This window comes from Alligator mississippiensis, chromosome 1 (genome assembly GCF_030867095.1).
Source record: "Alligator mississippiensis isolate rAllMis1 chromosome 1, rAllMis1, whole genome shotgun sequence".
Lineage (NCBI taxonomy): Eukaryota > Metazoa > Chordata > Crocodylia > Alligatoridae > Alligator > Alligator mississippiensis.
Window position 1 is genome coordinate 435,169,610 of NC_081824.1, and position 144,179 is coordinate 435,313,788.

General features: G+C 43.7%; 2 protein-coding genes across 4 annotated transcripts; both read left to right on the plus strand.

The window, feature by feature from the left end:
- Positions 1–12,436: 12,436 nt before the first annotated feature.
- On the plus strand, positions 12,437–103,996 carry ARHGAP20 (Rho GTPase activating protein 20). Of its 3 annotated transcripts, none has more exons than XM_006272348.4 (15): positions 12,437–12,645; positions 23,811–23,896; positions 51,596–51,766; positions 62,434–62,583; positions 64,338–64,379; positions 66,525–66,609; positions 71,623–71,700; positions 78,985–79,051; positions 81,096–81,284; positions 87,777–87,955; positions 91,639–91,800; positions 95,005–95,114; positions 96,870–97,059; positions 99,177–99,291; positions 101,124–103,996. In XM_006272348.4, the coding sequence occupies exons 1-15, from the start codon at positions 12,544–12,546 to the stop codon at positions 102,869–102,871; spliced, it is 3,474 nt and encodes a 1,157-aa protein (XP_006272410.1). In that variant the 5' UTR covers positions 12,437–12,543; the 3' UTR covers positions 102,872–103,996. The 3 variants fall into 3 exon arrangements, with proteins under 3 accessions (XP_006272410.1, XP_014456150.1, XP_059576730.1); XM_014600664.3 differs by having other exon boundaries at positions 23,814–23,896; XM_059720747.1 differs by lacking the exon at positions 51,596–51,766.
- Positions 103,997–112,310: 8,314 nt separating this feature from the next.
- LOC132247730 (uncharacterized) lies at positions 112,311–119,656 on the plus strand. The gene is made up of 2 exons (XM_059720750.1): positions 112,311–112,631; positions 117,686–119,656. Exon 2 carries the CDS (start codon positions 118,001–118,003, stop codon positions 118,859–118,861), a length of 861 nt encoding a protein of 286 aa, XP_059576733.1. The 5' UTR covers positions 112,311–112,631; positions 117,686–118,000; the 3' UTR covers positions 118,862–119,656.
- The last annotated feature ends 24,523 nt before the right edge of the window (positions 119,657–144,179 follow it).

Genomic DNA, 144,179 nt, shown 5'->3' on the forward strand with positions numbered 1-144,179 from the left:
TGTCCACAGGTACAAATTGGCTGGACCCCAGAAGCTCCTGAGAGATAGTAGCCCTGAGCTACTTGCCAGGGTGGCTTTTTATACTGCTGGGGCCAGGACAGGGCAGCTTTTTATACTGCTTGGGACAGTACAGGTGCTGGACCTGGGTTCTAGCTCCCCCTGGCGGAAGATCTGGGAGGAGCCAGGCAGGGTTATTTTGCCCCAAGTGGCACAATTTGCTCACTCCACAACTAAGTGCATGTCCAAGCACATGCACTGAGGCAAAAAGCCCCAGCTCAAATTTGATAGCGGGATCATGCTTAGGGGCAACCAACATGGGTTCATTCGAGGCAGGTTCTGTTAGACCAACCTGGTGGCCTTCTGTGACCAGGTCACAAAATCCTCGGACGCAGGTGTCACAGTGGATGTAGTCTTTCTGGACTTTAGGAAGGCCTTTGACACTGTCTCTCACCCCATTCTCATTAAGAAATTAGGTGAGTGTGGCGACGATGTCTACACAGTCAGATGGGTTGCAAATTGGCTGGAGGGTCGCACCCAGAGAGTGGTGGTGGATGGGTCATTTTCAACCTGGAGGGATGTGGAGGGTGGGGTCCCCCAGGGCTTGGTCCTCGGGCCCACACTGTTCAACATCTTCATCAGCGACTTGGACGAGGGGGTGAAAAGCACCTTGTTCAAATTTGCGGATGACACTTAAATGTGGGGAGAAGTGGGCACACTGGAGGAGAGGGACAGGCTGCACCTAGATCTAGACAGGTTGCAGGGGTGGGTGGATGAGAACAGGATGGGATTCAATACTGACAAATGCAAGGTACTGCACCTGGAAAGGAAGAACCAGCAGCATACCTACACGCTGGGGAACTCGCTTCTCGTCAGCACAGAGAGAGAAAAGGATCTTGGAGTCATTATTGATTTCAAAATGAACATGGGCTGCCAATGTGGGGATGCAGTCAGGAAGGCTAACCGCACCTTGTCATGCATCCACAGATGTATCACGAGCAGGTCCAAGGAGGTGATCCTCCCCCTCTATGCGACATTGGTCAGGCCACAGTTGGAGTACTGCATCCAGTTCTGGGCACTACACTTCAGGAGGGATGTGGACAGCATCAAGAGGGTCCAGAGGAGGGCCACTCGCATGATCAAGGAGTAGCAAGGCAGGTCCTATGAGTGAAGGCTACGGGACCTGAACCTGTTCAGCCTACACAAGAGACGGCTGAGAGGAGATCTGGTGACCATCTACAAACTGGCCAAGGAGGACCAACAGGCTATGGGAGAGTCCCTGTTCCCCCCGAGCACTACCGGGAGTAACAAGGAATAACGGCCATAAGTTGACTGAGAGTAGATTCAGGCTAGATATCAGGAGGCACTACTTCACAGTCAGGGTGGCTAGGATCTGGAACCAACTTCCAAGGGAAGTGGTGCTCACTCCTACCCTGGGGTTCTTCAGAAGGAGGCTAGATAATCACCTAGCTGGGGTCGTTTGACCAGAGAATTCTTTCCAGTGGGTTGGACTTGATGATCTGCTCAGGTCCCTTCCGACCCTACCAACTATGAAACTATGAAAGGTGAGAAAGCTGTAATGACTATGGGGTGGAGCAGGAAGCAGAGTGTGATCTAATGGCACAATCACAAATGTCCTCAAGCCTAATTTCCAACTGCGCGCAGGATAAAATATTACAATCCCTTGTGGGGCAGATGATAGGCAAGGTGTGAGAGCACTAGGGATTCTTGAGTTAGGGAGTATGAAGTGTTATCTTGCCCCTAATCAACCCCTGATTCACACTCACTGCAGCTCCAGTGCAGTGGAACTTGAACAATTTCATGGCTGGTGCTTTGTTAGTGGCAGAATGATTTTGATCTTTGTGCAAACTCTTAGGGTAGCAGAAAGTAGTGATTCTTCCTGGTAGCCTCTGAACAGTAGTTAGGATAGGTGGGGAGGTAGAGAAAAGACATTCTGTACCACTTGAAGACAGAAGAGTATTTTCAGTCAGTATGGCTAGGGACGGACATTTCACAAACCGGGTAGTGATCAGAAACTGATTTAAACCTGTAACAGAACAGATGTTCAGTGCACATAAACCATTTTGAAAATGGCTGAAACTGGTTTGAGATAAACCTGGTTGAATGTAATATCAGACTTAACTGATTTGGCTCAAACCAGTTTATGCAATGCCTGTCCCAGACCCCTTGCTGGTTTAAGATAAATCAGTCTCCCCCAGCATCCTGGCATGCTCTCTGAGCTGGGTGTGGCTCTCTGCTCGACAGAGAGGGCAGCAGGGCTGGCCTCTCCCCTCTGTTCCCTGGCTGCAGCTCCAGCTAGACTGTGGGCTGCTCCCCACCTTCCCCTCACCACTCCGTGCTAAGCAGGAATTCCCCACCCCCCCACCTTGCTGAGGAGGTGTCTGTGTATTAGCTAGTAGACCACATCCTGGTTACAGTCTGTACTGAATCAACAGGCAGAATCAACAGGTAGCTGGTACTGTCCCACTTTTGTTTTCTTAATGGGGTGATAAACAGTTATCAATTCCCTGCTGGGCTAATCAGAGCATCCTGTTGGGGCCTTCCCCTCCCCCTCCCCCCATCTCAGTTCTGTGCAAGGGAAGGGAGGGCTGCTCTAGCACCCCCCAGCTTCTAGACTGAGTCACTACAGGCATGTGCCTGCATTTTTGGGATGTCTATCTGGTTACAAATCTGATTCACCCTAGCCAGGTTAAACTAATCTGCAAAGATTGAATCAATCCAGGGTCAGGCTTTTTGAATGTCTGTCCCTAGCCCATAAGTCAAGCCATGCATCAGCTCTATGCCTCTGACAAAAGATAAACTGGCTCAGGGAGGAGGGAGTGGGGTTTTTCATAAATGCTCAAATTCACTGTGAACCAACTAGCAAATCAGCAGGTGCCAAACCCTTGAACCATGTAGGGTTCATGGATCCCCATTAGAAATTATTTACATAGCAAACCCTTTATAACTGCAAACAACTGCAGAAGCTCTAGATTAAGAACTGGGCCTGGTGTCCAATTTCCCACCTGAATCCAGGCTTTTAGCTGTACTACAGCAATTTTTACCTTGCCATCTGACACATGATAATAGTAAATCCTGTGGATCTGACTAGTGGCAGATTCCCTCTGCATAGAAAAAATCCTCTGATGGTGAACAGCTGTTGTTCACATGCAAGAGATTGTCTAAAGAGAAAGGAACGTGATTTAGCTATCCCTTTACCCTCAAGATCCCCATCTACCAGAAATACCCATTGAGAAATAACCCCTGAGGCTGCTCTAATTTATGTCAGGGATCAAGCTAACAGGCAGACTGCTCCAGGATTGAGGGAAATAAAGATATGTTAAAGTCACTTCTGGCCTCCTCCCTTCTCCCAAACCCCACTTCTTCAGGGCCAAATGTAGTTCAGGCTTTATGCAATGAAAGTTGTTGTCCCAGGTCTCATTGTAAATATATTACTTCTAGGTATTAAGGTTTGACCTAGAGTATGATTTTAAAAGCTTAAGCCATTTGGGATCATCACAAAGTTATTATGCAGGCAAACATACATTTTTGGTGTGGATTCCCTACAGTTGTGTTCACTGAATTTGTATCTGTAAATGAATACAACTCATTAATTTCCAGTTTAATTTATTTTGCTGAATGCATTCCTTTCCTTGGAAGTGAACCTCTGCTAGTACTAAAATGTTTGGAGAGCTTGTAAAAACTGGCAGTAACTTCAGTTTGTGCATCCAAAAATATATTAAGAGTCCACCATGGGTTTCACTACCGTGGCAGGTTTATAGGACTCATATTTCCATAGGATGGGTTTGCTTCCAAGCTAATTTTCTTGTGTTTTATGCACAAACTTGACTTTTCCTATGATACTCATATTTCTTCATTCCCTGAAGGATGTTTGTCTTCAACCGACATATTCATTGTGATCAAGGCAACTAATATTCTCTTCTTGGTTAATATATGTTCTCCTGTAACTTCCGATACATTCCATGCTGGAGGCTGCTGACCAACCTGACGGTGGGTGGTTGGACCCAGAAAGGTGCTGCGCGAACAGGCCGGGGACAGAAGGGTTACGGGACCTTGTTTCTCCTTCTCTTATCTCTCTTTCCATTGACAGAAAAACAATTAAGGAGGCGGTGTAACAAATAAATGCTTTACTCACACTTTCGTATAGGTGGTTTCCTTTACAGTAGTTTCACCATTAAACTCGCTGGTGACTCGAGAGCTCTAAACACGTTCGATTGATATACTTGGTCGTGATGGGGGTGTCCGGGGGGAAGGGATTTCGTGGACGCAGGACCTCTGGTGAGGGTGATCAGGCCTCTCCGATATGGCGCGAGTCCTCTATTCTGTTTTTTGGCGTGCGCGCTTTTTCTTTTTAAATGGGCTGCCTCCGATCACGCCCCCTGCCAATCAGCGCGGGCCGGGACTGCTGATCTCGCGGCTATTAGGCCGTGCCCGCTACTTCCCCCACGCCACAAGCACAACCTGCTCTCATGTTTGGCGTTTGGTCACCTTTTTTTTTTCTTCTTTCTTTTCTTTATCACATGCCCCCTTGACCAAATGCCAGGCTCAAACATAGCGAGTAAGTGGGTATATACAAAATTGAAACGTACAAAATACAACATCTAATACAAATACATAATAAGAATCAAAAGTGTAAAATTTCACTCAAGACTTGCAAATAAGTCAGATAGTTAGTCAGTATTGAATCCAACCGCGTCTGTCTAGATGCAGCACGGCGGTTTTTGTTGGGGTCGTCGCCAATGGGTTCACTCACGGCGACAGTTGTCCCAAATACGAGTTTCACACCATGTCATGCATCGGCGACTTCATACTGTTTTAGGCTGGAAAACAAAACTTGGGGTTCATTAGTAATGTACACTAAACTGTGCTATGTCGACTTAGCCAATTATGGTGGGCCATGACGGTGCGTGTGGGTGAGACTGCTTCAAGAGAGACAAAATAGGTATTCGGATACTCGCTGGGTTTAAGTACAACACCGGGAGCTGGAGTTGGGCGTTTGCTGGTAGCTGTGGGAATGGCTAGCCACACTGTTTCTTGGGATGAGTAACATGGCTTCCAAGGCGGGCGTGGCACCAGGGTGCGTTCATCCCACAAAGCTTTAGTGGTGTTCATGGCAATTAGTACATCATTGTTGTACTTAGTCCAGTTCTTGAACGATCCATTTTCCTTTAACCTTAACTGTTCCTTGTATAGTCCTATCTGGCGCTCCACGACGCCATTGGACTGCGGGTGATAGGGTAGATGGTGATGCCACTGAACAAAGCTGTCGATCGTCCCATTCATCGCTGTGGCTGCTAGTGCTGGTGCGTTGCGGTAACCTTGTGGACAGACCTTCCAAGAAAACATTTGTCCGCCTATGCACATATTAAGGATCCCATGCGGGTCATGTATAGGGATCGAATAAAACATGTCCTTTAAGTCTAGTGTGGTGGCAAACCACTCTCCGCCCCTCTGCATCTCGGTTATGCCATCGAGGATATCTGTGATGGTTTGTGCGGCGGGCATTTGGAGCGGGTTACAGCGACGATTCGCTTGTCGGTAGTCCACCACTAGACGAGCTTCCATTGGTTTTCCTGGTTTGGGGATGCCCCATCCGGCTGAAAGGTAGGTGGAGGATTTTTCGGGCTGAATGCACCCTCGCTTGCACAGGTCAGCCAAGAGGTTTCGGATCTGGGGCTGCAGGTCAGTGTGCGTTGGGATTGGCTGATACCGCCAGGGTGTAGGGTTTGCTAGCATTGGCTGGTGTTTTCCTCCTAGTGCCACAGTCAACGGGAGTGCTAGGTATGTGGCATTCTTTAAGGCCAACGCCTTTATTGCGGGGATGCCCAAGATGTTTATGCCCCCTAAGACTCCATACAAGGCCCTTTTGTTGATCCAAAACTTGACCACGGGCGCAGATGTCGTGGCATTTAGCCCTTGTACAAAGATGACTTTGGATGTCTTGACATAGGGCGTTTCAGGCCTCAACACGTTTACTTGGGCTCCCGTGTCTAGCAAAAAGCTTATAGGGGTAGGGGTAGAATTTTCAGTTGCGCTCACACTATAGGTTGCGTGCGGGTGTTCGTCATTGGGGGGTCGGCCGTCGCTGCCCGCATCGATGGCTGCTACTCATTTTTTTCTTTGTCTGGCGCCTGCCCCCTAGGCTTAAAGCCTAGGTTCAGTGCCAGTGCTCTTTGCCCCTCATCTCCTAACCCAGGAAGCTGATTCTTTGTCAGGCTGCTTTTGCTTAGCAGAAAGCCAAACATGGTGTGTTCCTCAAGTGTGCAGTCTGGTGGTCGTCCGCGCGGCGAGCGATCAGTTTGGGGTTTACTAGGCGGTGCTTTTCACGCTCCCACCATCTGTACTGCCGCTGGCAGGGTGAGCTTGGGTTCCGTTTTACGCGCCGTGGTAAGCTTTCCCAGGCTACTTAGGACATTCCCTATCGGCCCCCCTACCAGTGGGTATAATAACAAGCGGAACATGGGTGTATACATACCTCCGTAAATTTCAACGCAGGCCTCTATTGCTGATGCAGACACAGGGATCTTGCCAGGATCGTGACACCAGAGATGCGGCCAAATACTGTTTGCGTGGTGTGGAGTCAGGGTTAGTGGATACCGTCCGGCGTCCCAGGTTAAGTAGCTGGCTCCCGCTATTGCATACAGGAGCTGTGCGGGCGATGAATCACTGGGTGGATCCGCATGCCAAGCGTGAGTTCGGTTTAGCAGTGCTGGGACTGTGGCAGCACACAGAGGGATTGGCCAACCCTGGTTGCGTAGTATTTGAGTCGTGTCGCTACACGCTCCTCCACTCCATGCGGGTTGGCGCATTAGGGTAGTACACTCCTCAGGGTCTACTAGATCTGACCCGTGTTCTAATATTAATCGTCCCAACCACATCACCAGTGTTTCACCCGGATTTAGTCGGGTATCTCTTGCCAACTCTTGGAGTTCCCCTCTGGTGCGCGTGCGAAAGCTAGTGAGGGTGCGGGTTCCCGCGCCATCGATGACAGTTTTCACTAAGGCTACAGGGTTTGCACGCAGAACGGGTGCGCCTGTGTCAGCGGGGAGGGCGGAATATAGCCACGGTGGGGTGTTATATGGGGGCAGTTCCTCGGGTGGGGCCGACGGGGTTTCGCTAGGGCCGGAGTTTCCCGCCCGGAACTTTTCGGCCACTCCCTCTTCGCAGTAAGGTGGTCACTGAGCGAATTGCCCTGTCCACCCTGTGGCGTCCTGCCCATCGGTCTCAAGACTCTCACGGAGTGCTGTTAGGATTTCATTTTCAGCGCCCCCGGGATCGAGGTTGGGGCATCTGAATTTATCGGGGGGGTTTTGCAGCTGCTCCCCTCCTTTAGATACTCTTTCGTGGGAGTGCGGTCATCTGTGCCTGTAGGCTTGACACGGCTAAGTAACGCCTCTGGTTTTGTGTCGGGTGGGTGGCTAAAGAACTGCGGGGCTGGAAAGGAGGCATCTAGGGCTGCGGGGCTGAGGCCGGACACGACCCATTCTTTAAGCGGCTCCCCACTGCCTTCAGTCGGGCGGATGGAAACATAGCCGCCTATCTTCCCATCTTGCCCAGCTTGATGGTACACCACGTGGGCCCATAAAGTATCAGCGTCCGTGGTCGGGGGCCAGTGATGGTTCCCCCACAGGCAATACCTGACTAGCTCGTCAACGTCTCCTTCATTCCCCCTTTGCCCCGAGGATCCTGTTTGTGACGCCATGACCAACCTGACGGTGGGTGGTTGGACCCAGAAAGGTGCTGCGCAAACGGGCCGGGGACGGAAGGGCTACAGGACCTTGTTTCTCCTTCTCTTATCTCTCTTTCCATTGACAGAAAAGCAATTAAGGAGGCGGTGTAACAAATAAATGCTTTACTCACACTTTCGTATAGGTGGTTTCCTTTACAGTAGTTTCACCATTAAACTCGCTGGTGACTCGGGAGCTCTAAACACGTTCGATTGATATACTCGGTCGTGATGGGGGCGTCCGGGGGGAAGGGATTTCGTGGACGCAGGACCTCTGGTGAGGGTGATCAGGCCTCTCTGATATGGCGTGGGTCCTCTATTCTGTTTTTTGGCGCACGCGCTTTTTCTTTTTAAATAGGCTGCCTCCGATCACGCCCCCTGCCAATCAGCGCGCGCCGGGACCGCTGATCTCGCAGCTATCAGGCTGTGCCCACTACTTCCCCCACTCCACGAGCACAACCGGCTCTCATGTTTGGCGTCTGGTCACCTTTTTTTTTTTTTTTTCTTTTCTTTATCACAGCTGCAAGTGATAGTGGGGAAAAAATCCTGGTTGTAACCAGGGGTTTAGGTTGTAGCCGTGTTGGTCTAAGGACATAGGCAGACAAGGTTCCTTGGGTGAATTTGATATCTTTTATTAGACCAACCCAAATGGTTGGAGAATAGTTATTAAGCAAGCTTTCGGGTTCAGTCTTCCTTTCAGCATCCACTCTCTGCCACTGTGGCTGCTGACAGATACGAAAATTAAAAAATCCCCCGCGCTGTAGTGGAAGAGGCAGCACATTAGTTCAACTTGGCTCCCCAGTGCCCGCATAGATCACACACTTCAGCAGGGCTTTCTGGCAATTTAATGAGCTGTTAGATAAAAACATCAAAAAAGCCCCACTAAAGCACCCAGTCTATACAGGCATTGGGTGAACTGGGTCAAACTAACACAATGCCTTTTCTGGGCTTGTGCTGGACTTGGTGCAGGGGCATGCTGAGTTGAAACTGATGTTTTGTTTTTTTATGTCTGTAAGCAGCCTGTGTGACACAGGATGCTGGGCAAGATGGACCTACAGTTATATTATGTTCTTAAGTCCTATAAGCCTGTTATATTTTTCTAGGATTGTAAGGATATGCATGTAATAGGATCTTAATGTATATTGATGATATTTTGCATGGCTGAAACATTGGGGAAGGGGTTGGAACAATTATATATTTAAAATGAGAATCCTTGAGCTGATATTTGGAATCTACATTCACAAACATCACTTGTCAAACGTAGCCAAGATGCCAGTTGGGTGGTTTTGATGTTGAATACCTTAGGACCAATGTGAGCTGTCCAAGTTCCTTGAAAAGCAAAACTAAAAAAAAAAAATATCAAGAACCTTTGTAAACAAATTAACAATAAAGCCCTGAAACCTCCTTGGGGGAAAGAGATTTTTCCTGTTTTCCATTTTTAGTAGCTCTTGACTGGTTTGCTTATTTACTATTACCCTTTGAGATTACAAGCTGCAAGGTGCGGAACCATCTAGTTGCCAGTTCTAATCCAGAAGGTCTTTTTATAGGTATGGCACTTCGGGATGGCTGTATGATTCTGTTGTGTACTGTATGTCCATTCTGTCATTTAGCTACAGCACTATTTGTTCTACAGCTTAAGGGAAGCATGATTATAAACTGTTGTTTCCTCTGAGTCACTTCTTATTGCCATATATTTTCAGCACAAAACATTCTGTTTGCTTTTTTGGCAGAATGGGAAAATCATCCAAGGTTAGCAAAAGGTGTTTGAAAGTTAACATATGAGAAAGACTACAATTGAAATAGCTAAAAAAATAAAATTCATGACAACCACAGAAAAAAGGCTTCTCCTTTGATATTCCGGAATACCATGTTGCATGTTTTTAATCTATTTATTTTAGTTAGCATGTGTAAAGGTCAGCATTTAATAAATATTGCAGGAAATGTGGCTACAGTACTAGATAAAGGAACATAGCTAAGCATGTGTGAGCATTTAGGAAAGCTTATGTAACATTTCCTTTGAAAAATAAATACATACTGGAAGCCTAATTTCCAAAACATCACCAAGAATCTCATTCTTTGCAAATGTTTCTTGAGAGTAGCTTGCCAGAATTACTAAATATATTCTTGGTTTGAACAGACATTTTGTACTGCTTCTCTTCTAATGTCTTTTTCCCTTCTTTTATTATTTATATTACAGTAACACTCAGAACCCACATAAGGGATTAGGATTCCATTGTGGTCAGTGGTACAATCCTTACTCCAAGAGCCTACAAAGACTTACATATGTGCTTATCTTTGCCCACATGCTTAAAGATAAGCACATCTGTGAGTCTTTACAGGAGTGGGATCTTGACTGTGACAAAATTGAACAGAGGGATGAAACAAACAGATGTGAGCCAAGGGAGAATGCGGGTGGATGGAAAAACAATGAATTAGCACATTTTGCATAGTAAGCAAAAGTCAGAGCTTGCCACCTCTTTTGATATGTAGTTGGCTCATATGGTTACTACTCAGTTAATTTTGCTGATTTTTAGGGGCAGGGGATCAAGCTTTAGACATTCAGATGGTTTTCTGTAGGGGTTTGTTTTTATGATGTGTGGCCATCTGTTTGCAAATGAATACTAATACCAAGAATGTATCATTTCAGATTCTGCACATTTAAAACGAAAGATGGCAAGGATTCAATGAATAGAAAACATCTCAACTCAGGAATTTTGGATTTACGTGACACTCAGAGAAGTGGACATGTACTTTCTGCATTCTAAAGGCTGGAGGAAGCAGGAATTTGGAAAGGAGGCACCATGCCACTCAAAGCTACCCTTCCAGGCAACTAACTATTATTGCTGGGTAAAACCAAGCTTAGATCCTTCCATTTGTCTGTGATCAGAAGGATGTAACAATGACTCAGGACTTGGAAGAAAGATGAACAGAGGGAAATGTGTAAATAGTGTCTCTCCATGAGAATGAGACCCAAAGTTTGTATCATAACCTACCCTTGAATAATCTGCATTTGCAAAAATGAGGGCAAAATAGGCTAGATTGGGATAGCCCTATTGAAGACAATATATATACTGTGCTCTCCCACAAAATAGTGCAGATAGTGGCTTTTTCAAAGGTGTGGAGGCATTGTAGCCATTTTCTATTTCAAATCAGTGGTAAATAGGAAACATGACTTTTTGATGAGCAGTGAGGTGCCCATGTGGGGTCCGACCCAGAATCACTGTCACCTTCCCAGAGCTGTCACCTAATGCCCTGTGAGTAGTCCATGTGCTCACTCGCTAGGCTTGAGATGATCTTTGACTTGCAGCTGGGACAGATCCAGGAGATATGGTGGTGCAGTTGTACCTCCTTTAATTCCTGCTCTACCCAAACTTGAAAAGGAATTGCTGGGAGGAGCAGGTACACTGCTGTGCAGGCAGTACAGAGTTCTTTGACTTCATGGCTCACTGTCACCTCTGATTCAGGCTAATTTCTCCAGTCCCAGGTGCTAACTGTCCTGTATCCTTTTTAATGCACATTCCAGTATTCAAACTATCCTTTCTTCTGCAATTTTCCCCTCTGCTAGTCATTCCTGGTAATCTCTGTCTCCTGTTTCACAGGCTGTTTTAACCTCTAGCTAAAAGCCTTAACTCAGTAAAGTAAGGTAACCGAGGTGTTAGAAATGACTGGCAGTGAAGCAGTAGTGGCACTGCTAAGATGTTTCAAGAAGCTAGATTTTGTTTTATGAATCTGAATAAGAGAGCCCCATTTCACCGTAAGGACTACAGGATGAGTGACGCTGTCTCTTTTAGGGTTGTTGGTTGTAGCCTGTCTGACACAGGCAGACAAGGCTCTTTGAGTAGATGCAATATCCTTTATTCGAGCAACTAAATAGCTGGAAAAGTTCTTTGCAAGCTTGCCGGTATGACCACCCTTAACTATCTATTGCCTCCTGTGTTGTGTGTTTTTCCCCCCCCCAAACGGCTCACAATGTAGCAAACGAGTGCATGTCCCAATGATTTTGTGCGTCTTTGCTTTGATCTTCAGCTGAATGCTACCGCCCTAAGCCCCCGGGGCCTATTACCAAAACTTCTCGTTTCTCTTAAACTGGAGAAAAACGCGGCGTGGTGGCGCCACAGCCTCTGCACCCCCTTTTCCAAGCCCCAGGTCTCCTGTGGGACTGGCGCTCAGGGGCTCAACGGGCCCACGTGACAGCCAGACAGAAACCGGCTCCCAACTGGTACACGTTCAAGCACGGGCCCTGCAGCCGACTCTCTGGGAAGCCACCAAGTCACTTCGCTGGCGGGGAGCGGCTTCACGCAGTAATTCCTCCCCCGATCGCGGCTTCTCCGACGCCGGCCCCAAGCGCCCTGTATACCAGACGCAAGGCTCCCACCACCCCCCCTCGGCCACGCACGGATCGGGTGGCTCCGCCGGCGCCCCCTCCATCTTCATCCGCAAAACACCCGGCCACGGCTCTGACTCCGCCTCACGGGACGGCAGAAAAGCTGGTGCGAGTGCAGCACCCCCCCCTGCCACTGCGCATGTGCACCGGTGTGCGGGGCGCTGGGCGGGGCCAGCACCTGTGGGCTGCGCACTGCGAGTCTCACCCGCGGGGGGCGGGGCCACGGCTGGGCGGGCTGGCTGTTGGCGGGGGCGGGGCCTCCCGCCGGCTGGGCGGGCTGGCGGTTGGCGGGGGCGGGGCCAGGGGCCGGCGGCGGCTGCAGCCCTGAGCGCGGCGCTCACTGTCCGTGGTGCGGGCAGTTGCGGAGCAGCGCGATGCGCTCGTGAGCCCCGGGTGGGGGCGGGGAAGGGACTGGATGGCAGCGATGTCCCCGCAGCAGGAGCACGTCGGGCAGGGCCGCTCGTCCTCCCTCACTGGGGAGCCCCGCGCGCCCGCCGCCGCCCCCGACAGCAAGAAGGTGAGACCCTTCCCCCCCCCCAGCCCTGCGCCCGCGGTGAGTGGGGGACGGAGGCCGTGGGTCGCAGCAGGGAGCGAGCACCCAGCCTGGGCACTTCGCAGGGCAGAGACCCGAGCCTCCCGCTGCAATCCCGCTTCCCCTGCAAGGTAGACAAGGGGCCGCCCCCGCCCCGCTGCCCCGGGGCCTTTCGGGCTGGGCCAGGACTCGCTTCCCCTTTGTCGGGGTTCGCCTCAACTCCTCTAAAGCCCCCGAGCCGATTCTCCCAGGACCTAGTGCTGCAGGAGGCCCCCGGGTCTCACTGCCGCCCTCCCTGCTGCTGCCCGCTGCCTCCGTCTGCCGAGGACGGGCGAGGGGGTCACCTCAGCAAAGGATGTGCCGGTCTGGGGCTGCAGGGCAGACTTGCTCTGCCCCCCCCGGGTGCTGTGCCCCCTGAAGAGGCTGCACAGCCGGGGAAAAGCCCGCGACACCTTGCAGGGGGGCAGTGCGGGTGTGTGCGACAACACTGTCACCCCACTGCCCCGCTCCGAAGGCAGCCGGAGAAGCGGTGAGACTGTGCAGATAGATAAATCATGTGGTAGCCAAGACAGTCCAGAAATGTGACGGGTAAGGATTTCTCAGGATGGTATGGTTTATTGCACCAAATATGTAGTCTGGTTAGACTTAGATGAGCTTTTGAATATAAGACAGTCTTCCTCACCAAGCGGTTCCCCAGAATATTCTTCAACTGTGATCAAATGTAGTCGGAGTGAAATATCTGAGATATTCCTTAGCTGGTGCACCCCCAAGACTTGGAGAGAGACTTTGCCTTGGATGGCAGGGCGAACTGATCTTTTTAGGTATTTTGTCACTCTAAATATCCTGAGGTCATCTGTGACAGCTAAATGAGGTTGCTTTTCCTATTGTTGCTCCTTTGACATGTTCTGATGATGGTCATCTTTGTGCCTGCCAAACCTTGCAACCTGTCAACGCCCAGATGTCACACGCAAGCCAGAAATGAGATGGCAACAAGGAACACAGTGTGTCAGGGAGCCTTAGATGCTGTGAGATCCACTGTTTTACTACAGCCTACACTTTGTGATTCACTATTTTGGATGCAGATGTTAATAGGCGCATTGGAACGTCTGGGAAGTGCTTGTGAGATCCTGTTCCAAAGAGCTCATGGTCTTTGCAATGTTATAGTGAGGGGGAGGCAGGAGGATGCTGGCTGGTATGTCTACTTCCCCCAGATCCTAAGACTGTATCCAGGTTCTGTGGAGGTGCACGCAGAGGGACACGTATTGATGTTCTTGTGAAAATGAGCAGCTTGTGCCCTTGGAGAGGACATGCAACATATGGCACTTTGTATGCAAAATGGGGGCAGGGCTGGCCACATCCAGCAGACACCCCCATTAAGTTCATATGCATTCACAGGTAAAAACCCACATTGCACTGCTCCTTTGAGTGCTACATTGGAAATCTTTTGTATTGGGATGAGAAGAGGCTTCCTACACCCTTTTCCATACAAGTTCAGTGGTCCTAACTGTGCATGGAATTGAACCTTAAGTAGAAGATCTCATTTAGTGTTCAGATTCTACACTGAGCAGCACCCTGTGAACACCAATGCTGTTTATTTTACAAAGCAAGATTGAGGCTACTTAATAATGGAAGATATCGTCTTTTTCCTACAAGGTAGTTAAGGGCTCATGGGGTGCCCCCAACACCTGAATTTACTTTACCTTATGGTCTGGTTTGGTCTGGAGTTGTGTGGGAGAGGAAGTCAGCAAGAGATCTGTGTAGAGTAGAAGCTGGTGACAGTTTCAAAGAGCAAAATGATGTTAAGACAGGTTGAGAGGTTAATGCAAATACAATACTGAAAGCCTTTATAACACTATTAATGTTGACCCCCTGACCTAAATCCCCTCAAGACACTGTCAGCAGCCACTAAATCTTTCTTTTCCCCTGTTGTCATGATTATATCTTACCCAGAGTAAGTTAAGTGCACTTAACTTGGAATGGCTGTATTTGTCAGACCTCTGGTTTTATCTTGACGTACTAGTTTGTGTTTAGTTGTCAAAACAAATGGATATGGTGTATGCTCTGAAGCAGGAAATTGCAAGGTAGAAGCTGCTAATTATGCTTTAGTTCCCAAATTTGCTGTTATGGATAAGCAAATCACCAGACCTCTTGATCTTTCTCTTAGTTCTGTATGTAAAATGGCTATGATTACGTTGCAGGGATGTTTTGAGAGTGTGTTTGTTAGACACTTGTCATCCTCCTGTAAAGGTGATACAGAAATGGTGATGGTAAGCTTGGGAAGAATCCTGGACTAGATTCTCCATTAATATAAATTGACACAATACACATCAGTAAAAAGTTGCTTATGCTGATGTAGCTTATTTTGGTAAATGTAGGCATAAGCTAGTCAATATAAAACAACATAACTATGTCAGCAATACTAGGTTGCATTAATTAAACTAGGTTAAGCTAGTCTGATGTTTTATCTTTCTACAGGAGGTAGTGAAGCTTGACTAACAAAGGCTGGATGTTTTCCTTAAATCGGTAGCTAACAGTCATCATTCCTGTGTTTGTGTTTTGCTACACCCTTGAATTTCTAGAATTACTTAAAATAATTGTTCAGCAAAGCACAGAATTTTTCTATGTTCATCCTTGCACTAAAATCAACTATTCTTCCACCAGAGCGTGGTGTTATTCTGTAGCAAGTGACACAACGTGCAGATCAAAATAGTGTTAATGATATGGGTCATCAGATGTGCCTGTTTGGTTTTGACTCTGCAGACATGTGGCAGGTGCACTGGCGGCCTTCTGAAAACATGCAACGAGGCACATTTCAAAATCAGATCCTCAAACACAGTGATTGCTGAGTGACTTAAATGAAAGAAGAGTCCTGGTAGCATGAAGGGTTGTACTCAGTGGACAAGGTTAACGTGGTGTTAGGAAAGCTGGGATAGTTGTAAAATTCTCTATTTTCTCTCTCTCTCTCTGGCCTCTGGAAAAATTAGAAAATAAATGGACATGTGTTTTCCTTATGTGCTACTACCCTGATCTCTTTGCTCTTGTACATGATACTCTTTACATACCCTTAATTTGTGTAGGGTAGGGTTTGTTTGTTTTTTTGACTTCCTATGAGCCTGTATCATCAACTGCAATCTTTGGGCTACAGTCAAAATGTTTACTATTGATAACTAGGATTTTGGTTGTCTAGGGATACTTCTAGAACCACACTTATGCAGGTAATGGAAAACTGCTGAATATGTTTGCAAAATGATATGGGCTATTTCAACTCTGAAGAGGTCTGAGAAAAGCATGTGGGTACCTAAACCACTGATGCAGTTGTTGCATTATTTCTATTAGTTTAAGGTTATTGTAGCATTTATCATTTGTTTCCTATGCACGTGGCTAGTAGATACCCCTGTGAAAAGAAGTATTTCCCCAGTCATCTTATCTGTGCTCTGACAGTGTTCAACTCCTTTCTTTTCATCTTTTACCTGGAGCTGAGATCACTGCATATATGCTTCCAGTAGCATGAAGCATATTGCCAAAACTAGAGAGTAGAGTTGTCAACCTAGTTGTGACCTACTCAATCTATGTCATTATGTCAAGGATGTGTTTGCTTGCTGTCCTATGTGCATTCCTTTTAGGGAACTGGAAAAAAGGTGGTCTGAGGTGAAGGCATCCCCTCAGCCTATGGATCTCCCAAGACCTTTTAAAAAACCCTGCCAGAGACTTAAAATGAACATTGCATGTGAGAGAGAGGAAGGTTTTCCAATAGCCTTTCAAATGAAAGACAGGCAGTAGGCTTTAAGAGGCATGTAGGAATCTGGAGATCACAGCTTTGAGACCCTTCTGCATGAGCAGCTGATGCATGTGTTCCCCTGCACGCTAGTGCTGCCCTCGAGCTTTGTCCATTTTAAACTGCCTGTAAGAAACCATGCATTACAGAAGCCTGGACCTACTTGTGTTGAGTGTTAATCCTCCTACTTTTTCTTGCAATCCCATCCTCCAATTTTTGGAGCACTTCTTTCTTTCACGAAAATAGGCAAGATATTCTAACCAAGGTTTAAACAAAAGCCGTAAGACTGTTACGGCTTTCACAATTGCTCTGTGAGCAACATAACTTTGTAGGGCATTTCTGTTAGTTTAGAGTTCCTCTTATTGCTTCTGTTTTCAGTCTCTGCCTCTACTGTGCACTTTGCCACCCTTTGTTCTGTGAGTGTGTTTTTTGACTCTACCATGGTCATAGCTTTTTCCTCTCAGGCCCCTGTAATTGTTCTCCTTAGTTATTCCTCTGAAATTGGTTTTATTTTTAGGAAAGTCTTTGTAACTTAAAGGATTCTGCCAAGGTAAACAGTCACTGAGTACTTACCTGGTAAATATTCACGTGCTCTGCCTTGTTGAGTCCTGAGAAGGGCATGTATGTTCTGTAAATTCATGATGCACATGAACATATCCTGGTTCTCGAACTGACAGTTAAGTTGCCATCACTATCTTGTCCAGATTAACAGGGGGTCAAGAATGGGATAGAAGAATAAACAACCTTATTGTTCTACTGAAGAAAGAGCAAAATTCTTTAAGGTTTAGTTGACTTTTAGTCAGTGTATGCTATAGGACTGACAAATAATGGAGTGGTGCATAGAGACAAAAATATGAGCACCAGAATGGGCTTATTACCTATTACTGTAGTTGTAAATGGCCTAGTGATTTGTGGGAAACATAGCTGTGAAATATGCTTAAAATACTGATGCACAAATAGATCCTGAGAGAGAGGCTGTTAGACAGTGAAGAATATCTTGGGGCTTTTTTGTAGTCTTGGTAAAGCAATTATTTGTAAAGGTTGTTCTAAAAATCTATTTCATTGTTTGGTTCATGCTATAACCAAAGATGAAGTATGCATCTGGTATTTATTGTTGGTCAAACAACAAAAGAACAGTTTTATTTTTTTTAATCACTTGCTATTCTTATTAATCTTCATATTTAAAATACCTCCCTTTTATAAATCTGGTTGCCTCTTACTAAATAAATAAAAATGGTGAGGAACCCAGGCTGACCACCCCAGAGAGTAAAATTCTCCGTTCACAGAACAGCTGTTGTCCAAGCAGTAGTAGTGTGACCTTCACCTCCACTAGCCAGGCAGTGCCTCAATCCCGACCCACTCACAGGGCTGAGCTTCCAAACACATGAAGTTATTTGCCTTGGGTGGGGGTGCCAACAATAGTGCCTACCCATTGAAGAGGTTGTGGTTGTGCTGTGATTACCTGTCAGTTAGGAATTGAACTGATCTCACCCTCTCTTCTCTGGATCGCTGACTAGTCATATCTAGATTTTGCTTGGGTGTTCAAGTCATTGGCAAAAGCTTCTACATTTTGTTACTAAGCTTAGAAGCTGTTCTGGTTATCCTCATCACCTCAGCAAGGCGCCTGACCATGGCACTGGTTAAAGAAATCTGATTTTCTTGTTGCTGGGAAGCATTGGAGGACAATGCATGGAGTCAGTGAGTCTCTCTGTGCTCTGAATTTTGCCGTTGATTTCAAGGAGCGTAGAACCAGATCCTTGATGATCAAGGTGAACTTGGATCTTGTGGTAGATAATGACTTGAACAGACCAAGATTCAAATGTATATTAGCAGATATGTTTGCAACACTGTAAATAAAATTTAGTTGCTGGCTGGGCACGGGGATTTGTTCCACGTACACCACCACTAAAATCAGTAGTGCTCCATGTGAGTGCTAGTGTTCTGTGTAGAGCAAGCTGATATTTGGGATCTTGATTAGCTCAACAATGCCAACATTATGGCAAAATGGGAGGCTGGAGGGAATATTAAAATCAGGGTGGTTCAGCTAGATGGTAGTTGCAGAGGGCATCTGTTCATTGCAGTATCTTGGAAAAGAATGACTGGGCATGTATTTTGCTTCTCTAGGCAGTCGTAAAAAATTATAAACGCTGTACCATTTACATCTGGTATCTTAATTATTTTCCCTATGAAAGAAATCATACGTGCCACGAATTCTTTCATGTTTTCTCTATTTAATTTATTCTCGTCTATTCTCTTTCCAGGCCTAATATAGCGGAATATTATGCACAAATCATAAGAACGTGCTATATTTTCATTTAGCTTTGTCCTTTTTTTTAAGGCTCCACTTAAGCACTGCTGTACATTAGGTTTTGCACAGAATGGAGATTAATATCATAATTGAACAACACAGCTGTTTAGACAGATTCCATATAAAGTAACTATCTACTTCAATTACTAGCCAAAATGAGTTTAAAGCCAGCCTTTGGAAATAGATTTTCCCAAAGAGCAGATGACTTAGTTGATACTCAGAGTAAAGAGTGACAGCTTAGCTGCTAATCCTTCCATCTATAAATTTATAAGATTGAATTGCAATGATTGTGGAACAGAACCTCACTTGCTATAACTCAACTCTCTTGAATATGGAGCTGTGCTAATTTACACCATGTGAGAATGGGGCCTTATATATTCAGTTTATTATAGTCTTTCTTTTACCCCTGCCTCCACAAAAACTGTTTCTAGTGAAACTGAGATTGCAGCTTCATGTTTGTGGTTTGAGTTTAAAAAAAATTTAGACAGGCAGATAGTATAAAATTAAAGATGAACTTAGAAGAAAGCCAAGCCTTTAAAAATATGGAAATGCATTTTTAACTACAGTATCTCAGCTCTGCTCCTCGCAAATGCCAGACTGCCTTCTCCCATCTTTGCATACATGGTATTAAACATGTGGATCAGATGATATTCATTGTATGATATGTTTTGTAGGTGCATACCTCTGCCAATAAGCGTGAGAGGTTATTGCCATACTGACTTTCTTTTTTATGCAAGTATTGGAGCTTTGCAGCATTCAGATATTCCCCTGGATAAGTGGTTACCATATCTCCAACAGGCCTCTGTTTTCTCTAGTGCCTACAGACTTTGATGTAACAGTATGCATGGGCAAGAGCAGGGAGAGCAGGGTCCTCGGGCAGCTCTACTGAAGAGAATAGGCAAATTCAATTAACTTAATTATATTTGTCTCCCATTCTCTGTTTTTCAGGGAACAAAAACAAAACTTTTGATGAAAAAAAAAATGTTTCTAGCCCTGGTGAACACCACCTCATAGATGTTCTCCATTTGCAAACAATTGATCTGATTACTTTCAGTTGTGTCAGGAAACTTTTCTTTTGATAAGCAGACTTTATTATCAAATCTAACAAAGCAGAATCTTTATTTAGTGCTAAATTTAGTTCTACAGCAGCCAGTTGATCCCATCCTGAAATTGATTCCTTTCCCACTTATGTGCTTGGATTATTTTAGCAGGGGTGTGCGAAACAGGTTGTATTCGATTCAGATTCGACCCAAATCGGGTACAGTGATTCGATTAATTGATTCGGCCAAATCCAAATCTGAAGATTTGAAGCCGATTCAGAGAATCAGTGATTCGACCATAGACACAGCTTTAAATGTTTATTCTACATACCTCGAGGAAGCAGGTGGCTGATGATCGCTGCAATGCTGGGGCAGATGGGTCATCCCACAGGAGCATGGGGGGGCCCCCCATGTGCTTGGCAGTGAACCTGGAAGTGGACTGGAAACACTTCCAGTCCACTTCTGGGTCCACCAGGGAGCGTGCTGGGGGATTTCCCCCCCCCCACTCCCCGTGCCCTCCCAGCTCAGTGATTGGCCATAGGCGGACCCCAGGTGCTCCCCCAGACCCAGGAGGCACCAGTCACCGAGCCGGGGGGGGGGGTGCAGGGAGGCCCCCCACCGTACTCTCTGGCAGACCCGGAAGTGGACTGGAAGTGCTTCTGGCCCACTTCCTGGGTCTGCTGCTGAGCATGCTGGGGAGTCCCCTGCACTCCTATGGGATGCTCCAGCTGCGACAGCATCCCAGCATTCATGAGCTGCCTGCTACCTTGAGGTATATAGAAAAAACATTTAAAACTGTATCTATGTCTGAATCTCTGAATCTTTCCGAATCCCTCTGAATCGATTCAGAGGGTTCTGATTTGATTCAGAGATATTAGAGTCTCCTGATTTGATTCTAATTTGGAGATTCGGACGCCGAATAGGGCCAAATCTCTGGCAAATCGAATCAGGGACTGAAGCTTTGCACAGCCCTATATTTTAGCTCTCAGAGGTCAAGATAAGGGCCTCATTTTGTTGGGCACAACATGGCCACCATTAAAAAGCCCTCGAATTGGTGTCCTCCCAAATTATATGAATTAATTTAAAATAATTTTTTATTTAGCCTTCTTGAGTATTTAAGGAGTCAACATTTTCAAACCTGAGGGACCATGAGGACCAAAACTCTTGAAAATCTTTGCTGAGCTGCTAGTGCAGTTTCATGTCTTCAAGTAAGAAAAATACTAAACAAAACTCTCAACAAAATAGTCATATACCAATAAGATGCGGTCTTGTCTCCTTACAAGTGTTCAGGTAAAATCTGTGGCCTGTGTTCCTTAGGAGGTTGCATTGAATTGTCACAGTGGTTCCTTCCAAACTTCTTGCATATGTTATTTAAAATGTTAACACCTATTCAGATTTGATAATCAGACAAATGGTGATTCTCTGTAGTACAGCTCAGCTGGAGGAGTTCAGCAAAGTAGGTATTTTCACTCCTTTTTTGTTATAAAAAATTTTAATCTCTCTCCCTTGTGCTGAAGTCTTAAATACAGAAGTTTCATTCTAAACTATCATATTGTATTGCATGATAAAATATCAGTGTTCTTTTCTGTATGAATAGAAACCCAAACATTAAAAAAACAACTGATAGCAAATGCTTTGTATTGATTAGGCAAACAGATATGCCCCAAAGAAAGTGTAGTGTGGGGTACTGCAGATTTTCTGCTTTCATTGAGGAATAGAATATAAATTTGCCTTAAGAGCTAGGCAACATTAAGAATACAAATTGGCAGAAGAATCTGCTGTCCTCTCAAATGTGCACTGGTGGCATTCAGTGGTTATTTTTAGCATAAGGGAAGAAAATCTGGTTCATGATTAGCTAAAAAAAAGCTGTGCAATGACTTTTGTTTGTAGAGTATATCAGCACTGTATCCCTGGTGTACTTGGGGAGGTACACTCATGAGGGTGCCTTACCCATCTCTTCCCTCCTGCATGTACCAAATCTGGAAAAGCAGCAGTGAAGCTGTCGTGGGGCATCTTATGTAGCTGCTGTCAGGCAATCTGTAGAGCAGCAATGTGAGATCCCTCTGCAGCAGCTTCGCTGCTACATTTCTGGCACTGGCTTGTGTGAGCAGAAGTGGGCAGAATGTGCTTGAAGAGATCTGTCCCTTGATGTGCCAGGGACATGCTACAGACTAGCCGTAGTGGTTACCAGTTTACCATCTGAAGCAATGTTAAAGGAGAACTAGTGCTGTATATTTATAAGGATTGGTGCATGTGTTGTAGAACCTGGATATTCAGGGCATTCTTCTCAACCTTTAGTAAGTAACAAATGACCAGATTGTGGAACATCCGGGTTTTGCTGCCCATGGAGCAATATTGACAAGTTAAGGTGATTTTTATCTATAAATCTTGCATTTAAGATTTCATCTTCAACCTGTGGGCTGAATAAATAAACCAGTACTCTCACTTGTATCTCATGTGCCGTCAAGATCTTCTCTCCCCAACTTTCCTGAATCAGTCCTCAGGAAAATTTAAATTCCAGTCCCTTTGATCACCGATGTAGATCTCTGTTACAGATGAGCTTTAAAAAATAACTATTATCCTCTGTGTGGACCTAGTCATTGGAGGGGGAGGGGGAGGTGGCATAGTTTGTCAGTGGGTTATGCAAGTCATTCCTAGACAGTGGTAGACCATTCAAGATCTGGTATTGTGGGTTCTACTTTTGGCTGGAAGCAGGGAGTGACATTGGTCATAACAGTGCTCAGCTTCAAAGACACTGGGACTTTTGCTTCTTAATAGCTTGGGTGTCTTTAACAATATCACTAGGCAGGGGCGGGCAATTATTTTGGGCGGAGGGTGGCTTACTGAGTTTTGGCAAGCCATCAAGTGCCACATGACAGGCAGCCAGGGGCAGATCAATATTAATTTTCTAACATTTTTAGGGGCCCCGCAGGCCAGATGGATTGGCCTGGCGGGCCGCATCTAGCCTGCGGGTTTCATTTTGCCCACCCCTGCACTAGAGGGAAGAATAATGTTATTTGCTTAGTACTATGTTGTAGTACTCGTATTCACTTAATGGGGAAACTATACTCTTCTCTAGAATTAGTGTCTTTTTTGTCTCTTCATCCTTTGTGTTTTTCCTCTACATATTCCCTGTCTTTAGTGATTTTTCTGTTTTCTTTCTTCTCTGCATCAGTTTCAAGTTCAATTCTACCCACTTCCTCATTCTGTTTGATAATGATTAGCAGTGAAATACTTAATGCTGGTGTTTAGACTGGGTTGAGCCTTAGATTTAACACTGCTGTTTGATTTAATGGGGAAGGCAGCTGTTCCTACTTCTAAAATTGTCTTAATATGTAGGTAGAAAATACTGTTTCAGTTTAAAATCTGGACTAGAAAGTTAGTTTTTATAGCAAAAGTGTAGTCTGAAGAATATGAATGTCAGGCCAGAAGTATATCCAGTACCACTAGCTTGGCATTTGATACATTTGATGTACTATGGATCAGCAGTTCCCAATCTGTGGTACGTGTACCACCAGTGGTATGCAGACAACCTGTCAGTGGTACATGTTAACAGATTTATTATAATGACTTTATATGACAGTAATTTGCTGGTGGTGCTTAAGATTGAACTGAAATTTTTGCTGGTGGTACTTAAGGTTGTATCATTTTAAATTGGCAGTGTGCAATCTGTCAGAGTTTGGGAACCTCTGCTATAGATCATTAAAATTAAAAAAGCTATTGATAATGTATCTGCATTTGTAGGGTTGTGGGTAACTTGGGCAGTGCAGTGTTGAGGCTAACCATCCCATAAAAAGGGGAAATTGATTCTTTTAAATTGTATCTCTTACATTTGTCCTACTCACCCTAACCTAAGCAATTACACAGTTGCTTCTTCCCCTGCCAAGTGCCTCTTTTGGAGATGTCCCCCTCTTCATATCAGTGTGAAGTTGGATTCTGGCTGTTGAAAGTGTTGAATAAATTTCTCTGTATACCTGGTTATTGTTTGAAGACGCCTATGATTCACTTTGTTTCTTTTTCCAATCAGAAGATGAAGAGCTTGGCCCAAAGACGTCAGTCTGCACCATCACTGGTCCTAAGCAAAGCACTTAACAAGTCCAGAACTATCACCAGGTGAGTCGATGCATTTTCCTGGCTGTCCCTTTTGCAGTTGCTCAGCCCAAATCTTGATTTTCTTTTTTTATGAATGGTTATACATATTGAGTTAAATTATGCCTTCAGGCAGTCGCACTGAGTAGGAAGAGAAGGTGCCCTTGGCTGTTACATAGGCATAATGCCTAATGCATCCAGTCGTGACTCTGGCTGCACCATTCCAGTACAACCATTCTCATGCTGTCTGATGATATGTGGAGGACCAAGCAGAGCTACTCCCCTGATGCATCCAGGCATCATTAATCAATCTCATTCCTTTTTGTACCAGAAACCAAATTATGGCTCCCTGCTGTAGAGATGGAGTGAGCAGAGGAGTGTAAATGGCTTCCCTCTTCCCTCCCTCCAGTTATGCAGTGTCAGGCATCATTCAGCTCCAGTTGTAGAATAATTTATATGAGAAGTATGGACTAAGTTTCTACAGATAAATTTTTGTATGTGCCTTGAACTATATTAGTATGTTGTTCACAACAGTTATTAGACTTTAAACTACTAACTTTAAGTTTGTAGAAAACTAAACTGTCTTGTAGAATGGTGCGTGCTGCTTCCGATGAAGCCAAGTCTTTTATGAATGTGATGAGGAAAATCAAAATGTGGCTGTGGAAAGCATAGTCTTTCCCCACAGTTTTGGGAGAATGTGAAGTAATTGGTATGCGGGCATTGGAAGGTTTGCTGCATTTTATCTAACTAATATCTCAATCCTTATTTAGTGCCCTGTGGAATTAAACTGCACCTGAGAAATCGGTGAAATAATTCTGAGAGAACTTCAGAGATGTAAAAAGAAGCAAAGGGAAAATAAATTATAACTTTTGGTAGCCACTGCAGGTCTTTTTCAATCAAAAGAAGTCTAGTGGCCAGAGTATATGGTTAGGTACCAGAGACACACATTCTTATTCCAGCTCTGATGCTTCCTCTGTGTTGTTGAGTGAGAATTAACTTGTCTACTTTATTTCCAGGTCTCTCAAATAAGTTTAATGGTTAATTAATAGCTTCTTAATGAATATTCCAAGCTGTGAGCTGATGGTGGTTTATTCTTGCTCCTTTTTTTCCATGCTGTTTGCAGCTATCTTTAAAATTTGTGATTTAACCTCTGGAAATCACCTTCACCTTTTCCTGTAGAACCGAATTTCTGAAAGCTGAGAGAAGCACATCTTCACATACATGGGGAGCAGTATTGACTTGGCATATAGGGACAGATTCCAGTAAAACAGTCTTGCAATTTTCTGCAGCTTATAGATGTCCAGCTTAGTAATGTCACTCTCTCTATATGCGTATCCCTTCAGTGTATTAGAGCCTGGAAGTAGTTGTATCTGCAATAGCCCAGTCTGATGCTGTCATCAAACAATACCTATGAAAGGTGTAAGAAGACAATGAGCTGACTTAATATCTGTATAGTTCTTTCAGTATATAAACTGCTACATAATAGTTAAATGGTCTGCCACTCTATCCTTGAATAAATTAGTCTTTTCTAGTACCGCATGCATCTTATAGACAAAATAACCATTGAGAGTCATCTCTCAATGAAATTTCAATCAATTTCAGGATGTGGTTCTTTTGGATTCAGTGACAAAAGTTGCATTAGTGTTCTTCTATAAAGGAACACGGCTAGTGATTAAATATGAACATTTGTGCAGTGAGCAATGGAATTTTCACTGGAGAAAATTCATAGGAATTTGAAGACTTACAGGTACAGCAGCAACGATGGAAACAACCATCAATTATTTTGACTAACTAGATGTCATCTTGAGATTCCTGCCTCATGAGAGGAGACATGACTGCACAGCACGTACACTGGCAGTCCTGGGAATGAAAAGGACTTGTGGTCTTGAGAGAGCTGACTGCTGTCAAAGCATTCTGGATATAGGGGTCTGATCAAAAAGAAAATCCCACTTCTGGGACAAGGAAATAGAGGACTAAGAACTTGTCAGTGGCAGAAATAAAAGAACTTGAAAGTATCTTTGCAGCTGGAAGCATCTTACAGCTATTAAGGTACTTGATAAAGCATCCAAAAGAGACAGCCTGAAAGAACCAAGCATGGAGAAACATTTTGCAGCTGAATCCAAGCCCAAACTCAGACAAGCCCCAAAAAAGTATCTACAGGCGGCCAAAGAGGACAGAATACTTTTGTTTTGGACTCCATGACAGAATTTGATGTTGACAGCAGTAAGGAAGACAATTTGCTGCCATGGAGGAGTAATGACAAAAGATGTGTAGGATTCTGAGGTCCATAGAAAAGAGTCTGTAGGTAGTGTACCAAGTTGTTGCTACACCAGGCCTGGTTCCACAGATTCTGGAAGGTTTTAGAGGTCTGCAGAGGGAGCTGAGAAATATTCAGATAATCTTCCTGGAAATTCTTCCTGTGTCTTAAGATGAGAGAATACAGAAGATATTGGAGGTGAATATTTGGTTAAGTGGTATAAAGGACATGGCTGTGGTTTTGTGAAGCATTGGTGTACCTTTAGAATACAACTATACATTGTATAGTTCTGATGACACTCATCTTAGTAGTTCTGATGACGCTCATTTTAGTAGTAGGGATATCAACCCAATGGCAAATTAGTTAGGGTATTTGGGAGGTCTGTGAATGAGGAGGTTGATATAGGGGTTATTTTCGTACAAACATAAATAAGCAATACAGCTGCAGTGAGTTGTACATATGATGAATCTAAGCAACACCGGGCACATAAGGAACACCATTTTTAACTGTGTACAAGAAAAAATATGATCTAGTTGATGGGATGGGTCTTATGACTGGTACACTAAAGTTGATATTACATTAAATATTTTGTCTAGTTCTGCTGATCAGGCATGAAGAAGGTGGTAGAGATATTGTAGAGAGGTAAAAGGAAGGATATAAAAATATTCCAGGGGCTGGAGATGACAAAACTAGAGACGTGATATTCAAGGAATTCAACTTATCTTAACAAGAGCTGGTTAAGAAGTGACTTGATCAATGCTTAGATAGATGGAAAAGGTGTTCAATAATGATAGTCACAACTTTGCTGACAAAAACATATCTGGATGCAATAGCTAAACACTGAAGTTGCATAAATATCAGTTGAATGCAGGCTCCTAGCTGTGAGGGTTAATTTAACATTGGAACATCTTTCCAAGATAAGTTGTGGAATCACTGTCACTTCGGGCTGTTAGGATGAAATCAAATATATTTTAAACAGAGATTCTTTCGGTCAAGTTCTTAGAGAAATATTAGGGCCTGTGTGTGCAAGGCAGTCAGACTGGGTGGTTTGGTAGTCCTTTCTGCTAACGAGATACGTTAATCTTTTGTCTTCTTTTGTTCATTTCCTTCCTTTTCTAACTGTAGGAAGGCATAGGATTGGCCTCATTGTCCTCAGCTTCCCTCTAACATCTGCAGTTCTGCATGAAGAAAATAACTATAATAAATAAAATCTTGTGCTTTAGGGTTTTATCCTATCCAGATCCTTTTTATCTGTTGCAAAATTGACCAGATGTATTCTTTCTTTCTTTCTTTCTTTTTTTATTGCTGCAAATCACTAGAGATTAGCCACAGCTAGAGATGGGACGCCAGTGTAGTGGAGTAGTACTTCAGCATGGTACAGAGTCCTTTTTTAGATGGCTGGCTTGTGTGTCTTGCTCATATCATAAGGGTCATGCTGGTCACCAGATTTAGAGTCATAAAGGATTTGTACATATGATGTGTACCTACCCTTCACCCCAAAATCAGGAAGGCCAAGACCCTTGATGGGTATTTTTGCCTTCCACAGAATGGAGTGGGGCTGCCTGCTGGGATCAAGTGGTCACATCTTCATCAGTTCCCTGCTATTTCAATGGCCATTTACATTGGTGACACTTCATTTGCTTTTGTTTTTTTCCTATGGCATGTAGCATTTTAGTCTCCTATGTCTTGGTTGTCTGAGACTAAAGTTTTGGGGCTTATTACAGAAGCGCCCAGTGAAGTTTTGTTTATGGGATATAGGAATTTATAGATTAGAGTATTTAACAGCTTCTTCTGGCTTTAGATTAAGGTGGCACTTTGAATCATGTAGTTCATATTCTTTTTCAAAACAGTTATAATTTCTATCATATCTACATAACTTTCCCTCATTCAAAACACATTGCACTTCGTCAGTAAAGTTACACACACTTTGAACTTTTGCTCTGCTTGCTGTGTAAATGTTTAATTCCTCTAGTGTGCTCACTTAAGCAGGACCAAAAAGCAACAAGATGGCCTCGTCTTTTCTGCCATCTCCAAATGTTTTACCTCAAAACTGTATTAGCATTGTGTTCCTTTTGGTGTAGACAAAACCAGTCTAAAAAATCCATTATTCTCCTTTTCTAATTGGCCCCTAATGCTGATACTCCAGTACCCTGACTCGTTAATGGATGACTAATGACGTGGTGATAACAAAGTTTCTATCCAAAGCCTGCAGACATCTTTGAAGGATCTGTATGAATCCTCTCACCTCAACAGCTGGTTCACCTCATTATTTGTTGAAATAAATAAGCAGGGATCCTGGTTTTCTCCGATTAAAAAAATCCCCAATTTTTTGGATTAAAGAATTAACCCCAAATCCACATGTATTATATTAATCACAGAAAAATGTGGATTTGGAGTTACTTTTTTAATCCAAAAATTGGGGATTTTTTTTAATCGGAGAAAACCAGGATCCCTGTTAAAGAGCAAGTGCAAAGTTTTAAAGGCGCAGGAAATACTTATACAAACAGAAGCTGACTTGTGTTTCTATAGGTGTCCTCAGATTGAATACAAGGTAACTCATACAATGCAATGACTGCCATTAGGACAAACTAGGGGATTTGGGGGCAAATCAGAGGTTATTAGCACTCTTCAGATATCTGGAGAGAGCTGTTTTAGCATTCAGTGGACTATTTCTTGTGGCAAGGAAGTGCCAGAAATTTGACATATGAAAGAACCTGAATGCTTTTTTAGGTGGTAGCTTATTGTGCTGTTGGTGTTTCCTCCCACTAATGTTCAAGTGTGCGGGGGGAAAAATAGATCTTAGTTAACTCCATGAATAGTAGTAGACCAAATTCAGGTTAGCTGTATTTGGCTCTGAATCCAGATTATACTTGTCATCACCTTGTATTACTGAGATCCTTATGATTCAGCAAAGATTGCATGATTTTCTGAATAACAGGCTCCAGCTGAAGCAGCAGTTATCAGTTTAAAACGGAAATTGCTGGGTAAAATCCTATAGTTTGTATGTATCAGCTCTGACTAAGATGATAGTTATGATTTCTTCTGGCCTTGAAATCTTGAAAAAAAAGGATGTAATACTGGAGACTCTCTAGTCAACTTGTGCTGACATCTTTTAGCCATCAGGCAATTTACCTCTCTCTCACTATGTATTTGTGGCTCTTCAAGGATCTCTGTGCAGGTAGACTCCTGACCTACTTCAAACACATAGGACCAGAATCCAGTTCTGTTTTGATGTCATCATCAATTTCCTTGATCTATGTACATTTCATCAGTTCATTACAAGTGGGATTTTAGAAAGAGGTCTTTTCTACCCTGTGATAAAACTCCTAATAATAGTGATGGAGGAAGTGGCTTGAAAAAAACCCTCTCACTTTAATTGTTATATAAATGAAGTTGACTATTTCTCATGATAGGAGAAGTCATAGCTCTTGTACTCTGCAGCACCAGACTCAATTCAGGTTTTGGAAACTGTTTTACTGTTGAATCTACAAGACAAATTATAAAAACACTTCTCTACAAATTAAAGTTATTAGAGTGTTAGAAATAAAAGCTGTTTTTATGGTGCTGTGGCATTAAGCGTACCTTGATAGCCTAGCGTAAGGACATATAGATAGCTTAGCATTTGTAACAATCTTTAAAACAACAGGTTCCGAGGGCTCGTAAGAACACTTTATGAACCTCCAAATGAAATGTGCTTTAAAAATCCTTTGTTATTATTTAGATTTTAGATTTATATTTGCAGATGTTGAGGAAAAAGGTGGATTTACGGACTGTCTTATGATTTTTTCCTACCCTAAAATAGAGTAATTTCCTAAATAGAATAGATAGATTAGTGGGGGCCAGCCTTTTTGGTAGCACCCTCCCCAAGTGCCACTCTAATCCCCTTCTTCTACCTAATCTGCTGCTTTGCTTCCTGCCCAATCTGCCTCTGTGATGTTTGTCTCCTCCTTGATCTACCACCTGCCACACTCACAGGCTGCCCGTATCACTAATGGCACATTTGCCACAGGTTGGCCACCCCTGGAATCAATTAATATCTTTTCCTAAATTGCAAGAAGTGATTCCAACATGCTAGTCCTCTGCGAAATGCTCACTACTGGTAGATAAGAAAGATCATGTGTTATCAAGTAACACTTTCCACTTGGCTCCCAAGAAACATAACGTGTTTCCCTAAATTTTGGACATTGTGTTCCTAAGGTTTTAATCGGAATATATATGATCCAAGCTTTGAAACTAGATGAAGACAAAAATGGAGATTTAATAAATGTAAATGGTTAGAAGGCCTTCCTTTTTCACTGGGAAATTGAGTATTTGATATCTTACCAGGTTCTGGGGAGAAGGGGAGTGAGGTTCTTTGTGAAGACCTAGCTTATTAAGCATCTATTTTGATATGTAACCATATGCCATATTTTAATTTATTTATCAGAATCTTTGCCAGTTTCCATGGTAGCAAATAATTCTGTTTAATTAAATAGTATGTACAGCCTGTTTATCCCTGACATTTTACATCCCACGCTACGCTACATTATACAGGGCTTAATTCTGTTCCCTTTGACTGCACTGATGGAGGTTTAGGCCCATTGTGCCTTTTATTCCCCAGAGCATCATCCCACAGTATTTTTTCAATTATTTTTAAATTAATAAATATATTCAATAATTTCATGCTAGTGTTACATTACTAGCTATTGAAACTTAGGCATCTTTGGGGTGGAATATGGCAGTTAGTAGGATAGCAGTATTGCTATTATTCAGGATAGGAAAAAGACTGTAAGCTTTTAAGGGCATCTTCTGTTAAGGGTTTAGGTGTTGCCTAGTAAATAGGGTCCAGCTCCTGAATATTGAGATAATGTGAATAGGAACAAAGATTATATCCCATTGTAATAACAATTCCAATTGCAGTGAGAGTTTAGGTAGTGAGTGTTTGTGTTGGAGTATATTTTAGAAATAATGAGATGTTAATTGTGCTTCTAACACAGCCCCAGCCAAGTGCTGGGGGTTGGTGGGAGGACCTTGAGAATGATAAAATAGTATCAGAGGTTGAGAAGTGACATCAAGGGTAATCTAGTCTAACCCCCTACACAGATGCAGGATTTGCTTTTCCTAAATCATCTCAATCAGATGCCTGGCTAGCCTCTTCAAAGCCTCCAGTGAAGGAGATTCCACAAGTCCCCTGGGCTGTACCATGGTTCTCCTATTCTTAACAGTTGGGAGGTTTTTTCTTGAGATTTGATCCAAATCTGCTGTTCTGTAATTTAAATCCATTTGCCCTCTACTGCAAAAGTATTGCCAACTATCCTGCTTTTTAGATCAACAACTCAAACGTAATGTTGAAGGAGTAAGGGACAAAAATGGAGGTGGGAGTAATCTTGGGGAATACTTTTATGTGTGGGGAGGGTTGGGGGAGGAAGGAAGATTTCAAGGCCTTTTTTAAGCAAGGGAAAATAGGGATGGATATTGAGCAGAGTGTAGAAAGGTAGTCTTTTCTTTTTCCTGATTCAGGCTGACAGACATTTCTCTTGTGCTTGGAACCTATATCAGTAAGGGGTTTGGAAACAGTTGTGGCAGGTTAAAATCAGTCTCCTACCTGACTTGCAGTGTGTGTGAAAAACTGGTGGTGTAAGATAAAATGTACTCTCCTATTCCAAGCTGGGAGAGGCCTGGAGAGATCCCATCTGATCGAATTGCAGTGATCTAACCTGCTATGGCAACTGTTGCGGTTGTAAATTTGTTACAACATAAATGAGCACCTGACAACTACACCACTGTAGCAACACTTCTGAACCACCCCCATGTGCTTCTGGCTGCTGAAACAGCCTGGTCAAAAGTTATGATGAGAATCTTAATCTTCTGAATTTACCTTCTCAATAAGCCAACGGAGGAGGAGTGAACCCACTCAAATGAACGTTTTTTCTGCAGCTGCAAGGGACTGCAAAAATTGAATACGTGGAATTCAAGAGACAAGAGGGCCATATTTCCTTGATGTGGCATTTTTACTGTTGTGTCTAATGACATGCTGTGTGTTGAACACAATGGGAAGGGAGAGAGGTTTTACAAAACAGTGAGAATGGGAAGGTAAAAACTGGAAAACAAACTTTCTTGAGAAACAAACTGCTGCCAGCACTTACCGTTTTATAACAACTCTGATATTTGGAGCTTTTATCCTTCACCTAGTGAAATGAGAGTATTTCAGCTTTCATTTAAAATAAAGTTTCTGTCCTTGCTTTGTGGGGAAAAAGCTTGAATCCTAAACAAGGCAAACAACCCCCATTCCTTACTATTTAAAACTTGATTTTAAAATATTTTTCTCCCCTCATAATTTTTGAATGCTTGGATAAAGGGATTTGATCCTTGGATTCAACTCCTGTTGAAACCAAGGGAGCCCTTCCATTGCCTCAAAAGAAGAGGACATACACCCGTTCTGTCATTATAGCTGGTCCTCCATAGGCACTGGGTTAGTAAAATACTCGTGCATGTGTATAACCCTTGGTACGTGAGTAGTTCTGTAGAATTTAAGAGGACAGTTTGAATGCTTACTGTTAAGCAGTTGCTTTACTGAATAGGTACCTTATCTGCCACAAATTGAGGCACTGTATTGTTTAAACCTCTGAATGACAATGTATAGGTGGCTATAAAATATGGTTCCACCTCTAAACAAGCATAAAATTATCACTTTACCCTCTACATGAGAATCATGCAAGCATGGTATTATATATAGTGCTTTAAAATAATATTGATAGTAGGGCAGGTTGAAAATTATAAAAAGGAATGTTATTGCTAGAAATGTAGTTTTATCAAATATCTCACTTCAGTGGAAGTTTCACTTGAGGAAATGTTTCAGATCAGTTCAACATTAATTTCTGTGTTTGCATGAGCTTCAGTGGAGTCCAGTAGGAATGGTGTTCAGTTCTTTATGTCCTACTCCTGTTCTGCATCTCCCATGATGTATCTGTCATCTGTCCCTGTGACTGGCTCCAACAATGCACCATGATATCTTGGTTCCATTACATAGGTTCTTCTTTTTCTATACATAATGAAGAAAAATATATATAGAAATAAGACCATAGTGTATGAATATGTTCTACCCCTGAATACAATGGTATGCGATTTAAAATAACGTATGGTACTATTGCACAAATTGTGTTTTTTGGAGCACTTTTAACTTGTGCATCAGTGAGGTTAATAGCAGGAATGGAGTGTTTTCCTTAAGCTGTGCACTTGAACCTTGAATAACTGGACATTATTTTTTTATGTAGTAACAGTTTGGGATAACATTTTATTAACTGTTAACAAGCAGCAAAGTCAACTCTCTTGGGCCTCAGATGGCCTTTTACCTCATAGGCTGGAGTTTCTGTCTTCCTGCTGTGGGTTTTTGTTTATTTTTTGCAAAACACATCAGTTCTTCATTTGCTGCATACAAACTGGCTTACACTTGTGTTTGTACATCTGGAGACTGAAATAAGCTGATTCTTCTGGTCTTAGTGATAGGCTGCTTTTTATTAAAAGAAAAGGAGGAGAAGCAAAAATAAGGGAGACTTAGAGGCAAATTTCTTAAGGATTCAGATACAGGGATTACCTTCAAAATAAATGAGTAATAGTTAAACATTGGCCCTATAATCCCATTCTTTTTTTCCTTGGAATTGTCCCAAGCTTGTCACAAGGGGTGAATGGTTACATCTTCCAAAAGGTAGGTTCACAATTTATGATTGTACTGTATACTTCATCTGTTTTTAGCTTGACGTTCTCTGGGGATAGGACCTGTCATTTTGGCAAAATCCCATTTCTGTAGAGCTCTCATTCTTGCCAGTGGCATCTTGGGTAAAGGACTGTTATACACAGAACAAGTTGGATAGGGGTGTACCTGAGGAAATTGTGGGATTTACATAGTCACAATTCCTTTTGACCTATTTTGGGTAAACAAGAGGAAAGCTACAATGATGTACAGGCATTGGCATCCTCAGCTCTGACTAGGGCCAAGATTAAACATGTGAATTCTTGATTGATCTGGCATTGCCTTACCTTCCTGGATCACATCCTGAGGGTATGTGTAGTACTGCTGTTTCTAAAGAGTTCCAGCTATCTAACAATAATGACAATCTACCTTTATCTTGGACTGATTTTATGTCTGCCTCTTACAAGTGTGAGTACTTCCCAGGTAGAGGCTAACTCCAATATGAGGTATATGCCAAGAAATTAGGACATTAGGTCCAAAATAGTGATTTTTGAAAACCCCTGCTCATCCTCTACTTAATCCTGGAGGTATCTTGGGAACTTTCTGTTTAATTTTGAAGTTCTCTTGGCACTTTGAGTTGGACCTTTCTACATGCTCAGAACCACTTCAGTCTTGTAAAGGCTGAGCAGCATACTATTGAGCTCCTATTTAAATCCATTCCTGATCCAGAAACTCGCTTTCTTAATGGCTGTACAGGTCTCCCTCACTTTATGCTGTACACGTGTTCCTGGAAAACAGCGCATAACTCAAATTTGCATAAAGGGAACCCACTTTAATAGGGATACATTTCAAGACCTTGACTCTACTGACTCCTAAATCCATTTCTACCCCTTTAAAAGACAATTTTGGTACTTGCCAACAGCAGACACTACACACAAATACAGGGTGGTGGTAAATGTTTAGTGGGTGTGAAGAGAGGGTTGTGATGGACCAGGGAGAGGGGTAGGAGATAAGCCAGCGCGATGCTCAGAAGCCATAATGGGGATGGCAACTACAGAAACACGTGTTGCAAACAACGAATGAGGAGCACAGCTCCACAAAGGAGACTATATTTTGGTGCACGTCACTCCCGCAATGCACCACACAAAGCAGTTGACTGCGGGCTTCTACCACCGATCGCATAAGAGTGAATTTACCTTGCTTATAACAAATTTTTGGTATAAAAAGGGTCATCGCAAAAGAGTGAATTTGCACATACAGAACCTGCATAGAGTGAGGGAAACCCGTAATTTAACTCTGTCATTGTGTATTTCTTCTTTCAAGGTCTCACTCAGTTCCTTCCAAATTTCAACAGCATCAGCAATAAAACAATGCCTTCCCTGCACTTTGTTCAAGGCTATGAAAGTAGGTTTCAGGTTAGTCAGCACATGTTCTACATTTCTCTTTAGCCCAATGTTGAGAACTTTGGCTATGGCAGTTCCATCTATTTTGTCACAATTTTGTTCACAAATTGTCATCAGATTAGGCAGGTTCTCAGTATATTGCTCAGAACAGTCCACTACTGAATTCCATTGCAAGTCTTGTGCTTTCTTCAGAGCAGCTGTTGCAAAGTGGTTGTTATGGAAGTATTTTGCAGTTTCAACATTAACCATTATTTCTGGAGCAAGGAAATCTTTGGTTAAGAGGTGCATCAAATGAGCGCTGCAGCCATATGTTATTAGCTCGGGAATTTCTTCTAGATTTCTTTTCATCTTTGATACATTTGCAGCATTGTCTATGACAAAGCTGCGTACTAGACATTTTAATTTTTTTTCACAGTTTGTTATACCTTTTACTGCTATTTCTTGTAAGTATTCTGCTGTGTGTGCATTTTCTGATGTGTCGGTTGTTTCTGTAAGGTGGACAGTCCCTTCTCCTGTTGTCAGACAAGCACATATTACTGGATTATTGTGAACATTGCTCCACCCATCAAGCCTCAGGTTAACAATTTTCCCCTTTAGACTTTTTGCACATTCTTCAATTTCTTTCTTATACACTTTATCCAGCAATATTGTCTCAAACAGTATATAATTAGTATAATCCCTATTCCATGATGAAATCTTTGAGCTTTAACATATCTTAGGTTTATTTTTATTTTTACAAAGCATCTTAAAAAATAAAAAATACGATTAAATAAAAAAATCCAAATGAAATAAAAATCTGATTTTTTTTTTTAAATAAAAAAAATTGTTGATTTTTATCCACCCTGGGTTGGAACTCTTCCACCATTCCTGTTGAGGCTGAGCGACTGAACAGCCAGTATTGTGGGGAGCCAATCTTTGTGAGGAGGGTAAGAGGACATACACAAGAGTGAGCATGATTATAAGCTAGTACTTAGGGCACTCAGCAGAAATGTTCCCTCCCAGGGGTCTTGTCTCTGCTCACAGGACTGTTTTTTCATTTTACCCAGTGGAATACAGCATACAGTTCAGCATGCCCTTTTACCTAGCTCTAGGTAACTGTATACTGACTTAGGCACCTCCCTGCTCAATTTGCTGGCAGTTTTTGAACTCCATGTCGTGTATGGAGAGCCATCTTTTCTAACACAGGATCTGGGATTTGACTCCAGAGGCAAGGAACCTAAAAAGTTAAAGCTTTTATTGTACTTTTTGTCTTGGGTTTTCATATAGGTTTCAAAAATGTCTTCTTTTCTTCTCTCATTAATAGAGGAGACTGTGCATTGACTATTCATCCCTGGGTGTGTTTAATCTTTTCCTTTCCCTTCGTCTGCTTTCCTGTTAATTAGGCCCTGGTAGGAAGGCTTTGTCAAAGAGCTGTCTGATCTCACTGCAAAATCTTTCACGTTTGTCTAACCTTCTCTGGAAACTTGCTTTACTGCTGAGTCCTTTTGACAGAGAACAGTTTCTTTGGCTCTCACATGTTTCCTCCTCGGTTTTGTGATCTGTGCTGTCCAAGAGAAGAACAGCTTTCTTGGTGGGTGGCAATAAAGCATCTTCACCAAGGAGTATGACATAGGCATAGGAGTTGAATCAGCCTCTCTGACAAACCAAAAGGTCCAAGAAAATGTAAAATAATCATAAATAAAAAGTACCTATGCTCCCTAGCAGCTCCTCCATGTCTTGCATCTTGTTGACACCCACTTTTTCTTGGGCATCAATTGTTTTCCAATGGTTTGGAGAATCAAGTCCCATGTACAGTTATCTCTCTTTTTTTCAACCCACTAGAGCTGCATCAGGTATAACTCATCAAATCTTTAGGCCTAGGAGCTCAACATGAGGACACTTGGAATACATAGGCAGTTATAAGAGAGTAAACAGGTGGATGCAGCTGAAACTAATTTGGCTGCTGGCAGTTCAAAAAGAATCTGGGTTATTACGCATGAAATAACTAGCAAAGGCTGGAATATCAGTTAATCTCGTCAATGCAGTAGGATAATTCCTAGGTTTCGGGGACTATTATCAAAATATGTTTTAAAGTTGGAGTAAACCAGAGCCAGATTTATTCCTATTAATGTTGGGGGAATGTGTAACAAGGAGCCAGCCAAATCTTCAGGAGGACACAGCCTTTTCAGAGACCCAACCACACTTCCAGCATGGTGAAATGCACATTTGCTGTTTGTGCTCACTCAAGAGACATGACCACATGCTCTGCTTGAATCTTTAGTGGAACTACACTGAATTTTGCCAGTTTCCCACTATTTCCAGATGTATCCAAATCTGTGGTACTTGTTAAATAGAGCAAACTTCAGTGATAGCAGTAGGTCATGGGAAGAAAAGAGGCTTGATGACTTGATGCAGGAATTTGTCTTTTAACAATAACACTAAAAGCTATTTTTTGTATATTTTATTACTTTGGTTCCTTATAAATCGGTACATTTTAATTAAGCTTTTTGAAGGAAGGAAATTGCCAGAAGGCCACCTGAAAGGTAATAGTTGTTTAAATTGTACTGTAGTAGGCTCAGATATCTTCTATTATTTTGGACCAGGTGATTGATTTTTTTTTTCTTTAAAAATACGAGTGTATAACTGAAGATGAGCTCAAAGTTCCACTTGAGCCCACTGGACTTGCATGGTTAAGGCACTCTGCAGCCAACAGCATACAGGGAAGCAATGTGATGAGTATCAGATCTGATCACCTTGGCTACGTACAGACAGTCAAAAAGCTCAAGGCTTTATTGATTCTTTGCAGGTTGGTCTTTGCAGGTTAGTCTAAGAAGCAGAGATTAAGCAGAGAAACAACTGGATGGTCATTTACTTTTGATTCAGGAAATTCAGCCACATACCTGCAATGGCTCAGGCCAGAAGCTGGGGGGTGCTAGAGCAGGGCTGTCTGGCTCACAGCCAGAATGGGCTGTGTGTTTGCTTCCTCTTCCTGCTGCCCCCAAGGTCTCTGGGATTTGCAGAATCACAGCAGCAGGACTCTACAGGATTGCTTATCACTTCTTCCTGCTTCCAGGTGCCTCTGGGATTTGTAATCCACAGTTGCAGCCAGCAGTAAGTTTTTAGCAGGGCAGTGCAGCTCTGTACTTGGGGGAAGGGAAGTTTAATCCCCCTCCCTGGCCCAAGACCCCATACGGGGTTTGCCTGGGGGAGTGCAGTCCCTGCCTCTGTTTCTCTCTCCCCCCTACCAACCCTTCTCTGCTGGAGCAGACAGCACAGCCTAGGCTAGGGTTGGAAAGCATGCTGGGATGCTGGGGGACTGTGAGTTAACTTGAACCAGGAAGGGGTCTGGGACAGAAGTTTCATAAACTGGTTTGACCCAAATCAATTAAGTCTGATACTGCATTCAACCAGGTTTATCTTAAACCTGTTTCAGCCATTTTGAAACTGGTTTATGTGCACTGAACTTCTGTTCTGTTACAGGTTTAAACCAGTTTCTGATCACTTAAACCAATTTCTGTGTAACTTTTGTCCCTAGCCCTTTTGGTTTTCCAGGCCTGAATGACCAGGTGGCTGTTTTACAGGTGGGTTGGCTGGGGGCAGACATTGGCATGAGTTCAGAGCAGGGTATGACCGCTAAAGCTCCATAGCTGCAGTGAGACGTCCTCTGACTATTCAGCAGCCAAAGGGGAATGACCTCTGTGGTATAGGACTTCTGTTCAGTCTGAGTATCTTGCATGTTGGATCTAGCCTCTGGTTACCTCCCCGAGACTTCGATACCCATTTGGTTACCTGATACCTGTGAGATGATTACTGCTAAATGACTTGCCACATAGTAATCTATAAGCACATTTATATTTCCCCTATCACTTGATTAAAAGAATCCTGTTACATAATTGTTCAACTCCTGCCACCTTTCTGTGCCCTGACTGTTTCTCTAGACCAGTGGTTCTCAATCTTTTTGGACTCGAGGCACCCCTTACTGGACTTGAGACATCCCTCCATAACTTTTTCAAATTGAGTAGCACCCAATTTCAAAAGATAATTTATATATTACAGTGCTTACCACCTTATACAGGGGCTAGGCAGTAGGGGTAGGGGATCATCCAGGCAGGGGCAAGCCTGAGCCAGGCTTATCTGCTTAGCTTATTTGCTTATCTCCTTAAATCTCTGGTCATACTTCAAAGGATTTGGTGGCACCCAAGGTACTCTGGCACCCTGGTTGGGAATCCTTGTCCCAGATCATGTGGTGTGCTGACCTTTCCACATTTGTGCACTAACAATCCTGTGGCACCCTCAAACTGTCTGTGGGAGCTTCAGTCTGCGGTATAAAAAGGTTATTTTGATGAGTTAATTTTTTTGGCAAGTAGGAATATATATATGTATAAGCTTGCAATATTTATTGATTTATTGTTGCTTCCCAACTTATATATTATCACAGTCCAGTAGTACATATGATATCTTTTAAGAAGGATCACTTTCATTCCTGATGCAATGCAAATAAAATTAGTGGAGTTAATTTTGGGCACTTAACAGAAATTGGTTTGTAATAATCTAAAACAAACATCAATCCTGTCCGTTAGGGCTGCTATGAATTGTTGTAACAGTGCTGGCTCCCAGGGGGCCCTTTCTGTAGCTTTGATCACCAAAATGCTGCTGCCCCTTGACCCCAGTGTGGCAAAAATGGACAAAAATGGGTGATGCGGCTCTCTGCTGCCCTGCATTGTCCTGCACCAGGCGAGTTCCTAGATAGCCCCTAAATCAGCAGTGCAAATCCCTGGGAGGAGGAAAGAATGTGGTCCTGTTTTTCTTTTTTGCTTGTTTGTTTTTAATCCTTATTTTTACTTTTTCCAAAAGCCAATTTTCTTGCAACAGAGGGAGGAGAAGGAACAAAGAGTGCTTTGTCTATGTAAATAATGCTTGGAATGGCATCTCCTGGTGGAACTGTTATGGGAATGCCACTCAAGGTGGTGCTGCTACGTCACTGCATAAAAATTTACGTGAATAGCAGTTGCGAACAGAGGATCAGTTCTTCCCAAGGCCAAAAGGCTTTATTGACTCTACATGCAAGCATGTCCCTCCTTAAACTTTTCCTTCCTTATAAACCCTTGGACGTTTTTGTTAATCAGTGCTGGAGCTGGGTTGCGAATCTGTAGGGCACCCACAAAGAAAGGACTTTAATGCTTTTATATTCATTAGGGTTTTAAATAACACAGGCCAAATTCTTTTCTGGTGTAAACTGGCTGGCACAGCTCCATTGAACTTTACACTACTAATTTACGCCAGTGAGAATTTAGCTTCTTACATTTTCAGAGTAAACACCTCACAGCTGTTTGTTAAAACTTTGAACTGAAAGTAAACCAAGACACGTGTGTTCTCCTTACTTCAGGAATCTGTATAATCTGTGTTGCCCTACCATAATTATTTTAGTCATTTGTTTTTGAATAATAATTTGATATATACAATGCCAAGGCTTTAAATACGTATGCAGCTAACGTTCTGAATAAAGTGGTTGAATTAAAATCAACAAATCAATGCAGGTGATACTTAAGGCCAAGAGTGGAACCCGGCACAGGGCAGAGCTCTCTGTCTCTAATTGCACCGGACCTTCAGTTTGTGACCCTAGAAGCAAGAAAAGCCACAGTACACAAAATAAACTAACTGCTTTTTGAAATTCGTTACTGGTTTCAGAATGAGTTACTTGAGTTATAGGACATTTACCATAGTTAAATGAAAATATGTGCATACTCCTCCATTCTTGGAAAGAAGCTCCCTTAACACTGCAAGGATCAGGTTGACAGCAAGCCTTCAAAAATGGGTTGGCTGCCCTTGTGATTAGAGAACTTCTAGGCTTGTGTATCCAAGTCCTCTCTATTTATAGTCAGTGTAAAATTACCCATCTCTTGGTCCTATGTACCTCCTTTTAAGTTGATATTTTTTATGTTTGTTCTCACCCTCTGTGTAAAATTATTATATTACATAAGACCTAAGACAACAAAAGTAAAAGCTCACCTCCTGGGGAAAAGAGTAATGTGGTTTGTTTTTTTTTATGTCTACATCAAGGACAAGGTGTATGTAGGAAATTGCATTTAACAGGACCAAACAAGCCCAGCAATAAAATGGATTAGTGAAAGAAGTGCTCAGCATCTTTGAAAATCTGGGTGTTCTGATTTTTTTTATTGAGGTATCTATAACGAGGGAATTAGACTTCAGTCTAACAAGTTATTCCACATAGGCAACCTGTCCAACAAGTTATTGCACATAGGCAAATCCCTAACTATGTAGAACCCCATCTGAAGGCAGTAGGAACTGTGTGCATTCAGTCCCTGCATCAGTGGGGCTCTTTATGGGTATAGGAAAATTCCATACAGAACAGCATGCAGGTGCATGGCCTATCCTTAGGCCTCTGTATTTGAAAATCATGTCTGGTACATACAAGGCTGATGGCTTGTGCCACTGTGTGGAGTGGGGACACATCTTGCTAACTAGTGTTTGTATTCAAAGCTATGTAATATTGTTCCACCTTTTTGTCTCCTTTATTTTCTTCTCTGTTTCTTTGGCTGAGATGAGCAAACAATGAGCTACTTAAACTAGGCTTTGACTGCTATACAACCCTTCTTTAAAGACAGGTTTCCCTTCTGGGAAGTCTTGGAGATGCATCTGTGGTGTGTAAAACAGTCCCCCTGCCATGGTTTGTGATTCTTTTCGACAATATGAGGGAGTGTTCATAGGCTGTGGCCTTTTCAATAACATATCAACAACCTAGGAGCTAAATTTCACATGTGTAAAAAGGCACAGTTCCATTATCTTGCACCCATTCATACTACTGGTGAATTTGATCCCAGTACAGAAAAAAAGTTTTTGTTACTTTTGTGCGCGCTGGGAGCAGTCCGAGGCCCTCAGGGGTTTTTTCACGCGGCGGGCTGTGGCCAGCAACCCGGACACGCCAGGTCGGGGAAGACAGGCGGCACGCTAGAATTAGGCACGGACGCTTAGTGGTTGTTTAAGATTGTTTACTTACACCGTAGATGGTCGCGGTGTAGGCTGGAAAGATTTCCAGGAAAAGCTTCGCTTAAGTCCCAGTTTCAAGGACTCGGACCCAGGTAGAGCTCTGGATTCACTCACACGAAGTTTGCTAGGCTCCGTGGAACTTGCGCGCAGGGAAAAGGGGTTCGTCGAAGGATTGCGCTCGGCGACGGGGAGAGGCCAGAGGTTGATCAGACCTCTATAGCCAGCTCTAAGGCACACGCGTTGGGTCTGATAGGCTCCGCAGCGCACCTAGAGTTCTCCTCAAGATGTTTACGGAGTCCCCCCTTGCAGGGTTCTCCTCTGGAGATCTCCAACTTGGGCGGAAACCACTCAAGCCTCTTATAAGGTTAGCAAGCCAATCGCTAGCCACCACGTAGGAATAATTTAGAACTGACCAATGGTGGGGCACGAATCTGAATACAAATGGCGGGAACTCCTTGCAACGTGCATTTCTATGTTGCAACGAAGAAATGCACCCTGCAAAGAAAGCTACAAGTGGCAGGAAATAATTTAGCAGTGCCGAAGCGCGCACAAACAAAAATCACACCCTTGGGTTGTGACAACTTTCTTTTTCTTTTCTTTTCTTTTTTTTTTCTTTTTTTACCACACGTGTTATAAATGATCTGCTACCATGATATTGTTAAGATGGCTACAATATATGTGCAAGACATTAGCCAAACTGTAATTTATGATGGAACTGGATAAGTGTTGAGGTCTTGAAATGTTATCATTAGTTTTGAGTATGTTATAAATAGCCAAGATGTAAGGACGGGTGTTTTCTTCTGTTACAGATTTCTTCCTCCTTGCCACCCCTCCCTGCTTCCCAAGTCTCAGCGTTCTGATCCAAATTAGGGCTCTGCTCTTTTGGTTTGTTTGAGTCCTGTTGTTAATCAGACATTCTAAGATAGTAACCCCGAGTCCAGTAATCCAGTCAGGAGATATGGCTTGAATTGTTTTGAATTAATGTAGTTTTGAGAAGAAATAAACTTGATTCCCAAGCTTCAGTTAGCAGTGCATTCCCGCTTTGTAATTCTGCTAAAAATCTTCTATTTAAGATTATATTAAAGGCTTCTTAAAGGATGTCTTGTCAGTGTAAGGTTCTGGAAATGAGAGTATCACGTACAACTATGAGTAAATGAGCGAGTGAGATTTTTATCTGATCTCCAAAATAATCAATTTTAAAAAAAATACTTAGATATCATTTCAATTCTTCTGGATTCTGGGGTGCTGTGAGATCCTTTTAAGGGTGCAAACACCTATACATGACTTACAAGATAACATCAAAGATTTCACATAGGAATCCATAGTGTCAAAAGGATTCAGGCCTGTTTTGTTTCTTTTTGACTCCTTTGCAACAGAAGAACTACTTCATTACCATATTTTCTCACATACAGTATGTCCCAGAATATGATAACCTGTTTTTGAAAGATGGAAGAGAAAAAATATTTCCTTGTAGTAACTGAGTAGCAGCGGAGATGGAGCCAAGGCTGGTCATTGTTTTGCTTTCTGTGAATTATGGGCACACTTTACTTTTGCTTTTGTGTTGTAATTGGCAGAAACCTCTCTTGCCTTACCTCTCACATATTATATTCACTGCAGTTGCCAGCGGCTAGTTTTTGGGAAAAATGCATGTGAGAAAATATAGACATTGGATTTTTGACACATTATAATCTGCCTGACAACTGACTCCCCAGCCCAGCCCCTGGCTTCTTTACTTTTCATTCCATCCAGGAAGAGCGCGCACCAACTGCTGAAACTTCTTTAGCCTGATGAAGGGTTTTTGAACCCAAAAGCTTGCTTAATAACTATTCTCCAACTATTTGGATTGGTCTAATAAAAGATATCAGATTCACCCAAGGAACCTTGTCTGCCTGTGAGAAAATATGGTGTTTTTCTATAGTCAAAAGATGAATGAAAGCTAAGAACTGGCATTTTCCAAGAAGTGTGAAGAGTGCCTTGAGTCTAAAAAGAGTCACTGGTCTACTGTGAGCCTAGTTAACACTTGGAAGACTTTGCAAGTAGAGTTACAATTGTCTTTAGTCGAGTCATTTAATCTTGTGCCTTAGCGATATCCACAAATAAATAACTGCTCATTGGGGTTGTTGGTTAGAAGAGCTTTAAGTAAGTGTTAAAATTCAGTAGAAAACATGCACAGTATTCTAATGACTGGGCTGAGTAGATCCAAGACTTAAGTTTATGCAGATAGCTGTTCTAAGGAAAAAAGGGAGAGATTGTTTTTCAAGTGATGGAAAAATGTTGAATGTTTTTAGTCATGTAACACAAGCCACTGGGTCCCAGAGCCCACAGGTGGCTAAAGATTTCCTTCTCCCTTTGTTAGGTATATATACAGAAACACAGACAAACTGTGTGGGCATGGTGGAATAAGGAAGTGGACCTGAATTAATTACATGGGAGAAAAAGGCCTTCTAGAATTGCCAGCACTGGCTCAGACCTCATGTTGCTACTTCCTGACAAAGACACTTCTTGAAGGAGCAGTACCTCACTTAGCTGAGCTGGAACATGAGAAAAGTTTCATGGTTACTATGATAGCAGCACTATCACAGAAAAAATGAATCGAGAATTACATACTGCTGTAGACTAGCAGCTGGGGCAGGAGACTAGGGTTTGGGAGCCCTAGCTCCTATTCATGCCCCTCTTCCCCCTCACTGTCTTGGGCAAGCCACCTCACTACACTGTGTCTCTGTTTTTACCTCTGTTACTAAAATAGGAGGAATTCTTACCCAGCTTTTATAAGTGCTCTACATGTATAATAACCAAATATTTTATTAAATGTCAGTTGAATGTATTCCTATTACCTAAGCTCTTGAGGAAAATTGACATACACAATTGCAAAAAGATGTTTCTGGCCACTGGAGGAATGAGGTTCTGGAGCAGCCTTCCAAGACGACTACTAGGAGTAGAGAAACCTCACTAGTTTTTGGACGGACTTTGATCAGTTTTTTGAAAGAGGTTATATAATGTGCTGTCTGAGATATCAGGGGCTGACCTGATGATGCAGCAAGTTCCTTCCAGTTTGTGGTTTACATGTGCAGATAGATCCTATTCTGTGCTTCATGGTTTACATTTAAAGTACTACTAGTCCTGATCCAGAATCTGTTGACATCATTAGAAATCTTTCAGTTGACACGCATGAATTTTGAATTGTCACCTTAAGTAGTTATTTAACACACTCATAGTTTTATAGTTATTCATAGTTATTCACTCAGTGCATATAGACTTCTAAAACTCCTAGTTTCTTGCTCTGTTTCCACGTGCTAATAAAAATTAAAACCTACATCTCTGTTATACTGAGAACAGAAATAAACATCTTGGCTCTCACTTCATTAAGACAACCTAAGCAAGGCTATGGAGGGGCAGAGGAACAACAGAAGTTATTCGTGGTTTTTGTGCCTTCTGATACATAATCCATTAATAAGGTGAGCACTAAGATGCCGACTTTCACACTCACTTAATGTTTAGCTCATTTTTAGTACTGACTACAAGTTGTTTCAAGCTTCCCATGTTATAGCTATCTATAATTGTAGCATTTTCTTTAATGATACTATGTGAAAATTTTGATTAATATAAAGAAGGGGGTAGAAAAGTGAAATCAGGCTCATATGAATCCAATAAAGAAACCTCCATTAGCTTCCCAAATCACTATTCACATTTAAATGAGGCCTAAAACAGTGGTGACCTTAGGGTTGTTGGGGCCCTGGGCAAGAGAATCAAAACAAGAAGCAAGGTGTATGTACTTAGGTAAATGTTAACCCATCACAGTGTATCATGGATCTTTTTAATATTTTTTTTTGGGGGGGGGGGAATTAGATAAAGAATCTAGTGTTAAAATGCAAATACAGCCACTTCTTTACAAAAACTTCACCCCTAAAATATTTGTTGCAAAATGTTGGGACCCCCTAAAGTGTGGGGCCCTGGGCAGTCACCTGGTTTGCCCTCTCCTAAGGCTGGTACTGCCTAAAAGAAGAGTTAAATGCTGTTTTCTTAGAGACTTTTTAACATGGAAGTACAAATACAGTTTCATTTCTCTCTAGTGTTAATGATACAGTTATAAGGATCAAACTTGCTCTCCAAAATGACATTCTGTTCTCAGTCCTGGAGAGCTTTCCCCTTATGTTCATTGGTCAATGGTGCTTTTGAGTAAATGGACCCGATTTGAATGTAATGTTTTGTGTTTGTGTTTTTACTTCCCTTCCCCTCTCCTTCCCCCCTCCCCCCAGGAAGAAAAGAATGTCACATTTCTTGGTGTCACATGTCTGGAGGTAAAGGATGTACGGCATGTGAGAGTGCTGATTGAAATTCAAATGATGGAGGGGAAAAGAGCAAGAGGGGGTGGTCAGGATGCAGATCCTAGTTATACACATACATAGGCTTTTGAATTTCTCTCTAGTACAAGGGTTTTCAACCTTTTTTGGTCAGGGGTCTAGAAATGGGGAGTACCCCGGTGGCCAGTCGGCAAATTGGGGGGGGGGGGGGGGGCGGGCAGGGGTCCCCATGTGGCAGCAAAACCAGAAGTGCTGCCAGCGGCAAAGCTTGAATGCCGCCAGCTTCTCTGTGCCACTGCTGTGTTTCCCCTCTGAGAATCCAATCCTATCTGCTCCACAGATTAGGAAGCAAATTTCCAAAGTACCCTCAGGGTACATATACCCCCGGTTGAAAACCCCTGCTGCAGTAGAACCAAGTACAATTTGCCAGAATTGCACTGGTTTTCAAAATACCTTCTAGGGCTTCCCCTGCTCACTTGCATGATGGAGATTTAGCTTGAAAGCTGCAATGCGATGATGGGAGTTCTCTGGTTTATGAATCATTCTATTATAGTGATCAAAATTAGGTTTCTCTTGTTAGCAGCTCCTCACAGCCTTCTCACAGGTCACTGAAAGAGGAAGTTAACCTCTTCATCAGATACAGAAAAATACTTCATTGTAGCATCTGACAAAATAGTCTGTTGCCTCTAAAAGCTCATTCATTTCTGAACTAGTTACTCTGAAGTGCTACCCTGCCCTGCTTCCTGCAGGTCAGTGAAAATGAGTCTTCCTGCAGGCTGATCTAAAGTCTTATCTGTTCAATGCCAACTGATATCTTAAATCAATTGAGCAATCCAGCCACAGACATCAAGGGATTAGGAATGCAGGGAACTGGCCAAATTAGGAGACAGGTTTGGGAATCCAGTGGCATTAATTGAAAACACAATTTCTGCTCTGTCTGTTTGGCATCTCCTTCCTATGCATTATGTGGTCTTGAACGATTGGAGTTTACTACCAGTTTCAGTAGGAGAATACACAGCCAAATAACCTGAAAATGCTTTACTGTTGCAATAATATTTCCTGCTTGTTGTTAATGAAATGAAAGGCTGTGCATCTTGAGATTTTTTTTTTTTCCAGCAGTGCTGTGCTCCCCCAACTTGTGAGATGCCAGTAAGAGCTACAGGTAGTCATCACCTCTGAGAATCCAATCCTTTCTGCTCCACAGATTAGGAAGCAAACTGCTGATTGGATCTTGCAAGATGCTACGGCCCTTTTGCCAGGTACTCAGTAGAATCATAGAAATTAAGGGCTGGAAGGGACCTCAAAAGATTATCGAGTCCAACCCCCCCTGCTCTGGGTGTCTGTCCAGACTCCTCTTGAAGACTTAAAAGGTTGTGGACTGCACCATCTCCTTGGGAAGTCTGTTCCAGATTCTGGTCGCCCTTATGGTAAAGAAGTTCTTCCTTACATCCAACCTGAAATCATCCTCTAACAGTTTATGACCATTGTTTTTTTGTCCTCCCCTGGGGCATCCTAGTGAACAGTTTTTCTCCCAGCTTCCAGTATTTACCCCTTACATACTTATAGATGACCACCAAGTTCCCCCTCAGTCTTCTTTTCCCCAGATTGAACAGTCCCAGATCCCTTAGTCTTTGCTTGTAAGGTTTGTCCTCCAGGCCCTTAATCATTCTTGTGGCCCATCTTTGGACCCTTTCAAGATTCTCCACATCTTTTTTGAAGTGCAGCGCCCAGAACTAGACCCAGTACCCCAGCTGGGATCTAACCAACACAGAGTAGAGAGGAAGTATCACTTCCTTAACCCTGCTTGCAACGCATCAGCTAATGCATCCTGGTATGCAATTACCTCTGTTGACTACAGTGTTGCACTGGTGGCTTATGTTCATCCTGTGATCCACCATAACCCCGAGGTCCCTTTCAGCCATCATTCTTGCCAAGACATCTCCTTCTAACCTATATTCATGTCACTAGTTACTTCTCCCCATATGAAGCACTCTGCATTTATCTTTATTGAGCTGCATCTGATTTTGCTCCACCCACCTTTCCAGCTTCGCCAGGTCCACTTGGATCTTCATTCTGTCCCCTAGCACGTTGCTTTTCCCCATAACTTAGTATCGTCTACAGACTTGGCCAGCATGTTTTCCACATCCTCATCTAAATCGTTCATAAAAACGTTGAACAGCATGGGGCCAAGAACTGAACCCTGTGGGACACCACTGGCCACCTCCCGCCAAGACAATACAGTCCTGGTCTCTAACACCCTCTGGATTCATTCCCAACCCACCTCACTGTGGACTCTGCCAGCCCATAATCCCCCAATTTTTTTGTAAGAGGGTCATGGGAGACCATATCAAAGGCTTTTTTAAAATCCAAGTATATGACATCAACCAAACGTCCCACATCCAAGCGGCTCGTTACTTGATCATGGAAGGAGACGAGGTTGGTCAGCCATGACCTGCCGACAGCAAAACCACATTGGCTATCCTTCAGTATCATGCCTTATGCCAGTCTCTCACAATGGACTTCTTGATAATTTTCCCCCAAATTTTATGCGGTATCAAGGTCAAACTGACTGGCCTATAGTTTCCTGGATCCTCCCTCCTCCCCTTCTTAAAGATTGGCACCACATTGGCTCTTTTCTAATTTTCCAGGACCTCTCCTGAGCACCACAAGTCTTCAGATACCTTCACCAATGGTTTTGCAGTGACTCCAGCCAATTCCCTCAGCACTCTCGGGTGTAGTCTTCTGGTCCTGCCAACTTGAAGACATTCAGCCACTCTAAGTGCTCCCTCACCAGTTCAACACTGAATATTGGGTGACAATCGCCCCAATCCCCACCCCAGTATCCGTCCAGTAGTGTTGTGCAAAGAACAGGTTTTTTCTCCCAAACCCAGAAGAAAGTTATTATCAAGCCAGATATGATTTCACAAAATACTTTAATTGGGTTTCAAGAGAAGTAAAGGGCTAGATGCATAAAATGGGAAAAAATACTGTCAGAGTTAGTAGGTACAAATGGGGTTCAGGCACCCATCCATGGTGTTGAAGACCCGCATTCAATTTCCTCTTCTGTTTTGAGGAGATTTGAACTAACATCTCTCACCTCTTGTGATGTTCCCAACTGCCAGGCCCTAAGGAATTCTGGGATGGGGAGTGGTCTCGATCCCTTCTGTTGCTGCTGTTTTTCTTCACATGAACTGGAGCAGGGGCCTGATGTCTCATTTCCAAGCTGGGTGTCCTATCCCCCAGACTAGTGTGTCATTCCCTGTAGTGTGACTCGGTGAGTAATTATTTTATACAAAGTAGACTTGCTCCAACTGGAAGGATTGAGGGAGCTGCTCCTTTAGTATTGAATAGCTATAGCTCTTGCTGACTCCACTGAGATTTAAGGGTACTCCAGCACCTCTTCGGAGATGCTCGTTAGTTTTCAGGAAGAAGCCCTTAACCTTTTCATACAGGAATTGTATTTGTAAAGAGCTAACTCAAAATCATCTCTGCTTAATCAGTCTTAAAATTCTGTTTTGGCAAGACCTTTAAAACAAGGATCTAACTCTAAAGTAATAATGGGGATGATAAATCAAGGGGGAAATAATTTAGGCTTGGTTAATAAAGCAGTATTAAGGCAAGCTGCCAAATTCTGTGTAGTTTAGGCCCTCTGTTATGCAAACTCTGGAAGCTGCCTGGTGTGCCTCTAACAAATGCTGACCTGATTGCACCATATATTTCATTTTTTTTCCAGTATTGATCATTATGACTGAATAATTTTGTTTTAAATCACTAACTCCTGTTGTACTGTAAATTCCAAATACAAATATAGCTGTGTGGTCAGATGTTTGTGAATGTAACATACACTGTTCTGTTAATGGGGCACCAACAAGGTGTAGTATTTTTAACAATTGATTGTAGATTTGAGGGGGTTACGTTTCAGTTATTATTATTTGCTAAGTGCCTGCTATATGCTGTATAAGACTAAGAAGTAGGGGTGCACTGATAGAGATTTTGGAAGCCGATGCTAATAGCCAATTTTTAAGGAGGCTTATCGGCCGGTACTGATCCGATTTTTTTTTTTTTTTTCTTTCCCCCCCCCCAATACAGCTGCATGCAGCTGGTATTTCTATTATGGTGAAAAGGGAGGGGGGAGGGAAGGGGCATGGGGCGGGGCAGATCAAGGCCCCTGCAGTGAGGGAGGGAGTGGGGCTGGGGCTGAGGTAGACGCTGCCCAACTAGAATGGGGTGGCTCCTGCTGCTGCTCCTGCTGCTCATCCAGGAGGGCATGGAGGAGGAGTGGTGTGCCCCAGATTTGTGCAGGGCAGGCTGGGCAGGCTGTAGTGCTGTGCTTGGGGTGAGCGGTGGCACTGGGAGGGGGGATGCAGCCACCCCAAATTTCACTGTAGCCCACTCCCAGCATTGCCACCACCCACCCTGAGTGCAGCACAACCCCCTGGCCCCAGCCCACAGCTGCAGTCTGCCTGGCCCACCCTGCGCAGATCTGGGGGCACCCCCCACCCCCAGTGCCCTCCAGGATGAGCGGCATGCAGTGGCAGGAACCACTCCCTCCCCATGTCCCCTGGACGAGCTGTGGCTCCGTCCCGTGCCCATCCTGCCCCAGGTGGGCAACACCTATCCCAGCCCCAGTCCCTCCCTCACCACAGGGGGCATTAATCTGTGCCTCTACACCCCTTCCCACTCTCCTTTCACCATAACAGACTTACTAGCTGCACGCTGCTGGGTTGTGCTCCTCGCTGCCTGCGTGCTGTGCTGCAGCTGTGCGCACACATGGGCATTTATCGGCCAAATTATCAGCCACATCAGGCCATTCCTGATGTAGTCAAGTTTCTTTATATTGGTGCCGATCCAATATCGGACCAATATATTGGTGCACCTCTACTAAGAAGTGAAGGCAGTCCCTACATGGCTTTCTGCATGGGTGTCAGGCTGTTCTGCCCTCTGTCATTGTCCTTCTGATGTTAGTAAAATGTTTGTGAATTAATTATTCGTTGTTCTGTCTTTCAGCAGGTAGTGCAGGAAATCTCTGCCTGCTATGTCAAGGGGGAGAGGTAATTCTTGGTTATTGTTGATGGGCTGACTTGCTTTCTTTTATTGCTGCTGCAGGGAAGGCTGCTTCTCCCCAATCAGCCCAGAAGCATGTCCCCTCGTGCAGTCCTTTATCTGTCCCAGCAGAGCCCTTATACTCAATGGCCATGTACAGCTGAAGACGGGTCTCCAAACTCAAGAACGGCACCTTTTCCTCTTCACGGACCTTCTGGTTGTTGCCAAATCCAAGTAAGCATAGCACATAAGGGAATGCTTCTGCCTAGCAGCACCTGTCCTTTGCATGGCATAGCATTAATTTTTTAATACTTTTTCTACAGTAAATCTTTCCTAGATTCCATTAAAAGTTCTTAATTTGTCACTGGGAGTTGGCTGCCTCCTGTAGGTGCTTTGGGAAATCCCAGGCATATTAAAGGAGTAATAAACTTGCATATTACCACACTGGGTTTATTTTTCGGAAGTGTCACCTTATGTTGAGAACGAAAATGTTGTACGGTGGTTAAAACAGGAGTTGTGTCTTGTTCTGCTATCAACTCTGCCTCAGAGATTGGACAAGTCACCTAAAACTGTTGGGGTCTCAGTTCACTTATTAAACGTATACAATACCACTTTAAATCAGAGAGTTGTTAGAAGGTTATATGTATGGGATTTACTCTGTTATGTTCAGGTGATTACCATTTATACATTGCACTTTTATAGAGATGTTCAAGTGTTACAGTAAGTATTTTTGTCATCTCTACTGTACCAGAAATAGCATTTGGAAAACGCTTCAAAGTAGAAGGTGAAGAATTTGAGTGCAGTGTTCATGTGTAATCAGGCTTGTTGCTAACTTCAGATTATTCACTTTACCATTCACAATTAAAGCAGATTTACAAGCTGGATCTAACATGCCAGCTTCATATGGCAGTTTTGGTTTAAGGCAAACATTGAGGTGCTTTCACTTGTTAAAATGAGTTAAGGAAAAATGTGAAAACCTCTGATGCAGCTTTCTTTTCTGTTAGGTACCATGAATATACTTTTGCAGGATGGATGGTTTCCACATGAATCTTGTGCTTGTTGCAGTGCATCCTTCCCCTTAGCTGCCTGTTTCAAAGGTTGCTGGGAAGAGCCAATATAAATCTGTTTTCTATGGAAATCTGAGCTATGTCTGTTTGCATCATGTAGAATAAACATAAAACCCCTTGCTGAATTCCTTCACTTTATATGGTGTGACAAGAGAGGATATTTTATTTAAAACATGTACTCTAGCAGTGAGATGATGAATGTAAAAATTATTTATGTAAAGCTGAACCTTGCCACTACTACTGTATGGATTGCGTAGTGCCTAGGGGCTCCAGTCATTGAGGTGGGCTCCACTGTGCTAAGGGATGGATAAGCATTCTATTGACTTATATAGCGAAGCACCTTTCACTGAAATTAATGGGATTAGTCGTAGGGTATCATGGGCGACTGGTGCCTCCTGAGTCTGGGGCATGTATCCGCAGAAGCCGGAGGCGGCAGTGGGGATGGGGCTGGTGAGCACACGCAGATGCCGCCAACAGCATGAGCAGCGGGGATGGAGCTGGCGAGTAGATGCCACTGGTGGCATCAACAGCAGGGATAGCCCTGTCAGGGGGCGCACATGCCCCCCATGCTTCCCCTACCAGTTGTCTATGTAGAGTAGGGTACTGTTCTGTGTAGCTGTTGCAAAATCTGGCCTCAGGGAATAATAACGGAGTTTCGAGCACTTGGTTTAATGTGGAAAAAGTCTGAATTTTTCTAGAAACAAGGCTTTTTTAATAATATTTTTTTACTAGATACCTTTGGGAGAGATGCTAGATGAGACTTTGACTGCAAGGGCATTTTGTCCTTTTAAGCATATCTAGCATCTTTCCCAACAACACAGGTGCTCTAGTCAAAGATATCACCAAAAAGCCCTTCCGTTTCCTGTTTCCTGGACCACAAAACTCCCACCCTAGTTACATTGTGAAGGAGGACAAGCAGTTTATATTTCCATGTGGGAGTCTGATCCAAGTTAAATAGTTCAAAGTAACTTGGATTATAAGTGTTAAAAACAGAAGAGTTCTTTGTTATAGATGGAAATAAGGCAGTATTTTTAATTATATTACTTAGTGTATTTTGAGGGCTGATTGACACAACAGCTTTAGAGATCACATCCCAACAGTTGAACCATCAGATCTGTCAATAATCAAACTGAATGATAATTATTAGCAAATACTGCCTTATCATATAAAGTACTGTGGCTGATTCTGAGAGGGAAAAATGTGTGCCATATACTATTGTGTGGTGATGACTGTTGATGAATATTGACTTTTTAATGACCAATGCAGAGTTAAGATGGAAGTACACCAGAGTAATAAAATGAGATTACAGTTGATCAGACTTGCCTACAGAATTAGTTTCTGTAAAGCTTCTGGTAAATCTGTAATATTATGTTGTGTCCGGTATTTGTCTAGTGTTTGGGGCTGCATGCATAAAAGGATGGTTTTAACTTTAATAGGAAAAAAGGTCTCTGAATGTAAAGATAAGCGTAACCCATAGTGTATTGAGATCAGATGAAATTTAACATTCCAAAAAAGAATTGCGTTTATAATTGGATTTTAGATGATCAGTAAGTGGGTCTAAGTGTTTGGGTTTAAGAGAAACAAATCCCGCATGAGTTCTTAGTTCACTAGCTCCACTCCTGTAAGAAGTCAGGCTTCTCTTGAGTGGTGATGAGCACATCTGACTCCCATTGAAGTCAATAGGAGCTGAGGGTGCTCAGTATTGCTTGGAAGATGTTAACCATTTTATAAGGTTGGGAATCGTGGTCTTGTGGATAGGACTTGACTTAGAATCATACAAAATTAGGTCTGAAGGGGACTTCAGGAGGTCATCTAGTCCCTCCCCCTGCTGAAGGCAGAATCAACCCTATCCAAGCTAGTCCATACAAGTGCGTGTCTAACCTATTCCTAAAACTTCACAAACCCTTTTACACCACTACAAGGCACATTTTCCAAGGATACCCAGAACACCGTACCTGCCACAGATAAAGCAGGGATGCAAGGGTACTGTCAACATCCTGCCACTGCAAGGTTGTTAAATACAACTTAGAGATCCAAGAGATCCATGCCCTGTCACTCCAGAGAGAGCCAAATCCCCCTGTAATCCATCCTAATGTGACCATGGGGTAAAACCCTGATAATTAATTGCAATAGTATGGGGAGGGGGAAAAATCTTGCCTAGCCCCATGTGGCAACCAGCAAAGCCCATAAGTATCGAAAAGCTCAAAAACCCACCACTCTGCTCTGCTACCTGAGGATGGCAAACAACTCCTCGTATCACACCTTCTTTCTGTCATCCTTTTTCCCTTCCATACACTTATCCTAGCCTGTAACTAAGCAGGTTGTGGAGCTCTGCTTCATTCTCCATTGTCTTCTCCATTACTTGCTTTGAGCTGCAGAGGTCCTTTTATGATTTCCCAGTCATCCATGAGCTTCCAACTGTTACTCTTCACAGCATGCTTCAGGCATTGCTATTCCTAGATCAGCAGTGCTCAACCTACAGCCTGCAGGCCAGATCCAGCCCCCAGAGTGACTGGAACCAGCCTATGGCACAAGGGATCAGCAGCAAGCAGCTCAGGAAAGTAGGAAGCAGTATCCCCTTCCCTTTCCCATGTTGTGCTGCTGATCCCCTCCACAACTAGGCCTATTTTGCTTTAATTTAAAGCCATTCCAGCATGCCTTACTCTGCAGAAATGAAGGAAAGGTTCCCTCCCTTTTCTTTGTGGCAGTGCTTTAGATATTTTAAGGCCACCATCACATCCCCACTTGCTTGCCTTTTCTACAAACTAAACATGCCCATTTCCTTCAACTTCTGTTCCTACCTTCTCCAGTGACTCCCTGCATTTGACTTTGGTCAAGACGCTTATTGGCTAGTACTTTTTAGGTTTTAAAACATCTCAGTTTAATTAGACTATTAACCTTTCAGTTGGTGAGTTGATTTAACTTCCCAATATGGGGATAATGTTCATATACTGTGGCAATGAGGATTGCACCAACCTACTAAATGTCTGTTTAATTGTATAAAGTGCTTTGAGATTCACAGATGAAGAGTTCAAAAACTGCTAAATGGTATTGTTATCATTTGCTGTTTGCAGCTAGTGAACTGACATTGCTTCCTTTCCTGCCTATTTTCTTTGTCCCTTGCTATTGAAGGATTTACTTTGTTATATATTCAGAGCGGTGGCCCTGATTCTCCAGTTGTTGTTGCAACATAAAATCTTCCTCAGTGAGCCTTTTATAATAAGGTCCTTGTTCCTACTTCAAGTGACTAAGAATAGTGGAATTTAGCAGTTAGGATTATTTATTGACATTTTCTCCGCTGTTATGCAAGATATTTATCTTTAAGCCCCCTTTTTCCAGCTTGTGCTCCCTGTTTACATTCACAAAACATCCAATTTTGAAGAAGCTGCGTATGAGACAGTACACAAAGGAACGGGAGACTTAAAGAAAAAGAGGATTCTGCTTTAGCCCCCTGGCTGTTCGGCTCTGGGCAGGCCATGCAGGTGTTCTGTATGGGGCTAGTACAGGAATAGAAAGGTCCTTCTGTCACAAAAATAGTAGCTTATCCTGTTTCCTCTCACTTTTTGCTGAACTTGCTCTTTCATTTAGCTGATTCTTGGTTTTCTGCTGTTCCAAAGGACTTGAATGCAACTTCAGATAGGCAAGGGATGTGCAAGAGGGAGGGAATTGGGGGAAAGAACCATTAATATAAGAGTTGGGGTGCATGAAGAAAGAGTTGGGGGCAACCAGTTAAGACAGGTGTGTGTTGGTGTGATCCTAGCAAAGGATTAAGAGTCAGCAGTTCCTTAATTTCTAACACAGCCCAAGTCACTTTGTGTGCTTGGACACACAAGTAATTTCAGCACTTTGTACCCAATATTATATTTGGGTTGGAAAAAAAGGTGTATTAAGTAGATTCTGACTTGGAAATCAAATTCTGTGAATAAGCTTTCCTGAGTAAAGGAAATTTTGGGGGGTGGTGATGAAAAAATCTAAGCTTTGTGCCCAGACAATCATATTATATTACTCCACACTTAAGAAAATGAGGGCACTTTTTACCAGTTTTATAAAGATGAAGAAAGAGGTAAATATTTTGCTACAATGCCTAAGTCAGAAGGGAGCAGCAATTGAATGGCTTTTTGGGAATTTTTTAGTGAGTTGGATTTCTTTTTATTTTTTAATTATGAGGATGTATAAAAACACAGCAAATTTACACCTTGTTAATACCATTGAAATCCTATGAACATATTAAATATAGAAAACATTTTGTTTAGTGACCAACAATTAACAGTGCACAGTTCAAGGACTACTTTTCCACTGAATAAAATCTCTACCAGCAAGCACTGTGATGGCTTTTGATGCGACCCGGAGGATATGCAGTCTCTTTAGAATGACTGAGTTTAGATCAGAGCTGGAGTCTACTAGTAATCCATTTAGCAGGTGAGAGACACTTCACAGTAACAATTTCAGTCCTTTCCAGAGCTAAAAAATTGACTTGAAGTGAAATAACTCTGACAGGCCACAGAAGATCCCATTTTAGCTACTTGCGCTACTGCCAAAGTAGAATATCAAAGCAACTTTGAACAATGACGGGTGAGACAAAGTCCTCAGTTTAGTCAAAGGTTGTGCTGTAGCTCTGAGAACACAAAGGTAAATCCTCTTGTTCTTTTGCCTTCACAGGAGGATTTAGCCATGTTGATTCACTACCTGTCTGCTGTACCTCCCTTGCTGACTGTTGGTGTGTCCTGCCTTATGAAAGGAGAATGTTAGATCAGTAGAAAATATTGTAGGTAGCTGAATAAAAGAGTCATTATCTTCAAACTAACATTGTAATGTGTATGTTTGCATTGTGTTTCTCTTTTATTGATCAGGAATTTCTTATCTTATGCATTTTGTTTCCATGTGTCAACAGCTACACGTATAAGCTTCATTATAATGTGGATCTCTATGTGCTTTTAATAAAAATTATTCACAGTTGAATAAGATGTAACTTATTTCAACTCAACACATGCACGACAACTTTGATAGCTGTTTCTCCAAAATAGCTGGACTTTAGAAATTATTGAGTGGATAAAAGGAGTTACAATAGTGGTCTTCCAGTGGATTTGTTAATGGCTTTTTTTCTGAGGCTTCTATTAAGTAGATTAATGAATCTAGTGAGAAGTTAATCTTCCATCTGTTAACAGCCACAAGGTGTCCAATTGCAGCTTCTTGAAGCTGAGAGTGATTGCACTCATCTTTCTTGGATCAAAGAACAAGGTTCTGCTAGGGTGAAGTTGCACATTATGCTTGATCATACTAAATCAGTGAGTGGAATGTTAAGCAGTGTTAAAATTAGGATGTGCTGTGAGCAGCTGCACGTTATAGCCGTACGTTATGCACAAGTGCGCATGTGTGGTTTGCTGTGCTGTAGACCAGGGGTGTCCAACCTTCTTGAATGTGGGGCTGGATCATGAACTTTTTATCACCCAGTGGGCCGGTGAGCCATACTCAAAGACCTCACAGGAAATGGTATCATATCAAGAAGTGATGTCATGTGACCTTTAACACCAATGAAGTTGCAAGAAGTGACAATGAAATGGGTCTGGAAATGTGGTTTAAAACAATATAAAACAATATAAAAACAACAATGAAATAATACCAAGCACTTGACTAAAATAAACACTTTCGCTTCTACTCACTTCTCAATGAATGAAAGAAGCATAATGCAAGCTTGCCCTGGGACACCTGGGCATACAGCACCAGGTAGAGGAAGCTGTAGAGGAGCAGCCAGCTGTTGGCCTCCAGCAGCAGCAACGAGGAGGAGGAGGAGAAGCAGCGCCTCAGGACGCTGCCTAGCTCCATCGGGGACGAGGAGCCCGATCTTTACACACAGCCACGCGCACGCAACTCACCTCCCTCCTCTCCCGTGGCTCCCATGGAGGAGGAAGAAGGCGCAAGTGTGACCTTGTGCTTCCTCCTCACGAGCGCATGCACCCGTATAGCACCCCCGTGTGGGCTCCTCAGCATCCCGCCTGGGGACGTGGCCCTGCTGACAGCTGGGCAGTCATGTTTCACACTCGCACGCTCATCCCCCGCACTGCCCTGCCCTGTGCCACCCCTTCCCCGCCGATGCAGTGCGGACCACCTCTGGCGCAAGGCTTAAAGGAGCTGCATGATGGGGGTGGGGGGTGCCTCGGCCTGGGCCCTGGGACCCACCTGGTGCGAGCTCACCCGCTCCGGCCTCCCTGGCTGCGGTCGGGGGAGCTGAGAGAGGGGTCCTGCTCCCCCCAGGGAGAGGGTCAGCAGTCACCGGGCAGCCAACCGCTTCATAGTCTGTGTTTGCCCATCACCTGCTGAGGGGCTGGGAGAGGGACAAGGGGTGGGAACGAAAGTAAACAGTGTTTACTTTTGTTTCCTGTCGCAGCACCTCGGGCCTCAGAAAATGGCTTGGTGGGCCGCATGGTGGCCTGTGGATCGTATGTTGGACAAGCCAGCTGTAGACCCTTCTGCAGCACTGCACATGCAGGTGTTTGCTGTGCTACTAATTTGCAGTGTGGCAGGTTTTTTTTGACACCTGGAGATTCCAGTTTAAAAACAAAAACCCACACCAGAAAAAAGTGGGGCGGCATATGTGGCAGCAGCATGTGCTGCCTGAAACCAGAGCCTGGCTGGCCAGAGCCATGCTCTGGCTGCTGGCCAGGCTTTGTGTGCCCGGATCACTGCTGTTGCAGCCCCAGGAGGCCCTTAGGATCCAGGTAAAGCTGCTGGGGCCAGCATAGGTGCCGGCCCCAGCCTACCCTACCCCATCTGGAGCATTTTTCCCTGCACTAACCCCATGTGCAGGTACATGTGATGGAGCACAAGTTTGTGCTGCTGCTTTTTTCCCTGTGACAACTGCCTGTCCCTGCTTGTGGGGACGTGGCCTCTAAAAGTTGATACAGTTTCTCTGCTACAGGGCTCTGTTTTGCCAGTAGAGGGCTGGTGAGCAGGGGTGTGGCTAGCAGCCAGGACACCTGGACTTTATCCCTGTTTGGGTGAGAGGGGCTTAGAGTGGTGCATCTTGGGATGCTGGAAGATTGCAAATACCTTATTTTATCTCTGTGGAGGAGACTAAAGTTACCATAACGAGAGTTGAGTAGCACAACCCAGAGTTAATCTTTACCCGTAGTGGCATAACTTTGAGATGCTCAAGGGCACTTAGCATGAGTTAATGAGCTTAACATGCAGATGCTTTTATTTTAAGTGCCCTTAGTATGGTGTAAATATAACATGGAACTTCATGTAGGGCCCATTTCTACACCCCTATAACAGGGCAGTCTGGCTACTTAAGTAGAAACAGACTGCCTGTAGTAGAAGCCAAGCTGCAGGCAGTTAGTCTATATATTCATTAATGTGCGGTAGTTACTGAACATTTAATTTAATACTTGCTTAATGAAGTACTAATTAAATGAGCAGTAACTATAGTTACTGCACAGTAGTGCCAGCACATGGTTTTTTAGTGATGCTTACTGCACAGTAGCTTAATACTATTGTGCAGTAGCATATTAGCATGGGTTTTGCCCAGCACACTAATGTGCAGTGGTATTAGGCTACTGCGCATTAAGCGTCTCATGTAGACATAACCACAGAGTACCAGCTGGCAGTTAAAACCAGAATATATACCAGGAACTCCACGAGAGTGGAAATTGAACCAAATATATCCCTTGTATAATACCAGTAGTGTCAACACAGGTGAAACACTTTTATTTGATGTTTATGTTTATTCCATCAGCCTTCATTCTAGTATTTCTACTTGTTAATTATTAAACAGTTTATTCCATGGTCAATCTGTGCATAATTACAGCAGTATTTTTTACATCAGATTTTATCTGTTAAACCACAGAACATCTTGGTCAATTTATGAGTAAAATTGGGATAGTGTTGTAGCTGTGATGGTCCAGGAAATGTATGAGAGGTAAGGATTTTTTGTGATATCTTCTACTGGGACAACTGCATAGTTGAGAGTACAAGTGACCTGGGGAAGGGCAGTTGTTGCACAGGCTCTCAGGCATCAACTCTACCAGCTATACAGTTGTCCCAGTGAAAGGTATCCCAACAAATTCTTGCCACAGTTTATAAGGTAATTGAACTGTACTGATCTATTATACTGTAACATTTTATTTTGATAGCATTATAAAATATTTTTTGTTCAAAAAGTGCATGTAGATGTAGAGCTGATTAGGAGGGTTTTTGGTTATAGCCATGTTTGTCTAAGGACATAGGCAGGCTATGTTCTTTGTGTAGATGTGATAGCTGATTAAGAAACGTATGAGAATAAGAAGAATAAAATAGAATAAAAAGAAAGATATGATATGTGGTTTTTAATGGTGTTCTATAGATACTGCTCCCAAAAAACATCATCGTAATGTCAATATCTGTTATAAGATGTATGCAGACTCCTTTTGATGCACAGCTGTGCATGTTCACGTCTAATGCCAGGTCATCTGTGGTGCAGTATCCAGTTGCAGCTGTTAATGAAATATAAACTGAAACCCTTCAAAAAAAAAATCGGAGCATTGTGAATTCAGCACAGTGCTTTTTTTAAACCCATGAAGTTCAAATGCTTTCTCATTTTAGACTGAAATAGTCCTAAATTAAGTCCTAGACTTAAAGTCCTAAATCAACCACCTTGTAAATAAATCAAACCCCAAAGAAAGTATTCCAGATGCTCCATAACCCTAAGAAACTCCTTTTCTAAAGTATTTATTTATAGAGTACTAATTATTGTAGTATCTAGACTCTGTCCCCATCTAGCTTTACAATGCTGACATAGGCTGATGTATTCTTGTTCATGACCCTTGGACTTGAAGGCAGGGCATTTTCAGCAAAGAGCTCTTCTCTGTTTAAAACTTTCCCAGTTGGTCCAGCAGAACTAGAATTCAACACTGTAAGCCCATTTGTTAACTGAGGTCTTGGGGACAGTGACAATTGCCACTTCTACTTGTAATGGGTTGAATCGCTGTAGACCTGGCAGGCTTCAGCTGACTTTGTACAGTTTAAATCAATTATGTACAATATAGGCACCCACAGGCATTATAAAAGGGAGCTTTTAAAAAAACACCAAGAAGTCAGTTAAAGGAAAGCAGTGAAACGAAACAAAAAGCTCCTGTTTTGTAAATTTATTTCCTGTTGTTTTGTTTATATTCTAATGAGCTAAAATATGTCAGAGCATCAGGTGAGAGTGTCCTTAAGAATATGTGAGTTTCTAGCTCACCTTCATTTTCCAAGTAATGTTGATCAAGAGGCACTTTCTACCAGTCTATTTTATGATCCTTATAGCATGACTTATCCTAGAGAGAGATCTATATGGTAAGACCGATTATGCTAGTGATTTGGACTCAGGCAGGTCTTAAGTTCTATTTCCTAATGGCCTAGCTCACATTGTCCTGTCCATTGTTACCACAGTGTCTTTTTGATTTTGACTGATTAGTCCAAGCCACCACTACACAGCAGACTCTGAAGTGACATTCATTTGGAATAGGGCAGCTTAACTTGCCCTATTCCAAACCTTTGCACATTGGGAGATTAAGAGCTGGGCAGTGTGCAGTCCCAGAAGTGAGTGAAGTTCCTGCAGAAAGGGTTGGGGCATGACAGCTAAGAAAAGTCTGTTGTATCCCAAAGCCTTTCATTTTGAATAGGAAGGAAATTCTCTCTCTCTTGCTCTCTCCTTTTGTAACCACACAAGCCCCAAAAAAGCAAGTTTCTGGAAATGAAGAATAGTTTCTGTCATTGATGTTAATGGATAATACAGGTACAAGCTGAAGGGAAAGGAGTTTAATAATTTGTAGTGTTGCATTTCTGTGTGTGGGTAATACATGGGGTTTCTGCCAACAGGTCGCAATCCCATTTCAAACTAAAGAGCCAAGCACGTCTCTGTGAGATGTGGACAGCGTCTTGTATGGAAGAGGTCTGTGAGGGCAGCACCAACCCAGAAAAGTCATTTGTGCTAGGCTGGCCCACCACCAATTGTGTTGTGAATTTCAGGTGAGAATGGACATGCACTTTGTTCATTTACTTTACATTATTGAGTTACCCCATGTAACAAAAACAGCAGGAGTTTCAGAGCCAGGAACTCTTGACATACCCATCTTCAGCGAGCTTCAGATCTGCAGGATGAAATGCCCACAACATGCTTCACCACCTCATTCCAGGTCTGGTATATGCAGAATGGGAGCAGATGGGCAGGGTGTGCTTTTCAGTTTTAAGTACCAGGAAACTCTCTCCTAGGACCCACTCAGAACAATTTGTATTGGATGCATTCAACAAAATGTAACCCTGGTTCTGTTTTTCTTTATAATTAAACTGTGCCAGAGGAAATGCCACCATTTCTCTCTCTCAAACAAAAATTTTGAGTGTTAATGTGGATAAGAATTCTTATACACTTCTTCACTGCCTTTACTGTAGAGTACTTAGGCAGGAACACTTAGGCAGTGTCATCTTTTAGACTCATTTGAGTCTCCACAGGAAGGGATCTGCTGTCACTTTGGAAAAGGAAGGCGACCTTACCCTGAGGAGATCCGTGATGGCCCACCAAGGTAATTGGGCTGGATATTGGAAAATGGATTTGCCCCTTTACTGACAGAGAGAGAGATGAGGTGTACAGCTTTATTTATACCGTGTTGTCTGTATCCAAAGTGACTGTTCTGCATGAGCAGCTCTCTGTACTACCAACTGTGATTTTCCATTTATTTATTTATTTATTTATTTATTTATATTGAATAGGTCTGAAACAAAGCTGAAATTTCCTATTGATTTTTTTTTTTAAATTGAACTCCTGCCAATGAAAATGTGCTTTCATCTAGAGACAGAAGCCTACCCTTTAAATCAATAAGAACATAGTTTGATATGAAAGCAGCAGTCTAGATCAAAAGGGAGTCCTAGATTTTAGTTAAGTGGAATGATATCGTGTCCAGAGTTATATAGACAATCAAAAGAATTTTACAGTAGTCACTAGATAAAGATAAATTACAAGAGATTCTAAACAATAAAACCGAAAACAAAGTTTCATCATTTATCAAGTACATGTTCTTGAGGCAGCAAAATGGACCAGGTTCCTTAAAAGGTGGCTCTGAAAATTTTGGAGAACTGATTTTGCAGAAGCACCAGTGGGAAAAATTATCTTCATCTGTGGTAGAATTTAGGTCAAGGAAGTTTGAAGCAAAATTCAGTTTGATTCCTTGCACTGTTGTATTATTATTATCAGTTAGTGTTTGCATAGCTGAATTGTTTAGGATCCTTGAAAGTATGTGGGTGAAATTAAATATTTTTTAAAAACCCTAAATATTATTAAGTGAAATGGAACCCATTTCTTATTATGGCTTTAATGTAATGTAAATTGATTAATAAGAAAAGGCAGTGGAAGAGTGGTAGTTACAATTTGTATACTGGAGAGAATACCCTTATGCTCAGGGATTAAACACCTCCCTGTAAAATCATCCTATTTTATTTTGTACATAATTTAGCAGCCTACTCTTGCTGCTGATGATTTCACTGGTAAAACTTTAACCCGTGTGGGGATGGATTGGAGGGGAGGGCAGGTTCACAGGTTATTTGTTCAACCTGCAACTGGCAACAGGTTTTCATTGCATACCCTGACAACAGTTGGTTAGCCCTGGTGTGTATTCATAGACAAGCCAGTTAGTCTACATTTTCTCCCACCATTGTTCACAGGGATCTTACCTTGGCATTACGGAGCTGGCTGACATGTATTTGTCCATGTTTGTTTGTAATCCTTGCAGTTCTCCAGAGCAGAAGGAGAAGTGGCTCTCTTCCCTCCAAAGGTACTTTTATTTCCCTGCTGCTGTACTAGAATGCTGAGAGAGGTGGAAAAGGTTAATTTGATCGCCTAGACAGTGGTCACAAAGCTTTTTGGACTGATAGAACATTGTTTACTCTCAGAATTTTTTCCAGTCCATCATTCACCCTCATCATCAAACTTTTAATTAAAGGCACCTGCTCCCAGTGCAAACCATGGGCCATCCCCAGGGGTTTATGGACCACCACTGATTCTAGACTACTTGTTTATAAAGCAGACCTATTCTCTGGAGTGAGCTTTCAAATAAGGATGTGCAGCCCTGCAACTAGCATTGGCTTAATCCAGGGGTCAGCACCTCCTGGCATGCTTGTCAGAGCCTGGCACTTGAGGCCATTTTGGTTAGAATCCCACAGCCAGCCTGGGCTCTGGGCAGCTGTCACTGGCCACAGAGCCCAGGCTGCTTGCAGCAGGTGGCAGGAAGTCTGCAAGCCCTGCTGTGAGCAGCCCACGCTCAGTGGCAAGCAACAGCTTCCCAGAGCCTGAGCTGGATGTAGCAGGCAGCTGGGAGGCTACAACTGGTGCACTGAGGTCTGGAACCCTGGCTGCTGGCAGTTGCACACACATCTCAGGGCACCTGGCAGGGAAGGGCTTGGGGCAGCGCGACCCTAACCCCTTCCCCACAGTGTGTCCCAAGCATGCGTGCAGCCACTGCCATCACAGAGCCCCGGCTCACAGCAGGCGGTAGGCAAGCTGCAAACAGCTGCACCAGGCTCCAGAGCCCTGGCCTGGCTCCATGGCCAGCGATGGCTGCATGCGCACCTCAGGGCATGTGGCAGGGAAGGGCAGTGCAGCCCCAGCCTCTTCTCCACCATACTCCCCAACGTGTGTGTGCAGCCACTGCTGGCAACAAGTTGGGCTGGGGCTGCAGAGCAGCCAATTGCAGGCTTGTGGCTACCTGTTGCAAGTATCCCAGGCTCTGTGGTGGGTGACAGGGGCCTGCCCAAAACCTTGGCTGTTTGCCACAGGCAGCCACAAGTCTGCAAGCAGCTGCACCAGGGTCTGGAGCCCTGGCCTGGCTGGTTGCTGGCAGCAGCTGCATGCATACCTTGTGGTGCATGGTGGGGAAGGGGCTGGGGCTGCTCTGCCACAACAAGAATTGGACCCTTCATGACTCTCTCACTGTCTGCCTCAGCACGCCAATATCTTCAAAGGCCAGGTTGCCAGGTTTTTTGGCACTCAACCAAAAATGTTGCCAACCCCTGGTTTAATCAGTCAGTTTTGTGCCAAATTGAATCCCAAACCAGAGGGAAGGCTTGAGTTAATGAAACTTTTTTCATTCCGTTTTCAGTAGCATTGGCTCAGTTTATTTCCCAAAATCAAAGTTTAGCATCTAAGCTTTTATCTGCAGGGGACCCCTAATAATATTGGGGGGGTGGGATGACCTAGTCAAGGCAGGGGCAACCTGAGACACATGTGCCACAAGTAGCATAGGCAGCCTCTCAGCACACAGCAGATGAAGGAGGGGACAGGCAGTGCAGCAGCACATAGAGCAGGATGCAGGGGGCAGAGCAGCAGATCAGGCATAGGAAGGGGATAGGAGCTGCACTCAGTGGGCACAAGGCCAATTTATGGCACAGCTGCCAAGGTTGCCCCCCACTGGCCCAGTCTATGAAAGGGCAATGCAGCTTTAAGAAACATGTTTTGTTTCTGGGCAATCTCCGTAGGCCTGATGCATCTTTCCATGCCCCAACCATTGCCCATTAGTTCCCAAATGTACCCAACATATGACCAGGGCAAGGAGATGGCAGCACCAGAGAAACAGGAAGGGGATGAATGCTCTCTGTTTTGGTGGTTTGACCAAAACCCCAGTCATTATCAGGGTCTCTTTTAGAGTTTAATTACTGCTCTTCTATTGCTGATACTCATTTCTACCCCTTATGAGTATAAATATAATGTGACATTTCTGCATGAATGGAGACTGTGGTCAGCATCTATTTGCAGTATTATCCTGACTGTGCAGATGCATCATTTCTCCCTAAGAAACTAGAACAACTTTGCAAACACATCTGTTTTTTATCCAGGTATTACTTAGATTACTGTGGAGACGAGTATAAATATTACTGACTGTATTAATAACAATAAAAAAGAATTAATCTGTTTGCTTTGTTAGTCGAATCAAAGAAGAGAAAGAAAAAGACTACCCCAAGAGCATCCCTCTGAAGATCATTGCAAAGGATGTTGGAATTTGTGCATATGTAAGTGTTTCTGTACTGAAAAATGTACGTTTAAATTGAGTGAGAGGTACTGAGCATTAGTAACTTCCATTGTCTTCAGTGAGAGTTAGTTTTAGATTCAGACACCTTTCAGATTCTAAACCACCTAGCATAACCAACTGCAGTATATGTGTTGTCTGCATTTAATATTAGGATTATGCTTTAATTACCTTTTCAGGTTAGAAGGAGTTTTGTGAATCAAGGGCACTCGTCAATGGAGAGAAAGCAGATGTGGAGAACCAACAGTGCTGTGCATTCCTCCCAGCATAGCTTCCATTTTGCATCCTGACAGATGCTTGTGCCACATGCCATACTTTTACTCTTTAAACTGATATAAATGCAAAGTTGCACTTTTTTAGTTTCACAGTTGTCACTAGCTTTGATTTTTATAATGGTTCGGCGAATCCAGTGAACTTTGTGTGTGGACACTTCGAAAACAATTTAAACCTGGCCCCTGTTATCTTCACCAGCTAAATTGATTCATCAAGTTGAAACCCATCTAAGATTATCCTGCAGTGGTTCTCAACCTTTTTAGACTCAAGACCATTTGTTAGACTGAAGACATCCTTTGGAAAATGGCAGATCTGAGTTTTCAGGTGTTCCTTCCTGAGCTTTCATGCATTCACTGCTGCTGCCCATCCTGAGCTGAGCCCCAGCCCAGCCACCTCCACTGGGAAGAGCCTGGTGCTGCCCCCAGCTACAGCCTGTCCTTACCCTGCGTGCAGATCTGAGGGACATGCAACCCCTGTGCCTCCCCTGGGGGTGGTGCATACAGTGCTGGGAGCCAAATTCCACCTCCACACACACACACACACACACACACACACACACACACACACACACACACACACACACACACACACACACACACACACACTTCCCCCTCTGGATGAGCTGTGGCTCTGTGCCCGTGCCCTGCCCTGGCTGGGCAACGCTTGCCTCAGCCCCTGCCCCACTCCCTCCCTCATTGCGGGGACCTTAATCTGCCCCCACCTTCCCCCCAACAGACTTATCAGCCAGACACTACTCTCCCAGCTGCCAGGCTGCATATTGGCAATTAGATCAGTAATTGGCCAATATAGCTAATTAATAATGGACCACTGATATTGGCCCCAAAAATCTTTATCGGTACATCCCTACATTTAAGTAAAACGAAGCACAGTTTTTTTAAGTTTCAGACAAACCATTAGAGAACTACTTCAGTCCCTGTATATTCTCCCTCTTTTTTATATATACTTACTTCTTCCCTCTAAACAAATCTTTAAAATCTATTTCAGGAACCCAAAAAGTAGTTGCAATGATGTGTTCTGTTTTAGTAGAAATAGTTTCATAGTAGCTAGGGTCAGGAGGGACCTGAACAGATCATCTAGCCTGACCCCCTGCCACAGGCAGGAACGAATGCTGGGTTCACAAGACCCCAGACAGGTGATCGTCCAACCTCCTCTTCAATTTGCCCAAGGTAGAGGCGACGACCACTTCCTTGGGAAGTTGGTTCCAGATTTTGACCACCCTAACTGTAAAATATTGCCTTCTGATCTCTAACCTAAACCTATTCTCCATCAGCTTATTACCGTTGTTCCTTGTCACCCCAGGTGGTGCTGGGGAGAAAAGGGCTCTGCCTGTTTGCTGTTGATCCCCCCTGATGAGTTTGTAGGCAGCCACCAGGTGCCCCCTCAGCCTTCTCTTGCTGAGGCTGAACAGGTTCAGGTCCCTCAGTCTCTCCTCATAGGGCCTGTCCTGCTGCCCTCTCAGCAAGCAGGTGGCCCTCCTCTGAACCCTCTCCAGGCTGGCAACATCCCTTTTGAAGTGCAGCGCCCAGTACTGGATGCAGTACTCCAACTGCGGCCTGACCAAAGTCACATAGAGGGGGAGTATCACCTCTCTGTACCAGCTTGAGATGCATCTTTGGATGCATGACAAGGTATGGCTGGCCTTGCTGGCTGCGATCTGGCATTGGCAGCTCATGTTCATCTTGGAGTCAATAACGACTCCAAGATCCCTTTCTGCCTCTGTGCTTTCAAGAGGGGAACTCCCCAGCCTGTATGTATGCTGTGGATTCCTTCTCCCAAGGTGCAGCACCCTGCATTTATCTACGTTGAACCCCATCCTATTCTCGTCTGCCCACTTTCGTAGTCTGTCTAAATCTAGTTGCAGCCTCTCTCTCCCTTCAAGTGTGTCCACCTCGCCCCACATCTTAGTGTCATCAGCAAACTTGGACAGAGTGCTTTCCACACCTTTGTCCAAGTCGCTGATGAAGATGTTAAACAGTGCAGGCCCAAGGACCAAGCCCTGGGGTACCCCACTGCTCACATCTTGCCAGGTTGAGTACAACCTGTCCACCACTACTCTCTGGGTGTGCCCCATCAGCCAATTTTTTACCCATCCAACTGTGTAGGCATCAATGCCACAGTCGCTTAATTTATTGATGAGGCTGGGGTGAGAGACAGTGTCAAAGGCCTTCTTAAAGTCTAGAGAGACTACGTCCATGGCGACACCATCATCCACAGATTTAGTTACTTGGTCATAAAAGCCAATCAGGTTGGTCAGGCAGGACCTGCCTTTGATGAACCCATGCTGATTGCCTCTGAGCATGATCTCCCCTGCAGGCCCCCCACAGATGTGCTCCTTTATGATTCTCTCCAAGATCTTCCTGAGCACTGAGGTGAGGCTTACAGGCCTATAGTTACTTGGGTTCTCCTTCCTCACTTTCTTGAAAATTGGGACCTTTCTCAGTACCTTTAGGAGGCTCTTTTCCAAGAAGAAGCAATCTATATCTGAAGAAGTCCAAACATGAGGGATTCCTCCAGAAACCATGCTCCTATAGATAGGTGACAGTCAGAATTGTTGAGCTGGTAAAAGAAGTGTTAAACAGTCATGAGAGCAGTAGCAGTTTGGGTGGATCAAGTTATTTCTGAAAAAGCATCTGAAAATCTTTTCAGTGCTTGTCCCCTGCAGCTGCATCATTTCCTAGTTAGAATGAATTCATAAGCCAAATTCAGTCTTCTTGAGACTAATAGTCCTAAAAGTAAAATATGCTAGTCTAGGTATAAGTGATGAGGCAGAGGAGTATCAGATGGAAATTTCATAATCTCAGTAGTTTTTATGACACTATCATCCCTGTTGTACTGTAGCAGCTTGAGATCCTAGGGAATCAACTCATTTTAGAAGCAGGGGGAGCAGGCAACACGAAACATTTTATTATATTGTAGCTAAAAGCAAAACTTATGCAAATGTGCTGACCTACTCCTGAGTGCCAGATGTCATTGCTTAGGGGAAATATTAAATTTTTTATGGTATGAGCATTCATCTATGTCCTGAAGTAAAATCTACAGTATTCTCGCTACTTTACTTTGATTGCCATAGCAGTTTGTCATATTTAGGGACTCGCACAGAAGGCCATTTCAGAAGTTTTGTTAAAAGCAAAATGTTATGGGTTAGTTTTTACCTGAAAGTCCTGCTTCCAATTAAAAATTGATATAATATATCAATATTATATATAGCAACAGAGTATAGCAAACTGAGTCACATGACTGAAAGCCAAATGTTCAAATCCTGGCTTTGAAATCTATTATGTTGGGCCGCTTGGGGCATTTATACACAAGCTCCAGGGGAGAGAGTGGGGTGGATGCTTTAATTAGAGCGGCTACACAAACCACTCTAATTAAAGTGCCTGGAGCATCATATGTATCAGCTTCCTTGCACTGAAAAATGGCGGTGGGGTGCTTTAACTAAAACTCATTAAACAAGCTTTAGTTAAAGCGCCTCCACTGCCATTTTTCAGTGCGGGGATGCTGATACACATGACACTGGAATCTGCTGGAGCATGGTAATTACTACGCTCCAGCAGGCTCAGTTAATCAAATTGGCTGCAATGCACTGTAATTGCAGCGTGTCAGAGCAGCCTCGAAGTACATGTACAGGCACCCCTGATGTTTTGTGTTCCCTTCTCTCCCAAGCTCCTTAAAATGGTGGCAGTACCACTTCTGCATTTTTCTGTTGATGTCAAAGGTTAATTAATTATTTTTAGCCAGTGTCTTGAAAATATTTTTTTTCTTCATATAAATTTACTTGGTTGTGAATAGGTAGAAGGGAGGAAGTAACAATAAGGTTAAGGGTCACTGTCATGGCAACATGCTAGATGCTCTCAAGAAAGTAGGAATATCATTAGTACGGGGCAGACAGTGATACAAAGGAAGTCTTGCAGAGTGCCATACTTAAAGCAGGACATACAGAGAAGGGCTTCAACTATGGCCAAACCACTTTACCTCCTCCTCAAGGTTATGTTTTCACTCCTCAGCCTGTTTAAGGAATAGTGCATATAGTGGGAAGATTTTTATATTGCTGATCAATAGATTTGGAGGGTATTACAGGAGTAAAAATATGGCTGGGTGGGAATTCTTAAGGTGATGTGCTGCTCCTGTCAGACCAAACTTAACTTTCATGCATATATATTAAAATAAATAAACATAGCAAAAGACAGAGACTTGATCAGTGTAATTATCCTCTAGTTAAATCTTCAGTAAAAAAGTGAGTTATTAAATGTCAGTGTGCTCACCACTTTTTCCAGCAAACACAATCATTGTGTTCAGTCTGAAATACCCCACTCCTTTTGAAAGACTATTCACATACCCCAATTAATCTTTTATTTGTCATGTGAGCAGTTTAAGAGCAATTCTTAGTGGCCAATTCAGCTGCATGTTTCAATGCAGGGGTTCCCATGTCAGGAATGATAACCGATTTGCCCCTCTACTATGGGGTGCTTGGGTGGGGAGATGGTTAGGAGCTTGTTCTGGTACATAATAAACAAATTGACCTGACGGCTGGCTTTTCTCAACAGAGCATATCTGGTTTATCAGCCAAGGTCTTAGCTGTGCATCCTATACACACAGAGTTTTGCTACTGACTAATGGGTTGCTAGTCAAGTTATTGGGAATTGTTCTTTGCAAACTCTGTAGTTTTAATGCCAATTTTCTCTTCTCCTTTTCTCTTCCACAGTCAAAAACATTAACTGTAACCAATGCCGATACAGCAAATGATGTGATTCTCATGGCCCTGCAGCAGCTGGGAATTAATGTAAGTCCTTGCATCAGATCTGGTGACACTTTTTCATAGTATGTACTGATTGGATCATCTTGAGTACTTTAACCAATTTTAAGACATCGCCACTAATGTTACCGCTTTCCATAACAATATAGTTTTATAGAACTGAAATAGAAATATGTTAATAAAGTGCCCTTCATCCAGGGATTGCCAGATGCTTTATGAGTATTAAGTGTTACAATACTCCAGTGAGGGACAAGTAGCAGTCATGGTTGTTGCTAAACTGATTTGCACATTGGTGAGATTAGATCAAGTGAAAAACTTCATACAACTCCTGTATCTGGCAATGGCCAAATGTGCCTTGATTTCAGTGGGAGACGCATCCTTACTGTCCTTGATTTATTCTGTTTAAATTAGGCATCACAATTACAGTTACAAATCTGTGTACTTAAATTGCAAATGCAGGTGCTCGCCTCCTCTGTGTCCAAATTGGAAAACTGTCTGAATGCCTGTGCGCTCTTACAGTTAAATGATGTGGGAATAGCAGAAATAGCCTGAGTGTGTAACTATCCCTTCTGTGTGTGTAATTGCACTTGTCTGCTTTAGGAGTTGGTCTTTAAGTAACATGTCTGCTGTTACACAGTTAGCCAGTGGCAGGGTCCGGAATCAGATCTGCGAATTCTGATTTTGCATATTCGTTTCCTCTCACCACTGCCTGAATTGGTTCTGACTTGTACTGACAGTAAACAAAGTCCACAGGTGGGAGTTCTTTCACAAGCTAGTAAATGGCCTGTTTTAATCTGAGCAAAAAAGCCTATGGTTGAAAAGTTCAGTGGCGTAGCTCTTAGGATACAAGCCTTTTGACATTGATACGTGGGTTGGCCCTGACGGTTGATCTGCTCAGGATACTTTGAATATAGATTTAAATATCAGCAGTCAAGAATTGTTGAATACTGCTTTCCTGCTCTCTTGAGGCAGCATGGGGCCTGGGGCACAGTTTTGAGCAGCTTCAGGACTGGTACTTCATTATAAACACTATACCTATCTGACACAGGTCCTTGGAACTTCCAAAGGGCTGCTCTGCCTACTAGGCATATCCTGAATGTAGATGTTCTCAGCACCCATATCTGTATGGCTTTGTTCCTGCCCTCAGGGCTGTCCAGTCACTCCTGCTTGAGTGCATCAGAAACTAGCTGTAAGGTAGAGTGGATTGCTCAGGAGTAGCTCCAGGTAACTACGAGTGTCCCCTAAACCTCCTCAGTGCTGCTCTCTGGCTATTTTAAAGCCAAGAGCTTGAGTATGGCCCTGGGGCACACATTTGGCATCCCTCTTGAGATGTTTATTCTACCAGCTTGCTGGACACTCAAGTCCAAGTGAGTGGGCAGAGCTTATTTTGCCTAGCATTGAGAGGAAACCTGTGCCAACATGTAACTACACTTCGCACTGTTCCTCAGACACCCTACTTGTACTACGGGAAGAGGCTGTATGGCAGCTGAGGATGTATCATTGTTACCTTAGTGCAGCCCTGGGATTATGGGAGCTAGGCCTGGGCCCAGGCAGCGGGATTGGGCCCCGGAGCGCCGGCTGCCCTGCAAGCCTTTGGAGCACCGCCACGTGGAGTTGAAGGGGCCGCCTCTGAGTCCACCTGCATGCCTCTGCTTGCTGCTGCCTCCTAGAGCGTGAGGTGGGCCTCCGCATGGGGTCTACCCAGCCTGGCGGTGCTGCCCGAGGTGCCTGGGGGCAAGGGGAAGTGGGGGGGGGCAGTGACAGATGGAGGCTAAAGCTGGGGTGGGGGGGCACTTTTCCGAGGCTTAAGCCGGGGGGGGGGGGGGGGGAGTGGGGGGTTGGGGGTTGGGTTTGGAGGCTTAAGCCCCTGGTGGTTGTGCGGGTGCTTTATCTGCACCCTCCATACTTGATTGGCAGTTAAAGTGCAGGCAGCAGGAATTCCGGACACCAGGTCAACCCAATGCATTCCTATGGGGACTTTCGGGCACCAGGTCAACCCCATGCATTGCTATGGGGGCTTCTGGCAGCAATGTCAACCCCATACAAGCCAATGGGGAATTTTGGGCACCAGGTCAACCCCATGCAAGCCTATGAGGGCTTCCAGGCACAATGTCAACCCCATGCAAGCCTATGGGGACTTTCGGGCCCCAGGTCAACCCCATGCAGGTCAATGGGTGCTTCCTGGCACAATGTCAACCCCATGCAAGCCTATGGAGACTTTCGGGCACCAGGTCAAGCGCATGCATTGCAATGGGGACTTTCAGGCACCGTATCAACCCCATACATTCCAATGGGGACTTCCGGGCACCATGTCAACCCCATGCATTCCAATGGGGACTTCCAGGCACCATGGCCTCAACATTCAAGGCTATGGGGACTGCCACCTTACCGTTCTTGCCTGCCTATGGCCAGATGGGACTGATTGCATGCTATCTGGAAAGCTAAGCAGGCCCGGGCCTGGTTTGTACCTGGATGGAGACTGCCTGGGACTCCCAGAGGCCACCTGCCCTTTTACACCAGAGCGGGATGGAGCTGGCCCTGCCTTTGCTTGGGCCCAGGCAGTGGGATTGGGCCCCAGAGCACCGACCGCCCGGCAAGCCTTTGGAGCACCACTGCGTGGAGTAGATGGGGCCGCTTCCGAGTCTGCCTGCATGCCTGGCAGAAGTCAAGTCTGACCACAGAACTTCAGGGTATAAGAATGCCTCTTCCCCTGCTTGCCTTTTGGTCTTCCCCTGTCTTCAGAGTATACTGCAGGCCTTGAGTAAAGAAAGTCTGCCGCAGTTCCCTGTACTGTGTTTAAGCCCTTATTCACTCCACTTCTTTTTGTCTATGGCTTGTAAGTAGAGATGAGACCAATTCCTAGGAGTATTTAGCTTCATATATGAGCAACACAGCGTGAACAGCTCTGATGAGAGACCTATACAAATTGGAGAATTGGGCCAAAAGAAATCTCATGAAATTCAATAAGGACAAGTGCAAAGTCCTGCACTTAGGACAGAACAATCTCATGTACCAATACAGGCTGGGGACTGACTGGCTGGGCAGCAGCTCTGCAGAAAAGGACCTGGGGGTTACAATGGACAATAATCGGAATGTGAGCCAGCAGTGTGCCCTTGTTTCCAAGAAGGTTAACAGCATACTGGGCTGCATTGGTAGGAGTGTTGCTAGCAGATCAAGGAAAGTGATTATTCCCCTCTGTTCAGCATGCCACATCTGGAGTACTGTGTTCAATTTTGCTCCCCACCTCCCCCCATTATAGAAAAGATGTGGACAGATTGGAGAGAATCAAGTGGAGGGCAACAAAAATGGTTTGGGGGCTGGGGCACATGACTTATGAGAAGAGGCTGAGGGAACTGGGTTTATTTAGTCTGCAGAAGAGAAGACTGAGAGGGGATTTAATAGCTACCTTCAACTACATGAAGGGTGGTTCCAAAGAGGATGGTATTAGACTGTTCTCAGTGGTGGCAGATGACAGAACAAGGAGCAGTGGTCTGAAGTTGCAGCAAGTGAAGTTTAGGTTAGATATTAGGATAAACTTTCTCACTAGGATGGTAGTAAAACACTGGAACACGTTACCCGCAGAGGTTGTGGAATCTCCATCCTTGGAGGTTTTTAAGACCTGGCTAAACAAAGCCTTGCCTGAGATGATCCTGCTTTGAGCAGGGAGTTGGTGTAGATGACCTCCTGAAGTCGCTTCCAACCCTAATTTTCTATGACTCTGTAATGCTGTAGGGTATGATGTAGATGGTGGGCTGAATGAGGGTAATCTTCATGAGTCTGAATGAGTCTGTTCTATCAGTGTAAAAAGTATCCTTAAAACCAGTATGATACGAAGAGATGGCATAGGTCAGAATCTGCTCCATTGTCTCTCCCAGTCTGCTGTGCAACAGAACGGGATTTTAGGCAGCATCCTTGATATACTTTTTCTCTTGATACACTTCGTTTCCCCTTCATTATGGGTGTTGTTTTCTCTGCATACAGAATAGGGAAGTACGGTCATTTAAAACAGCAACACTGAAAAGGGGCATTTCCATTAGCCTAAAGGGAAGGAGTTGGTTATTACTCCATTGTTAGTGCAGCATTCAGATTAGTGTTCTTGTATACATACTGATCTTTCACCCTGGTTTAAATTACTACTTTGAGTGGGGAAAAAAAGAATGAAAAGCTATCTAGATGATTTAATATCTTGCTTGCTATATTACTCTTCCAAATAATATAGTAGGTTTTTTTTCTCTGCATTTTCATGGCATGAAGGCTTTTTCATTATGGGCGTATTGCACAACTAGCAATAAAATCAGACAGGCTAAGGAAAAAGCTGCATTGTGTATATCAATCAAAGCACACCAGCTACATCCAGCAATTGCTTTTGCTAGAGAAGTAGCTTTTCCTTATGGAACATCTTGAATGCTTTTATGTCATTTAACATCGTGGAAGCCCAGAGACAAGCATCTGAAAGGCACGGCTATGATTTTTCAATGGTAATTAAATGAAATACATTTCATATGGTATGTGATTAATGGAGCTATTACTGTGGCTGACTTCACTGCGTTTTAGAAATCATCAGCATTTCTCATGGTGTCCTTTGTCTGCCCGAACTACAACTAGTTTCTGCAAAATGTCATTGATCAGTTGTTCTGAACTATCATGCAGGGTAACAAAAAGGGTTTGGGCTGCTAATTTTGGGGACAGTGCTGTAAAGCAGAGGCGTGACTTGCAGTTGGGAATAAGTCATCTCCTAAAAACTGAATTTACCAGCCCCTTTCCTTTTCCATCTCCCCATTCAGAGTTTGTGCTGTTCAACTGTATTTATTTGCTTCTGGCTGCCTGCCCCGAGGCACTCGGAATGCCTCTAGAGCCTATTTTTATATTCCTTCTACCTCTTGCTAGCTAGCTTAGCAGCACTAATGTGGTCCAGAAAGCTTGGCTTCTGTCAATCTGAGTGAAAGCAGCCATGATTTTATGGGGTGTGTCAGCATTAGTGCAGATGCTTGTAGGAGGCAAAATACCAAAGAGACCTGAGAGTTTGGGGAATGTCCTCTGTTGCCATTAAATGGTTGCCGTCAAATGTGAGTCCTTTATTCACAGTTGCCTCACAGTGTATCTGAAATAATAAAATATTTTTATTCATATTTTATGTGCAAGAGAGGTGGGGTCTTTGGTTTTTTTTAAGTTTATTTCTAGTAACCCAGCATATTTAGAAAACCTTTTACTTCCATATTAACTATTTTGCATAACTTCTTCAAAAAATGTCCCCCATCCCAGATCCTCTCTAACCATGTATTCTGGAGTGTGTCAGTACTCTCATTCATAGATCTTAAAAGATGTCATGGGTCAACAACCCATAAAACATGGTAGAGGGACCCCATCCCTCTCATGGACTTGGCTATAAGGAGCTGATGCTCCTGGGTCTCTTGGGTTTTTTTATTGTATGAGAGAGATTTCTTGGCTTGTTTTTCCATCCAGATTCTGTATCTCTATAGAGAGGATCCTGCTCAGGAAGAAAATGGGGGAGGGCCACATTCTCTTGCCGTTCGCTTACCTACAAGGTTATGTTGTTTGCTGGAGTGATGCGAGTGTATATGAGGGTGAAATCCTGCCCTGTATGTTCATGCCTCCCTTTTTCTTTGTAGTGAAGGGCAAAGGCCTCTGAGGCTATCTGTTTGCAGTGCTGCCATTTCACATGTGCAGTATAGAGAGGGTTGGGCAGCTGAAATCTGCGGAAAAGTAAGATTGAGCTGGTTTTTGTTGCAGAAGGGAGGTCTGGTAGGTCATTGGGAGGATGGTTGATTCAGTGGTTAAAGCACATTTAAGGAGAAACCCAGGTTTAAGTCCATTCTGTGCTGTAGACTGTCTTTGTGACTTTGGACAAATTGCCTAGTCTCCTTGGGTAGAAACAGCCATTGACTAACATCACATTTATGCTTCTACAACAATATTTATGATGGCACAAATACCAAGCAAATTAGCATCCCTGTCATTTGTTGCACCATATCAGTAGCATGATAAAATGTACTTATAAATGTTGCTGCTTTGAGGCCAACGTCTACTTGCTGTGTGATAAGAGAGTGTGGGCAGTTCTAGGGGCTTAAGGGGCCAATCCGGCACACCATGGATAGGATCAGGCCCCTAGAGTACCTTCCTGGCTTTCCCTGTTTACCAAGATGCCTGGGGCACATTTCTATAGGTCGGAAAAGTCCCCTGCAGGTCCTGGAGTGGAGGCACAGAACCCAGAGAATCCTGGGTGCCCCTTTCCTCCATGCCGGGTCCCACATAACCCCAGGTCTCCATGCTGGGACCTTCCCCATGCTTCTTTGTGAAGTAGAAGTCAGGGCAGGTCCTGGCAAGGAGATGTGGGGTGGTGCAGGAACCAGGAGATTCCTGGGGCCCTGTGCCTCCATGCCAGGACCCATGCTGACCCATGTCTCCGGGTTGGTGCAAGACTCAACGCACATCCCAGCACACAGAGGCACAGGATAGCAGGGATCCCAGTCCAAGGTGGCTCATGGGAGTTGGGAAATTCCTGTTGCTCCATGCCTCCTTGCCAGGATCTGTGTCAGCCTGTGCTTCAGGCAGAGGCACAAGGCAGTGTGGGTCCCTGCGTGGAGGCCCAGGGCACTGGGGATTCCTCAACTCCCACGGTGCCCTGTGGCAGAGTCCATGCTGACCCATGCCTCTGAGAGTCAGTGCAGGACCTGACTGAACCCAGCATTCATTCCTGCCTGTGGCAGGGGGTCAGGCTAGATGATCTGTTCAGGTCCCTCCTGACCCTAGCTACTATGAAACTATAAGGACCTGACACAGGGCAGCAAGGGACCCAGGGAATCCCCAGGTAAGGGGAACACATCACCCTTTGCCTTGCATCAGGCAGGGGATATGTTCCAGCATAGGTGATCCACTTCAGTTTGGCAATTTCTGTTTTGATGCTCTGTGCTTCTCTTCCCCACCTATACTGTGGTGGTAGTAGTAGTTCTGTACCTCAGAAGCTTGTTCTGAGGCTAAATACACTGCAAAGATCAGTTAAGCACTTTAGCAAATTGTTTTCACCCTCTCCCACTGCTACTGTAGAGAGAGATGGATCCAGTAATTGTATAGATGTCCTGTCACTTGTGCTGGTTGGATCTTGCCCATATTGTATGGCATGATAATGCAAATATTTCAAAGTTTAGCTGTTCTGTTTATTTGGGTATTATAGGAGCAGAAACTGTTGAGAGAGTTCCCTTGTTTCTAATCCCTTAGGACAGACTATATTGCAGTGAGAACCTTAATGTACTACAATCTTAATGGCTGGTGGCTTTGATTTTTTTTTTAAAGGGCTCTGAAAAAGACTACCAGTTGTGGGTGAATTCAGGAAAAGAAGATGCTCCTTACCCGCTCATAGGTAAGTGTCTGGAATGGGTTTGCTTTCCAGCATTCACTCATTAACTTTCACCTTAAAAAAAAGAAAGAAAGAGGTACAGAAAACCTGAACTGAGGCTTCCTAATTTTGTTGGGTTTTTTTCCTGTTTTTTCTATACTTCCCTGTCTTGAGGGTTTGCCTTCATGAAGTGCTGCCCAGATGTGGCTGAGTCCTTTTTTGCAGGCCACTTCTCCTTGTGTCATCCCCCCCTGAAAGTTTTTGAAAGTACCACATCTTTCACCACAACTTGTGCTGTGTTCCATTTGGTACATCTCAGTCTTCCTCTTGCTGCCAACCTTTCTAATAACTTGCATCCTCTTATGGAGCCTTTTTGGCTTTGTCATATTTCCTCCTCTCTTGCCACAGCATTGTTTACAGTGTTTCCCTGTTGCAGCAGAAACTCAGCATGTGCTGGGGAAATGTGGCATACTAATGTTTTTCTGCCCATGATGCAATTGCATGGCAGAGGACTGGACTCAGTGACCCAAGAAGTGCCTCCCAGCCCTGTTTGTCTCTGCTGACTAGCTGAGTGAAAGCAGCTAGACTGACCCTCTTTTGCTGAAATTGACCCAAACATTGCCAGTTTGTTGCCTAAACTGACTTTTTTTTAGACTATCCCCTCAGGGGCCTCCACCAAAACCCAGTGAGCATTCTATTAAGGTTTGGAGTGGCCCATGTCTGATTTGCTTCAAGGATTTGACCCCCTTTTTCAGTGCTGAGACCCTTCCGTGATCTGCGGTAGTAGTTGTATCACATTAGATTGTGCAAATGAACAGAAGTGTTAGTGGGAATGAGATGTGTTAGTGCATTTTCTTTTTTCTTGCCTCAAATCTAGCCACAGCTAAATCATCCCATTCCTTCTCATAGCAGACTTAACTCCAGATGTCTTATGGAGCCAAATAGTATTAATGTTTTATAAAATGTCAAACCAGTGCATCTTTATAGACAGTGCAAACTGCTCTGGCTTTGAAGCACACCAAACTGTCTTCCAGAATCTCATATACAGTGTAGTTTGTATATACTCATTAATAGTTTTAAATACAGCTTCACGGGATGCAGAGGTGGCAAAATCTTTTTAGTTGATTGATCCTCATGCAGTATGTAATCCTCGGTGAAGAAGGTGTACACTGGTTATTAATTGATACGACCCTAGATATTAACTCAGAAGTTTATTGGATGTATTAAGGGCCCAGCCTTTTTCAGATGCACTTCAGAAGGCAATTTAGCTAAAGCATGTCAGATTCTTTCTGCCTTGCATCTTTGATGGTTGCCTGCACGAATAGGCTGGCCATGTCTAAGCACAAAGTACATCAATTTAATTAAAAACATGTACCAGCACCCTTGTAATTAAATTGGTCTAAGTTCTGTGTGTAGACAAGCCCTGGGAGAGTTTTTCAGGTGGAGTTTTTGTAAGATCCCCTAGAACTGACTAGATGCTGTAGAGTCCCTGAGTATTGCAGCTTGGCCAGGATAGAACTAGTCTGTATTAACTAACTGTGTGATTTAATATTTTCTTCCTGTTTTAGCCTTAGGAACTATTATTGAGTACCTGTCTGCATTGCTGGGTGCCCAGTTACCAGGGACAGAAAGGGAAGATTACTTTCATATTGAATGTAGCATTCCCCCTCACCCCCTTTGCTTGGCAAAATTTTGTAGATGGACTCCCAAAACTCCATTTCTTGCCAGCAGTCTGGGAAACTAATAATGAAATTTTTCAGCACAGCAAACCAAACAGTGAAAAATAAAGACTGGACTTGAAAAAAATATCACTTGTAATATTCTGTTGGCTTTTGCACAGTACAACCACACTGGGTCTTATTTTTCTAGTACCTCAGTTTAGCTTTGAGTGCAGTGGTTTTATGTGCCATCATAAATTAGAAAAGAATCATCATACCTTTATTCTGAGGTTACCAGGAAATAAGTATTGTTGGCCAGTGTGCATAATATGCTGCTTCTTCAAGGTATACTGAGTTTTGCAGGTTCTCAGTCAGTCCGCAGAAGATAATTTTGATTTCTCTTTGAGCAGGACATGAATATCCCTTTGGAATTAAAATGAGCCACATTAGAGATGCTATGTCTCAGACACAAGGATCAAAGGACTGTGCCTCCCCTCTGGACCTTCAGGGGTCCTTATTAATGGAACAGCTGCCCCGAGACCTGCAGTGCCAGTTTATACTCAAGCCAAGTCGTCTGGCTCTGTGCCAGCAACTAAATGGTAAGTCCATCGCTCTCCTCACAGAGGCTTCATTTAGCAAGAGAGTTTTTAGGTTTTATATCTGTTGTAGAAAGCAGGCATGTGGCAGGGGGTAAAGAAGGGAGGAAGAGGGCAGAGATGCACTTTTCAGCCAAATAAGAGAGTATGATACAGTTTTCTCTTACTCGAGCTTGCTTTTGAGTTGTAGTTTTATATTTTTTTAAGTTCTTTTTTTTTTTTTTTTTTTTTTTTTTTTTTTTTTTTTTTTTTTAGAGAACTGCTTGTCAAATGATCATTCTAATTGCAGCAAAGCCAGCCAGCCAGTTCCCTTCTATCCTGTCTGTTTGCTTTATTAATGGTTTATTTGCTGATCAAGGAAATCCTCTTCCTTAGCAGCCTTACTCTTCTGTAGCAGGCAAGATGGTTTTGTGGTTAAGGTCCTAGACCAAGAACTCAGAATATTTGTATTCAGTTACTAACCCTGCCACAAGGTTCCTGAATAACAGGCAAGGCATCCTGACTTGGTAAGGTGCTAACTGTAAACACCTCCTTCTATAGGGTGACTTGGATACTTATGGTTTGGCATGTGCTTATGTACCTTGCTGAGGTGGGGACATAATCTCTGTTTATCAGTTCCACTGGAATAAAATGGGGATACTTTCTTTTTCCCTTTGATCCTGCAAAGACATCAGCACATACACGCTTAATGCCATGCACTGTGACTCCAATGAGAATAACCATTTCCAGGGCATGAAGTTAAGCATGCGAGTAAATCTTTAAGAATTAGGGCCTTGATTGTAAACTTTATGGGGCTGAAGCTCTTTCTTACTTGGTGAAGTATAGGGCTTTTTTATCTGCATTGGTCATATTAAGACTCTGAGTATAGTTGGGGCCTCTGCACTAATGCACTACTCATCATAATGCAGAGGTGTGAAATTAATACACTGGGAGAAATGTGTATTGCATCTCCCCCATCAGCTCATATTTTGTGGATATCTTCACCCATGATGTATAGGTAAATTCCATTTTTAATGTTTCTTGAAATTAATTACATATATGTGGTATTGTCCATTTATATTGTAAATTATACAGGAAATTAATTACACTTTATACACATTCATTTCCTTTCCAGCCTCTTAGTAATTAGCATTATATATTACTTCATGGCATATTTTAGGAATGAGGCAATTTAGCAAACAGGTGTAATTAGCTTTATAGGCACAGCGTGGCACCTGACATTGACTGGCAAGAGAAAATAGAAATGCAAATCAATGCTTTAAAGTTGTCACTGGTAGGGCTGTGCAAACTACTGGAGATAAAGGAAGGCTGCTGCTGCATCTTGGTTTTTGGGTCAGCAGAGGGTTGGGACAATGCTCAAACAATGCACAAGCTTTGTGCAAAGTAGGAATAAAAGGCAATTGCTCTGTTGAGCTTTTCTATTTTCATCCTTGACTGACAAAGCAGTTTAAAGTGATGCAAAGGTTAGGCTGTTTGCACACCTGATTAACATGTGTTTTCATGTACTCCTCTTGGCTCGTACTCCTGCGCTTTAGTTTAGGAAAACAGAGAAGGGCAGCACTGCAAAGGCCAGTAGTCATAATTCAACATTCAGCTGATCTTCAAGTCGGCTGACCAGAGGCTAGGTTGTTGTTAGTAGCTGCCAGGTGTGACTGTACGTATCAGAAAAATTCACAACAAATTGAGAGGGGAAAGAGGTGTGAGGTAATCAATCTTGGGACTCCTGATGCTCCACTTCATTTTAGTAGGAGTTGCCTAAGCATTCCATTTATTCTGTTGGGTTCTTTGAAATGGGATGAAAAGGTAATCATGGAAACTTGTGCACAAAATCTGCTAAAACTTGTGAGTTTGCAGCCATTGAGGGATATAGTTGGCTCTTTATCTTTGCCCACACACAGTGTGGCTAATATACAATTAGCAACTGTGGAAACCTCAGTGTTTTAGCCGTGTGTTGTGCTAACAGAGTACCATGCTTATGTTGAGTACATTATGACCCCTAACCTATGTCTGTGTAAACAGAGTTTCCCAGTCTATCCCCATTGCTCTAACATCCCAGGGATTCTTAACCCTGGTGATACCTGTGTTGCTGTACGTGCATGACATGCTGTCCCTTTCTGAGGCAGAACAGAATAGCTGCCGAAACCATGCCAGAACGCTCCAGCAGTTCAGCAGCATGATGGTAGGTGTTGACATGCAGACACAATTGACAAATGTCTGTAATGTGAAAAAGTTGCTATCCTTGTGCTAACCAAGTTGATGGCCCTCCCATGACCTGGTTATAAAAGCACAGCAGTATTTACAGCATGAAAGGGGTTTAAATGTGTGTGTTGCCTCTTTAGGAGGCTTCTAGCACACATGTGTTAGTTTAATTTATTACACATAATGAGCAAAAAATGCTTGTTAGCACATGCCTGTAGAGTATTATAAACACACATTTGGTTACCATTTAACTTCAAATAGTTGACCAGTGTGAATTATTTGTCTGAAATCCAAATTGTTATGTCATCATCTGTTAAAAGAGTACATTAGGTTGGTCTCCATACAAAAAAGAAATCTCATTGACCATGGAAGTATTCAGTAGTATAAATTTTAGTTGGGAAAGGTCACCAATTGCTAACCAGGTTAGTGTTTGGGCCAGTTCAGAATAGTTTCACATAGGAAAAAAGTCTGTCACTCTGCGTGGATTTGATAAAACTGACTGGGAATGGAATTGCCTTCACCATACCTACAGTGCAAGCAGCACTGACTTGTACTGTACCAGAATGATTAAGGCACATTGTGCCAAACTTGCCAACTCCAAAAAGATTTGCAACCAAGGTGATGTTATCGTTTTACCATTGTGGCCCGGACTAATCCACAGAAGGAAGCCCTACAAGTTCCAGGCTTGTGTTCCAAAGTACAAAAGTACTCCCTAAGCAGTACTAAATAACCTATTTGTGTTTCAACCTGAAAGAAGCTGGGGCTTCTCTCACATATTATCTTCTCGCACGTTCTTGCATAGATATGCATGCATCCCCTTTCCTTCCCACACTTTGTGATAGCCTCTCAGTCATGCTCATGCACTGTGGGAGTGGAGTGGATTTCCTAGGCTGGAAATCTCTTCTGGCTAACTAAATGTTTCCTTCTGTTGCTGAACCAGTAGGATTTTTTGATACTGGCATTTCATTGTTTTAACTTATTTGTTAGTTTCTATTCCAGTGTTTGGGATAATATTTAAAAAAAAAGATTTTCCATAGCTCCATAAAATACTTTTTTGAACGTGACCAATCAGTAATAAACCTAAGAAAGTAGGCCTGGAAGAAACCTCTTGTCAGTTGAGTCCAGTTCTTTTTCATTCACAGGCAACTATTTACCCAGGGAATTCCCAGAATCCTTCACAGCCTCATGTGCCACAACAAGAACACTGCATGGGAGCTGGTTCAAACTGGCTGTGGTGCAGAGGGTAGGGGACAAGGAGAGCCCAACAAATAGTTGTTTGTTTAGCTCCGAGCCTCCAGACTGCACCAGTGCCTTGAGCCAGCTCCAATGCAATCCTAGGACTGAGACTAAAAATCAGCTGATTTTTGGTCTCAGCCCTGGGGTCTCACTGGAGCCAGTTCCAGACTCTAGTGGGGTACGAAGAACTATGATGGTAGTAAGTATTTCATGTGCGACTGCTCAGAAAACTTTCCAAGCCATAGTAATGCTTACTATGATCTACATATAACTTATATGAAGTGTAATGTGTAACAATACACTAAGAAGACATATTGGAAGCAGATGCTAAAATATACATAGGACTCCTGCATGGTTTGAGCAGGCTTCTTTGCTCAAGAGGTAGAGATGCCCCTGCTGAAATAGATAAAGCAAGGAGAGGTGTATGCTGATATTTGCAAAACTCTTCCGATGTTACAACCTATAGGCTGAAATATATACATTTTCTGTAGTTTCATAGCTATCTGTCAGTACTCATAAAGGGAAGGGAGAGATCTCTTGGGTCTTCCTTGAATCTCTTGAGCATATTCTAACAACGAGTTCTTGTCCTTGTAGTCATGGGTAGATCTGGAATTTTGAAAAGGGGTGTGCAGGTGGTGAGGTACATCATCACATATAAAGACAACATATATTTTTCTCCGCTTAAAAATAAGCTAGAAGCTTTACCAATGTGCTAGGGGCCTAGGGTGGTATTATTCAGTTTGACTGAGGTCAGAACAAATATAACTTCATTGGAATGAGTTTAAAAAATTTGCAGGGCTGTGAAATAGGAGCTTCATTCCCAGGAGCAGCTAACAGACTGCAGCATTGCAGAACAGAGACTAGCTTGAGTGGTGGAACATCAAGACCATTAAAAAGAAGAGATGGTCATTAACACCTGTGGAATGAAGAGTTTAGAAGGCATCAGGTAAATTAAAATGAGCCATAAAGTCAGTTGACTCCCTCAGCACTGCCTGACTAGAGATGCTGCTGCCACTGCCAGGTGGTTGGTTTTAAACTTTGGGTGGAGCAAGAATCAAGGGGAGTGCAAGCGCCCCAGTGCGTTCCTCCCTCCCCACCCTCCCTTTGGAACCATCCCTGCTTGTAGTGGCAGGACACTGACAGTGTCGTACTTTCCTTGTGCCAAATTAAGATGTTCTTGGCGTTTTTGGCCAGTGTGCCTGCTAGTTACGTAAATTAGACAAGTGAGGGCCAGCCATTCTGGCAGGCATGTCACAAATTAGCCCCACACCCTTTGCACATGCCACTGCCATCCTCTTCCCATCAACTGCTTTGCCTTTTGTTCCCTGCTGTGTGCCCCTACCCAATCTGCTGCTCTGCTTGTTGCTCCCTGCTCTGCGCTACCTGCCTGGTCTGTTTTTTGTTTCCTGCCCTATCTGCTGCTGTATTGCCTCCTGCCCGCTGCATGCTACACACAGAGGTTGCCCATGCCACTTGTGGCATGTGCTACAGGTTAGCCACCCCTGGATTTGACAAACACTTTTTTTAGATGGGAATAGTTTAGATAGGGATGATCCTACCTTAAGCAAGATGATGACCTCTGGATGTCCCTTCCAGCCCTAGTTTTCTATGACTTTGTGACACTTCTATAAAGGGAATAGGTCTTCTGAATCTAAACAAGAGCTTTATACTTTTCACTTGCAATGAGCACAATATACAGAACATAATAATATCCTTGCCCCACCGCAAAGGTAAACTTCCAACCAATGAACCTTAGCCACACTCTTATATCTAGTTCATCTGTAACAAAAATAAAGTTTTTAGACATTAGCAGTTATTCCTTTCTTCTGACTCATGGCATGTTAAACGACAGTTTTGAACCTTGTCATTCCTATCTTTCTTGAAGCTTTGGCTCATTTTTAAATGTATACCTTGCATATGTTTTCTCATGGAAAGAATCTTTCATTAGCCTTTACCGTCAAAATGTTCAAGTTTAAATTTAAACTTTCCTGTAAATGCTTCATTAAAAGACTTCCACCCACTCCCAAAAGGAGCACGGTCATGGAATGATACATAACAAAAATCACCAAAAACGTAAAGACACACGCCAGAAAGCACAGGTGATAAAAGTCTATAATATACTGAAGCTGATGTCTTGGGAGGTACCACATCTTGAAAACACAGGAAGTAGAAGCTCTGTAGATGCACAAAGTTTAAGGATCAGTTGGCTTGGAAGACAAAGATAAAAGAGAAGATTTATCAACATTATTTTTTCTATTTCATATTTCCACCTTAAAGAGGCCAACGCATCTCTTTGCTGTTAAGCAGTCGTTTATACATGCTGACACCAAAAAATGTGAAGAAATTCCTTTTGCATATAAGAATGCCTTGGTTTCCTTTCCTGTGAGCTGTGAATAAGAGCTTCTGTAAATAATGCTGTTCAGAGCTTTCAGTATTACCCAAATTCATGAAAACCACCAAAATGAATGAAGAATAACCTGGCCAGTCACACAGGGCCAGCTGGAAGATGCTGATTAAAGCCAAGGTGTCAGCAAGTGCACTGATTAATGGGTTTACTCTGTGCAAAGTGGGAAGAAAGACGGCAGTTTATTTTTGTTTGTAAATGCACCATATCCCATCAGCTGACTCTTTGTTATTAGGTATGGAAAGAGCTGAACTAGACTGCCAGTGTACAACAGCACAAAAAAAATATATATTTTTTAATTTAACAAAAATGGGCATATGGGTAGCAAATGAGTCATTTAGTGCAGTAACAATCTAGATTCAAGTGAAATCAAAGACTTCTTGTCTTAATTCTGCATGTACAGATGCATATTCAAGTTGCAGTGTAGCAGTGCAGTGTAGATCTTTGACCCTTCTAAGAGGCTGGATAATAAGATGCATTCTCCACATGCTCATGTCCAGGTATGGCTCACCATGGACTAGGTTGAGCCAAATGCCAAAGACTTAGTTGTGTTCATAGAATTTTTTCCTTCAAAACCATAGCAACCACTACAAAACAAATATTGGAAATAAAATTGAAATACGTTTCTTCTAATAAATACCTCACTTCTTCCTCAGAACTCAGCCAAAAACCATTTAAGAGGAAAAGGTCAATTATAAACTGGGCCTTTTGGCGTGGTCCAGGCACTCAGATGGACAATACACCAGTGTCTCCAACATCCCTGATTCCTGGGAAACTCTTCGGCCTCTCCTTGTCAGCCATATGTGAGAATGACAACCTGCCCAAACCTGTCTTGGTGAGTTATGAGGCTACTTGTTACCTTTGCCTGGCAAGTGAGAATACAGGGGAGCAACGTCGCCATACTGCTCAAATGTCCTGACCAGAGAATTTGGGAGGAAACCCCATCTACAGTTTTAAGCCAACATTTTGGCTGTCAGCACAAACTGAGGTCAGGCTTGGTTAATATGAATAAGATTGTACATTGTATAATTTTTCTAATGTTCTTTTAAAATTGGCCTGTCTTTTCTATGTAACATGTGCTATAGTCCTGATTCCATATCCTTTACTCAGGCAACGCAAGAAGTGCCAGTGGGCACATCTACATGTGCATTAAAATGCTTTTACTAATGCATATTAAATTTATTGCCTCCAATATGAGGTCCTAAATAAATGTGCATTAGGTTGTACTAATGCGCAGTAGCTCAAGCGCATACTTTTTAGGTGACACTTACTGCACAGTAGCCTATTCTACTGCGTGCTAGCATATTAACATGTTTTTTTACGCACCGCTTTAATGCACAGTAAAATAAGCTACTGCACATTAAAGCGCACATGTAGGCATGCCCGCTGAGTACTATCCAACTACCTAACTTTACATGGTATGGCATAGACTCTTTAAGGGTTTGTCTGCATTAAAGTGCTCTCAGCGCTTCAGTCTCTGGTGTTCCTGAGAGTAGCCATTGGTGGTGTTCTTCCGTGTTTGGAGTGCGTCAGTGAGTGGAGATGGGTTGGCTGTCCTTTAGCCACTCAGTGCTGGGACTTGCCTGTTACCATAATATGCACAAACCCTAAGTTTAGAAGCCAGATCTTCCACCAAAGTCAGGTAAGGTAAGTCAATTTACCCTAGCTAATGGTTTCCCACAATGTAGCTGGGACACTCTCAGCGCTGTTCAAACAAAGACTTTTCAGAGCCTTCCATGACATCTTTTTTTTAATCTTCTTGCTGCAGCTACTGGTGAATGTGATTGCTGTAAGTCAGTGGTGCTCAACCTTATGGCTCTATGGGCCAGATGAGTGGGGCAAGACTGGGCTGCAGGCTGAATAGAGTCCTGCCCCTGCCCCAAGCGTTGGCAGCGGGCCCTGGGGCTGGGCAGCATCTCCCTTCTCCTCTGCTTGCCAAGATTTACTCCTGGGAGACTGGCACTTCCCCCATCCAGCCTTTCACACCACAGTTGGACCATGGGGCCCCATGCCACCCAAGCTTGGCCTTGTACATTGCAATTGGACACACAATCCAGCTCTCGGGGGTCAGGGCTCCTTGTGGGTTGAAAAGTTTGGCAGTAGGGTAGCAATGCCAGCACTCTCCTGCCACCAAATTTCCAAACCAAGGATAGCCCTGTGGGTTAGATGGCATGGCACCATGGTCCAGATCTAGCCCACAGGCCTGAGGCACTCCTGCTTTGGTTTATTTGTTTTCCCATCCCCCCCTCCCCTAAGGTTTAGGCTACACCTAACTTGAAAAATCTGTTCATTTATTACTCCCCTCTAAATATTACGGGTATTTCAAGCCAAATGCAGTTACTGCTGTTTGCTACATATCTGTCTAAAACAGTGGTTCTCAGAAAATGTTAGCTCTTAGTTCTCACTTATTTTGTTACTATGGAAAAATAATTGAGCAATTCTTCTGTTGCAAAGAACTCAGTCTACAGCAGGTCAGAGTGTTCTTGATAGTATGGATTCCTGTTTGAAATCTCTGGGTTTATATTGTGAATCATGTGTAGATGTTCGCACACTTCCTAGTTCTAATATTGAATGGCACCCTGTGGCACACTTAAAGGATCTCGTGGCACCCCAGTGCTGCATCATCCTGGCTAAGAATCATTGGTTTAAAACACAAAACTTTTAAAAGCTTTTATTTGGAAGAATAAAGTGAATAGGTTCACAGTTGCAACTTGGTAGAATGTTGTGGTCTTAAATAGATATACTGTTTAAACCCCAAAATGTAACTTCCTTTAATTGCCTTCAGTGCTTCTGCAGGATGAACATGACACCTAGGAGTATGGTATAGGATTTACCTATATGGCAAGGTGAATTGGAAGGTGTAAAGCCCAAAAGTAGGTTTGATGGTCTCTGCTTTAAAGCCCTATAACCTGCACCGTTGATAAATGGGTCTTGCTTTAACTTCTATCATACAAAACCATCTCAAGCCATTAACCTCCACACATTTAGTTTCTTTTGGCTTAATATTTTAAAAGGAGTTGGCTAGTTGTGTTGATTCTTAGATTGAGATCTTGCATTGTAGCCCAACTATACAGTTGTTCTAAATTATTGCAAAGAAAATGGAAATGCTGGTGTAAACGCTGTTCATGTGAATGGCGCATCTGTAAAGTATTTTGTACATAAATGAACAGTTGAGAAAGGAATGTGAAAAGTAGATTTTATTTAAAAAATAATGATAATAAAAAAGAATCTTTCCATTTGGCACATTTGCACTTCTGTTCTTCAGAAAGGTGACTCAGCAGCCCAGAGTGAAATGAAACAAGAGGTGTTGCTTACCTAGTCAAGTTACAGAAACTCACTTTAATGATGATACACTCTATACCAACATCCCATCTCTTGCCATGTACTCAGCGATCCCATTGTTAGTAATGTGGTCTTCAGACCAGGAAGTGCATGCATGCATGCATAATAATTACAAACCCACATATTCCTTTGCACATACTCTACAAAAAACAAATGTGATGGATGTTGGCTGTGTTGCTTGGCCCTCTGCAGCTGGAAAGTGTTCAGGTAGTATTGTGACTAACATGCTATAAAAATTTACAGAGAGTAGAATAATTACAATAGGGTGGAAAATATGACCTATATGCTGCAGCAGAAAAGATCTCCAACTTCAGATTTCCTTCTCTTGGCCATTTTTCATCTTCCGTCTAGAAGAAGAAATCAGACCTCCTTGATACCTCAGAAAGACTGGAAAATATACTTGATCTCCTGTCCCAAAAGTTTTTAATATACTAGATATGTATATGTGGGCAGGAGTTCTAGTTCTACCTGTTTGTTTCTGTGAAGCCTGATTGACTTCAGAGAGGTTGGTGGCTCTATTTAATGGAGAACAGTATTTAGATGGTCTGGTTCTGCGACTCCTTACATTGGGTAGCTCCTTGAAGTTAACGGTCTACTTGCAAAGTAAAGTGCAGCTCATTTCGAATAAGGGTGATGGAATATAAATCTTAATAAGGATTCAGAATTCATATTTGTATGAGCATGAGAAGCACTTTTATTACATTGAAAGAATTGTGTTGTGGTCTTTAGGCTACAAACTGATCAACTAAGCCAGAAATCTTAGCCTGTGTATGTATAAATTCAAAAGACTAGGTGAAGAGTGCAAGTTTTACACCTTCCTGTGAAGCAGGTTCTTGCTATAGTCACAGGATACTACACTACTGGACTGTCGGTCTCTTCCCATACATCAGTGTTGTGTGATATTTGGGCAGTTCTGAAGGTGTGATGCATCAGATCAGTACTTGGCTGTACTATGTGATATGAATATGGTAGCACAGATCATGTCAGTGCCAGAAGTGTAGCTTTCATAAGAGTTGTGTGCAGCCTTGAGAATATGCCCCATTTGTGCTTTGAATGTTTGTAGGGCTCATATATCTTCAGGTGTGACTCAAAGGAAAATAAAATATCATCTTGCTTGTAAGAGATGGTTAAAGAATCTGTTCCTAACAAGGCTTCTGGCTTTTTACTTTTATACAGGACATGCTTACCCTTCTTTATCAAGAAGGGCCTTTTACCAGAGGCATTTTCAGACGGTCAGCCAATGCAAAATCTTGCAGAGATCTCAAAGAGAAGCTTAATTCAGGAGCTGAAGTGCACTTAGCCTGTGAATCCATATTTGTGACTGCATCAGTGTTTAAGGTATGCAAAAAGCTTTCCTCTTCTCTCTGGTTGGAAGAACCAGCCTCTCTTCTGACAATGATCCAATTGGTTTTCTCTAAGGGCAGTTAATTTGTTTCTCTAAATGAGCCCTAACATTCAATCTTATCTAGAACATGTGAACTCTCAAACTGTGCAGGGCAGCCTTGCAAGGTCAAATCTTTATTCAGTTAAGTTGATGAAAGCTCTAAACCACTGTGAAGTATATTATGTTGCCCAAAATATTGGGTTTATTTTCCTGTGGATGGTTGTACAAAAAATAGTGCTTTAACAACAATATTGTTTTGTGTAAAGAACATCCCCAGTCCATAGCTCTGCACCACCTGTGGAAAGGACTGGCACACTTTCCCTATTTTATTACCATACAGCTGTTTATGTGAAAGTGTTAGTTCAGTGATACTGTAATCTCCATATTGAAGCACTGCTTGGATGTGTGTAATAGAATTTTCTTAACATAAAATGCTGTCCCTTATTCTGCTATCCCTGATGCCAATGAGTGAGGCTGCAATTTTGGTTGGGGAATTTTTAGTAAATTTCAAAGCAGGATCCAATGTAGTCTCCCATCTGACCGGTGTTACAGGGGACATCATGTGAGAGTCAAATGGCTATGTGCATGTTTTAGGAGATGAAGGAGAATAAAGATATGATATAAAAAGTCTTCTGACTTAATTGTGGTTTTTCTCCCACTTGCAAGATTCTGGGGATTTCAGGAATAAAAGATTGCTTCAAGCTCACTGTCTCAGCAACTGCCATCACAGAATTTTAGTCTTTCCTATGGGTCACTGCCTTTTCGTGCTTCAGTTGTCTGCCCTCTTCCCTGGAGGACTTTAGAAAAAATGCTGCTGCTGATGCAGCTATTGCAAATGAATCAAAATTCTTCTTAGCAAAAGGGATTTTGAGCAATCTAAGGAATGGATGGGTCATTTTTCTGTGGATCAGTACAGATTTGGATTCCTCCTCACGCTGGTTTGCTGATAGTTAATGTATACCCACACTGTTGGGTCACATGCGCTTTAAGAACAATCACATATGCTTCTCTGTTATAAAATGGTGGTTGCCAGATTCTGGGGCAGGATATGACGACTTCAGAGTGAATTGGTAGGCAGAAAATAGGACCTGACTGGGGATTATGGTCTATATGCTATTAGTCTTGAGTGAAGCTGGTAAAATAAATCCCAACATTTTTACACACAAATATCTGCCTTTATGATTCCTCCCAGTGTGTTTGATCCTCACTCGATTTTGCTTTTTCACCTGGGTTGGGGAAAACTTCGCCTCTAAAACACACACTATTTTTATTTAGAATATGAAAACCACCATTTTGTTCCATGGGTGAATTTTGACTCCAATGCAGAGGTGTCTGTCCTTAAAACAGTGTCCCAGTGGAGTTAGCACAGTGCATAGGCATTAATATACTTGATCTCTGTTCCTGGGATCAAGTTACCCATTTCTCACTACAGCATAAGTTTTGGGGCTTGTTTCGCTGAAATAACTGTCTGATTGAAATGGGGGCATCTTTTTAATGAAACGAACCCACTAATTTAATTTGATTTAATAAAATCAAAGTTCTTTGCCATTGAGTAAATATTTTGTATGAACTTGCAAAGAGCTGAGCACACTAGCTCTGCTTTAGCCAAATACTTCATTACTTGCTTTACTTTTAAGCATGCAAATGATCCTATTGACTTCAGTGGCACTACTCATTACTTACACCTAGGCAGATGTTGAAGTGTTTGCATAGAGATCATAATTCCCCTTTCAGTTGTCACAAAAATAGTTGGAGAAAGGGACATGTCTGATAGCAAAGAAAAGCTTGTTTTTGTTATGTGCATAGAAGATACAGTTCAAAAGTTCACACATAGTTAAATATGACCCTCTGAAGACTGCCAAAGTCAGTGACACTTTTGATGATCTGCTGAGTAAGTGCTGGATGTACTTTAAAGCTCCTACAAGGCAGAGTTTTCCTGCCACTTGAAAGCCTGTGTGTGCTGAATTCCTGTCCCTTGCTCCTGAGGGACTTCTCCCCCCTGCCCCTTGTTTCACTTGGCTTTCATTTGCTTTGGAAATTCCCATCCTGGGTCCTTATATTTGCAGGGTGTCCCCAAGTTGTTTGCTGAATGCCAATTAAACCCTTTCCCATCCCTTGAAGGAGAGATACAATACTCTTGTTCAGGATTTACAGGAAATTTGGAGACCAGCTGCTTGTAAATAAGACCGAGACAGAAGTTAAGGAATTCAGAAGTGAGCACAAAGTCCTATTTTAGAGACTATGCTTTGAAATCTAGGAAAGGCTTTATTTTTTTATCCTTAAAAAAAATAATCTGTTCTGTCATTGTGGGAGTCATAAACTTAAACCCAAAATGTACAAGATGATGAATACTAGGTTTTATGGGCCTGATTCTGTACTATTGAAACAATGGAATTGTTACCAATGATTTTGGTGACTTAGAATCAAGACTACAAAAATGATTGCAACATTTAGGGCTTATCTACACCAAGAGCTTCTATTACTTTACTGTACCCTTTAACTACAGGGATTCACCCTTCCCTCCTGTTGGTAGTTACAGCTATATAAATATGCCTTATACCAGTATAGGTAATTACCATCCAGGAAGAAGGGCTTGGGAATGTATGTTCACACAAAGGCTTTAGTTAACTACTCTAATAAAATCATTTCACATCCAGTGGACATAGTTGTACTGGTAACTCTGTTAGACCTCACTTTGTTGTGAAGAGTAGAATAGCTGTACTTTGTAGGTGCTTCTTAGGTCCTGGAGTACAGCAGGGTTGTGCTCCTTACGTAGTTTCACGCCAAGTTCTGAAAACAGTTTGCTGGTACAGAGGGGGAGGTAAGGTGAAGTCAAATGGTTAGTACACTGAACCTGTTGCAGTTCAAAATAATAGGCCTCTAAGCAAATTCTTTCCTTCTGTGCAAACAGACAAAGCATTGATAATTGCCTCCATTTTGTCAGGAAAGAGTCAAGAGAGGGTCTGAAAATATCCATTTGAATTAGAATTCAAGTCTGTTTTAATTGCCAGAGATATACTGTTTGGCTTAGCTGCTACATAGGGTGCATTACAAGCCAGGCACTGCTGTCCCAACCATGCATTCTCTCTTATGTGTAGCATTCTGTTCTTCCCTAAACAGCTGCTCATATGTTTTTATCCTTCCTCTCTGTGAATAAGGATTTCCTTCGGAGCATCCCAGGCAGCATTTTTTTATCCCAGCTCTGTGATAAGTGGATTTCTGTGATGGATCAAGGGAATGAGGAAGAGAAGATCAAGGGCGTCCAAAGGTAATTGTTTTATGTCGTCTCTCAGGAGACGTCACAAAATATACCCAAAATAGTGGAAAGCCAAAAATTAGGTGTACAAAATTCAATAAAGGAAAACATTTAAATAAGTATTTAGGTACATACCTAAAGTAATATTTAAGAGTGTTCCTGGATGGGGTACTTTCCTGAACTGTTGTCTCTAGGATACATCTACTTTGAGAGCCTATGGCAGCAACTGGATTTCAATCATTTATTTTCACAGAAATGTTTCTCACAGAAAAAGCTGTATAAATCTACATTTCTCAAGGTTTGTATTTCTGCATACCACCACAATAGAATGACTAGGAACTACTTTATTTAGTGGGGAGGAGTAGGTGTTGGGCTCTGGAAGGGAATAGATAGTAACTACCATATTTTTTTCATATATGACACATCTCCCCCACTACCCTCATCCCCACCCCCCCCACCCTCCCCAAAATAAAAAAGTTGAGGTGTGTGTATTAAGCAGGGAAGCTGATTTTTCTGCCTTCCTCTCTTGATACTTGCTACACAGTGCAGCAGCTGTAGCATTGCTATTCAGACAGCTGTGGAAGTCATTTGACTTAATGGCTTATTGTACTTTTCCACAGGTACTGAATGGTCATCTCTCCTTTTTAATGTTCTTGATGTTCCACTAATCAAGCTAACCTTTCTTAGGGCAATTTTGCCATCTGCTAGTTGCTCCTATTTCACAGTCCTAGAGACTGTAGCTCTTTTCAAAATCATAGATCTACCCATAGAGAGCTGTCTTTAACAGCACCTAGGATTTCAGCTTTTCTTAAAATGGAAAGGCAGGGTAAGTCAACTGAAGATTAGGCTGTCTGGTCTTTGCAACCATAAGCCTGGAAATGTTGTTTGTTCTTCATTCTGTTTTTCAGAAACAAGGTGCATATTATTTTTTGGGGTATATTGTATGTGATTAAAATAGTGCATTCGATAACTCACATTTTCCCCCCATTCATCTCTAACTTCAGTGACTGTTTTGAAGTAGGGATTCACTTGTGATTGAAATGTTGGAGCCCAGCAAGGTGGGAAGCCCCATTGCTGAGAACATTAAAAATAGGGGTGCATCTACCCTGCCCCAAGGGAACATCCTCAGAGTGTCTTCACTACCTCAGTTCCAGATTTGGAGCATCCAAAATGGGAGTGGGATTGGGTGGGCAGGGCTTGGTTCTTGACAGCAGTCTTTAGAGCACTACAGAGGCAATGCAGACAGTCCCTTAGACCAAGCAAAATAGTAGCATGTCATGGGGAAGAAATTATTTTATGCAAGCAGAAGAGACCAGGTGATCTCTGAAACAAGGGCCTTGCTGATTCACACACAAAGACAGGGCAATCCAGTGTTAATGAGTGAATTTTGTAGCTAAGTGAAGAGAAATTAGCAAACATTTAAACAAAAAGACACGTAAAATTGAAAATTGTACTTTATCAAATAAAATAACTGAGCATAGGTTTAATTTATTCTTAGAATACTTCAGTGTACATGAGCAGCTGTTGTGATTTTTCCTGTAGAAGATGGAAGCCATTAAATTTGAGTAGGAAATTTCTCCATACCATTTGCCATTTTTCTTCTGAGAAGATACTTCGACTATAAGCCATTTCTTCTTGCATTCCCCCTGCCTCCAATTATGTAGTTCCATTATATTGTGTCCCTGCATGTGGAGAATGCTCTCTTCCAGCTTTGTTTTTGTCAGGTCACTAATTAATAGAATTACACTTTTGTGTGTGTCTTCTCAGGCTAATGGAGCAGCTTCCCAGAGCGAATGTGGTTCTCCTGCGCTACCTTTTTGGCGTATTGTACAATATAGAAAAGCAATCGGAAGACAACCAGATGACTGCATTTAATCTAGCTGTGTGCATTGCCCCTAGCCTGCTTTGGCCGCCTACTCCCTCTAGCCCTGAAACAGAAAGTGAATTCACAAAAAAGGTGAGAGAAACCACAATTTTGTTAAGGCAGGGCTGTCCACTTTCAGAACGGCCAGGGCCGCATACTTCATGGACCAACTCCCCAGCCTGCATGTTCACTGGCTCCTCCACTGTGCTGGCAGTGCCCCCGCCCCTGCCCACCAAGTAGTGTGGGCACCACATGGGTGCCTTCCAGACCTGTGCTCTCTGGGCCCCACAGCCACATCCCACCCCACCCGCAGGGAAAAGATGCAACTTGAGGAAGGAGCAGGGTCCTGGAAACCATGGTAACAGCAGCAGCTTCCATAGTGGTAGGTGGAGAGGAGCCTGGGGGCTGCAAAATAACACTTCATAGACTGCCTGAAGCCTGTGGGCCACCAGTTGGACAGTCCTGTGTCAACAAATCTCTGTATTCAACCAGACTGGTTGGTTTGTAACCAATAGGGATCATGCTTAGCACTTTTGCAGGGACTGAGGCTTCTTCTCCAAGTACTCTACAGATATTAATTGGTTTGTCCTCACAGTACTCTGGGAGAAAGAAAGGGATGGAGATGATAAACAAATGTCCATTATATGAGCAATGTATCTGAAGAATCATGGAGGTGGGGAGGTGAGCTTTAATTAAGATGGTCCCCAGGCTGCTTTCGCTTTATATGGTAAGGCGGGAGGTGGAGAAGATGCAGAGGAGGAGACTGCCAGTGTCTGGACCTCAGTGGGTGCATCTACGTGAGATGCTCCTATGCAGTAACAATGAGCTACTGCACAGTATCTTGTTGCTGTTGCGCGGTAGTGCCAGTGGGCTTTAACAATGATGCAACGCTACTGCGCAGTAATGAGCTACCGCAGAGTAGCTTGTTGCTAAAGTGCAGTACCATCTGAAAAAACTGTGTGGTGACAGTACTGCACAGTAACACCTGTTTCTGCACAGTCCACTGCTCGTGTAGTTGCAGCCAGTGAGTATTGGCTCCATGTAGAAGATTCTCAAAGGCAGTAGCTATGAGGTTAGGAGGACCAAACACCATCAATCTACCCAGCTACTCTGTAGGACAGCAGTGCTGAAAATGGTAGAATCAGGTGCCACTGGGAAGCTATCGATAAAGACAATGCTATGGACAAAAGAGGGGTAAGGGGAGTATGGAGGAAGAAGCACTGTTATGGGAAATGTGTGAGACAGTTGCCTAAAGAGGAAAAATGGACATTTGCAGAAAGCCTGTTCGTCCTTAGGAGTCGAATTCATACCCCAGATATCTGTCACCAGGACACTGGCTAATTTCTTAGAAATGTGTGAGTGGGGTAGTTTGTTAGGGGTTGCTGAGCCATGAAGGAGGCAGGATTCCTGGGTGAAGCAAGTGCAGTGCCACCCATTTCTCTTCTGCATCACTTTCCTTCTCCGTGTGACCAAGCCCTTAATCTTCCAGTGTTGAACCCTTCTTCCAGATTGTGAACCAGCCTGAGTGTGCCAGGCTGTACTTGGGAGGCTTGGCAGTGGATGGTGGAGGGAGGAACTGGGATGGAAGTGACTGCATGCCAGAACTAGCAGCCAAGAGTTGGGGTGGGAAGGTGAATGGGCCCCAAAGGGAGGAGATAAGGAGTTTATCTGGTCCTGGTTGAAAAGGGCCAGAGAGTTGAGATGGTCTTGAATCTGTGCAGATGAAAAAGCAGCACCTACAGCAGTAGTGGGAGAGGCAGTGCCAATGTATACTAGATGATTAGTGTGTCTATCCTGCTTCTCTTAATGCAGAGTCCGTTAGCATTCTAAGGGTTAATATGGGCCCAAAGAAAGGATGGCTTTTGTTTCAGAAGAAGGTGTACCTGCTTGGAAACAGTCGGGAAATCCAGAATATTTTGTATTGTTTGCCTATTCCTTTTTCAGTGTTATGGGGAGATGATTGGCATATGTTCCTGCTACCGTCCCTGCTAGAACTGGTTTAAATCCGAGTACTACCTGGGTTACCTTCACACAGGCTGTTGTAAGACCAAGACTGGGGCACCATATATTATATCAGCACAGTGCCTGCAACATGATTTCCAGGAACATTTGTGTTGGTTTGTGTTTGCTGCTGATCTATGCAATGAGTTTCGTTTTCAACTCCAGTATAAGATCTGAATAGTGATCTCACTGCCACTGCTTTGTTTTAGATTTCCATTCTGGTGCAGTTTCTAATTGAAAATTGCTGCAGGATTTTTGGAGAGGAAGTGACCTCCCTCTTTGGGGACATGCTGATAAGATGCGACAACAGGGAAGATGGCTCAGGTAAACCATTGTGTTGTCTATGATAGATAGCTCAACCCAACCAGTCAGCAAAGCAGGGAGATCTTAAGGAAGGCTGTTTTTCTCCGTTCAGGCATACACATTTGTATGAACTCTTCTCCATTTCTCCCATGGATAGTGATTCTTATCTGATAAATAGGAATCCCATGATAAATTTAAGCATACAGCTCAGACCATACCATTCTCACCTTTATCAGGAATCCATTGGTCCTATTTCTAAGTGACCAAACCTTACAAATTTCCTGAAATAGTACCACATTTAGGGGTTTGTTGTTGCTGTTCCTGAAGAATCACTGAAATAGTACTTTTGTCGAAATTTTGAAAATGAGTTGTGAATTGGCTATTGCTCCTGCTGCAATAACACATTCTTACACCATTGCACCAGAGTGAATTAGTTCTGCCTAAAAGCAAAGCTTACCCACAGTCTTCACTTAGCGTAGCTGTGGTAACCAGAATTAGAGGTGGCATAGGCTACTTTTCTGCAGGTTTGTGGTGTGTCTGGAACACAAGTGTGTTCCAGTTTGTGAACCAAAAAGGTGGTCACTGTTAAGAAATATGCCCCTCAACTGTGGCATTTTTGCACCAAAAGGATATTTTCCTCATGTTTGAGACACTCAAATTCAGGATTGTATACTGCCTATGTTTAAAGTCAGATATCCTACCATTTCAGGATTGGAAACAACTGTTCAGAGGTGGGTAGCTCCCCTGGTTTCCAATATGACTTGCAAATTTTGCTTCTAGGAAAGATGTGAAATTTGGGCATTAAAGTGGTTTCTGAAAGTGTTGTTAATTATGTCTTCTCAAGCCCCATACTCATAGTAAAGCAACATTCAGTAAAGACGGTTAGAGACGCATAACCACAATACCAGTTTTAAGGCCCTTATTTAAAAAAAATTCTGAGCAGCATTTCTGTAAGAATAAAAGCTGCATGTACTGCATGCAGTATGCGCTGCCTCACCTGAATGTTTTATTGGCATTTTGCATGAGCTACGCAACTGGCTGTGCTATGCATAGGGATTGTAGCTGTCCCAGATCCCACATGTGGTTCTCTCTGGTATATTGTGACTAAATTCTTTCTTCAGTTATGCCAAGGCAAGCACATCTGGCTGCAGTCTACTTTTTAACCTGCAGCTGAGATGAGACCTTGCCTTACAATATATCCAGTAAAAAAAATCTCACTTCTGCATCAAAATGTTAAAGGTCTGCTCAAGCCAAACACAGTCCGTCAGGCTGGTGTACCCACAGCACACCCGTTTCTGTAGCCAGCTGCATACAAGTGATACAGCCTATGTCACATCCTGCCACCTTTATCTCCTCAGACTGAGCAATCAGGTACCTATTTAAAGTTGAATCAACTGGAGGCTGCCTTCAGCACAAGTCCAGAGCAGGTCTCCTACTCATGAGTCCTAGCAAGGCATGTTAATGTGACCTGCCTTTTTATGTATCTAAAAAAAAAATGGACAGAACATTCATAATATTACTTAGAGATGTGGTTGTTTAATAATGTATTATTTATCATTGGATTACATTTGCACTAGTCCATACACTAATGTAAAATCACTGCTGACACAGCATTTACCCACATGGTTAAGTGCTTTGTTGACTTGGGGCATAACAGGAGTCATTTCTATTATTCCATTTTAAAATTGGGAGAATTCTTCTGAGACTATCCTTTGTCCAAGTGTCTTATCTAAAAAGTCTCTACAGGGCAAGTGGTTACCGAAGGAAAAGAGTATGTTTGAAGCCAACGAAACTGTTTGTCATCAGCATTGTTTAATCATAGATATCCTAATGTTTATTTAATCTTCTTACAGATCTCTCTTCCTTTCATCTGAATGATTCTTCATATGACAGTTTGGAAAATGAGCTGAATGATGATGCTGACTCTTCATTTAGTGACTTGATCAAAAAACGAGGTCAGGATAACAGGAGCAGGGACTCTGTCTTGACTCTAAGTGACTGTGACTTGGACCAGCCAGAAATTGAAGAGATTCAAATTAAGCTTCCACCCAAGTCAAAGCCTGTAAGAATTTCTGCTGGTTTACACCACAAATCTTCATCGAAGGATCACTCTGAAAATGAGCCTCTTTGTTCTGATACGCTGGGCTATTCTTCAGCTGCCCCAGATGCTCTCAAAAACTCAAGAAGGCACAGACGCTGCTCAGAGCCATCCATTGGACTTCCCACCTCTAAGTTAACCCATCTCAGTGAGTGTCAGGATAACACAGTGCGTAAAGCCAGCTGTGATGCTGTCTTATCTCATGTAGATGAAGACTATCTCAAGCAGCTTCGTTCATTGCAGATGGAAGGGCAAAAGCTTATTAATCAGAGTTTGGTAATGGGAATTGATGTTGGTCGGAGTAGCACGCGAAACCAAACGGGTGAAAAGAAAGACTTAGCCAATCACCTCCTGCCACCAACCCCACTGAGATTAAACATTTGCTCAAGAACTAGCTGTTCTAGTTTATCTTCTCCTGGAACATCTCCCTCTGGGTCCTCAATGAGCTCTTTGGACAGCGCTTTCTCCCAGTTTTCGGACTATTCAGTTTTTACCCCAACCGAGACCTCCTCTCCTTTGGACTGTGGATTTCAGTTTCAAAAGAAACCTGGAGACCTGTCTCCTGAATGCAACCCTTTCTGTGGCATACATCAAGGTGCTGGAGTCAGCTCTTTTTCTAACCAGGCCAGCAACAGCAGCTCAGTTTGTGTTAAAAAAGAAAGTCTTGAGTGGCCTCCTCAAAAGAGTCCCGTTACTCTGCATCCCAGCACTTGGTTAAAAAATGGGGCTTCCACAGTGAAAAACTGGACTCTCCGAAAAAAGGACAAAGCATCTAAGCAAGAAGAAAAGAAGAAGACAATTATCAAAATCACTTTGGAACCACATGTGGACCCTTCAGATCCATTAGAAGATAATCTATGTCAAGAACAATGGCAGGTACTGAAAGCACATGTATCAATGGAAAAAAATACTGCCACAGAAACCGTACAGGATGACAATCCTTCCTCCACTCCTGGAAGTGGGCAGCCATCCAGTGCTCCATTTTGCCCCACAGAGGTAAAAGACAAGAAACTTAAAGCCTTGGAGCTGCTAGCTGAACAAAGTAAGGAGGAGGAAGAAGCAGAGAAAGAAAACTCTCAGCTTTTGTCACATAAAAGACAGCCATCCAACCCAGTCATCAAGTGCCCAAATCCAAGTGCTGAAGATGCTCCTGAATTGGGTGCTGGACATGAACTTTTCATCAAGGACAGTTTAAGTAAGACTGCAATGTCCATGGAGGTAGATGGCCAACAAATAAACTCTGAGAGCAATAAAGCTTTGCTAAGCACTGAATCGAAATCTATTGAGGATGAGTCTGAAAGGGGTTTCTGTTTGTCTCTAAAAGCCACAAGGGCAGTTGATGGATGTTTGTTTAAACCAGATGTTGATAAATCTCATCAGAAAGTAGAGGCAGGGACTGACACCATGATCCAAATTAACAAGGAAAGGCTAAAAAAGCATTGCAGTGATCCCAAGTTTGAAGAGATTGACCAAAGGATTTTTGCAGAAGAATCTTATGTTTAAAATCACTACCATAAACAAATGCCTTTGGAATTACTCTCTGATCAGCCTAGGTTTCATATTCCAAGAGGATAAATTTCACTGGGGAGTTATAGGATTCATATTATCATCATGAACATTGAGAGTCACTTCCCCACATAATTTTTAATTAAAAATTGCCGTCCTAGAATCCGGAAGCGCTTGGTTCCAAAACAGTGACAAGTGAAGTAGAGTGTTTTGTCAAGAGGGGAAACTCTATATCCTTCCTGTATTAAGCGTTGTGGATATAAGTGTGTGTCCTCTGTGGTTTTGATGTAGTAGGTGAAGCCACCATAGATGCCATACCTGTGGTATTAATACTACTGTTTTTAAACTATGATGGTTATTACTTTCATTGTCCTCCAAGAAAGAAATGTAGTACTTTTTTATTGGTTTACAAGGTAGCTCATTAGTTCCCAGCACCTTTTTCTCTTAGCATATGAAGAAAACAACATATGCTCAAAAAGAAGGAAAGCTAAATACTGAAGCTTATATAACTCCCAAACTCTCTGTATTTCATTTATTGTGCTCCATTGGGTGTTCTGTTCATGTTTAAGTTGTGAATAGTTTATTAATTTTGCTGTAAAATGGCATTATATATTATTGCAAGCAGAACCTATGTAATTTTATTATGCGCCATCTAAATCATCTTATAATATATTAAAAGTAATGCATTATCTAAAATGCTTTGAGTTTGTATAATATATCTTGATAAATTTTGCTATTATATATGTTCTGAAATAAATGTGTATTTTTGTACTTGCAGAAATTGCTGCTAACTTTACAAGTTTTGTTTTTGTTGTTACGGCACTGGTATTGACGTGTATGCATTCAATGCTGTATACTAAATAAAATTCATTCCATCATTAAGTTAACAAAAATGAGGTTTCAAGTAACTCTTCAGTTTGTTAATTTTGAAGGTGTGTATATTTACCATAGATGGGTTGTGAAGTTTAATGACACCTCTTAAAATTATAACTTTTCTTTCTCTAGGTTGTGATGCTGACGTCCTACTGAAAACCTTTTTTAAAATTGGCTCTTTATGAAGAAACAATAGGCTTTCAGTTTGGTAAATAAATCTTGCTGCAAGATAAACACAGTGCAATAGTTCTTTAGGTGTCAGTTTTGTATGTTTTTTCTGGAGAAAAAAGTCCCTGAGATCTCAAGGGGAATTTTGCATGAGAATGGTCAGTAGAATTTGGCTTTTATATCATTCATATTAATTAGAAAAATGTCTAAAATAAATTGGATGAAATTTAGTAAGTTCAAGTGCAATGTGCCATGCTTAAGATGGAACAATCTAACATGCAAATACAAAAAGAGAATGACTGGCTTGGTTGCAGTCTGTATCTGGAGCTTAAAATGAACCCATACTGAATATGAATCAGTGGTGTAATGTTGTTCCTAAACAGACTTAACTACTGGGATGTATTAACAGAAGTGTCCTGTTCAAGGTGCATGAAGCAATTCTTCCACTCTGTCCTGTACAGCTTTTTTTCACCAGGGTACTATGTCCAGTTTTGCTGCTGCTCAAGAGATGTGGGCAGAGTCCAAAGGAGACCAACTAAAATTGTCACGTCATATGAGGAAAGATTGGAAGAACTGGGATCTCATCTAGTTTGCAGAAGAGACAACTGAAGGGGGAATTTGATAAGTCTTTAAATACAGAAAGAGTTGTTATAAAGAGAATAGTGATCAGTTGTTCCCCACGTCCATATGAACAAGATGAGAAGTAAGGGACTTAAATTGTGGGGCTGTGCAAAGTTTTGGTCTGCGATTCAATTCAGAGAAGATTTGGCCCAATTCAGCGGCTGAATCTCCGAATCTGAATCAAATTGGAAGAAGACAAAAAACCTCCAAATCAGTTTGAAAGCTCCAAATGGATTCAGAAAAGATTCAGAGATTCAGAAGGCAGTCTTTCAGGGGAACAGAAACTGAGATGAGGCAGGGAAAAACTGACATCTCTAGCTGGCCAGTGACTGTGATCTTTCCCTGAGTCCCCTTCCAGTCACAGTGCTTGTGGGGAGGGATGTAGAAACAGCATATAAGCCTCTGTCTGCAGGCTTTCTGTGTCTTTTGTGAGCTGTTTCTGCCTGAGCAACAGTGTCTGAAAAGTACTGGACTGGCTTAGCTTCCTACCTTGTCAGTCTCCTGCTACTTTTTGTTCTTGGGAAGGATTGGATGAAGCTTACTAACTAGAATCCCTCTACTTATCCCTATCCAATCCATTTCTTTCAATTTATATTTGTTCTTGATTTTTTTCCCCAACACTTTAGAAAGAAAGCTGTGTTTTCCCTGGCAATGTTATCCATCACTGTAGGAAAGCACATACATTACAAACTCACACACATACATCATAGAGGAAGTCAGATTTTATAACAGAGAAGAAGCCAGACATTTATAGAAGAAGAAGAGGAGATGATATATAGTTATCAATATTATTAGTTACAGTTACAATCAGACTACAGACAATATGGAAGTCAGATAGAGATTCAGATTAACAAAGCACAGAAGTCAGAGTCGAAGAACAGATTATTTTAGTTACACAACAGTCAACACAGCACAGAAGTTGAACACAGTCATACATCAGAGAGGAAGACGTATCTTATTAGTTAGTTACACACAAAGACACATTTTCCAGCACAGGAAAGATTATTATGAAGTGTTCTGGAAAGGCAGGTGCCAGGTCTTCTGGCGGGGGAGGTAGAGGGGGTAGGGGGAGAGCTAGAGCTACAACTCCTCCCCCTCCCCCCCCCCCCCCCCACACACACACATAGATACTTTCTCTTTCCTGGCAACCATGAGTCTTCTGCTGCCAGTGGAAGCAAGGAGGTGGAAGCAGTACCTGTCCTTGCACCTGAACCTGCACCACCTTTCCAAACCCCAGAAATAGGCACCAGCAGCCAAAATGACAGTCTCCTCCACCCCAATTTCATCTCCCAGCATGAGCCTCCCACTACCAGAGGAGGAACTGGAGCTGGAACTATGGAACTTGAGTGCCCTAGCTAAATAAATTTCCCCTTGGTCCCCAGAATTTGAGTTTGTGCTCCACACCCTTCAAAGTTCCTGTAGACCCAGGTCTCCTTGTCAGGAAGGCACCTCAGAGGAGGTAGTGGAGGCAAGTGGCTCAGCTGAGTCAGCTTCTCTTGTTGTTGTGCCTCTGCCTACTGAGGAAGGGGATAAGGCAGGATTTCTACCCTCAACCCAGAAGCAGGGAAGTAGTGTAGCGTGGGATCATTTTGAGGTGGCAGATGATCCCGAGTATGCTATCTGCCAGCACTGCCAAAGGCAGATCAGCTGGGGCAAGGAGGTGAAACACTTCACCACCACAGCAATGCTGCTGCATCTGAGGAGACAGCACTCCCTTGCCCTTCTTCCTCCTCAGCCTAGCACCAGTGGGAGTGTGCCCAAAGGGAAGTCCCCAGCTCACTCCAAAGCCCCTGTCCCCCCAAAGCAAAGGCAGGCCACCCTGGAGCAGTAGGAGAAAGCTGCAGACAAAGTGGGGCACATTGCAAAAACGAGTGAGAACACCCAGAGCACTGGGGAAGATGCTTGCTCTGGATGGCCTGCCTTTCTCCTTAGTTGAGTGGCCAGGGTTCAGATGGCTCATGGCACTCATAGCCCCATCTTACCAAGTGCCCGCATGCACCACCTTTAGCAGGATGGTGGTACCCTCCCTATATGAGGAATGCAGGGTGTACTTGAGGGAGGAGCTGCGCAAGGCAGGGCCGCAGGTAGCCTTGCACTTCACCTCTGATATCTGGAGCAGCCAGGGTGGAGAATCATGCCTACCTCTCTCTCACAGGGCACTGATGCAATCAATCAGGCCGTTGGTGGGCTCTCCTTTAAGCCAAGGTGATGGATGAGTTCCACACGGCAAGGGAGATCAAGGTGGCCATGAACCGCATGGTATAGGGGTGGCTCATTGGGCAGGGTGAGTTCACCCGCGGGTTCATTATCACTGACAATGAGGCCAATATGGTCAAGGTCGTCTGCTGTGTGGTACACAAGCTGCACCTCATAGGGATGCTTTGGAGGGCAGCATAGCTGCTGGTGATGGTGCCATCACCACCACCCAGCTGATTTCAAAATGCAGGAAGGTGGTGGGCTACTTCCATCACAGCATCAAAGGGGGCAAGATGCTATGGGAGAAACAGGCAGAGATAAGCATCCCACCACACAAAATCATGCAGGATGTGGAAACTCAGTGGAACTCCACATACCTGATGCTGGAAGGGCTGGTGGAGCAACACAAGGTCATCCATGAGATGGCTTTGCTCAGGGAGATTGGGAACAGTGGTCCCCTTAAAAGAGCTGAGTGGGATACCATCACCCAGATCTTGGTGGTCCTCAAGCCCTTCCTCAAGGCTACTGAGACCCTCAGAGGCGGCAATGCCCTCCTTACCCAGGTGATTCCCCACAGGGAGGGAACTTGAGAACGAAATGGAGAGGTTCCAGGGGATCAATGTTCCTGACTGTGGCAAGCTGCTGTCACCAGGCGCCGCACTTCAGGAGGGATGTGGATAGCATCAAGAGGGTCCAGAGGAGGGCCACTTACATGATCAGGGGGCAACAGGGTAGGCCCTATGAGGAGAGGCTACAGGATCTGAACCTGTTCAGCCTACACAAAAGAAGGCTGAGAGGGGATCTGGTGGCCATCTACAAACTTGCCAAGGGGGACCAGCAGACAATGGGAGGGTCCCTGTTCCCCTGAGTACTACCAGGAGTTACGAGGAATAACGGCCATAAGCTGACTGAGAGTAGATTCAGGCTAGACATCAGGAGGCGCTACCTCACTGTCATGGCGGCTAGGAGCTGGAACCAACTTCCTAGGGAAGCAGTGCTCACCCCTACCCTGGGGATCTTCAGAAGGAGGCTAAACAATCACCTAGCCGGGGTCGTTTGACCCCAGCATTCCTTCCTGCCCATGGTCAGGACTTGATGATGTGCTTAGGTCCCTTCTGACCCTACCAACTATGAAACTATGAAACAGACATGCAGGCACTGGTGAGGTGGCTGAAGGAGGAGACGGCTGGATCCCTTGTGGTCCAGTACGGTCCATATGCTGGTGGGTATGTGCGACCTGAGGGTGAAGGGGAACATGTGCACTGGCAGCATCAAAAACCTCGATCACTGGACACAGGTGCTAGTCAACAGAGTCAGGGAGACAGAAGGGCAGAGGTGAGGGGATGTAGAAGACAGGGATCCACTTTCCCATTACAGTACTCCCAGCACCAGCCAGTCTTCTCCACGCCAGCTGCTGCCAATGTAGGCCAAGGGCATTGCTTCAGTGTTGGTGTCCAAATGCACCAGACCCCAGTCTCAGGTAGGCAGTGCCGAGGCTTCAGCGGCTATCTATCTTGCCAAGGACATGGTGCTGCTGGACAGCGACCCCCTGGCCTACTGAGCAAGCTGCAGCCAGATGTGGCAAGATCTGGCCATGGTTGCCCGGGAACACCTGTCCTGTTCACCATCCAGTGTTCTGAGCAAGAGGGTGTTCAGCATTGCCTGGGATGTTATGACACCCCACCACACCTGCTTGGATCCTGGTTTGGTGGAGCAGCTGGTGTTCCTGAAGGTGAACCTTCTGCTGCTGGGGTTTCTCAAGCTCCACCTGCAGATGGAGTTAGTGCCACCCTCCTCACTACATCTACACCTATTTCTGTTTTATTTTTTAAAACCAGTTAATGCACTGCTTGCAGAGCTGGAGGGGGCACTCACTGCATTACCAGCCAGCAGGGGAAGAACATGTCCCTGCTCAGCTTCCATGCCAGGACGACCAACTGCAGATGCTTCCTCAGCCTGATGAACGGTTTTTCAACCTGAAAGCTTGCTATGATCTATTTAACTATTCAGTTAGTCTACTAAAAGATACCAGATTGACCCAAAGGACCTTGGTTGCTTATCTGTTGTTATTTAAAGTGGTGGACCGGAATGAGGCTGTAGGGGAGGAGGAGACCTCATTGGGTCTCACTACTGTCGTGTAGAAGCCCCAGTGCCAGTGAAGGCGCACCTTAACACACACAAAGTGTCACTCATGTCACAAATTTTGCTTGTCAGTAGTCTGAGGTGCAGTTTCCCAGAAACCCCCTGCACCTATCTCCTTGAATCCTGGCAGGCTTCATGGCCTTAGCAGGGCCTAGCATGCCTGCAGTTTTCACTCTGCTGCGCCTTAACACATACATGACATGAGTTTTGCTTGTCAGCAGCTTGAGGTGCAGTTTCCCAGAAATCCCTGCACCTATCTCCTTGAAGCTTGTTAGGCTTCATGCCCTCAGAAGGGGCTGCCATCTCTGCAATTTGTATCCAAATCAGCCAAAAAATGACAAAGATATAGGTATTTCAGTGATTTTCCATTATAGTCTATGGCTGAATCTCTGAATCGGCACCAAATTTTCCAAAACCGATTCGGCCAAATTGATTCGGGACAGTGATCCAAATCTCTGAATAGAATCACTGTCCTCTGAATTGGCTGAATCCAAATCTGAATTGAATACTTCCCTATTTGCACAGGCCTATTAAATTACAACAGGAGATTTAGATTAAGGAGCTTTTTAGCTGCGGGCAGTTAAGCATTACCCAGAGAGGTTGTGGTATCTGTATCTTTGGAAGTTGTCTAAGTGGCAGTTAGATAAACATTCATGTGGGATGGGAAGATCATGTCTGAGGCAGGGGGTTGGACAAAATGAAATTGGCATGCATCCAGGTGCTGGAGTCTGGTGATGAAATCTGAGGTCCCGTTCAGCCCTGCTTTTCTAGGATTCTGTGATCATGTTGAGTTCTGCATCATGTTCAGTGTAGTAAAGCAATACCTCTTCTTCCCCACTACTATACCTGAACAAAAATTGGACATTCTCAGTTGATTTGTAAAATGAGAGACAGTCAATAATCTAGAGATTCAGCAAGTCCTTTTCAGATAAAAAGTCTGGATAATTCAATTGTATATTAGCAAAATTGTGGCGAAGACAAAAAATACAAAAAGCAAATGCCTCTGGAATTTGTATTGATTCAGTTAGTAGAAGTCCCTTTTACAAATGCCCTTTGCCGCTGCAGATAACATTAATCTCTACAGTCCCTTTAGCACCATGTTGTATGTAGTCATACGTGGTGAAATTTTCTAAAACACTAATCAGACAGAAGCACCTAAATCATAAAAGTGTAAAAGCTTTAACCTGTCTAATGCCACAAATAGCATCAAAGCATTTGCCTGTGCTCTACCATTTTTATGAGACAAGTAGGAGTCTCCATGAAACTGGTTTAAACAATTATTTTTAATGAGTTAAGGCTAGAGATGTAAAATTTCCGGAAATTTTGAAGCCATTGAAAAAAACATTTTTCCCCCCATTTTTTTCCAAAAAAAAAATGGAAATTTTGAGGAAAATTGAAATATATGCAATATTTATTTTCTTAGCACCCTTTACAGATCTAAATTTACTTTGCTACTTTAAGAACCTAAAATGCATTATGTACAACTTGGTTTGCTCATAAGATTATCATTTTTGGTATATTTATTAAATTTAAAAGTATAGTTTATTCAGACAATAATTACAAATTTACTAATTGAATGTACTTTAAAATGTTTTTAATTTTTGTTACAAATGGAGCTACAAGCTGCTGAGCTCTAAGCAACCTAGCATCTCTTAGTTTTTGCTAGTTTATCAGAAGTAGGCAAAAATTAAAATTGAAAATAGAAGAAACCATCAACATTACAGTAAAACAAAGAAAGTTATTAGTGTTCTGGACTTAGTCTCCTCCACAGTGTCAAGCAGATACAGATAGCACTCATTTTTAGAAAAAAAGGGTGGGAAAACCAAGGCTCATTGAATATAAATTTTGCTACATTAAACTTTATCTAATCGGTCACATTTTCTGAGCTATCACTATTGGCAGTTTCTGCCTCTTCTGATTCTTCTGATCCTTCATTTTTATCATCTTCATGAACTTGGGAAAACTGAAGGTTTGCTCGGAGTGAGACAAACTTCTCTAGTCTTTCACATGTTAGTTTATTTCTTGATTTGGTGTGAGTATTTCCAAACATAGACTGGTTTCTTTCACAAGCTGCAGAAGATGGAGGAATCTGAAGCAGGAGAGAAGCAAGAGGAGTCAGAGGCTGTGTTGTGCAAAGGTCTTGCCACCATGTTGCAAGAGGGATCTGTTTGGCAGAGTCCCAGACTGCGTTCCTGGACCAAATACCTGAAGATGTTCTGTAGTCTGCAACATTTGAAAGTACCTTTCCAACATCAAGTCCTAAGTATGTTGCTTGTTCTGTAATCCAGTCAAATGCAGTAGCTGTTCTATCATTACTAACATTTCTGCCTTTGGATCTTGGATTCAAGAGATTTGCAGCAGCATGAATTGATTGGCAACAAAATTCTTCCCATCTGTTAATGAAGTCTTTTACTTTTCTTTCTTCTGTACCTGTAAGTGGGGATACACTTAGCTTATCAAAACCAGTTGATTTTATCTGGGCTATTTGGTAAGGAATGTCTGACAAAAGTGCACTCTCTGATCCAGGTGTGGTGATTGCTGAAGAAATTGGTTTTAGAATCTTCAGGGAGTTCTGCAGCTGAGCCCAGAAGACATCCTCATCAAGTACAGCGTTCCTTACACTTCTGGGTACTTTGAGATCCTCAGTTATTACTGTTTCCTAAAGAGCTTGTTTTTTAGTAAACTTTCAAATGAAATCACCACTCCACCCCATCTAGTTTTACTGCAGAGTTTGGGTATCATTATTTTATTCTTCATATTCTTTTCTTCCTGCTTCTTCTTAAAGACAGCAGCTACACTATAAGTAGCTTTTACATGTTTTATAACTTCTTTTGCTCTTCCATAGATCTTTTGCAGAGTGTCCAACTTCATGATGTCATTAAGAAGCAAGTTTAGTCCATGGGATGCACATCCAATTGCAGTAATATGTAGATGCTTATCCATTATGATTTCCCATGCTGCTTTCATGTTACTTGCATTGTCAGTCAGCAAAGCAAATAACTTACTGCTCCCAATCTTCTGTAGGACTTCACATATTTTGCTACTGATATATTCTGCAGTATGCCTGTTTTGTCCTGTTTCAATGCTTCTGTAAAAGATTTATTGAGGTGTTGTTATTAATGTAGTCTTTTTTATGGTATATCTAGCTTTTGCAAATTATATCTAACTGAATACTTAAGGCAACTTGCTGGTGCTGGGAGGGGTGTGGTATATGTATGTTAAGAAATGCTTGCCCGCTGGGAAAGAAATGCCACATAGGCAAGCCTAGACAAGTACAGACATGTTCTGTGGCTAAGGTAATATGAGCAGGGGCTAAGAGAAGGCAGCCAATAGTAATGGTACAGCGTGTTAAGTGGGAGAAAGCTATATAAGGCTGAAGCAAGCCAAATGAGATGGTGCTTGCTTTGTGAACGATCGCCAAGCACCCCTCTCTGCGCAGACTTTAAACAATAAAGATTAAGTTGGATCCTCCACCCCTGTGTGTTTATTGGCAAAAGGGCACCGGGCACGAACTCACACTGTCCTTTGGGGACAACAATTTGGTGGCCCAGGTGGGACCCCATTGACCGCCTTGCCCAGTCCACCTCCTCGGCTCTGGCAACGGCTGCGGACGGTGCAAGGACCAGGCGCCACCTGCTCTTTTCGTCGGAGGTCTGACCATCTCCTGGTTGTTTGATGGAGCCGTGGAGGGGCACAACGGCGCAATGCTTGGAGGAACAACTTAATCCGACGGGACGAGGGAGGTCTCAACGGACTGGTGAGTGTCTCTTTTGATTTATGGATAGGTTGGGTAAGGGAGGCGGCTTTAAAAGTTCCGACCGCGTAGACACCCTAGAAGAGTAAGATTGGGTGGCAGTCCCGTGAGCTCCCTTTAATCAGTTTGGTTCTGAGGCCAAGCGGCGGTCGCCGTCCATTGTTTAATAAATGGAGAATAACCAGTCCAGGATTCTGACCTGCAGTCCCCTGGGATGCATTTTGAAAAATTGGTCAAAGTTTGGAGGCGACCCAATGACGAAAAAGAGAATGATTCGATATTGCAATAAAGGGTGGCCACAGTACAAACTCGAGGATGGTGTGATCTGGCCGGAGAATGGGTCTTTAGATTATAACACTGTTTTGCAATTGCAATTGTTTTGTCGGCGCCAGGGGAAATGGGATGAAATGCTTTATGTGGATGCATATATGTCTTTGTATGGAGATAGGACTACTCAGAGGTCCTGTGGGATATCTGGGGGAAGTGGGGTAATGGCTTTGCGAAAAATTGAGGCCGCGGGTACGGAGGAGCTGGAGGAGGGTACGCAGCTGCTGGTTGCTCCCATGGCTCCCCCGCTACCTTCTGTGCCCCATGCGTTGCCACAGGGGGCTTCCACGGCATCCGCAATTGCTAGTCATGGGTTCTCAACCAGCTCACCTAGCTCGTCGTCTACCACTACCCCCAGTAGCCCTGGGGTGCCATCCCTGGGTTCGGCAGATGCAGGCAGAAGCAATTTGGCGGTAGGAGGGGCTATGGGCAGTGAGACATTCAGTCCAATAGCAGACCACTTAAGATCAGCCAAACCAGTAATTCAGGCTCCTTTGCGTCAGGCAGTGGGCCCCGAGAGTAGGCCCGTTATTGTTCACGTGCCATTCAGCATGGCTGACCTGATCAACTGGAAACAGTCAACAGGCCCATACCGCCAGAACCCCGAGGCAATGGTGCAGCTGTTTACCACCATTTTTCTTACCCACCAGCCAAATTGGCAGGACATTCAGGCTTTACTAGCCGCCCTTCTAACTCCGGAAGAAAAGAGGTTGGTTTTAGAAAAGGCGCGTGCGGTGGCTCAGCAGCGCCACCCGAATGGCGTTGTAGATGAACTCTGCCCCAAGACAAATCCGGGTTGGGATCCCAATGCCCGGGGGCAGCAGCGAAGCCTGGAACTGTATCAAGAACTGGTGCTGACAGCCCTTCAGGAGGCCATTCCTAAGCAGAAAAATTTGTCTAAATTGTATGAGGTGTGGCAGGGTCCAGAGGAAGACCCGTCTAACTTCTATGGGAGGTTGTGTGAGGCAGCGAAGCAGTGGACAGATTTGGATCCGGAATTGCCAGAAAATGCCAAGATGTTTAATACGCTGTTTATAGGACAGTCGGCCCCAGATATCCAGAAAAAGTTGCAGAAAGCAGAGCGGGCCGCCGGAATGGGTATCAGCCAAGTTATTGAGATCACCTATAGGGTATACTCAAACAGAGATCAGGTTAAAGAGAAAAAGGAAGACAAAAGAATGAAGGCGCAGGCGTCGTTATTGGCAGCAGCAATTGTAGACCAGAGGGGAAGAGGACATGGGAGAGGAAATAGAGGAAGTAGAGGGAGGGGAGGCGCTGGTTACGCCCCGGGAGGACGTGGACAAGGCCCCAGACTGGGGGCTGACCAGTGCACCATCTGCAAACAGATTGGGCATTGGAAGAATGAGTGCCTCCAAATCGCGGAGAAGAAACGTGATGGAGAAGAGAGAGTAATGATGCTAGAGGATTCTGACCAAGAGTGACAGGGACCGGGGGCAAACATCAAAGTGATTCCTGTCTCCCCTGACGAGCCCCTGGTTAGAATGCAAGTGGGGGGAGAACTCATTGATTTTTTAGTGGACAGTGGCCACTCATTCAGTTGTGACAAATTTTAAAGGACCCCTGTCAAAAACCAAGATCCCCATAGTGGGAGCAAGAGGTCAACGGACCCATCGTCCTTTTGTACCCCCCATGGAGTGTAAATTGGGAGGAAAGAAAGTATATCACCAGTTCCTGTATATGCCCGAGTGTCCCCTGCCCTTGTTTGGAAGGGACTTGCTGTGCAAGCTGCAGGCTCAACTAACCTTTTCAGATGAAAAGATTATCATGAAAATACCAACAGAAGAGGCCTGGAAGGCTCAAATGTGTCTTCTGTGAGAGATAGGGGAGGAAGGGAAAATCCCCCCCGAAGCAGAAGACACTGTAGTACCCTAGGTATGGGTGGGAGAAAAGCCAGGGAGAGCAAAGCTGGCCACCCCTGTCAGAGTTGACTTGAAATCCGGGGTTAATCCACCCAGGGTACCACAGTATCGATTAAAATTGGAAGCTTGGAAAGGTTTGGAACCACTTATAAAGCGATTCCTCAAACATGGCTTGCTCCGGGAGTGCCAATCGTCCTTTAATACCCCCATTTTACCTGTTCAGAAGCCCCACAGGAACAAGTATCGTTTTGTGCAGGACCTGAGGGCTGTAAATAAGGTGACGGTGACCCTTCACCCGGTGATGCCGAATCCTTATACCTTGCTGGCTACGTTGTCTGCAACAGACAGATGGTTCACTGTCCTGGATCTGAAAGATGCCTTTTTCTGCATCCCACTTGAAGAGAACAGCCAGGAAATCTTCGCATTTGAATGGGAAGACCCGAATACTAGGAGAAAAACACAATTGTGCTGGACTGTCCTACCACAAGGTTTCAAAAACAGCCCCACCATCTTTAGTACAGCCTTAAGTACTGACCTCCAGAAGTGGGACAAGGGACCATTGGGGACCTTGTTACAGTACGTCGATGACTTGTTAATTGCAGCTGCCACCAAACAAGAGTGCCACCAATTGACCGTGAGCTTGCTGAACTTCCTGGGACAAGTGGGGTACTGAGTATCCCGAAAGAAGGCCCAGATAAAGCAGGAGAAAGTACGGTACCTGGGATTTGATATCTCGCAAGGCCAGAGAGCACTGGGCCCTGAGAGAAAAGAGGCTATCTGCTGAATGGCGGTTCCACGGACTAAGAGACAGTTAAGAGGCTTCTTGGGAATGGCAGGATTCTGCCGAATCTGGATCTCCAACTTTGGACTAATAGCCAAGGCTCTTTATGAGGCTACCACTGGCCGCGAGGGAGAACTGCAGTGGACAGCAGAATGTCGAGAGAGCTTTGACACCATCAAGCGGGCCCTCATGACGGCGCCGGCCCTGGGCCTGCCCGACCTCAGTAAACCATTTCAACTTTACATTCATGAACGTCAAGGGGTCGCGTTGGGAGTGCTGACCCAACACTTAGGTAGCTGGAAGAGACCGGTGGCTTATTTCTCCAAGCAATTGGACCCTACTAGCCTAGGTTGGCCAGCTTGTCTGCGAGCAGTGGCGGCCACTGCTATGTTGGTGGAAGAAGCAAAGAACCTCACCTTAGGACAACCAATGACAGTGTATACTCCACATTCCGTATTGGCAGTGGTGAATGCGAAAGGGGGGACTTGGCTGTCCCCAGGCCGAATGGCAAAATATCAGGTGGCTCTCCTGGACCAGGGAGACATTAATCTGCAGATTTCCAGTACCCTCAACCCGGCTACATTATTGCCTGTGGAACAGGACGAAGAATTACGGCACGACTGCATTGAGACCATTGAGAGTATGTATGCTAGTAGGCCAGACCTTAAAGACACCCCCTTGCTTAACGTGGACCTCGAATTATATACGGATGGAAGCTGCTTTATGGAAAATGGGATCCGAAGAGCAGGATACGCCGTGGTCACATCATGGGACACCATTGAAGCGGGAGCCTTGCCTCCAAATACATCTGCGCAAAGAGCTGAGCTTATTGCATTGACCCGAGCTCTTCACCTGGCAAAGGGAAAGATGGCCACAATCTACACAGACTCAAAGTATGCTTTTGGAGTTTTACACACACATGGAGCTATATGGAAAGAGAAAGGACTCTTGACGGCGAATAAAAGCCCAGTGAAGTACGGGATGGAAATTTTGAGGCTACTTGAGGCTGTGATGGAACCAGTTGAAGTAGCTGTGGTACACTGTAAGGCCCACCAGAAGGGAGACAGTGAGGTCACAAGAGGAAATTGGCGGGCCGATGCTGCAGCAAAAGGAGCCGCTAGAGAACCAGTCCAAAAGACTCCAATACTGGCATTGGTGCCTCAAGTGGTACTCCCCAAAGGACCCCCGAAGTACACTGAAAAAGAAAATCAACTTGCAGAGAAATTGGGAAGCAAAGAACAACGAGATGGATGGTGGGTTTTGCCCGAAGGACGGTTCCTGGTGCCGAGACTGATTCTCAGTAGAGTGCTCCAAGAGTACCACCAGGGCACTCACCTGGGTGCTGACGCCATGACCCAAGGTCTCCAAAGAATCATAGTGGGACCCAGAATGAGGAGAATGGCAGAACAGATAGTGCGAAGGTGTTCTGTCTGCTGTGCCAACAGTCCTAAGATTTCCCCCAAACCCCCACCAGGAGCAGGAAGACAAGGTCTAATAGCAGGCGAATGTTGGCAGATAGATTTCTCTGAAGTTCCCAGGAAGGGACACTACAAATACCTGTTAGTACTCATAGACACCTTGACTGGATGGACTGAGGCTTTCCCCTGTCGAATGACTCAGGCGAGGGAAGTAGTTCGAATAATACTAAAGGAGATAATTCCACGATTCGGAATTCCGGAAGGACTGGCCTCGGACCAAGGGCCGCACTTTGTGTCAGAAATAACCCAAGGAGTTTTCCGAGCTCTGGGAATACAATTGGACCTTCACGCAGCTTGGAGGCCACAGTCTAGTGGACAGGTAGAAAGGATGACTCAGACACTAAAGAGGCAATTGGCTAAACTCTGCCAGGAGACTCAGTTAAAATGGCCCGAAGCTTTATCCCTTGCCTTACTTAGAGTGCGTATAGCCCCTAGAGCAAAATTGGGGGTTAGTCCCTTTGAATTAATGTATGGTAAGCCATATCCTAAGAATCCGGTGGTGACGCATGGGAGCCAGATGCATGTTAAAGGAGAAAGTTGGGTAAAAGATTATTTGCACTCTTTGTCTTCTGTGTTGTCTTCTCTCCACAGGTATGTCCAAGAGCGACTTCCACTGCCTTTAGATACTCCAGTCCACAAGTTCCAAATCGGAGACGAGGTTTTGGTCCAAACGTGGAAAGACGAGCCTCTTCAGCCCAAGTGGAAGGGACTGTATCCCGTGATCCTCTCCACTCATACAGTGGTGAAGGTCCAAGGGGTAAAGCCGTGGATCCACTATACCAGGGTAAAGGCCGCACCGGAAGTTTCTTCTGAGGGAGCAGTTGCTGAGAGTGTCGCACCGGAAGCCGACACAAACGGACATTGTTGGATAGCAGAGCCTGTGGAAGGACTTAGATTCTTGTTTAAATGTCAGCCATGTGGAAAGTAGTTCTTTACCTAAGTCTAGGGTTTCTAGGGTTGGAGGGATTGTTACATCGAAAATTTGAGAAAAACCAAAATGTGTGGATTTACTTGGCAAAAGAGGTGGTGAACACAACTCATTTCTGTTTGGCTGGTGGAACGTCAGTTCAAGATGTGTTTACCTCATGCCTCATAGGGATGCCCACTCCATTAGAAACGCTCCAAAGTCATATTTGGCTGAAAAACTTCGACCTTTCAGGGTTTAATCTCTGGAATACGGCCTATGAGTGGGGACCCATTACTCAGAAGAGAAAAGTTAGTACCTTTTCGATAGATTTGCTAACTGTGACCTCACCTAGTAACACCAGTTGTGCTCAATTTGTAAATTGTACCAAAGTTTGTGAAAACCTAACCCGAGAGGAAGGGACTTTCAATTGTTCAAACAAAACCAATGTGTCTTATGGTACTGGTAATGTCATACTACCCTCAGGGTGGTTCCTCCTTTGTGGGAAAACCGCTTATTCGTACATCCCAGCTAATGCAACAGGGGGACCCTGTACTCTTGGCAGGTTAACTGTCTGGTTACCAAAGATGTCTAAAACCTCCGACAGGCGCCACCGAAGAAGTTCTAGCCAGCTGGACGAGTCCTGTGATAGTAACATAAACCTCCTCAGTAAGGCCGAGGCAGTGTCTTTAGCAGTCTCTATAGTAGGTTTACCAGCCCTGGTGGTGGGCAACCATGGTCAGATAAGCAAAGTGGTCTGCGCCTTAGCAAAGAGCCTGAACACGACCTCGCAGGCCCTAGCTGCCCTCAGCACCGAGATGAAAGAACTGCAGGGGCCACACTGCAGAATAGGGCAGCCATAGACTACCTGTTACTGAGACATAACCATGGGTGTGAAGAGTTCGATGGGATGTGTTGTTTCAATTTGACAGATAATTCCAAGCTAATAGAGTCAAAGGTACAGAAGTTGCAGGATATTCTGTCACATATTAAGCAAGATGATGGATTTGATTTTTCATGGCTTACTTCTTGGCTTCCTAATTTTTCATGGCTAAAGCAGATGTTCCTTTTAATTGTAGCAGGTATATGTATTTTCCTAATGATTAGTTGTGGAGTGCAATGTGTACCTATGTGCTGTGACTCACTCAAGAAGTTGATACCTACCCCTGTCAACCGAGTGATGTTCATGAAACCTTCAGTCATGGATCCAATCCAGAAGAATCGAGAAGACGCAAAACGGTTTTTGAGGCTAAAAGGAATGGTCGAGGACTATGGTCCCATTTCATAGGATCATAGCCTCAAAGGGGGGATTTGATGTAGTCTTTTTTATGGTATATCTAGCTTTTGCAAATTATATCTAACTGAATACTTAAGGCAGCTTGCTGGTGCTGGGAGGGGTGTGGTATATGTATGTTAAGAAATGCTTGCCTGCTGGGAAAGAAATGCCACGTAGGCAAGCCCAGACAAGTACGGACACGTTCTGTGGCTAAGGTAATATGCGCACGGGCTAAGAAAAGGCAGCCAATAGTAACGGTACAGAGTGTTAAGTGGGAGAAAGCTATATAAGGCTGAAGCAAGCCAAAGGGGGTGGTGCTTGCTTTGTGAACAATCGCCAAGCACCCCTCTCTGTGCAGACTTGAAACAATAAAGATTAAGTTGGATCCTCCACCCCTGTGTGTTTATTGGCAAAAGTGCACCTGGCACAAACTCACACTGTCCTTTGGGGACAACATTTTCACAAAGTTTATGATTCCTTCTCCCTGCATATTTGTCCATCCATCTGTAAGTATTACAAGACACAGTGCCTTGTTGATTTTTCCTTGCACAGATTGCATTACACGTTCATATTCTGACTCTAAAAGAGGCTTGCTCAAAGAATGTCTGCTGGGCAAATGGTATTATGGTCTTAGTAATTTAAAAGCTTCCTGCCACAGTGTGCAGTGTGCATTTCAGTTATTGACAATGTTGTCCCAGAAGAATATATTGCTCTTGCAAGAGTTCGGTCAATTTTTTCCTGATCTTTGGTGTCATCTTGTCTACAAATGAAGCTATTGAGAGTCTTTTGTATATAGTTGGTTGCAATATTTGGTTACTTGAGGATGTTGGTTGGGCAACCCTTTGTGATTCTGAAGTTATAGAAGCAGCAGCAGCAGCAGCAGTAGGAGGACTTTTGGATCGAGAACATTGGAAAGAGCCACTTGCACTTTCATCAACATGATCTACCTCCTCCTCACTTATACCCATGAAGGATTTTTTAATGTCTGCAGGACACTTCTTACATACAAAGATGTGTTTGGTCATCCTAGTAGCATTTGGAAATGCATATTTCATTTGAAATTATTTGCAAATCACATTTTTTTCTCAGAATAACTTGCAGTGTGGAAATGCTTCCATATGCTAGAAGTTGGTTGCACTATTTTGCTGAGGGAGAAAAAAGAAAAATGTAATTTAATGACTAGTTTGCATATATAAATATTAAGCTACAGCATGTACAAATTTAGTAATGGATGGAGGAGAGGCCTCCTCAGAGTTAACTGTAACAACTTCCCTGCCCTGCAGGCCTCGCCTCACTGCTAAGATTGGGTGATTTGCCACAAAACATCAGCTTAGTAGGAATACAATTATGAATTACATAGGTTATGAAAATATACTAATGCAGCTAAAATATAGTTTAATATACTGAATTCAGAGAAATTTAAACTCTTACCTTTCAAGAAAGAAGTATTCGTTCTTTCAGCTCCTTTGTGCTGCTTCTGTACTTCTGTGGATCTCAAGGTCACAGGGCGAAGAGGAGGCAGGTTCCTTCCAACTCCAACATCTTTAGACTTTCTCTATCTCCTCTCCTGAGACTTTTAAGCAAGCAGGGCAATAAGCTCCTTGTTTCTAATCTCTACAGGAATGAATGGATGCTGCTGCCAGTGTCCACTCCCAGTCAGTCCTTTGAGGCCTAGTTAGGAGGAGAGGAGCAGATCCACCAACCTCTAAATCAAAAATCAACAATAGAGGAAGTCCACAAGCAAAGAAAGCACTGAATCCTTCTTCCTTCTCCTGTATCACGCAGGTCAGGCAGTGCCCCATGGGAGCAGAAATGCATCTAGCTTTTGCATTTGGGAGTTGTACTGTACTGTTTGTCCTTGGTATCCAGGAATTGTAATGATCTAATATTGTAGACAGTCTTACATAAAAGTCTTCCTATTACACAGTTATTAGAAAACATTTTGGGGGAGTAAAGGTTAGCAATATATGAACACCTTGTCATAAACATTTTATTCGTCGTTCTAACAGAACCTTCAAAAGAGGGTTTTTTAAATTTTTCCAAAATTTTTCAATTTTTCCAATTTTCCAGAAAAAAACAAAAAAAGGTCCTTGGAAAAAAACCCAGTTTTTCTCCAAATTTTTCTGTTTTTTTTTTTCCAGGCTTTCACACCTATAGTTAAGGAATATGTCTTTTTATTAAGTTGTATCATTTGATTTGATGTTGCAAACAACTACATGTGCAAGCAACAGCCACATTTACAGCGAGACCTCCCTCTCTCTCCCCCTGACTCTTCCCTCAAGAGGTCACAAGGCTTCATGCAGGTAAACTGTTTTGTAGGACTGGACTTTTCTCCATTTTCTCATATTTAGCTACAGTTATTTAATGAAAGCATGCATATAATCGCAAACACAACTTCCTCCTTCACAAACTAAATTAATCTGTATATGCTTTTACAACTCTATAACCTAACTCTCTTTTAGACACACAGACAGGCAAGCAAAAAGTGACACTATATTAAAAGAATAGAGACATTCTGCATTTCTCTTCAGACTGGTAAAAAAACTTTTTCTAGATATGTTTAAGTGAAGCAGGAAAACATTGATTCATTGCACCTGTAATAATTAAGCTTTAATAAAACCTCTTGCCTCTGCAATATGACTTTTTTGTATGTAGTAGGCTTACCTTTCAGAGCTTGGGTTGAGTCCCAGGCTTGAGATCCTGCTGTTTTCATTGGTGGAGCCCATCCATCAATCATGAGGCAGCAGGAGAAATAAAGTCACTCCCCTTTCCTGAGGGGAGGGGGAGAAGAGCTCCCCTGGACCTGATTGAAGACTGTAAACTGTCAGGTCCAGAAGAATTCAGGGGCAGAGCCCTGGAGCGTATAAAAGGAGCTGCGTGCCCAGCACAAGGAGCAGATGCAGTGAGGAACTCAAGAAGAGCTGAGCCAAGAAAAGCTGGGGAGCTCTCCCCCAACAGGCAATAGGTCCAAGCCTCCTGAAGCTGCCACTGGAGGAGCAGCCTTGGGAGCGGTGTGAGACTGTTTGGACTGTTGATGGCACACAGGGACGGTGTGCAGAGATCTAGCCCTGGGAGCGGTATGAGACTGCTTGGGCCCATCAGAGTGCACGGTTTGGTGCATGGACCCCAGGCTTTGGGAGCCACAAGTGGTGGCTTGAGCCTGCAACCCCAGCAGGGCCAGCAGGCCACACAGTGCATGGGGCAGCGCACAGGGCAAAGGCCTTGGGGCTGCAGTGAGGTGGCTCAGGCCCCATCTCCCAGTAAGCAGCCAGGTCCCATGGTGCGCAGGGTGATGCATGGGCCCAAGCCTTGGGTTAGCCACTCGGCATGAGGATGGCTAGTCGGAGCCTGAAGGGCCTGGCCTGTGCTAAGAGAGCCCTCAGTGCTGAGCCAGGGCATGGGGAAGTGGTAGTGCTGCAGCGTAAGGCTCAGCACCCAGGAGCCAGCAGCTGAGAGAAGCTGAGCCCTCAGTGCCTAGAGCAGGGCACAGGGTGGGGAGGAACCCAGAGGCACGAGAGAGGAGTTCCAGTACAGGAGACCCCATCGAGCTATGTCTTGACCTCCACCACCTGAGGGAGCGTGAGTCGTTGGGCCCTTGGGTCCCACAGGGGAAAGACATTTGGGGCGGGCAAACCCAGAAAAGGAGCTGGGTGAGCAGCCCCCCGCCTAGTCCCCTTAAGGGGAGGGGCCCCTGGTGCTTCCTGGACACCCCCAAGGGACCCCATTGGAAGGAGGATTATCTCTTCCCATGAGTCAGGAACTATATTAAGGGATAGATGTTATTAAGATTGTTCATGTTTGCACCTTATATTTTGTAACTGAAATGTTGTATTGTGATGTTGTAAATAGTGTTATTTAAGGTTTGACCTTGGTTATTGGTTAATGTTCTCTGTGTAAATATCTGTATATGATGTTTAGTTTTATGTTTATGTATATTATAACTTAATAAATTGTATATAGTTAGGAACTTTGGGCTTGGGCTAACTCTATAGAGGAAAGAGGGATCTACTTGAAATTCTGGCATCTCTCTCACAGCACCCCCTCCTGCCTACCCATCCCATTCAATTGAGAATAGGGCACACCCTTGGGTGTACCTGGGTTACATGTAACTACAAGTGATATCCCACATAATGTAGTTTGTCTCTCATAGTCTAAAGTAAAGGTATATTCAACACTACCTGGATTCAAATGAGATGATGACTCAGCTTTTGAGTCGTGTAATGATGTGGTGCTTTCAATTTTAAATATGGTGTAAATGAGTTTGGAGCTGTACTGATCTAGCACCTAACTTAGTGTCCATTAGCAAAACGCTCTGATAATTGCAAGGATACAAATCCATCCTTATTCTATGATGTATTTTTAGCAGATACTCAAGTTCCAAAGATTTCAATGCTGGGTATTTGGTTGTATCCATGTTGGTCTAAGGACGTAGGCAGTAGGGCTGTGCGAAGCTTCGGTCCGTGATTCAATTTGGCAGAGATTTGACCCAATTCGGTGACCAAATCTCTGAAACCAAATTGAATCAGGAGACCCTTTAATCTCTCTGAATCAAATTGGAACCCTCTGAATCAATTCGGAGAGATCCGGAAAGGTTCAGAGATTTGGACACAGACACAGCTTTAAATGTTTTTTCTACATACCTCAAGGTACCAGACAGCTTGTCAATGCTGAGATGCTGGGTCAGATAGAGCATCCCACAGGAGTGCAGGGGGCTCCCCAGCGCGCTCAGCAGCAGACCTGGAAGTAGACCAGAAGCACTTCCGGTCCACTTCTGGGTCCACTGGGGAGCATGTTGCGGGGCCTCCCCGTGGGCCCCCTCCCCCGGCTCAGCGACTGGTGCCTCCTGGGTCTTGGGGGGCAACTGGGGTCTCCCTGTGACTGATCACCAAGCTGGGGGGGCATGGGGAGGTCCCCATGCCCCCCCAGTACTTGGTACTTCCAGTCCACTTCTGTGTTTGCCACTGAGCATGTGCCCCCCCCGGCACTCCTGTGGGATGCTCCATCCGCCCCAGCATTGCGCATTTATGAGCTGTGCCTGGAACTTGAGGTATGTAGAAAAAACATTTAAAGCTGTGTCTATGGCTGAATCGCTGATTCTCCGAATCAGCATCAAATCTTCAGATTCGGATTTGACCGATTCAAACTGGGGACAGTGATCTGAATCAATTAATTGAATCACTGTCCTTGATTTGGGCCAAATCTAAATCGAATACAGCCTGTTTTGCACACCCCTAATAAGCAGGCAACATTTTTTTGAGCAGCTGTGATATCTTTTATTAGACCAGCTGAGTAGTTGGAAAAAAGTCCTTAGCGAGCTTTCGAACACAATCATCCTTCTTCAGGCATAGGGAGCCTGCTGTTCTGAGACTCCAAGGAGTGAGAGAAGCTAAAAGTGTGGCAGGATGTCAGTGAGAATGTAAATAGGTAGAACTTAGAAAGACAAAAGGGCGATTGCGCCCAAAAGCTTGCTAAGAACTTTTTTCCAACTACTCCATTGGTCTAATAAAAGATATCACTTCTACTCAAAGAACCTTGCCTGCCAGAGATTACAATGGAAATTTTGCATGGGAAAGAAATAACAGGATTTAGCCTTTACTTTCTGTGCAGCATCATATAACTTGCTTAAGTTATGAATAGGGATGCATTGCTGAATGGGATCTGAATATGATAATGCTTAACAATTTTAATCATCAAAATACTGTCCAAGCTATAGTTAAACCCGGAGAAAATAAGTAACTAAGTGTTCTGCCTTAAAATAATACTGAGGGCTCTAACTTAGCTTAAAGGTAGGTAGCTTTAATGTAGCTGCAGTTGGTACTGTGGGGTTTCCTACTTGTTTGTATCAAATTTGTGCAAGTTTAGGATTTCTTTTCTCTGATTATCAGCTCTGCAGAGCCTGGATGTGGATCTGAGATTTGAGCTGTGTTCTTGCTTTTTCACATACCTTCAAGAGGAACAAAAATTCCTCAAGGCCAATGATGCTGCTGTTACCCCTGTGCAGTTCCACTGCCTCCCGTTCCTAAGCTATCTCTGCCCAGCTGGCAAGATGTACAGTTTTACTACAAAATTGAGACAAATGTGATCTGGAAACCACAGAATGGCAACAAAGATGGAATGCCAGTGATGCTCATGTTAATTGCACAGAACGCCGCTGTAAACAGACTCTCCCAGAATTGCAGTAATTTCAGTCCAGAACCTGGGTATATCTTGTTTCTGCTTATCCTTCATGGTTTAAGAGACTGAAAAGAAGATAATTTGGGCCACACTGACTAGAGTGGACTGTGCTCACCTCCTACCCAGTATTGCCAGATGTATAATTATCATATTTGTAAGGACCTTCATACAATAGTACAGAAGTTTCCACAATGTACAATAATTCAGGAGCTGGCATTTGAAAGAAAATTTTCAAATTTTCATTGAAAGAATATTTTCATATTTTATCAATTTTTCCATGTTCAAATGACCTTTGATTGTCTTTGTGTTGTCCTCATATGCAAGCTCACCCAGAGGCATGTTATACATGTGACTGCTCATTTAAAGTCAGGCATGTAGTGGCATGTATGCTAGGCATTCAAAATCCAACAAATGATTACAATCAATTAACATATGTGGGACTTTGCCAAGCAGCGGAGGACCACGATGCCATGGTACAATTCCACTGAGGCAGGAAAGTTCCACAAGCTGACAGTGAGTGAAATGATCAAAACATCTGCTATTTGCAGAAATGTGTTCATGTATTAATGACCAAAAATTCTACTTGCAGTCTCTACTACCCTTTCATTAATACCAGAACATTTTGAGATTGTAATATGGAGTTTTCATTTTTCAAATCTGGTAGCACTGCCCCCACCCCCTAATACTGAGAGCCTCAAAAGAAGCTTTATCTGTAGAAAGGTCCCCTGTATTCACTGCTGCAGTCTGACTGATGTACTCTAGTCCTGAGTGCATGGGCAACTGGTGCCTGAGTCAGGGGGGGCACTTGCCCCACACAGCAGACAGTGACCAGGGGGGTCCCCCCTCAGCCAATCCAGGCAACTGTGGGGGGGAATCCCCTGTGGTCAATCCTGCTAACCCGCAACTGGCAGCAGTGTGCTGCTGGCACTTCTGGGTCAGCGTGATCAGCCACAGGGGGACTGCTTCTCCTGGCACACTCCCCAGCCAGCACTCTCAGGGGGGTCACCAGCACTCTCACCTGCCCCCCCCCAAGAATGCTGCTGCCAGGGGGTGCACCAGCACTCTCAGGGGGTGCATGTGCACCCCTTATGCGTCGCCACTCCCTGAGTGCCTCATTCCCTATTTCTGGTTCCAAGTCCCAGGCTAAGCTTGAAAAGATAACATAAGCCAGCAGCTGTTTCTAAATTTGATCAGATGGGTGCCTGAATCAAGAAAAATAGTAATTTACTCAGATTTCTGTAGTGTTTTTCATCCTCCCACTTAAAAAGGAAGCAAAGAAAGAACAAGGCAAGCTTCTTCCTTTTTTTTTTCCTTTCTCATTCTACCCTCCTTCCCTCCCTCCCTATCCCTGTTATGTGTCAGTGGGAGAAGAATTTCTCCTGGACTTCAGTCCTATTGGTATCAGCCTATATATTCTGAGAATTCATGTTATACAAATGTCCTTTTACTGAAGGAGGTGTCAAAATAATGTGATTTACTCTGTAAATGTTGACTGTCCAAACTACAGTCGCACAATAGTTAATGTGTCTTACTATTGATCTCCAGCTGTGATTTTATCACCCTGGTCTTAGGGCAAAGGTCACCTCCAGCTGACCCAGCTGTCAATGAGTACTTGGATGTTTAGACTGTTGAGTGAAAGGCAACTATGCATATAAAGCTGAATGATTACAGTAGTGTTTGCAGGAGTGGGGCCCATCTCTTGATTGTCAGAAAAAAATAATGATCTCATATTACGTCTTGGTTGTTAACTATTAGAATGAAAAATAAACTCTTTCAACAAACATGAGTATGTTGTACCTTGCACAAATACATAGTTTGCGGTGTTATGCCATATTGTCTATATTTGGCAAAGAACATGAGTATACAAAGAATACTTGTGCAAGGCAGCTGGGTCTGTGCAAGGGACCTGGGCATCAAATATATTTTGAATAACTGATATTGCTGCACTTTTGTCAAGGTTATCCTTCAGAGTTTGTGCTGCTTCCCTGCATTAAAAAAAATGAACAATGTATAGAAGAGTGTGTGGATTATTAACCATTAAAATCTGTAAGCATTTACATGTCAGCAACAAATTGAGAAAACCACAAGAGGCAAGTGTTCTGATTCTAGTATTATCCCAAAATTAAGCTAATTCATTTTTCAATAGAAAGTTGTTGGTTTGTTTCTTAATATGCAATGTTCTAATCAATGGGAAAATATGATGGTGGAATAATGTTTTAGAACATGGGTGTTTGTCATTTAGCCCTAGAGGTCAAAGTAAATCTTAATATCAGCGATGGAAAAATGGTCATCCAAATCATGTTGCATTTGTTGCTGAATTTATGGTTCTGCAGTGGTATCTGTGCTACTCCTAAAGGCCTTCTGCCCCCACCTCTCCTTTGACATAAAAGTCATTTTCCACTGACAACTGGATCTACAACTGGAACAGATGACTTGCTTTAGTTGAGGCCAAAGAAATGTTGGCAATGCTCGGAGAAGAGACTGTCAACTGAAGTAATAGGAAGTGGAGAAGTTAAGGATTGGTAATGAAGATCCTGGACTTAGTGTGAAGATGCTTATTTCTTGGATCCTCACATTCACCCAAATAATAAAGATAACATTTATTTTAAATTGCTTAAAAGCACACGTGCCTTGAGACCTAGCTGAACTCTAAATGTTTCTTCCTGTTGTACGAGACCCACAAAAAAGATGCAGCTGACTGCCATTTAGGAGACTGTGAGTGAAGCTACATTCTAGCTGCTATGAAGTGTTTGAAGGGGGAAATCACTAAGCATTTGGTAAGAGGGAAAGAGGTGTTCCCACTACTTTATTACAACCATTGTACATATTGCCTTCAATGGTAGGTTGCAAATTACAGCTTTTACATTAGTGGAAATTTTCAAATTTTTAATCACAAGGCTTTGGTTGATTAGTTTGTTTCCCTGGAATGTGAAGGGACCAATGTTGTCGAATGGATATGGTGCTAGACAGGACCCGAGAGGTCTGGATTCTGTTCTTCATTTGGTCACTGACCTGATGTGTAACATAGGACACATTTATTCATTCTTCTGTGTCCTTTCCTGCCATTTATCTTGTCTGTGTAGACTGTAAGCTCATCCAGGTGACTATCTCTTACTAATGCTCATCCAATGCAGAGCCTAATGGGGTTGTCTCCTCAGTAGCAACCTCTTGGTTCTAACAGTAATGCAAGCAATAGAACAACCATGAGCTGCTAAGATCTTCTGCACAGTTAAAATTATAATGACATTTCTGTGTTATAAATTATTGGCTACTGAAATTTTTCAGGAACACAGATTTGTTACCTACCATTTTACTGTGTTGGCCAGGAACGGTAAAGGGAGAAAATTTTGCTGGCTCAGTAGATGATTTCCTCAGATTGCCACAAATATGGTGGTATAAACACAAATGAGCACTAGCTTTTATAGATATGTTACCTACATATTGCCCAGCTAACAAACTTCACAAAATACAAGTATATTAACACACTCCTTTGGCTGGTTACTGAGACGATTACTGAAGTCCTCTTGTTCAAGCTGGATAAGGCAGATAAGCTTTTAATTATTTACTATTCTAAACAAACCCTGGACTTATATGAATTGTATATACATGAATCTCCACTTGTCAAACTTGATTACGGTTGTGAGTAATCTGGGCTGGTGCCATATTGTTCATGTTGGAATGTTTCTGAAGGCAGCCACAGGATCTGTTGGTCACTGTGACTCAAGTCTTTCACTTGCATGGACACAAAAAGCTACACAAAGGTGATCACAGGATAAGAAACCTGTACCCCAAGCCTGGTACTGGAGTGAACATTTGCTAGTTGAAGTAGATTGGAAAAGATACTTCTGTCCATCATAGAGCCAGCAGTGGAACTGTAAAAGAGAATGGTGGTCTGGAGGTCTGGACACAAAAATCATCCCTTCCATGCAGTTCTACAAGTGGGAAAACCCCCCAAACAAATGAAACCACAGGATAGTTTCTGTACAGCCTAGCATACCCTTGACTTCTGACTGGCACAGTCCTTTACTTTCTCGGGCTATACACTCTCCCTTTCAAAGTATTGAGGCTCAATTGCATTTAACTCCCCGCTGTCAGCATCTGTGTGGCCATGGGACACTGGTTTGCAAGTGACATCTGAAGCCTCCAGGCAGTCCGTGCTCGCAGATAAATCCTTTTGTCCTCACCTATGGGGTCAATGAATAGTTACATTTAGCAAAACCAGCTGGTGTTTCCTGGGTCTTTCTCAAGCTCGTGCTGCTGTGGCTAGAAATACCATCATTTAGAGTTTAGGAAAATATTTTAAGAAATCTCTTCCTTCCCCAGAAGGCTCTTGGCATGACTCGCAGGCCAACAACAGAAGAGTAGATGTAATTCTGTGTTTTAACTGTCAATCCAGAAGTAAGCAACAGTGGAAGGGGGAAGCCAAGTGGTTCAACTTTATTGCTCTCAGTTCAGCAAATACTTTGGCAATTGCATCTGCTATGCCTCAGTTCATTTTATGCAGAATGTTTGCAGTAGCTGACTGCTTCCAAAGCGAGCGCTAACTAGGACAGCCTGCCTCAGCAAATGCAGAGGGAAGCTTGGAAGAATGTGGAGACCCCCACCAGGTAATTAATGCCAGTAAACTGGACCAGCTGTCCCATTAGTAACATCTGCTTGGCCCTGGAGGTGATCACTGATTGACACTTTCTCCCTCTTTCTCTACAGAATGCTGTCAGAAAGGCAGTGGTACTGGGGTGAGGCAAGCTGCATTGCCAGCCAAATACCCAATTGCTTTAGGGGGCATGAAATACAGAGGAAGGTCCAGAAGGATCACAATAGCATGAACTCTTGCTTCCTCTTTGCTGGAGTACAGCTGGGGTCATATTTTGTTCCTATTTTAAGTGCTCTTTTTCATACTTAGTTGGACTTCTGAAGGTTGTTTGGAAGGACATGAATTGGAGGACAGTGGGGTGCAAAAGCTTCACTCTTCATCACCCCAGGGGACATACATCAAGAGCCAGGCATTTAGTATACTCATTGCATTGTTCTGGATGCTGGCTTTCCTTGAACCTCATGGAGAAATGCAGTCAGTCTGTCCTTTTGCCAGCAACTCTGTCTTCCAAGAGAACCCACGAGACTCAGCTTGTTTTGTGTACTTGATTCTCTGACAAACTGAAACTTCTCTGAGCTGCCCTAGCAGGTTGAAGGAGCTTTAAGAAAAAGCAGAAATGCACTCCCCCCCCCTTTCTCCCACCTTCTCTTTATCTACTTTCTCTGCACAGGAGTCTTCACTAACCCAGTGGAGAGCTGGCATACGGACTCAGTGCAGACCCTGCTCCAAGTGTCCCAATGCTGGGCTTCTACCAGACAGGGACTGACCAGAGCAAGCTGTGCTATGGCTATTTTCTGCTTCCACCAGCCATGCTCCTGCCTATTCCTTTTCAGGACAGGAGAATAGTCACCCCTATCATTGTCACTCTAAATATATGCTGGGGGCAAAGAGGAGTAAAGGCATGTGGGTTTTGGCCATAGGCAGAGTAACAGGAAAGCCCTATGTTATGTTGTACCTATGACCTTTAAATTTCCTCACTTCAATTCCATTCATCACTGTACCATAGGAGACCACTCCTAAGCATGTCAAAATAGAAATACATACTTGTTTGTTTCATCTCATCTTGTAGGAGGAATTACTCTACTAGGATGGTATTTAGTTTGCCTGTTCTGAATCCACAAAGGATTTAGTGAATGAAAGCTATGTTAAAGAGGCAAGTTGTGCCTTTTATTGTGAACATGTTTAGATTAGAATTCATTCTTATCTTCTCATGTAACAGATCACCAGTGTGTGTGGTCACGGATGGCATCCTGCCGGTCTCAGAGAACCAAGGTACATTGGATAAGTGATGCGCTTATGGTTATGCAAGAAGCCATTAGCAGAGCCAGCAATACAAGCCAGATCTCCCAAATCTTGGTTCTGAGCCTTTCTCAAAAGACCATTCTTCTTCTCTGACCTCAGTCTATGGAGTTCTCTGTGGGGGATAAGTGGGGCCCTAGTGCCGGATGACAACTTGGGGGTATAAAGTGGGGGTATAGCTACCACTGCTATTGTTGGCTTGGTACTGCTGGTGGCCCAGCCACTGCCCCATGTGCTGCTGCCACCCAGGGTGCAGAACTTCTTTCTAAGGGTAACCCCGTCCTGTGAGACATTTCAAATTAGATGGGTAAAATCCTGGAACTTGTACTATAGAGAACAATTCTGTAGTGGCAAGACGAGAAATAAACTAAATGGCCTGATAGATCTTCCAAACTTTTGTTTTTTGTGATCCTTTGAGCTTATTGCATCTCTGCAAACCTTATACATAGGGGACATTTGCCAGTTGGGAAGAATTCTTCAATATTTGGTGACTATCAAGTTTAAATTGAATTTCCCAGTGTATATGTCCCTTTTTATGATTATATGTCATATTTATTCAGTTTACTAATGAAAACAAATGTGCACTTTGCCCTGCAAGGTCAACTGCACAAGCTAATAGGAATCAGCTTGTCAACCTTCTGCCTGACACAAATTTGCTTATCACCTGGTACCCCCCTTGCTGAGGACTGATGCATGAAAGCAAAGAAGATGCAAGACTATCAAAAGCTACATCCCTCAAAGGCACAAAATATGTCATTTAATAATCTAAGCAAATACGACATAAACCGAGTCACCATGGAAATGTGCATCTGATCAGTGTGTGCCAGAGAAGCAGCTGCTCTGAAATACCCACCCCCTTTCATAAGCAAACGAAATGCAGATTTGTATTTGGTACCAAATAATTATCATTTGGAGGAAGGGATATTCAAACCAGATAATGGAACCTGGTTTTATTAAGCAATACAAGTATCCAAATTATTTCTCCCAGGCTCTTTAACAGTGCGAAGAATGTGGCTTTTAATTTTCAAAATGGCTCAAGAAAGACACTGTTACTATATTTCAATTTCTACATGGCTACAACTAGGTTACTGTGTCATATAGTACTGCACAGCAGAATGTTTTCAATGCCACATGATGTGGTAGGTCACATCATCATGCATGCACCACACATACAAAAAAGAAATGGGCCAATCTGCTTGTTGTAATGTTTAATTCATGGGCAGCAGGAGGAGACAAATCTTTGATTGATGCCCTCTTTGGCTGTTACCTTACAGTTGAGAAAGGCCTTTCTGCATATCACACAGCAGCTCCTTAACCCAGGTAATTCTTGTTTGTTTAGGGAAAAAAACCCAAAACCAAACCCTCTCTTATATCCATTGTGATTGTATGTTTATGGTTTTGCTAGTGTACCCAACAGTGAAGTGCCACAGCTCATCTGTTACACATGAAGCCTTGACTAAGTCAAGGTCATTTGGAAAAAAAAACACTTAGGCCTACACAGCATCTGGTTTCCAGATACTAGAAGTTAATAAAACTCAAAAACGCAGAAGAAAGGAGGGGGGGATGCTAACTGCGAAGGGTAGGCTATAATTTGAAGGCATTTCCTTAGAAAGTTGGTGGGTGGTAATGGGGTGGGAGGCAGGGGCATAAGGCAAAATGAATGAGGTTTTGCTTAGTAAGATTGTTATTTTTTGCTAAGGTTCCTTTCCAAATGTGTTTTTCCTCTCCATTTCTGCCGTGCCCTGATTCCCAGCTCATTCCACTAGATTATGTTACCTGCAGAGTTCAGTTGTTTTTCCATGAATGGTTCCAGCTGTTTTACTACCTGCCCATTGCTTCTCTGCTGTTTTCCAATCCTCATTTCACTGCGAGGCTGTAGCTGTACCCTCTTCCTTGCTTTCTTTGCTGGATTAAACTGTTGGTTCTGCACCTACTACTACTTTTATTTGGTTGAGTATTATTTATTTTCTTCAGATGCCTTAATTGAGGTGGACCTGCCAGACTGTTTGTGGCACAAAACTTACCCCTCCTCAGGACCAAAAGAATCTGACATGTGTCCCACATGAAATTCAGCAATGGGTAACAGAAAATAAGGCCTCCTTTGGTAAAGTAAGCTCCCTCAATTATGTAGTGGATCTTGCATTTCTCAGGCAATAGCTAAGATACTAGCTAAGATACCAGCTTTTCAAATGATTAATTCATCTTTTGACTTCCAAATAGTTGGAAAGAGAACTTGTGACTATTTCCAACAATGATTAACCTCTCCCAGTGTTTTGGACCTGCAGAACAAGTATAGGCCATAGCACTGAGATGACTCTGATACTGCCCGATCTCCCCCTGGCTGCGGATGCAGTCTTCTGAAGGAGCATCTTAGGAAGAACTCCAGAACCAGCTTTCCCCATCATGAACTGAACATGCTCAGTACTATCCCTTTGCCTCCACAGTAACATTAATGAGTGGTGGGTGACTGGTAGGCCTATGTGAAGTGGCTAGTATTCGCTTTGGATTTGGCCAGTTCTGGGGAGAGTGATTCAATTTGGTAATTCGAATCAATGTCCCAAATCAATTCAGCCGAATCTAATTCAGAGATTCGGCCACTGCTGAATTGGCCAAATCGCCGAATCGGATAGGCCCTATCCCCTGCCTGCTCTCCCAGCTCTGTCAATGGCTGCCCCACCCGGCCCCAGCTCCCTGCTCTTAAAAAAAAAAAAAGCCCCAAACTCACCAGCTCCTGCCAGGCGGGGGGGGCAATCCCTACTGCCCCATGGTACATGGGGGGCTCTACCACAAGCCCCCTGACCCCTAATCCACACTACTCCCCACTGCCCCATGCTGTGTGGGGGGCTCTGCCATGAGCCCCCAGAGGCCCCGACAACCACTGCAGCAGCTGGTGAGTGCGGGGTTTGTTTGTTTTTTAAGTACCGGGAACTGGGCTGGGTGGGGCAGCCATGGGGGGGCTGGGAAAGTGGGTGGGGGTTGGGAGGCTCGTGGCAGTGCAGGGCAGTGAGGGGCAGCAGGGGGGCAGCAGGGATTGCCCCCCACCTGGCAGCAGATGGTGAGTGCGAGCTTTGTTTTTTATTAAAGAGGTGGGAGCTGGGGCAGGCAGGGCAGCCATGGGGGGGAGGGGGGAGCTGAGGTGCTCAGGGGGGCTGGGGGAGCAGGTGGGGGATGGAGCCTGGTGGGGGTCCCCCCATGGTCCCTTCCCCACTCCTCCAGCCCCCCCTCCCCTGCCCCCTACTTACCAGCATGGAGTCTGGGTCCAGCTCTCTACAGCAGCGTGCGGTTCTGCCCGAATCTCTGAAGCTCTCTGAATCTTTTCTGAATTGTTTTGGAGAGCTTTTAATCAATTCAGACATTTATATTGGTCGCCTGATTTGATTCGGATTCAGAGATTTGGCCCCTGAATCTCCTCCAAATCAAATCAGCACTCGAAGCTTCACACAGCCCTAGTGACTGGGGCACCAATCCCAGGTGCCCACTTAGAGGGGGCACATGAATTGCAACTTCTGCTGCTGCCCCTGCTACCCAGAGTGCAGACCCTGGCTGTCATGCCTTTATGCATCAGTGCCAAGAGTTGAGTGAGGTGGAGGTAGACACATACAGTGTTTTATGTAGGCATTCATGAAGGACCATTTGCCCCTCAGAATAAGCAGCTGCCTCCACCAAGGGTAAGAGGTGATGGAACATCCCAAGCATAATGGCTACATGTTAAATGCAGCACTAAATAGTAAATATGTAGGACAACCAATTCTTTCCTTCGCAGAAATACTTGCATGATTTTACTTATTCTGCAGAATACCTAATAGCGGCTTGTGTAATGTGGCCAGATTTAGAGAGAAAGTGCTTTATGGTGAAATCATCAGTATCTTGCCTCCTCTCTCTCAGAGATAACTAAGAGAACAATAATGGAAAGAAAATAAGACAAAATAGGAATCAAAAGAAACAACCAACTTCTGGGTTTCCTCTGACGTTATCTCCTCCTGCTTGAGTTTTCTTTGTAGAACTACTTCTTACTCTACAGCTCCAAGCTGAGAGAAGCAAAGATCTCCCCCCACCCCCCATTTCTTCTATAGCATGGAAAATCAAGATAGGTAAGCTGTCCAGTTATGCATGCCTTGGAGGTCAACATACTTCTTCTGAAGTACTACTTTCATAGATTCATAGATGTTAGGGTTGGAAGGGACCTCAATAGATCATTGAGCCTGACCCCCTGCATAGGCAGGAAAGAGTGCTGGGTCTAGATGACCCCAGCTAGATGCCTATCTAAACTCCTCTTGAAGACCCCCAGGGTAGGGGAGAGCACCACCTCCCTTGGGAGCCCATTCCAGACCTTGGCCACTCTAACTGTGAAGAAGTTCTTCCTAATGTCCAATTTAAATCTGCTCTCTGCTAGCTTGTGGCCATTATTTCTTGTAACCCCTGGGGGCGCCTTGGTGAATAAATCCTCACCAATTCCCTTCTGTGCCCCTGTGATGAACTTATAGGCAGCCACAAAGTCGCCTCTCAACCTTCTCTTGAGGAGGCTGAAAAGGTCCAGGTTCTCTAGTCTCTCCTTGTAGGGCTTGGTCTGCAAGCCCTTAACCATACGAGTGGCCCTTCTCTGGACTCTCTCCAGGTTATCCGCATCCCTCTTGAAGTGCGGCGCCCAGAATTGCACGCAGTACTCCAACTGTGGTCTGACCAGCGCCCGATAGAGGGGAAGTATCACCTCCTTGGATCTATTCGTCATGCATCTGCTGATGCACGATAAAGTGCCAATGGCTTTTCTGATGGCTTCGTCGCACTGCCGACTCATGTTCATCTTGGAGCCCACTAGAACTCCAAGGTCCCTTTCTACTTCCGTACCACCCAGCAGGTCATTCCCTAGGCTGTAGGTGTGCCGGACATTTTTCCTCCCTAGGTGCAGCACCGTGCATTTCTCCTTGTTGAACTGCGTTCTGTTGTTTTCTGCCCACTTGTCCAACCTGTCCAGGTCTGCCTGCAGCTGTTCCCTGCCCTCTGGCGTGTCCACTTCTCCCCATAGCTTTGTGTCATCTGCAAACTTGGACAGAGTACATTTCACTCCCTCGTCCAAGTCGCTGATGAAGACATTAAAGAGTATCGGTCCCAGGACCGAGCCCTGCGGGACCCCACTGCCCACACCCTTCCAGGTCGAAACTGACCCATCCACCATGACTCTCTGGGTGCGACCCTCTAGCCAATTCGCCACCCCACTTCCCATCCTGGATTTCATAAGTAGTTTGATTCAGATTCAGCCCAAATCAGGGACAGTGAATTGATTTGTTGATTCGGATCACTGTCCCTGATTCAATTTGTCTGAATCTGAATCTGAAGATGTGATGCTGATTTGGAGAATCAGTGATTCAGCCATAGACACAGCTTGTAATGTTTTTTCTACATACCTCAAGGTACCAGGTGCAGTTTGTGAATGCTGTGATGCTGGGGTGGATGGAGCATCCCATAGGAGTGCAGGGGGCATGCCATGTGCTTGGTGGCTAACCCGGAAATGGAGCAGAAGTACTACTGGTATACTTCTGGGTCTGTCAGGAAGCATGCCTCCCTGTGCAACCCCAGCTCAGTGATCAGCCGCAGGGGGGCCACAGGTGCCCCCCAGACACAGGAGGCACCAGTCACTGAGCTGGGGGCCGCAGGCAGCCCCCCCCACACAATTCCCGGTGGAGAAGTGCTTCTGGTTCACTTCCAGGTCTGTTGCTGAGTGCGCTGGGACCCCCCCCACCCTACTGCTGTGGGATGCTCCATCCGCCCCAGCATCACAGCCGCCTGCTACCTAGAGGTATGTAGAAAAAACATTTAAAGCCATGTCTATGTCCAAATCACTGAATCTTTCCAAATCTCTCTGAATTGATTTGGGGGGTTCCGATTCGACTTGAAGAGTTCAAAGGGTCTCCTGATTCAATTTGGATTCAGAGATTTGGCCACCGAATTGGGCCAAATCTCCACTGAATCAAATCAGTGACCAAAGGTTTGCACAACCCTAATACATAGGCAATTACATGGGGCTATAGATAAAATCCCAACAGCTGGGCCCTTTAATGTCAATTCGAGGACTTAAAGCAAAGGAACCAGCTGTTTGCAGCTATGTCTTTACTGTGGATTTAGGGAAGGGCAGGTGGTGATACCTACACCAGTCTCAGCAGGAGAGCTCTTTAGTGAGAGCTGCAGTATTTGGCCTGGACTCTGTAGGAACCTGACTGATTATAGACAGTTCTTAAGCTCAGAATCAGTACAGCATCTACTGTGTAATAAGTCAGTTGATGCCTGACTGCCTACTTGTTTTTATGTTTTCAAATACTTGCTTTTTAATATAGTGATTTATTTTATATTTCTTTAATTCTTTGCTTAAAAGATTTTAAAACCCATACAGCCCACACTTCTAGAGGTCTTGCTATACCACGTCTAGTTAATCTTTGCTCATCAGACACAACATGGAGATCAATCCAAGTTCACTCACAGTATTAGTCTCCCTGGCTTGTCGTGTACTAGGATACTTTCCCTTTAGACTGTGAGGTGGTCTTTTTTATGTCATCTTATTACACAAATAACAGGATCAGAACAGCCCTGTTCACAACACAGATACATTTGGTCTTGGGAAATGTACCTTACAGAGGCATCCTGATGGAATATGCTTTTAAATATGGAGCTGGCAAATAGAACTGCAGCATTTATGAACAAGGACAAACATTGAACCACCATCAAATTGTGCAAAAAAAAAAAAAGGTATAATACAGCTACTAGGTTATTAAAGTATATCTTGTGGCTGATGCTGATGTTATTGGAAAGCTTTTGTTACAGGAAAGATAAAAATAGAATTAATAGCTCAAGCAAGTACACACACTTAAAAATCAGAGCTCATTTTCTGTCTCACGAATTCACTGAGACCTTGGAGGTTGTGTATGTGACTAGAATGGCTGAGTGTGGAATCACTGACCCTTTGTTCTCCTCCTGTTAGCAGTATCCCTCCTGCCTTCAACTCCCCCTGCTCTTCAACCTCTGGAGCATTATAGGACAGGTTTAGCTAGTCTATTTAGGCATGTTAGTATCTAACCACTCTGCCGCAGACAGGATTTATACACCTAGCGCTAGCTGACTCAACCCCAAGCATAGAATAGACCACTGAGGGGCAAACTGGCCTGTCACTTCTAGTCAGTTTGAAGCCTCAGCCCTGTGCATACAACACTTCTGTACCAAAACCAAATTTCTTTCCAGATTGTTTTAGAGGAATCATTATCTTACACTGGGATGGGACATAGAACACCTGGCTTTGTAGAAGGAAGGATACAATCTACCGTTCAAAAGTGTTGATGCTCTCTAAAAATATTCCTATGATAGTTTTGCTGTTGCACAGTTGGACTGTTCAAAGCATGTGATAGAATGGTAGAGCAGGAAAGCTTAATTGATTCTCATCTGAGTTTGCCTGAGCAAGTTGTTCATGAATGCTTATAAGAGGAACAAAGGAAACAGGATTGAAATGGACCTTCTGAGTCATCAAGTCCAGACCTTGCTGCTTTAGGAGACCACCTCTCAGGATCATCGAATCATAAAAAATAAGGGTTGGGAGGGACCTCAGGAGGTCATTTAGTCCAACCCCCTGCTCAAAGCAGGACCATCCCCAACTAAATCATTCCAGCCAGGGCTTTCCCAAGTCAGGCCTTAAAAACCTCCAAGGATGGAGATTCTACCACCTCTCTAGGTAACCTCTTCCAATGTTTCACCAACCTCCTAGTGAGAAAGTTTTTCCTAATATCCAATCTAAACCTCCCTTGCTGCAAGCCTGTGACCAGGAAGCCAGTGAACAGGGACCCATGGGAACTGGAGCAAGGGCACCCCTATTTATGGGGTATGCTCCCTAGTGAGGTCTCTAGAGTGCCAGGTGAGGGAGCTCCAGGCAGAGGTGAGCAGGCTTTGCACCATCAGGGCCCATGAACAGAAGATCGATGATTACTGCTAGGCCCTTTACCTGAAGAACATAGAGGGAAGAGCACAGAAGCCCACGTGCGTTTCAGTGCAACTAAATTTAATGCGTATTAAGAGTTTTTTGGCAGGTGTCTACACATGCAGAGACTTGGCACTAAAGTTAATGCCAAGTCCCTGCAGTGCTGTCATATGCCTCTAATAGCTGGGCAGACCTGGCACTAAAGTTAGTGCTGGCTCACATCTACATGTACATTAATGCTTTTTAACTAATTATGCCTAAATTTGATACCTGCATTTGCAGGTATCAAATTTAGGCACAATTAGCCTAATTTTGCCATTCTAAATGTGAATTAAGGTCACACACATATAGATGTGTGCCTGTAATGCACATTAAATTAGGCTAATTCATATTAAGGCAACCTGTGTGGATGTGCTCAGATGGGACTAATTACTTCACTCAATCTGCTGGCAAGGCTCCTACTAATGCAGCCCAGTATGCTGTTAGCCTTCTTGGCAACAAGGGCGTACTGTTGATTCCTATCTAACTTAATGTTCACTGTAACCCCCAGGCCCCTTTCTGCAGAGCTGCAGCTTAGCCAATTGATCCCAAGCTTGTAGTGGTGCATGAGATTTATCCTTCCTAAGTGCAGGACTTTGCACTTGTCCCTGAACCTCATGAGATTTCTTTAGGCCCAATCCTCCATTTTGTCTAGGTCACTCTGAAGCCTAACCCTCTCCTCCAGCATATCTACTACACCCCCAACTTAATGTAATCTGTGAACTTGCTTAGGGTGCAATTCATCCCATCATCCAGATTGTTAATGAAGATATTGAACAAAACTGGCCCTATGACTGACCGCTGGGGTACTCCACGTGATACCAGCTGCCAACTAGACTTCAAACCATTGATAACTACTCATTGAGCTTCACAATCCAGCTAGCTTTCTATCCACCTTACAGTCTGTGCCCGTTTGGCCTCGAACATCCGGTCACATGCGACTCTGGCCCGAATGTTTGATGGTGTGCACCTTACCACCCCCTGCGGTCCATCAAGAAGGTGTTTGCTTCCGGTGTGGTCTTCCCCAATCTCACCTGCCATGACTTTGAATATTATTTCAGTGGAGGGTCCAACCACTAGGGGTCTCCCGACGGTGGAACGTTTATCTGGCGGTCTTCTGTGAGGCTCCTCCTCCCCTATACCTCACCCTTACACCAAGCCTTGACAGGTCACAGCTGTCCTCCTGGCCAGGTTCCTGACCATTGAGCCCCTGATTACTTTCGCAGGGGGTGGTCCTCCCTGCTAAAGCTTAAGCAGCCTGAGGTATCATACCCAGGTTACAAGGCCGCCACCCTTTCCCTAAGGCAGCAAACAACCCCGGGGTTTAAATAACAATAAGGCTCCAAAAGAGCTCTGACCCTCATCCCTCCAAAAGGGGGAAACATAAAATACAAAGAAAACCACTGGTACACTGGTTCTAAGGTTCTCAACTGTCCCCTTGCTGAGCCCCCTCTGCCTAGTTGCAGACCACCTGCCCTTGGCACTATGGGTCTAGGTTAGGCCCTGTATGTGGCCGAGGTATCCTGCAGACTCCACCACAACTCTTCTCCCTCGTCACCCAGTCTTTTGTTTCTTCAGGCCACCTATGGTCTTCTGGTGGACACCTGTCCCCTCATCACTCGCTGGATCGGCACCACAATGCTGATGGCCATGCTTTGCAGCCCTTCACGCTGCCCTTGCCTCCCATCTCCCACCTGGTGCGCCTCTCTGGCTTTCCCGGTGCCCTCAACGGTCCCACCTGGTCTGGCACAGGGAGTTGTGTTGGCCTTTCCAGTCCCTCTGTTGCAGTCACTGGTGTTGGGATCTTTCTGCACCCCTCTCCTCCCATGCCCGGGTTCCTGGTTGCGGGAAGTCGCCTCCAGCTCTCAGCTCCTCTCGCTGCAGCCAGCAGTCTCTGGCTTGCAACGTGTGCTGGAGAGTTCTTCCCCACTAGGGGAAGCAGCCTCTGGCTCCTCTCACTCCCATAGGAGCTTTGGAGAGACACCTCCCACTGGTGCTCTTGCCAGCACCAATCTGCCCCCTTCTTCTTTGTCGGAGGCCTGTTTTATTTCCACCGGCTGGCGATCACCGATGACGTCACCGGCCGGCTGCAGTTGTATAAAGGCGCGGCTGACGATTCGCACGGGTCTCTCCTTGCTTTCCAGCTTTGTCGTGGGTCCCGCTGTGGGTAAGTGTTTCCCTTTACCCTCTGTGGGTTCCTGTCCCCAGGGTTCCCCCTTCTGCTTTTCCCTGTGACACAGTCCCTTCATCCAATCCATATTTCCTTAACTTGCTTGCAAGAATGCTGTGGGAGACTGTATCAAAACCCTTGCTAAAGTCAAGGTATATCACATCCACTGCTTCTCCCACATCCACAGAGCCAGTCATCTCATCATAAAAGACAACCAGGTTGGTCAGGCATGGCTTGCCCCTGGTGAATCTATGCTGACTGTTCCTGATCACTCTCTTCTCCTCCAAGTGCTTAGAAATGGATTCTTTGAGGACCTGCTCCATGATTTTTCTGGGACTGAAGTAAGGCCGACTGGTCTGTAGTTCCCTAGATCCTCCTTCCCTTTCTTAAAGATGGACACTATATTTGCCCTTTTCCAATTGTCTGGGACCTCCCCTGATTGCCACGCCAACTATATGGTTCTAAATGGATATAGTTCAACCAGCACATACTATCAAACCTCCAGTCTTTCGTGGCCAACCCCAACCTCTGCTCACCTGCATTTTAATCCAATCCGTCCATATCCTTTCTTTTAGCCAAGAGATCTTAAAATGAATCTGAAACAATCCTAGTGCTAATCTCTTGTCTAGTATGTATAAAACAGTCCCACCCTATACCTGGACTCCTCAATCTGTGCCTGCAATGAAAGCTTTTAAGTGTGCAATATTCACTGCATTTCTCTTGTCTGGTAATAAGTCATCTTACAGAAGAGTTCCATATTAGCTAGCCAATGCCATTCTGGTATGTATAACCACTGACTGGCTCCAGTCCAGGTCAGCAATAAAAAAGTTGTTTAAGTCTGACATTGAAAAAATCAGCTACCCAGTACTGAAGCTGACTGTCATTTGTTGTTAAACAGGAACTTCTTCTCTCTTCCCTATGACCTTTGAACTGCATCCCTGAATACTGATGAGTGTCGATAACCATTCAGATCACTGTGTCCTGCAGCCACCCCTGAGTATGTGAAACGTGCTGCTAGCCTAATGAGCAAACATATTGAAAGAATCACCGTTCAATTTTCTCATTAGCCTAGGGCACAGGGAGAGGCAGCCAAAGACTCACTTGGCTAATTTTCTAGCTAGCAGCCAATGCTGTCCTCCTACTGAGAAATGGAAAGGATCTGAGAAACATGTAATAAATTGGATTGACATGGTTAGTTAAGGGCATGTTACAGGACAATTTGAAGCTTTCCTAGAATTGTCTTCCTTTAAAAGTACAAGACTTGTAGCAATACAATGGCTGGCAGGCAGCTGCTCTCTGCACTGAGAACTGTTTGCTCTGACATATCAGGACCTCAGGTTAGGTGAGAGTGCTGCTATCTCTCCCATCCCCTCAATCACGTCCGTGCAAAGAAGGATAAATACTGCTGCACTGGGGGCAAGATCACTGATGGGTGAGGCGACTCCTTTCCTTCCTCCTTTCTTCCCGCCATCCTTTTCTATTATGTAAGAAATTAATGCTGAAATGGAGAAATACAAATGTCACGCTCATATCAAAAAGGAACAGTCTGCTGCAAACTTCCCAGTTTCTACTGCAGTCTAGTATCGGTTCTGCTTTAGACCAATGCCTGAGAGGCTGGTCCAACATTCAGGACATTGTGCTGTGTTCATTCCAATAAAGTGAGTCAGGAGTCAGATGGCAGATGGGGCTTGGGTCCTACAAACTACCCCTGTTCCATAAAAGGCCTGTTCTAGCAAGGGTGTAATTCCACTGACTTCAAAAGAGTTCAACTTTATTCATCCCAGGGCAAGTGTGATCAGGATCAGGCACATCATTCTCAGAGTGTTAAGAACAACACTACAGGGCTGGTGTGATGTCTATTAGCCCTTATCCCACCACTCAGTATAGAGTGAATTAGGAACTCATCTGGAGTGCACTGTGGCTGTTCTCTACTTTTAGAGCCCATAGGAGACCATGAAGATGCTTTAATTTGGAGCAGGGTGTGGCAAGGAGCCTGCCTGGCCTCAGAATATGAGTTTGTGCAAAGGAGTCCAGAAGATATCCCCAAACACAACAAAAGAATAAGAATCAGGCCCATACAGAGCTCTCTGTTAAGCACATGGCCTCTGGGCAGAGAAAAGGCTGTGTGCTTACTTGGAAGCAGATCTCATCTGAACTTTATGTAAGCTTATTCCTAAATACATAGTAGTGTCACTATTGTAGTATTAGCATCTCCAAGATTAACCAACTCCCTTCATTTTCAAGGCTTTTAAGTCAGTTCCAGGGATGCTGTTAGGAGCCCTGAAAACCAGGGGAAGATAGGAGCTACTTTTAGATTCACAGCAGCTGTCATTTTCAGGATTTCTAACAGCAGCACTTTGATAGCTGCTTCCCCTTCACCATTTATGACACCCATTATTATGTAACTGAACTCTGTTAAACTGCATAACAATGTAGAGAGCAGGGCTCAAAGACACTATGCAGGCAAGCATTTTATGCACTTAACCATTATGAAGATAAACAATATTTGCTATAATGTAAGCAACAGGCACCAAACTGGAACTGGCAGTGTGCTATGCAGTTTACCAAACCAGACACTGTTCCAGCATACATAAGTGGAGTGCGCTTAGGTCCATATCCTGTTCCCCTTTTTAGGCATCTAAGTAGACTTAGATGCAATTCTATCCTAGCCTGTT

Bases quoted from the DNA above. Each gene is read 5' to 3' on its own strand.
- ARHGAP20 (XM_006272348.4), top strand. From the start codon at position 12,544: ATGGCAGCGATGTCCCCGCAGCAGGAGCACGTCGGGCAGGGCCGCTCG. The intron at 62,584-64,337 runs GTGAGAATGGAC...TAATCCTTGCAG, and splicing joins AATTGTGTTGTGAATTTCAG to TTCTCCAGAGCAGAAGGAGA. The intron at 64,380-66,524 runs GTACTTTTATTT...TTGCTTTGTTAG, and splicing joins TGGCTCTCTTCCCTCCAAAG to TCGAATCAAAGAAGAGAAAG.
- LOC132247730 (XM_059720750.1), top strand. From the start codon at position 118,001: ATGTCAGCCATGTGGAAAGTAGTTCTTTACCTAAGTCTAGGGTTTCTA.